At 39.0% G+C, this 144179-nt stretch overlaps 3 protein-coding genes across 7 annotated transcripts; 1 reads left to right on the forward strand and 2 right to left on the reverse strand.

The window, feature by feature from the left end:
* Positions 1-943: 943 nt before the first annotated feature.
* wdr6 (WD repeat domain 6) lies at positions 944-16607 on the reverse strand. 4 transcript variants are annotated; one of them, XM_067525846.1, is made up of 11 exons: positions 14034-14145; positions 13675-13788; positions 13286-13450; positions 10339-13033; positions 9486-9563; positions 9191-9307; positions 5453-8909; positions 4657-4714; positions 3927-4271; positions 3464-3651; positions 944-2978 (listed from the first exon to the last, which is right to left on the reverse strand). In XM_067525846.1, exons 2-7 carry the CDS (start codon positions 13742-13744, stop codon positions 7973-7975), a joined length of 4062 nt encoding a protein of 1353 aa, XP_067381947.1. In that variant the 5' UTR covers positions 13745-13788; positions 14034-14145; the 3' UTR covers positions 944-2978; positions 3464-3651; positions 3927-4271; positions 4657-4714; positions 5453-7972. The 4 variants fall into 4 exon arrangements, with proteins under 4 accessions (XP_067381947.1, XP_067381945.1, XP_067381948.1 ...); XM_067525844.1 differs by lacking the exons at positions 3464-3651; positions 14034-14145 and adding exons at positions 14161-14276; positions 16105-16607 and having other exon boundaries at positions 946-2978; XM_067525847.1 differs by lacking the exon at positions 3464-3651 and having other exon boundaries at positions 946-2978; positions 3972-4271.
* Positions 15214-18653, forward strand: LOC137139097 (uncharacterized). Its single transcript, XM_067525853.1, has 4 exons — positions 15214-15666; positions 16641-16696; positions 16874-17042; positions 17493-18653. The coding sequence occupies exons 1-4, from the start codon at positions 15462-15464 to the stop codon at positions 17852-17854; spliced, it is 792 nt and encodes a 263-aa protein (XP_067381954.1). The 5' UTR covers positions 15214-15461; the 3' UTR covers positions 17855-18653.
* A 1040-nt stretch (positions 18654-19693) lies between these two features.
* On the reverse strand, positions 19694-115241 carry celsr3 (cadherin, EGF LAG seven-pass G-type receptor 3). 2 transcript variants are annotated; one of them, XM_067525841.1, is made up of 37 exons: positions 108825-115241; positions 92025-92368; positions 90628-90916; positions 74143-74365; positions 70797-70912; positions 70021-70109; positions 69697-69711; positions 69192-69349; positions 66961-67124; positions 66305-66430; positions 64882-65051; positions 61983-62168; positions 60535-60645; positions 60171-60339; positions 53929-54070; positions 52086-52206; positions 50969-51152; positions 49283-49384; positions 49070-49164; positions 48561-48770; positions 42622-42820; positions 39795-39983; positions 39519-39705; positions 38744-38911; positions 38050-38176; positions 36665-36871; positions 34005-34179; positions 32947-33059; positions 31197-31276; positions 29656-29782; positions 29288-29407; positions 27874-27971; positions 27270-27361; positions 26908-27081; positions 24962-25156; positions 23003-24074; positions 19694-22500 (listed from the first exon to the last, which is right to left on the reverse strand). In XM_067525841.1, exons 1-37 carry the CDS (start codon positions 114538-114540, stop codon positions 22473-22475), a joined length of 12081 nt encoding a protein of 4026 aa, XP_067381942.1. In that variant the 5' UTR covers positions 114541-115241; the 3' UTR covers positions 19694-22472. The 2 variants fall into 2 exon arrangements, with proteins under 2 accessions (XP_067381942.1, XP_067381943.1); XM_067525842.1 differs by lacking the exon at positions 69697-69711.
* Positions 115242-144179: the final 28938 nt, after the last annotated feature.

The raw sequence follows: 144179 nt of genomic DNA on the forward strand, positions 1-144179 counted from the left end.
ACTTATGGATTCAGATGTGTTGTACAAGCAGGAAAATGATCAGTGCCCGGAGCATCATCAAAGTGCAGTAGCAGCTTTACTCTGCCCTGGTCCCTTGAGGGACCACAAAATATTTAAAATACAACAAAAATAGCAATGCAACCGTGTTTCACCCTGAGGGTCCATGCTCCCTGTAAAAGTGAGTTTAGTTTAGTTGAGTGTCATTGAATAACTTTGTTTTTAATTCTGAGAGAATTGTTTCATATCAATGGAAAACATTCTGATATTCAACTTCATTTTAGCAAATGAAAACAAATGCATAAATATAAATGGGGTAAATCCTCACACACCAGCCCAGAGATGATTAAAAGGCTCTGCAGTGTGGAAAGCCACCATAGAATGAATGCAACAGTAATGATGGTAGGATCTGGTAGAACTGTGTGAACCTCCCGAACAACATGAAGTTTTAAATCTCTGGGGCAGATATTTCCTTTAAACACCTTCACGTGACCTGTAACAAAAACGAGTGAGACTTCCAGAAGCAACAACAACAATAGGCTACATAAAATATTTTTGTTTCAAAAATGTGATACTTAAGCGAATGTGCATAGTGTAACTCCTTTTTCCAAAGTCCAAACTCCCTTTGTCTCCAAAGTCAACAGGTCAAAGGTCAAGTTCTGCAGCACAGCAGTAAGTGAATGTGTGTGTGTGCTTGTGTGTGTGTGTGTACCTGCATGAGGCCACAGAGGAAGATGAGCTGTACAGCCATATTTACTTTGGCCGCTTCCCATGAATCTGACTGTCTTCAACCTCTTGCTAAAACAAGCCCCAAACATGCCGGCCAGGACGACAAAGTAACCTGCGCCACATTTAGTTAGTCGGTGATAACATGGTGGTGAAAAGTAACTGGGTACATTTACTTGAGAACTGTTCTTAATTTATTTTTAATTTTTTGTTACTTCAAACTTCATCCTTACGAAAAAAAACAGTTTTACTCCTCTACATTTATTTAAAAACCTTAGTTGCTAGTTTCTTATAATAACTATAATAACAACAAAAGCAACAACAAGAACAACAACAACAACAACAATAATAATGTAAAACACAGTATAATCATAAGATTGTACTGTGACTGCACTTATGAAATGCATCACTCTGGCTTGTGCTTCCAGTTCACCTTTCTATTACATGCATTGACTATTAAAATGTTTCTGTCATGCGGAGTACAAATAACATTCAAGTATGTTAAAGCAAAAAAAATAAAAACCCTTAACCAAATGTATACCCAAATGTCTTAAGACCATAAATTAAGGGAAAGGGGATAAAGGAAGCAATTTAAGGCCCGCACTAACACCTATGTTTTGAGATACCAGTATTGTGCCTTCACCCTCCCCAAATGTGAAAAGATAAGTCTGTCTGGAGTATGGAAGGTCATTGCTGTTATGTGTTCAGTGTGTGTGTGTAAAAGGTGTTATAAGGTTGCATGACAACAATGAGTACTGTAATCCAACTTAAATAAGCTAATGCAGTTTCCTTTATATAAACATTGATAGGAGCAAGAAAATCAATGAAGAGATGAATACAAAGCATGTTACAATAGGCAAATGCTTTTATAACACTGCATTCTTTATAAAAATTATTGTCGCTTGACAATCTGCAGTGCAAATGATGGTGTCCAGAGAATTACAAATTGCAAATTGTTGAAACACTCATTTCTTAGATAGATAGATAGATTTGTCTCTTTCTTCACCTTGTGTGGATGTATTTATCCAGTGTTATATATTCAAATAGGATTGACACAATCCGTATCAGCATGAAGCAGCATGAATACAAAGAGTTCACTTGTGCAGCAGTGTGCATTTATGGGCATAACACACCCACAATTTTTTACAAACTCTCACGTGAGTTGAGGATGGTGGAGGATCAGCCTTGAACTCTGCACATTACAGTGCTTTTACAGCTCCCCCCCTTTTCAGTACTTCTGAAGGCCTCTATTGTCACAGCTCAGTTTTGCAGAGACTCATGGGGTGAATATATGTGTGTGTGTGTGTGTGTGAGAAAGAGAGAGAGAAAAACAGAGGTGATAGTGAGAGACAAAAAGAGCAAATGAGACAGAAATGTTTTCCTTTTCTTAATCTGCCTTAATGTATTCTGCTGTGCAGTGAATTATTTTTCTTAAAAGTTTTTGTAAATAGGATTTGCAAATAGTTTATATTATTTTTTATTATTTTATGTTATATATTTATTTCCTTTTGCATAGATTTACTTATATGTGTATCATCCAACAGAATTTTACTGTACAGTACATGTACAATGACAATCTGATCTTAACTTAACTTATTGAAAGACTGTAGCAAAGGAAATGACAAATAAGAGTCACGTGTAGGTAGAAAGAAAGAGATGTATTAAAGAGAAATTAGATATTATAACTACAATAAGATTGTCTTCACTGTTCCTTACTACAGTATTAAATCAGACGCATAGTGTGTCTGACTCCAGCATTACATAAGACTGAATTATCTAAAAGTGGAAGTCTGCCCCCTACAGAAATCTTATGTATAGAAACTTCAATGAAGAAATTGCACCTACAATTTTGTGTTATATGTCAATGTGTAGGAGGAGACATTTACATTTATTAGATAAAAAATAACAGAAAATTTTCACAGGAAAAATCTAAACTTCACTATCTACACCACTCTTGATTTAATTCACAATTGCATGTAGATGTTTTAAAAGGTTAAACACCTAAAGAAAAGAAAGTGTCTTTGCAGCTCTAATTGTTCAGAAGTGCATCTGTCTCAAAAGCGACATAAGGTTTCTGATGCGTTCTGCACGGCAGTGAGGTGACTGGTGCAGTGGCAGCTCAAAGAAAGAGAAGGTGAAGCTCCGGGAGAAGCTGAGGTTGGTGACAGGGTGCAGCGGTGGGAGACGGGGAAGACGAGGCACCCGATGCTGGGGCAACACCCTACGCCTTGCCCGCAACTCTCTGCCCCTTCCAACTGCAGAGACAGAGAGGGACAGACACGTTATAGTCTCAAAAGCCATTACAATGACATTACCTGTACACAGACATGATCACAAAAAAAATGTCTCACTGGGACTCCATATGAAATGGAGACGTCCAACAGGCACATAACATTCATAATTTGACTTTCTTACCACAGTTTGGTCTAAAGTATGCACACTAATAGTCATCCTCTACACCTTTGCCATGTGCTACGTACTTGTTGTAATCATTTTATATAATCAACTTCAGGAGTTATAAAAGCTTTCATTAGCATTTTGCAATTTCACAGTATATTTCTAATTCTGTGTATTGTTATTATTTATGTCCAGCCCACATCGGTTTTACTATTTGTTATAGCTGATATGTGTCCCTACATAGTTTTCATAGCTCAATTTCTTGGTGGGAATTCTAACCTCAATACTATTTTAATTATGCAAAATATTATATAAGTTAATTTTCCATTTAAAACAGAACAACCTGTAGCTGTTTTGAGGAGACTTGTTTTGTTCTTTAAGTTCTGAAGAAGACCCAGCCGTAGCTAAATGTAGATAAAAGTCTGCGCTGCATAGTCATCAAAGAGCTCCTGTGTCAATGTACCAACACCGTTGCACCTCTGTCTTCTCCTAGTCAATGACCAGCAACAGGTGTGTCGTCTCAGTGAGTGCCTTACATAGCAGTATAGATGAGATCCAAACACTTAAAATTACATTTGAAACATTTATTGCAAATACAAAAATGTTAAATTCCCATCATAACCCCATGAAGCGTTAACAGGAAAAGAGGTTTCATCAGTTAGTGGAAACATGACACACAGGCGTTATATTTTCCTGGCATTAATGTTATGTTGTAATACAGGAAATATGCTGTAATAAACTTTAAAATAAATATTGATAGAAAACGTCTGTATCAGAGTTTGACTCAGATTAATTTAATTTCATACCTGCACTGTCATGAAGGGATGGCAGAGGTGGAGAGGGAATCTTACAGTTAAAACTTGAACTTGAAGCTGCTCCGTCTTCTTCACTCTGACTTCCGAGAAAATGGGTGGATGGTGTGTGCTGCGGAGTAGGAGGAGGTGGAGCTAGAAGGGGTCGTGCAGGAGTTGGGGGGAGGATTGAAGTGAAGGAGGATTCAGAAAGCACCAAGGCTCCCCAGGGGGTCATGGTGCTGTCCGAGAGGAGGGCGGAGGAAGGCCCTGGACGAGGGTGAGAGGAGGAAGAGGAGTTTGATGTTTGATGCTGGTTTTTACGTTTTCCTCGAGTGGCTTGGTGAGGATGCTGGAGAACTGAGAAGGAGATGAGAAAAATATACAGGGCTGCGTTAGAAAACCAATAACATCTAGTCAGAGGTCAGAATACGAGTACTAGAGATTGAGGGGGAAATATAAAAGCTCAGAGAGAAACACACTGCTACTAAGTTACTTAGAGAACGAACAAGGGCACTTTCAGAGGGATCAAACTAGGAGCCAGGTGTGTAAGGATATGTGGTCAGGCTTACAAGGGCTGACACGTGTAAACAGAATCAGAAAACAAATTCTAATTTGTGAAACTCTCCATAAATTATGTTTTAAAACATCAACTAATCATGACATATCTTCCACGTATTTTCTTTATATCCGTATCCTTCAGTAAAACAGTCTCCGTGAAAGGTGAGAGTCATGTGTGGATCACCAGTTTTGCTCTTCGATGAAACAATGGCAGGCAGCTGTCCCCGTGGCATCATCGAGGCCTGAAGGCAGAAGTCTGTAGCTTTACAAAACATATTCACAGTTTCCCCACTTCATCATACACACAGCTGCAGAAACATATTTTAAATATCTATTTTCTTTTTTATTATTATCTATGCTGGAAGAGCAGCTTCAGACAAACTAACATTAGTTCTGTTTCCAGTGGCATCATAAATGAACTGTGTGTTAGGTTGTACGCCAAATGCCTCAAAATCTATTGGACAGATTGCCATGAAATTCAGTTCACACATTCATGTTTCCCTCTGAGCTGCAATAACTTCAGTCTCTTAGCATTTTTGGTTTATAACTAACTATCTTCAACACTGTTGACGTGCCTATTAGCATATATCATACTACAAACATCAGCATGGTGCTACTGACACAATGAGCTTGTTGGTGTGCCAGTACTGCCAACCAGCAACATATGTCGCTGTGCCTTTAAAGCCTCACAGTCGTAGCCTGAAAGCAAGTCTATGAAGTCTCAGTCTCTTAATGGATTATTATTTGACTGTGGTAGAAGGAGAGTGATGATCAAAACATGAGAAGTACTTTATAGATTTTTTAATTCACTGGCAAAAAAAAAGGTTTTTCTTCTGCTCTTGTAGCAAAGATACTAAAAAAAAAAGGACATATCTTCTAAAATTCCAAGTTTATTTAAGGCTAAAGTTGCAGACTGAAACAGACAGGAAATAAATGTTCATGTCATAGTGGTGAGATGAAGAAAGTTTATAGGACTGTACCTCTTTGATCCACGTAGAATGTCAATCCTGCATGTTGACAGCAGCTGCTCCAAGGTTGAAAAAAACATTGCCTGCAGGTATAAACACAGACACACACACACACACTAACAACACAGTAACACCCACCGAAAGGTCGTCATGGAGCTACAGGGACAGTTTCAGCACCTAATCCCTACAGATTTTGATGATTTCCCTGGCCGGCTTCTGCAGGTCACTTTTTCTGTTATATCCACCTTATCTAAAACCCAAATATGATCAAGTATAACATAAAAATGTCACATCCTGATCCTACAAAGCATCACCCCTCTGTATTTTGCTTCCCTTTAATAAGTTTTCTCTGTATTTTAGTCACTTCATTGCTTCCTCCTCTTTGTCCCTTTTCTTTTGTGAGCTAACATTATCAATCATGCTCAGAGCGGCGAGGTCCTTCTCTATTCCCTCCTCATCTTTTCCCTGTCAGCACCAGTGCTCTCATTCCTCCTGCTTTTAACTCTGTCTCTTCCTCTAATCTCTACATGATAGTGGTAACACCGGGACTCTTTTTGTCTCTCACTAGGATGTAAGAACTTTGCCCTTTATTTAAATTTGTTTGTATCATCCATCTTACTCTCCCTTTGATGTTCACTCTTCCTGTTGTCTTCCCTCTTTCTCTCTATTACCAGTGGCATGTGGTGAGATGAGTGCTTGACAAAGGGCAATATGAGACGAGGCTAAAATATTAAAATATTCATGGATACCTGCAACCAGCCCCTTCATGGGGTCTGACCCCCCTTCTAGACCTCCACAGACACACACGCAAATATTGACAAAAGCACATGCACACATCTAATTGAGCTGACCTCTTCTGTTGCATCTCACACACACATACACACACTTCTAAACTGCCAGCTGCATTGAAACCCCCGGCTGGTACATTCAGTTATTTTATGTGGTGCAGGGGAGCATGCTGCTAGCCACCTCACACTTCATCTAACACAGCCACATTTGCATATCAGAAAGACACACACACCAGATATGCAAATAATTGTGCACATTTCCCCTTATTGAATTAGCACTTAAGCTTTTAGATTTCATATTACAACACAGCCTGCTTCTACATTGCTAAATGAGCATGTCAGACACAGTATGATTGCAGTTTTACAAATTCTCACCTTTGACCAAACACACGCCATGTTCACACTCTTTACTTAGAGCTGCTGTTAAAAAGGGAGAGAGATTCACAAATACCAAAACAAACACTATTGCATTACAATGTGGATGAGTAGACAAAAATGCACAAGCACAATCATGCATACATGACCACAAACACATCTACACAGTGCAATAACATATAACTATGATTAGACTAGAACTAATAGAGATAAACAGCTGTATACTCACAAGCCACTTACCTCTAAGTCATTGTTGAAAACATTTTTATTTGTTTGCACTTGTTTTGTATTATGTACAGTACCGTCACATCTTGTGACTGGAAAAACAGCTCTTCATTAAAACAACCTGATATCCAGTGCCTTGCTCAGGAGCACCTGAGGAGTAGATGATAGCAGGTGGCCATTTTAAACCACAATTTAAACCATAAACCTTCACAGTTTGTTTAATGGAGTTACTGGGAGCTTGTTCTTACTAAAAATAACAAGAATAAGCCCGAGGTTGTCTTCAAGTTGATGGGTTTTATTTCCTGGCTGTTGGAGAGGCAACATAAAAATAACTTCATTCATTTCACCAACCTTGTGCAGTGTGCTTCTTTTCCCCGAAGGAGGCCACAGATGGCCCACACACTATCAGATATGGTTTTAATGTTCTCTTCAAAAAGCCATTTTTCCTTTTTTCTTGATGAGCACCAACTGCTCCTTTTGTGTCATTACCAGCAGAAATGTTGCCTGATTTGTGACAGAAATCGCTGCCCACATCTTTGATTTTTGTTTGGATTTTTCTAGCCTGGCAGAAATGAATGATAGGCCTACATTTCAGAGATGCCAACACAAACTACTCCATATTCATTTGACACTCCACGAGAGAAACAAAAGCCAATAAATCTCTCTTTACACAAGTTTTTTGGAAGGCCAGTGGTAGCATGAGAGTCAAATTCAGTCTATTCGGCTCCACCATGATCTTCTACTGTCGCTCACGCTCTACACACCATTTAAGGTATTAATTATTATCAAATTAAACTAAATGAAAAGCTGAAACACTTATTAATGAAACGGGATTTGTTGAATTTTGCAATAGGTCATAATGCAAAGCACATTTTCAGGCATATTTCTATTTAAAAGCATTAGAAAAAGGTGTGTTTTGTAGCTTTAAGATGCATAATTAATAAAGACAGTACATATTGTAACTACCGCAAAAATAACAACAAAAGTGCCGAAGAAATAAACATCATTAAAAACGTAAAAATTACACAAGTAAAAATAATTTAATAATAACTCATGCATATTCAATTCTGTTGGTTCACATACGATACACTATATCTAATTAAAAAAGCATGTTTAGTGAGATTTATCTTTAAGACCATCTCTATTATTTTATTCTGCCTACGCTGGCTTTAGCCTCCTTCTCTGTATTTCTGACTCGTACTAATTGGAGGCCCTGGCCACAGACCAACAACAATCCTGTCTCTGTCTTCTTCTTCTTCCTGCTCTCACAGGCCTCTAAGGCCATATCAGTGTTGACCTCACTCTCTGTCGTAGCTATACTGTCAGTGTCTCTTTGATCTCTACATTTTCCAGCTCCGTCATTTCCTTTCTCATCACAGGTCTTGCAAACTGGTTCACTGGTCTCACTCATTGCTTCAACAGTTTCTCCACCTTTGGCCCCATCAACTGTTTCCATATCCTTGTTGAACCACAAGTCTTTTTCCTGCCTCGACTCTAATCTTTCAAATGTTGTCTTCCACTTTTTATCTCCTTCCCCCTCCTGTGTCATCTGCTCCTCCCACACTGCGAGTCCTGCAGCGTCTGCAACATGGGAGAACAGCGTCCTCCTGTGGCTGATACCTGTACTGAAGACCCTCCAAAGGCAAACCCTCTGATCTGAAGATGTAGAAACCAAGTGCCCGGGTCTCAGGAGCTTCAACGCAGTCGTAGGGGCTGCGTGGGCCAGTGGGACATGGGACTGAGCATGAAGATGGAGCTGAAGGCGGTTTAGGGGTTGCAGTGGTGTTTCTAGAAAGCTTAGGGGCTCAGAAATATTCCCAGTTTCTGGGAACTGCAGCCTAATCCTGGACACCGTCAGCTGTCCATCATCCCCTCCGCTAGCAACGGTTACCAGGCAACCGACCTCTTTTTGTCCCGGTTTGTCTGTCCAAACAGCCAATGAGTTGACACCACTCTGATGGGCAGAAATGCTGAGGCAGGGGATTGGTGGAGCTGAAGCATCATTGGCAGAGGACAAGGCTTCAGTCAAATTCCACACTGCAATTTTCCCGTCTGTTGCAGCACTAAACAACAGCTTATACCTAAAAGAGGGGTTTAAGGATTACTGCACATAAGAGATTGTTTTGTTCATGTTTTACAAAGACAGAGGGGGTTAACATATTGGAATGTTAATCTACTGTAAAGAGACTGATATTATATCATTGTATTCCTTTATTTCACCTGACATATCAGTGATTATTTGAAAAAAACAAAAAACAAACAAAAAAACAACAACTGTGATTTGGTTCTGATGTATTCTTAAACAAGGCTACACATCAGCTGTAATGAAGTAAATAATGGGGGGTTGAACAAACATGATCACCTGTTGCCTTCATCGGCCTCTGTGCTGCAGGTGGCGACAGTGAGCACACAGCGCTGGTGGTAAAAGGACTCCCACAACAAATTAATTTGACGTTTTACTTCACTGACTGAGAACAACCTGAAAAAGACAACAATGATGAAAAGGAGGTGAAAATTAAATGCATGTGTTATGTACTAACAAAGCCGACAGATCAGGCAAGTATGCTTAAAAGTAACAAAACATTCCTACTCCTACATTCACTGAAGTAGTTTTCGCTTCTGCTTTTATATGTTACACATTTTCACAAAACACTGACCTGACAGCCCCATCACTGCAGCCCAGAGCTATCAGAACACAGTCTGTCGCCTCATCTACCACCACCACAGACATGTACCTGAAATCACACAGACACAACTGGTAAGACTAGAGCCGAAAGACTAATGGATAAATTCTACTACTTCTGAAAAAATGTTTCATGTGGAGACTTTGGTTTTGATAATGTTTACTTTTACTAATAACGACAGAAACTACAGTGAATGAAAGAAACATCTTTTGATTGTCTTTTAAATCAAAACCATCCAGATGTTAATAAGTTATACATAACTGATTCGGTAAAGAATAGAATTTCTATTACCCTCATCCTTCTAACTACCGTTATCATCCTTGGTACTGAGACAGAACAAAGCAAAAGATGAAAAGCAGCCAGTAAGTCAAGTCAGTTCATCAGTTGTCATATTCATCTGTTAGCATTAACTATCATTGTGTCAATATCGTCCAGGACAAATTTACCAAGTTTGTTCTTTGTAAAAAAAAAAGATATTTTCTAAATCCAGGTACCAAGTCATTAATTCCCACCACTGGAAAAATCAATTGATGATGCTGAGCAAAGACCTTTATTTATTTTTTTTTTGGAAGCTGCAAAGTCCTCTGGGTAAATGTTCAAAATACACAATTTAGGATCGAGAGGAAAAACCTACTAATTAACAGGTCCAGCACTTTGTCATCTACTATCTACTTCTGCATAATATGCTTCTGACCATTCTTCCTCTGACACTAATTGTTATATTTAAATAAACCTAACACAGACAGCATGTGATGGGATGGCATAGCTTCTAAACCCATTTCAACATATTTATCCTATAAATTAAAGTAAACTAATATTTACTTGCCTTGTTTCTGGGTTCATTTTAACCATCTTGTGTCGGTTCCTCCTCTTCTCCCACTGTTCGTCCAATCTATGACTGGCCACCTGGATCACCTGGCAGGAGGGAACCAGTCTCTGCCTGTCCCAGCCAATCGACAGGCGGTAGCACTGCATTTGAGCCCGGCCACCAGCTGACACAAGCAGGGCGGAGATAGACTGTGATTGATTTTCACTGTCTCCCATTTTACTTGTCACCGCGGTTACAGTCCGCACGCTTGAGATGTGGTCAGTAATTACTGAGAGAACTTTGATGCTGCCAGAGTTTGACTGTATTGCCAGAACGGTTAAGCTAGTGTCCTCTCCTCCTGTCACCACTACCTCCCAATGTCCCTCCTGTGTCTCTTCCTCTATTTCTTCAACTTCAGTCATATTTCCAGTTGTTTGAAGATCATTCTCAGCTACCGTTATCTTCCCCAGCCTGCACACACACCCAATCCCCCTCCCATGGATGCCCTCCCTCAAGATCAATCCTCCAGTCATTCCTGCCCTCCCTGCCCCGTTTGGTTCTTCTCCAGGCAGGTGTGAAGCCAGGACAGCCCCCTTCTTGATGAACACAAGAGCTCCATAACCAGGCCAAACCCCTCTGTTGGAAGGCCAGAGTCTCCAAGACCGATGGCCTCCACCACAAGGCACTGCTAACAGCCTCTCTTGCCTCACTGGGTCCCAAACTACAAAGTGAACAGCATGGAAGCCAACAATAACAAACCTTGATTCTTTTCCCTTGTCCTCTGTTGTTTCTTCATATGTGAACTCCTCTTCCTCCGGAATTTCAGATTTGAGAATCAAAACCCTCTCCAGCCACTCCATACCCTTGCAGGCACGCTGCACTCGCAGAATCACTAATTGAAAATTTCCATTTTTCTCCACAGGCTTTCCAGTTCTGTTTTCTTCGAGGTTTTCTGGTGGTGTTGGCTGCACTCTAAAGACTCTGACACAGCCGTCCCTTCCAGTGCTATAGAGCAGTCCGTGGTATTCACATACTGAAGTTACACCCTGTTTTCCATGCACCCCAAAGAGGCAGCTCAGTGGCTGCAGCCTCAGGTCATTCACTTCTTTAGTTTCTCTCTGCTTCATGATAGTGTTTATTTGATTTCCATCACTTTCATTTTGTTCAACTTTAGCTTTTTCTGTTCCTGTAAGGAAAAGGTCACCTGCTTCTCCATCATCTTTTTTCTTTTGCAGGTGAGCTTTTTCCTCCTGAAACAAAAGCAGGGACCCTCTCCTGTCCCCACAAACCCACAGATTTTCCTGTAACTGGGAATGGAGGCAGACTGCAGCCGTCAACCAGCGTTTGGCGCAGGGGGGAAGTAGGAAAGATGAAAGAGGACTTACAACGAGAACTAAGGAACAGTTTTCTTTTGATTTCACCTCTATACACCAGCGATAGACAAGTCCTTCAGCCCCTGATGCTAACAAACACACACTTTCCCCTTGCTCCTGCCAAATTAGACTATGTATCTTTCCTGAACCACCACTGAGAGTAATTCCAGATTGAGGATGAGAAATGGGGAAGACATGTATGGACCCACTGAGGTTTCCCACAGCACACAAATGAACTTTGGCTGTTGACTCTTTGCTACTGATAGATACTGTTTCCATAACACAGTAAGACTGAAACTCAGAAGGCCCTTGCCATATGATCTCCCACTGCCAAGCACTGTATTTATAAACTGTGCCTTGGTCAGTGCAAACTACAAACTCACTCTGGGTCCAATTTGCATTTTCTTCCCCTGCTATACAAACCACTTTAGGTGTGCCCTGACCAGGGAACATCAGGTCAGTAAGCTTCTCTGTCACTGTTTCCTTCATCTCCTCCTTCCTCTCCTCAGTTTCTTTCACCCTCCACAACCTCACCCCTCCATCTGCCCCACCTGTAGCCACCCATCTCTCTTTGTCTCCTGTTACCTTACTGATTGCCAGTGCACGAACTCCCCCTGCTCTGTGTCCCTTCAATGTCTGAACCACCTTCCCACCTCCAGCCCAGTCCCAGACTAAACAGGCACCATCTTCCCCAGCACTGAACACTTTCTCTGTGGAGAGATGCACGGAGAATACCCTAGCCTGGTGCCCATATAAGACCCTTAAACAAGCTGGGTTTAAGTCCCCACATTTGCCTCCGGGACCCCCTAAAACCCCCACATTCCACACCCGTACACTGCGGTCGTCAGAAGCTGAAGCCAGCCAGCCTTTCTCCTGGAGGTACGAGATGCTGAAGATAACACCACTGTGGCCGTGCAGACGTCTCTCAACTGAAGCTTTATTTTCAGAGTCGTTCCCTCCTCCAGGCTTCCAGAGAACCAGCTGGTTGAAAACAGTACCTCCTACAAAGACAGTATCTGCCCATGAATTATGTACCAGAAGAAGTGCAGAGTACAGCAAACATCCCTCCAGACAGGAGTGCTGACTTAGGACAGTTCCTGTAACAACATCCAATAGAAGAGCACTATTGTGGGCCACAGCCACACAGAGAAGTGAGTGGTTGTCTCCAGATAGCCAGCGGGCATCTAGAGCCCAGTCTTGCAGCTGCATGAGGGGACCCAGTATTTCCAAACACAAATAGCCCCCATCCTGGAGATCCACGTGGAGCCTCACCAGCCTAACAGACTTGCCTCCAAACACTGCAAGGTCAAAGAGGTTGGACTGTGTGCTGGAGCTCAGTTCTGGGGATTGACAGATGAGAGGGGGTATTGTAAATAAAAACAAAAACAATAAAAGATATCTGTTAAAAATTAGGAATAAAGGTTCTATTTTTATTTATTTCAGTATTTGTGGTGACATTAGTGCTTAAATTTGCCCTTTTAAATTTACTAAACACTCTAGAGCCCTTTCAAATACATACTGACAAAAATTAAGAAAAACTACTGAAGAAATTAAGAACTAAAGTAAAAACCTAAATTAAAATTTCGACTAACCAGGTTTCTTCTTTCTGTAAGCTCCTGCATCACAGCTCTCAGCTGGGACAGTTGCATAACGTCTAGGTCGTATTCCATGGATTCTGAAGTGCTGAAGCACATTTAGTGAGGCACAGGCTTTAGGTCGTGGGTGGAGACTGTACACCTGCAAAACTGGACCCTCACCTGAAATTATACATACTGTACATTCAAACCAACAAAGATATTGACAGTAGTGAACAACACTACACAATTGAAGATTGTATTGTCACAAATAAAAGATAAAAGCAACTTGTGTATAGAATAATGCATATCTGCCTTGTCTAACATGGACAGAAAAACAATGCAAACTATATGCGCTAATGAGAAGAATTACTACTTGTGTGTTGATATGCAGCAACGATGCCAACCTGTCAGTAGAAACGCATTATTAAGGAACTCCAGAGCCGTGACCGGAGCTACCAGGGCTGCTGTCTCCATTTCAGATCGATAAATAATCTTTATTTTTACATTATCCTCAGTGCCTGAAAGACATAAAGTCAACACACATTTGTTACACTTGGACAACTCAGACAAATCGCAAACAGGCAGTGTGATTCATTGGGATTTCTAATGCTCAGATCTAATGCTCAGATTGATTGAGTCTGTTGTTGAGTAGTCACCGATAGCTTTTCAATTAACAAAGGAAGCTAATGACAGGTATGCGAGTCACATTAGTCACTGTTAATAAAGAAAACTATTTTTAGGTCAATGCCGTTACATGCCATACCAAATTATACTGAAATGTGTTCCGATCTGTATTGAAACATCTTTACAAAGACTCATATCCATCAATCTAGTAACCATGTGTTTCTGGTCTGACTTCCGTACTGAATTTAACCACTCAGATTGCATACCTTGCTTTCTCTCCGCTGATTGGCTAGAAAAATCGTTTGCCGTGTTTATATTGGAGAAAGCAATTCACGTGATCAGCAGCCTTTCTCGTGCTGCCTTTGGGTGTTTTCTGCAGAATCTGAAATTTGGACAAATATTGGCAAAATCTTTTATAATATCATAGATAGATAGATAGATAGATAGATAGATAGATAGATAGATAGATAGATAGATAGATAGATAGATAGATAGATAGATAGATAGATAGATAGATAGATAGATAGATAGATAGATAGATAGATAGATATTGTTGTGTTGCAGTAGCTGTTACACATAATAATACAGCATACATACAAAGTAACAAGATATCAATGAAGTAAAAAAAAAGGAAAGGAATAAAAATACTATTAATACTTTCTACATTGCACAGTTTAGTGAAGTGAACACTAAAAAGTCAGAGATGTTTTCCTGTATTGTCCATTGAAATGCCTTAGTACAAGCTGTATACCGTTCGTACTCATGTGCGTATGCAGAAACAGTGGCTGTTTGTTACAGTTATTGTAACTATGTTGTAATGAAATGCTGAAGGTCTGTCTCCTGACACTGCAGACAGTCATTATACAGACTAATGGCTGTTGGCAGAAATTACCTCCTGTACTGTTCTTTGTTCTTTGAAGAAGCCTCCTGTTGAAGCTTGCACTTTTGACCAACAGCTCTTGGAAAGGATGGGAGCCTCCATGACGTTTAACAGTTTGTGCAGCATCCTCCTCTCCACTTTTCACAGTCGTACCCAGGACAGAGCCAGCTTAATCTGTTTTTTTTTTCCAGTTATTTAGTGTCACTGGCTCGGATGCTGCTGCCCCAGCAGATAGCATCAAAAAAGACTGCACTGGCCACAACAGACTGCTTAAACATCTGCAACATCTAAAAGACCTGAGCTTCCTCAGAAAGTAGAGTCTGCTCTGAGCCTGAAGACAGCCATCACATCACATTGTCAGAGGAAACCACGATTTAACATGGATTAAAATTATTTCCAAATATCTATCTATATAAATATTTAGTCATATGAATTTGTTCAGCACACAAATGCTGCTTCTTCAACATTCCTAACTCCATGGCCAAATTTAGAGAGATAGTATTTAGATAATACTGCTCAAAATAGTGAACGTTTTTTTTGTTGTTGTTTTGACTTGGGTTTTTTCTTGACCCACACAAAATATCAAACTAAAAATCCGAGCTGTGCAGCATCGCTGGAACTTCCGAGTAGACTCTGAATCAATCCACAGCTGAAAGGTTTAGCCGTCAGGTAGCGGACCGGCTAACAATGCCTGGAAAATGTAAATTCCAGGACTCTTGGCTCTCAAAGGAAATTTACAAAGACTGGCTGGTCAAGGACGTCCAGGACATTCACTTCGCCAGATGTAGGGCCTGTTGTAAATCCATTAAACTTCAAACCATGGGCGAGGCTGCTCTCACCAGCCATGCAGGGGGAGCCGGCCACAAAGCAGCTGTCCGCAAGCTAGTGGAAGGTAGCTTAGCATTAGCTCCATATCAAAACTGCACAACCGTTTTAAGAGAACGTGAAAAAGATTGTGTGGGAATTTAAACATGTTCATGAATGTTTGGGATTTTAAGCCTGGAGTGTCTCTTTTATTAGGTTCACTGGCAGTTTTGACAAAACTAAAGCCTGTTTTCCTTATTAGTTGATAGTTAATCTAACATGCAATTCATATGTCATATTTTAATTGGTTATATTTTATTTTTGTTATTTACTTAACATAACATGTCAGCCACCTATTAATCTCAGGATAAATGTATGTTATTGGAGTCTTACGTCTTAATCCATTTATAGACACTTGAGAATGCCATAATAGATCACAGCAAATAGAAACTACAACTACAACTCCCACACACACACACACACACACACATCACCGATGGCGGCGGCTGCGATGCAAGGCGCTTACCTGACCCAATGGGAGCAACTTACGGTTTGGTTCCTTGCCCAAGGACACTTTGACATGTAGCCAGGGACCGGGGATTGAACCACTAACCCTCTGGTCAGTGGACAACCTCCCGATATTTCTGCCCATTTAACCCAGGGGACCTGGTGGCTCAGTGGGTGGAGTCCCAGTTTGGGATGCCAGCCCACCAGGTGTGGCCCCACCCAGCCATCAAGGGCCACCTTGGTGCCGGTCCAGAGCCGGATAAAAGGATATATATATATATATAAGGATATTTAATGCCTGTTTATTACATTTTTAAAGCCGTCTACAAATACATTCTTGGTTTCACGGCCAAGTGTGATGCGAAGAAAGGCCATTTCTATTCTATGTCTAGTTAAAGGTGTAATTCATCCAAACAACAAACATTGTTTAGTGGTAAATAGCAAGTCTGGTAGTTTTGAGGTATTTACTTTAGCTACCAGCCTGAAAACCTTTATAGAGAGGCAGTCTTTTCCTAAAACACTTACCTAAAGTTCTTCCTGTCTGTCTTCTTTTAGCAGGCAAATTGATGATGATACATTCTACTGTGCAGATGAATGGCAGCCTGAACCCGGTAAATATTTGAAAGTTATTGTTTTAGTTTATGTTAATGTTTCTACAGTACATGGAACATAAATATAAGAGCAATATTAACCTAAAACACTTGAAGGGATAACTATGTAATAATACTACAAATACAACAAATGTCTCACCAGTTTCTCATCAAACACACTTGTTCCCTCCTTCTCAGAGTGAGGACAGCAAGGAGCAAATAGTCCTCTGCCACCAGGGTGATGCTTTGGACCGAATAACAGACAGCGATTGGTCAAATGTGCACCACAGCTCCACTTCAAACTCCACCTGCCACAAAGCAGAGCAACAGGATGTGACATTTCCTGCTGCCTACTTCACAGCACCAGGTACCCACAGCCAAAACTCCCCCAGCTGCTCCACTATTTGCTGCAGTGGGGGTGTGTCACTTTATGTACCTGTGAGATTCGTACAAAAGTCACACACGTGCGTTGAGTGCAAGTGTTTTTATTTATCTATTTTTTACAGGGACAGTACAACTAAACATTGCTACAACTAAGCAACCAATCCAGAATACAGTGTGTAGGCCAAATAGCAAACGCTAATTTGCAGCCCCTGTCCCTGGTTGGGATTTAAGATAAAAACAGATAACAAATACAATCAAAGGTTAAAACAAAAATCAACATATATTGTGCCTTGCACACCACATCACCAGAAACTATGTGTTAACTTAAGAAAAAGTTTGGGACTTGGGTTTTGATACAGAAACACACCTAACATTCAGTGGGGCGGCACACTCGGGATCACCACATTGACCTTTTTGCACTCTGACTTCCCAGGCACGTCCAGGCTCATCAGTCAATGCCTTCCTACGTCAGGTGCTAAAACCGAGGACTCCGGCTGCCGCTCAATTCAGCAAGACACTGTGGATCTGTTGAGGCTGGAGCACCAGCAGCGAACAGAGGCTCTGGAGCAGCAGCAGCAGCAGATGAAGATCCTGGAGTGGGAGAACAGGATGAAGGTGCTGGCGTGGGAGCAGGAGCTGGTGAGAGAGAAGAGGAGAGCAGTCCGGCAGAAGGAGAAAGCTTTCAGGATGAAGAAGGCATACTACAAAGCCAAGTTAAAGCGGATGGGCGAGGATGTGCCACCATCATCCTGCAGCAGCGATGAAGAGGAGAAAGCATCTGAACTGACAGGATGAACTTATTTAATTGATTTTTTATCTGTGTTTGTCTTTGTCTATTATTCTTTTGTCTGTAAACATGAAAACTATTTTTATACGTTTTTTTTTGTACAAAAAGCAAAGGGAAGATTCTCATTTGCTTTAAATGAGCCAATTTTGCAAAAGGGGAATATTACTTTTCTTGGCATTTTTGATATTGATATGATAAAGTCCAACTCACAAGGAAATAGTGCTATTTGCTAGCAGAACAATACTTGGGTTCCACACAAATTAAAAGTTTAAAAGTTGCAGAAGTACCAACGAACTGCTCTCCAGGCATGACAACCATGTTTTCTGTCTGTTCAAGCTTTCCCCCAGGTGGCCTTCAAAAAGAAAAGAGATTTAAGTTAAGCATAAAATTGGTACCAATTTAAGAAAAGAACTGTAATAGTACAAGCTATGAGATACAAATACTTCAGTGACTTTGCACATGTAGAAATTAACTGTGAAAGGCTTTTGATGTTGTCATTTTTCAGCAGTTTTCAGAATCTCACAATGTCCTTGAATGTTTACAATGACAGCTTCTGTAAAGGTCGAACCCTCAGTGACTTCCTTACATTGACAGTGTTTTATAATAGGACTAGCAAAGCTTCTTTTGCATTGCATGTTAACTTAGGTGTGTATGTTTAAATATTGCTTTGTAAATAAACCTGAATTCAGACTAATGTTGATGCTGTTATGTATGGAATGTCTGGAGTTGCACTAGAACTTCTATCTTGGAGAGATTGAACTGAATATGTCTTTCTTTCATCTAAGTGAAGATGTCAGAGAGGTGGGTAGACATGATGTGGAACGAGACAATAGTCATTTGGCAGAAAGCCACAGGTAAAGCTCCCACACCCCAAAAAAGATGTGGGAGTGGATGATAGGGCTCAGGGAGGTGGAGAAGAGAAGAGGGCCTTGCGCTGCTTCGGTGGAAAGACAATGAGACCTGATGACCTGCCCCTACACACCTTGAAGGTTCAGATGGTGGGGTGGAAAGAAGAGGAGGATCGTTGACTTTAAAAAGACCACTTAATACAGATGATAGACCACAAATACTGCAGTCTGCAGGGACACATTTTCTCGATGTGTTTGAGGACTGTTGATACTTCAACTGAGTGCTTCAACTTTTTTTGGGAATCAATGTGACACCTGAACATCTTCGACGTCTCTGAATGTGACAAGAAACCTGGAGGGTTAAAACGTGTCAGAGAAAGAGCCCCGCAGAAAAAAAAAAACATGTTCCTCTGTCGGAATGTTTCCTCTGCTCAGTTTTTTACACCTGCAGAAGTCTGCTCTCATGAATATTAAACAACAGAAAATACACACAGATACACAGAATAAAAATAAACACAAGGAGCCTTGTAGGAATAAGTCTTTTTTTTTTAATGTCCAACATTTCTCTTGTTTCCGCAGTAACAGGGGACCAGCTGTTTCCATGCCGCCATCCCCTTGCCGATGGCAGGATAGAAGAAATCCCTTATTGAACACACAAGCTAACAAAGACATTCTCCCATCCCTCCTCCTCCTCCTGTCTCTCTTTCCTTCTGTCTCTTCTCCCCTTTTTTCATCGATGCAACATTTTAGTCTTTCCTTACTTTGTAGCTCTCATTGGTCAGAAACTTGCAAAATCTGTTAAATTACCAGTAAATATTCTGATTTTGTGTTTGTGAAACTTCAGCCTGGAATCTAGGGAGAAAAAAGGTTTGATTTGGGATATAGTTGTACTATTTACACCCAGTACTGAACTTTTAAGTATAGATATGTTTACATTCTGTCTGGTCGTGATAAATACACCAAATTAAGTTTATTCCAGACTCAATAGGCAAAAGACAATCAATTTAACTATCTTTTATTTTGTAAATAAGCCAACGTTTAAATAGTTATAACCTCAGCCTTTTGTTAAAGATCTGTGCAATGGATTGCAATTCTAGGTGTAAATAGAGACACGTTTTAACATTCCCCTTTTTTCTTGTCCTCTATCTGTGAATTTGTTGCAAGACTCAACATCATAAGAAACATCACATGAAAAAAATGAACATTTGGACAACAAAAAACCCCACAAACACTTATTTAACTTCAGCCTCTCATAGAAAATGGCAACATAGATAAATAAATATAAATAAATTAGCAATAAATAAAATAAATCTCATGTCTGTACAGGTTAAAGTATATAGGAAGGAAGAAATGTGAATCTATAAATACTAAACGGAAATGAAAAGAGGAGGTCAATGTAGGATTTCTTCGGTGTACTATGACTTAAACAGAGTAGTAGGTGGAGTTTTCCTGCATGAGCACATTTTGGCAATAACACTTCAACAAATCACATCCCAGGGACATGGAAATGACAGAGCAACCAGATGTGTATCTGTGAAGTGTCTGAGATGTGTGTGTTATTTCCACTATCTGCCTTCCCATCTATTCCTCTTCTTTCTCTCTATAATGAGTAACGTCCATAAATCACGCTATCTGTCCCAATTCGTTCTCCTTCCAACACTGCCTGATGTTCTACATTACCTCAACATGCTAACTGTGCCCTTTGCTTTTCCTTCATACATACAAAACATTCTGGCAAAGCAGAAATCTTTAGGTGCTTTACATTTATAACCTACTGCACTTTTTGTCATTCCAGAAAACATTTATGTTAGCCACAATCCCCTAATCCCTGGGAAGGGGAAAAGAGACTGCCAGCATCTCTCCTCAGTTTACACATTTCTACATGTTTTTACCTTCAGGCCTGAACTCAGCGCTCACTCTGACAGCTGTGAGAGAGTAGCAGCTCCTAATGGAGAGACCTGCAGCTCAAAACCACTTAGAGGCTTTTAGTGTTGACATAACTGACACCTTGTCTCTTCTGAAAACTGGTATGGTGCTGCCTAATCCATGCCAGATCTTTCAAGAGACCTCATTTTGTACAATAGTTGCAACAATGGGAAGAATCTGCGCTCTAGTGTGAACCTCCTCATCAGTGACAGCTCATATTAGATGTTTCTGAGCCCATAATCAAAGTTGGCACTCCTCAGTTTCAGAACTAATGACATTTCTCATGTATAAAGGATATTACTAAGTAATTTCAAAACAACTGGGTTCAGCTAAACAGGTAGAAAAAAATTCTGGCGTGGGTTTCACATGATACAAACATGAGCTGATGAATCCATGTAGATTCCCTGCTAGATATGTGCTGCAGGTCTCCGATATCTGAGCACACTAAGTTGTGGCTGATAATGTTACCTCTCTGATCTGATCTCCTCCTACAAGAATAATCATGGCAAGTAAAAAAAAAATAAAAAATTCAAACAAAATGTGAATCTGTAGCATTCGCATAAATGTAACAAGTTATTTTAATGACTGAAAACTGGAGAAACATTGATGAAACTGATTTTAATCTTTTGTCCCTTTGGCTTGGATTTGCACAGAACATCTGCATGAGCTTTAATAGCTTTAATAAGTGATTCTCCTGGATGCTGCCAGAGAAATTCGGCTGCTCCTGTGGCATCTCTTGAGTCAGGCTGAGTCATGATGCATCAAAGTGCAAAACACCTTGAGGGCCTTTAAATGGTTGTTAATATGATGCAGCCTCATACAAAGAGGCAGACAGACATCTACCTTCAGAGACTGCCAAGTCTCCAAAACACTAAAAGGAGTGATCTTGCAATATCAGTCGACTGATATGGTCTGGGTCAGACAGCACCAGGCACAAAGATACACAGACAAGGTCACATTCATATACAGCGGATCACAAAACAGCACAATCGCCTGAAAGAGTTGATACTTTTAGCTAAGCTTTAAGAATTGAACCACCAACTCTGAGTCATCGTGTCGTTTTTTATCGTTATAGCTTAGTGTTGGTCATCTTTCCCTGCACAATCATCTTGTTCCATCAAAACTCTTCTCCTATAATAATCCCTTCCTCTATTTACAATTGCCTCACATTACTTTGATATTTTATTCTTCAACCACATCTCGCAATTTTGATAATCTCATCAGTTACTATTGCCAGACCCTTGTCGCTATACACAAAGTTGATGGGTTTGAGGAAAAGTGTCTGAGGAAAACTGTTTTCAAGGAGACATTTTGGGATTTACTCTTTTTTTTTCTTTGCAGGGGAAATCTCTCCCTCAGCAACAAACAAGAATGCACTCACACCAACCTCAGTCACAACCTCACATGGACACAATCATTAAAAAAAAGAAAACATCACAAGAGATTTCTTCTTCATCTCCAATGAAAAAGATACAAAATGTATAAAAAAGGTTATTTACAGTCTTTTTTCCTTCTTTTACACGGTTGTTGTCTGGGTCAAGCTGACATTTCTGTTTAAAATCTAAGGAATTTACGTGTATCTTCAGCAGTTTTTAGGTAGTGGTGGTGGTTGACTCATCGTCCAAAGACACAGATGACCCTGGGCGGTGGGCCTTGAAAAAAGCAATTTATACAGTACTAATCACCCTTAACCATCCTCTTTTATCCTCAGCAGACGTAGTGTCTGTCTTAGTTTGTGTCCAATCCTTCAATGTCCAATGGTACCTCAGTGGTTCAGGACCATTTATTAACTTCTGTACTTGTCCCAAAGCCCCAAGCAGTCGTAATGTGTAAAGGGGGATGGAGGTTAGCATCAAGACTGTCCTTCACTTCTGTTGGTTCTGAAGTAAAGACATGGAAAATGAGACATCAGTGAGTTTATATAGCAAGTTATCCACTGTAAATTAAATTCCACAAAATGATGACAATGAAAGCACCAGAGCAAAATGGACAGGAGCCATTTGAGGCAAAGAGACTAAGAGGGAGGAGGCAGACAGAGCTACAGTAGGAAACAGAAGAAAACAGACTGAGACACACGACATGAAAAGATGCAGAAGCTGAAAAGTAGCAAGTGGAAATAAGGGAGCTGAGAAAAGTTAAAATAAAAAGACAGCAAAGTTACAAAAAGAGCGAAAAGGATAAGTTGAATAGTGGACATGATCCCTATGGAGCTGCTGAGGAAGTTAGAGGAGCAAAAAGTAAGAGATGAAGCAAAGTAAAATCCAAAAAGTGTGTTTACAAAGGATTAAACCAAGATAACAAGATATTAGAGACACAGAAGACATGAAGTGGAAAGGGACAGGAGGAGGGGAAGTTGGGGGAAGTTTATTCACACAGACTTACTCAGAGTCGGGGGAGACTTCAGATATACTGTGGGAAGTGGCAGACTGAGGTGGGGAGGGTGAGGGTCCATGAGCAGAGCCATTAGGCCCAGGATTAGAAGCAGCAGGGGGAGGAGTGAGGACAGAGGAACTGAAGGAGGCCAGGATGGAGGAAAGAATATCCAGGTGTTCACTGGATGGTTGTCGACCCAGAGGGTTGGGATTTGAACCTGCAACTTGGGGGACAGTCTGACCTGGGTACCTACATGAAGGTGCAGAGTCCAGTTGTCCTCTGATATGTATTGAGGAAGGGAGCTGCTCTTGCTGGGGCTCCTCAGAGATCGGAGGAGGAGGGGAGGAGGAGGGAGGTTGGTCAGGGTGCGATGGCTGGCGGGGAGGCAAAGTGCGGAGCCACTCCCGACACGGCTGAGCCTGCGCTCCCACTCCGTTGGTCTCCAGCTGCTCCCTTGACCTACTGCTCATCAGTGCCCCCCCTAGGTGCTCGCGGGATGAGGCCTGCCGTCGAGTTAATGTGTTTAGCTGGGACCTCGATCCACTGAGGTATCCCTCCATTCCTGCTCCAACAGCTCCCCCATTTCCACTCAAATCCTCCCTCGAGGCGTGGATGCTGCCTGTGTGGTAGGTGTCCAGTCTGTCCCTGGATCCTGTTAAGTTCTCCCTAGATGCTGAGACTCGCTGGTGATCCAGCCCCAGGCCACCAAGACCCGCTACTTGCCCCAGCCCCAGCTCTCTCCTCCTTGGTAATAGATCCAAGTTGTCCCTGGAGCCCCGGGAGTCCAGCCGGTCCCTCGATCCACCAATCGTCTGCCTGCCCAATGGATCCCTGGACAGCTGCCTACGGGCTAGCGAGTCCAGGTGCTCCCTAGAGGAATAGCGGGAAGCAGGCTGGGACAGAGAGCCAGAGCCTCCGCCTGCACCTGCTGTGGCAGAGTACATGCGACCATAAGAGGCAGCAGGAACGCCTCGGTGACCCAGAGTGGAGGTTCGGTACCAGTTGAGTTCACTGGGGACCCGGCCCATGCTGGAGAGACCCTGGAGTGCTGGAGGACAGCCGAGACGATTTTTCAGGATACCTGGGAGGGGAGCATATGAGGAGGAAGGTATGAGTTGCATAAGAAGAAGAAACTTGTAGAAATAGTAAGATTTCTTTGAAAGGGGAGACAGGAAAGAAGAAAGAGGGTTAAAGGTGAGGGTGTCAAAAGATTTGCAAAAAAAGATAAGGGGGTCACAGGATGAGGAGGAGTCAAAAACAGGAAAGTTTTTTTGACCTGTTGACTTTTTAGGTCTTAGGTCTTAGGTCTTAACTGTTCACATTTGTGAATCAAAATATCATGTGAGTGACCTGGAAATCCTGAGGCAAATCAAATGCTATACTGTTAAAGTATAATTCTTTTTATGCATATTTCTGTGTGTCTGTCTGTATGTGTGTGTGTGTGAGATATGGTTTGTGTATTTTTGTGGATTAATAACCTCCCAAAATGTCATCCACCTACAGGCTACATTGGTAGTCTCCATCTTTCTCTTTATTACTCACTCACTCTTAGTGTTTCTTTCATGTGAAGTGAACATCTGTAGAATATAAGGTCTCAGTTAATGAGCTGTGCCTAAATGACGCTTTGCTGATTCAGCTTACACAACAAAAATCTCCTCTATCTTCCTCCTGGTACTCTATTCTAAGCCGCACCAGTCTGACATGACTGATGTCTGAAGACTTTATGAAAACAGTGTAAATAAACTATGTAGGGACACAAATATCAAAAATACAGTAGTTTAACATGATTAACCTTTAACCTTTAAAGTCAAATGTCTTTTGACTTTGCACATGTAGATATTTATTTGAGTTCAAATCAATATAACTCTGTATTATCTATTTTGCATGTGTGATATTCCTTGGTATCATGAAACTGTCAGTGTGATCTTATATTGTGTATTTTTGTTGACATGTATCTGTTTCTCTCACCCTTGCGGTGCCTGTGTGGCTGAGTGAGACCGTTCTCATCCCCGCTGGTCAGCGCAGCATCCGGCTGGTTATTGTTGGCAGCATCCTTGCTGTAATCCGACCCCAGGGGGCGCTCTGAGCCCCACTTTTGCAGCGTGTGGGTCTCACACTCTTCCAAAGCTGGCCAGTAGGACAGGAGGTCATTGCCATCCATATCTGACACACACACACACACACACACACACACACACACACACACACACACACACACACACACACACAGACCAATGGTTACACATGGTGTAAGGTAACGTCAGTTTCGAACTGTTGTTAGAAAAACCAATAACTTTTCCTATATGAATAGTTTCAGATCAGATGATGACTTCATAAACTATGAATTTAATAGAATTCTGGAATTAAGGAAAAATATATATATTAAAAACATTAGAAGAAGAAAAGGAAAAGACAGAATCACTGTAACTATTGTGATGACTGAAAATAATATTAACACCTGTAATAAAAAGCTGATGATCATCTTTTTAATTTGACATCTAGGACTGTGGCTTATTGTGTTACTGTACGTGCATCCTAATGAGCACAAAACAGATGTCATTGTCAAATAGCAGGTGTCAGCAGACAAATAGCATATGTTCATTTTAAAAGAACAGCCATGGAAAATTAAAAGCATCATGGGAGATAATGTATCACACTAGTGCAAATTACCTGTATGATACAAAAGAATGTGTAGCTGTGGGCTACTCCATAAATGGCCTACAATGTTTAACACATATTATAAAGAGCAGAAGCAGGTTTATTGTTGTTCTCGCTTTTGATGGTGTCAACTGAAAACCTGCTACATAATGCACATTCCTAGCACAGCCCTTTAACTCTACTGAATCAATAAGGGATTTAATTTTGTCAAAACGAACTGTAGCCTTTCAGTAAAAAGAAAACCCATATCGATAAATTGATTGTACTGTAATGACCATCTGGATTCTGTTCTCCTCTATTAAACTATAGTTCACAATTCCCTCTGAACATGTTTATAAGATCCGGATGGCTTATTAAACTAAGAACATGGATTTAAAATTTACATGTCTGGCCTTTTCTCATGTTGAGGCCTTTGACAGGATACTGTGCATGCATGACATTTAAATCATGCTTTGAGGTGCATATGCTCATATAATATGCATGATGTGTTTTCCTGTGAATTAAAAGGAAAGAAGTTATTGATTATTGACTAATGTCACTGACATTTCCTTTTGGTGTATGCTTGTTATTGTATGTATGGTTCCTCAAAACCAGAGCTGAAAGAGTAGACTTTTGTCCACAGCAGGAAATGGCATTGTTCAGAAACCTTTCTGTGCGCATTTTGTCACCACACTCTTTTCTGTGGTCCATCTCTTTCCTGACAGGACATGGGAGAGACTCTTATCACCCTATGATTCCGCAGAGGACAAGGAAGATGGATAATGGATGGATGCACTGATGTTGGGTATTTATCTTTGTGATGGATTCACTATCACTATTGTGAACCAACCGAACATATAGATAGAGGATTATGATGCAGGCATCACTCAAAGGGTTTCTGCGGATGTTATTTATATTTTTTCAGCATGAGTCTAGGTCAATGGTGGAACAATGTGTTTGGACAGTAGCTGCTGGGAATCCAGGCTCCACAATGGAGTTTGCTAAAGGCTTTATTACTTTTTAACCCTACGAAAGAAGAATATCTGATTCTAACAAAACATATTTTTCGTGGAATATTCTTTTAAAAGCATACACGACAGTTAGTGCTACCTTTCCTATGTATCCTCTATCAATTATTTTGATATCCTTTTGGGAATAGGAATTTACACTTTCTTTAATCAAGACAGCAAACTATTATCAGTGTTCTTACTGTAATTACCAAAAAATAGGTGTAAATTATGTGATAAATCACTAAAATCACTAAAGTGTTTGTCTACCTTTGGTGCTGTTGTGGGTGGGCTCAGTGAGCAGACGCTCACTGTGATTCGAGCGCTTGAACCGTCGCTGGATGCGCCCACGGAGACGGACATTGTCCTCACTCTCAGAGGAAGGGATGGAGAGACTGCGCTCCTCCTCCATAGAAAGATCTGAATCTGAGTCTGAGTCCTCACCTGGAGTGAAAGACAAAGGAAAACGTGTAAAAGGGAATTATAGAAACAAGGGGATGCAGTAGGGAGGAAAAAAGAATGAAGCGGAATGAAGTAAAAGAATAGGAAGGAGTGATGGGGTTGATGGGTTGTAATACCCCTGTGAGCTTAGTCTTTAAAGACATATAAAATATGTGTGTGTCCATGTCTACCTCCATCTCGGTGAAACATGGCTACATCAAGATCTGTTGCTCCAGTGTGGATGATGTTTTGTTCCAGAGTTTGACGAGCCAAAAGGTTTTCTCTAAATGCAAAAAGAGAAGATGGTTACATAGAAATACTGTATAAAACATATACTGTACACTACCCTGTATAATGTAGGAACTTGCACAGACCAAAGCACATTCAAAATAGAAGGCAGGGCATCCACACATATTGTATAAAGTGCACATACACACACCCAGATAATAAGACTGACAATCACTGAGCCATATACAGCAGCTCTCAGAGTACATTAGTGTTGCTCTACATACAGTGCACTGCATTGTTAGGTTCGATCTTCATATTTGCCCCACTAACCCACATAAATCACTTTTTTTTTTATTAATGAGGGAACCACCTCCTTGTAGCAAATCTATTTCAAATCAAATCAAAGGATTTTGACTCATCATTCTTTTAGTGATAGATTCTCATTCTGCGTCAATATCATTTTATCATTTTTATTTATCCCAAAAAATTTATAGTTACCTTGTTAAAGTTGTGGTGAGTGTGTATCTGCGTGCGCATGAGCTTGAATGTTTGAATATGTTTGAGTACCTGGCAGAGCTGACAGAGGAGATAGTGGAGGTTCCCAAGGTGATGCGGTGCAGCCCGCTCTGTTCCAACAGAGATGCATTGTGATAGGGGTTCTGAGCCTGAGCACACACACACACACACACACACACACACACACACACACACACACACACACACACACACACACACACACACACACACACACACACACACACACACACACAAACACAGAAGTTGGATAATGTAAGTTCAATTCAAAGCAATGACAGAGATATAAATCAGTTCGCTAAATGTAGAGAGTCAGATTATGTAGACAACAAAATACAAAATATGTAAAAACAGCTGATTCATTATTGATATTATGATATTTCAAAGAGGTCAAAACATTTTAAACATTCAAAGTAAGCAATTCCAAGTACACAACAAAGTCTAAAGTATTAAAAATCAAAATCCTACCTTCATAATGGTCTAACTAATGTTAGTTCTATAATTATGGAACCTTAATCATAGAAGTTAGGTTCATTTTTTAAATAAAGTCAATCAGACGTAAAAACAGCACTGTGAACGTATGTTGTGTGTTGTGTTGTTTGACTCAGTAATGGATAGGAAGAATTTTGAAGGAAATTGAGTTAAAGGGGAAAATAAACTACATAGTACTTCCTATATGTATTCCTATATTTCTTTATCCTGGCACATACACGCACACACACAGACACACACACAGACACACACACATACACGCACACACACAGACACACAGACACACACACACACACACACACGGGCACTAGCACAGAGGCATTTTTAATACAGAGGCAAAAAAAAAGAAGGGTCAAAGTGCAGTGTACAATAACCCAATAAACACAAATATGACAGAAAATAGAACGAAATAATGATGTGAAAACAAGACGGGGGAAGGGGCACACACAGACACACAAACACTTTAAATAGGCTCTGCACAATGCTTTTGCAGAAGTGGACTAAAGAGCAGCCAGGGCTCCACTGGTCGGTACATTGTTTTATCTGGGTCAGCAACACTCCCTCAAGGCAAAAGGAGAAGAGATGAGGAGGACAGGAAAGATGGATGGATCGACAGACGGAAGGAGGAATGGAGGGCAGGAGGGTTTTTGTGCTATCTAGTAATGGAATGAGAATGTGCAGAAAAGAGAACCCTGCACAACAGCAATAAACAATAAATGGCTATGGATTCATGTTGTAACGGTGATTCCAGCTTCTTAGCAGCTTCAACTCATTTTTGTGCAAAAATATTGATAAAAATTATAATGATAAATGAGTTTTTTTTTGGATGCTTGCTAAAAAATATATTCTTCAGGGAGGTTAGATCAGATCAATATATAAAACAAGATATAATCCTTTTTGTTTTAGCAGGGACCAGCTGCACTAGATAAAAGCGGAGTGTGTGCGTCAAACTCACTGTGTTCTGTGGTGGTCTCGGTGGATCTTCTCCGGGGCTCTTTTTACCTAAAAAGGCAACTTTCCAGGCCTCCTGAACCTCCGAGTTGAACACAGTGAAGGCCAGCATCACTGAGAGGCCCTGAAAGAGAGCAGTAAAGAGAGGTACAAAGCCAAAAAGAGAGAGTCGATTTAATTTACACAATACTTAAATTATCCAGCTTTATCCATAGATTTAAAAATAACGCTAATCTGTATAGTGAAATGAGAACATTACATTACATCACTGAATATAGCTGGAATATAGATGTTGAAACAACATGTACATTTTTTTTTATAAAAAAATATTTATAAGACCTTCTAGGTATAAAACATATATGATCTTCATACCTGCACAAGACAGAGGACATTGAATATGTAGTAGAAAGCCAGGATGCTGTTGTTCACAGCCATCAGACCACATAGCCAGGTGGAGGTTGCAACAAGCAACAGCAGGAAGGCATTGCGAATAGTGGCACTGCGAGAGAAAGAGAAAAAAAAGGAGACAGAGATGGCAAAGGGAAAGAAAAAGTTTACATTTGGATTCACCGGAATCAACTTGTGATGTAACAGTCTGAACAGAATAAATTCAGTGATATGGAAACCAAAGTCTGACTGGAAGTGAGAGCCAGGTGGAAAAGAAACAGCAGAAAATCCATCAGATAAATGCTATGACAAAAATTCCAGAGTGAGAGACACTTAAATGATTTGCTTTTGCCACTTGTGTACATATGATTTGATCAATAAGGAGCGCCGACATGATCACTGCCTATCAAATCAACACTGACTGCAGGAGACAGATTGAAATGCTGATGTATTCCCCTCTGATTCCTCTTAGTCCAACAGTCACAAAGCATTTATCAAAGCAACTGATTGTTTTGTGATGCCCAAATAAGTGGGTTTATATCAGTATAATCTGGAACAAAAACACAATAAAAGCCATGCAATTTGTATTTATTTGTTTTGTTATTTGTTATATACTTTCATATTCACTTTTTATACTTTTGTTATTTTACTTTTTATGTACGGTGTACTTTTAACTTTATTTTACATGCAGCCCGCACTCAAATTGGAAAGAAAACGTTTAAAGTAATCATGTTCTATGCAACACATTTGCGTATGGTAACATTACAGTTTCCCTGAAGGACTGTATTTTTAGCCTTCATAGTCATACTCAGCAGACATACTGTATTTATATCAAATATTAGGCACCAAAGTCAATTATTTGGACAATCACCAAACAGCCTGCCGATCCATTAGCTGCCCCTCCATGCCATCAGGACGTCTGCCTCTAACTGCCAACCTGTGCCTGAGTCTATTCATCTGTGTCGTAACTCTCACTCAATCTTTCACAACACAACACTTCTGGACCGGAGAATGTATTTAAGTAAGATATTGAGATATTTGAATTGGATAATTATTTGGACAGTATTGGATTGGATGAATTATTCCTAAATTGTAATAATTATTTGGACTGAACTGGATTAATTGATTATTACTTGGATCACAGTGGATCAAGTTTAGTTTTAGATTTTATCGGATTGTTTTTTTCAAGTGACATTGGACTCTGTTACCCTTTGTGTTTTAACTCCTCTGTTCATTACACACCTGCCATCCAGGAACCCCTTCCTGTAACACCTTAGTGTCTCTGTGCCATCCTTCCTGTCCTCAAGCAAATAGTCACCTGGATGGTTCATTCCATGGCTGCCTTCGAACCCCTCAACTTGTCCCACTACATCTTGCTTTTGTAATATACTTTCACTTCCATCCTCGTGTTCTGAGTGTTTTGGGGTCCTAATTTCTCACCTCACAGCAACTGTCAGAATCTAGCTGTCAAAATGACTTTTTGAGCTCGAGAAAAGTCAAGCTACCCACAGTGGGTATATACTTACATGACAGGGACCTTCTTTGTCTCCTTCTGAGATGGGTTGCAGGACATCTTGGCTACAATCATAAAAATCCCCCCATTTATCTGTGTAGAGAAATAGAAGCAAAATTGATTACGTAGCATGTTTAATACCATTAATTCATTACTGCCATTAGCAACATGTACAAAAAAAAAAACAGACAAAACTAAATCATTGTGGACAAAATAGTTATTTCTGAAGGGGATGAATAATTAAAAGCCAAGCCAATTAAGAGTCTTAAAGAAACTATGAATAGTTCTGTTTTCATTGATTTGCTTAACCAGTTCTTGAAAATGGACAAATTAGTAAATGAAAAAGGTCCAAAACCAGGGCAAAAAGATGAAAGTAAATAAAGACATTAATAAAGGTTGGAAAAGTACATAAATGAATAAAACTGTATATGCTCTACTGTAATCATTCATAAGCAGTAGAAAACCTGGCACAGCTTTGTGTCGAAGATTTTGCAGTAAAGCTGTAAAGTTAAACATGGTAATTTGTTATGGGCAGCAATTAAAATCATGGTCTAGCAGAGTTCAACTGAGTTGTCTGGAGAGCTAGAAGAAAGAAAAAATTCACACAGATTTATATTTGATACCAAGATGGTAAGCAGAGTGAAGCTCGTCTCACCAGGTCTGATGACTATATGAAAAAACCGCTTGTTTTTCGGACATATAAAATTTACTTTGTTTAGCAAGTGCTCATCAATTTTCTACCAAAGGAACAGCAAACGTTTTTAAATGTGGGCATAAGCAAACTAGAAAATACACACTCACAGACTGTTGGTGTAGGTGGGAGTCAGGGTTACACCTCATCTGTGATATGAGCTGTGTGATATGAGCTTTCCATACTGTTTTATCATTTGAAAATCATAAATGTGGCGCACAAGGTGTCTCCTAGTTCTAATTATACTGTATACTGAATGTGACAGGTTAGTGACGATTTCAGTGATTACATTGAAACTTTTCCCCTATTTGCAGGTGCACAGTGAAGCATCTAAGTTCTGATATGAAAGACACATTTTTAAAAACACATTTTTAAATGGACGGAAGCAATTCAACATTAAGTCAATTAATTTAAATCCACTTCTACAATCATCTGATTCTTGTTTTTTGCAGCCTGTTATGAAGCACAGCAGAATCAGAGAACGCAGTAAAGCACATACAGAATATGTTGTGGGCAGAAGGAGAGAACATAAACTTGAAGTTTATTCAAATATCATATAAACTATGTGAATTTTAAGCACGTTTAGAAATTCATAACTAGACAATAATGATACTGGTGACAGAGGGAGGCTCTTTTCGTGTTCCATGCAACCTTTTTCTTTTGTGGCTGATAGTAGAAATGAGCTTCTTAGAAGAATGTGAACGCAGGGGTGAGATTGATTTTCAGTGCTCATAAACAGGAAGTCTCAGCTTTGATGAAACTTTGAAAAAACATGAGAGGATGCTAAACTGGATGCCCATTTACACGCTCCATCATTTCTAATCATCAGTCTCACTGCTCTCACTGGCAGGAGAGTGGTGGCAGTGATGGGGGTGAGTGGGGAAATGACTGGTTCTTGTCTTTACATGGTGGTGGGCAACACTGCATGGCATGCATATCATTATCTGTCACTATTTATACTATATTTTATTTATTGTACTGTGTATTATTTTACTACAATTTATAGATCCTTTATGCATTAAGCAGCATTTCAGTATATAGTTTTATATCAGACAGACAGTGGGACAGTTACCAGTATGACAATGGCAACAGGACCAGCAAAGCTCCAGATGAGTTTGTCAAAGATGGAGATCCAACAAAAGTCCGGGTTCCCGTAACCTTCTGGGTCCAAGCCCACTGCCAGGCCTGCAACAAAGGCACAAACAGTCAGATTAGATCTAGCATTGATCAAAGAGAAAGCCAAGGAAGGAACGAGGGGTAGTCCAGTGTGGGACAATGCCATTATCTAAATTACAAATATTAAAATAATTTTAGCAAACAATCAACCATAGTTGGAGGTTATTGGCTCTTAGGAAACACCGCATTTGTCAGGTATGTGTTTTTGTGCAAAGCCAGTTTTCCATGACAAGACCAGACCTCCACGATGATGCCACACTTTGTTGCTAGGAGATTTGTGACATGGACTGCAAAGTCTTTATTCCTTGTGTATTCTTGTTTAGACAACACTGTCAAGATTTTGACAGTGGGGAATAAGGGGGTTGCAAAAAGTGAGAGAACTGCAAAAAGTAAGAGAGATAAAAAAAGGCCCAAATAAAGACAGACAGATGGATAAAGGCACCTCTGAGCCCGAGGAGCACGAGTTGTGCAGTGCGTTTCTGTGTGTGTGTGTGTGTGTGTGTGTGTGTGTGTGTGTGTGTGTTAGAGTCTTAGCCAGTGACAGAAATACCAACAAATAGAGAGGAGCTGACAGCATTTCTGAGTCCAGAAAGTAACTGGAACTGTGTTTGTGTATGTGTTTGTGCATGCAAAAGAAGGAGAGAGAGAAGAAACAGACAGATATTTTTCCCCACAGTGTGCGTGTGTGTGTTTTACTATCTGTATATTAAAATGTCACTGAAACCTGTTTAACACCGGTGTCATTTGGAAACCTTATCTATGCAGCCAGACTTACTGCGAACACATATAATGTGTGTGTCTGTGCACTTGTATAAGTGTGCTGTCATGAATGTGGGCATGTGGCAAAGACAATAGTTTGACTGTGTTTGTATACATTGATGCATAGACATATTTCCAATAAATATCCCAGAAATCTTATGTAAATGTGTGCATGTGTGTGAACGCGTGTATTACCTGTGATAATGGCTGGCACACCCCAGCCAATTGCGTAGTAGAATCTCATGGCTCCATAGTTAATGTTTCGTTGCTCGGTCTGCATGCGGTAGATATGAAGGCCTTCCACGAACATCCAGGCAAATGTGGACATGAAAAAATAATGCAGCAGGATAGCAACAACTGTGCACAGGAACTGGAGGGAGAGAGAGGAAAACATTTTGAAAGTTGAGAAGGTGAATAAACATAGAGATGGAACAGAAAAGAGAGAAACTTGGTCTAAAAAAAGGGAAAAAAGAAAAAGAGGAGCAGGGGTGAAGAAGAGAGGAGAAAGAGGAAGAGGGGAGAAGTGAGGCAGTAGGAAAGCATCAAATAAGAAGCAAGAAAAATGTGATGAAAATAAAAAAATATCCTTTGTACTGAATATATAAAAGATGCAGAGCATCCTGGCAAACAACCAGTAAGTCTTTATTACACCAAACCATGTGTCAGCAATGAAGTAATGTGTTGCTTTATTGAATATTTAATTACCAACTCCACTAATGAGCAGAGTTTATGGCTGCGTGTTACGTTAAATCTCCTGGAAATGCACAAAACAAATGTTATGAATGTAGATGAACGTTGTTAATGTGCTGAATTGTAGTAATAACACCCAAGAGTGGCTTCTTAACTACAATAATGTGCGTGACAGTGAGCACTATCAGTAGAGGAAAGCACATGCACTTGCAGGAAATCTGCTTTTCATAGCTGTTATGTGTGTAAATGTCTGAAGGCTATCATGTAAATAACAGCAGGGAATAAAAAGAGAAAACTCCAATTTTTTCCTGGTTTTGAGTGGAATTGTCAGTGTGTTTGAGGCATATTTACAGTTGCACTTCAATTGTTTGGATCATTTATTCAAAAACAAGAATTCATCAGCTTTTTAGGTAATGAACTTCTACAAACAGCATTTGTGTATTAGTGATACCCGTTGTAACTTTAGTAAATGTAACTTTAGTGGATAATTTATTTCTCTTTACCATTTGAAAATACCAGTGGATCAGTAATGATGCACATGAAGAAATATCTTTATGGTCATAATTGTGATGCTTGCACTATCGTTGAGAAGAGGACAGATCAGCATGAAGATGTGGTATAAATCTGCTATAGCGTGGATTTCTGTCAGTTGAATAGCACAGTTTATCATCAGGAATTAACCCCAGTACTTTTGTCAGTGCAGAGCAGAATTCTCAAATTGCTTTGTCAGTAAGGTGCCGCTGTTTGGTTCAGCACTAATGCTGAACTTCTCCAAGACTAATGCGGAGCATTAGCATTTGAGCTTTCCAAGAAATTACCCAAAGGCTGCATTTAAGCGTGTCTGGAGAGGTTTGTTTGAATTCCAGAGCCTTCGGTGTGTTTTGTTTGTCTAGACAGATGAGAAAAATGCTATTCAAACTCAACACACACTGAATTACGGCACCTATATATCTTAAAGTACGATGCACCATTTTCTCACAGACAGAGAAGCTGACAGAATGAAATAGAAAATCTAAAACAACTACAGGAGAAAACACATGGTTTCTTAGGTAAAAATAAAAGTTCGTTGGCAACAGGGAGCCTAATTTTCAAGTCATGGTTTGAATACTAAGAATGAAAAAATAAAGTGACAACAAACAATAGTCTGGGATAACTGGTTCATTTGTAGGTTTTAGTATTTTAACTACTGGGCCTGAACCCTGATAAGTTCAAGCAGCCCATCCTGTTTAGACTTGATTTGCAATGACTTTCTTTCTCTGGAGTTAACTAAATAATATGAATAATCTCTTAATAATGAATTAACAGTGCAAGTGAGTTTTTACAGGTTGTGGCTATAAGCTGTGACCGTGTCCTGCCCTCAGAAAAAAATTACATTAAATACAATAAGGTCATAGTGGTGTGTCTTCCAGTTTCAGGTTGAGATACCTTGTAATTAGACGCTGAATTTAATCACTACGCTGTAATTCCGAATTACTATGGATGACAATGGTTAAACACCTGAAATCTAAATTGCCATACTCTTAACGTACATGGACTGAAAAGTACTTAATTGAAGAAATATTGCAACTTAGTGCTTTAAATTAAGGAAAGTAGACTTTTAAATCCTAGGTTTGCAAGGTTAAAATGATCTCAAATTTTGAACGACACAGTTGGAGACAAATCAGTAATAGCAGCAGCCTCAGACAATGGATTTCTCACTCCCAATCATAAGACTGCCAAATCTACAAGCCACACAAAAAGACAGAAAGACTAAAGTATGCACTAACATGTAAAACCACCAGCACACGCAACCCCTGAGAGCACTAACATGCTCCCCTAAGCATGGTGTACATGAATTAGAGAACATATTTCTCTCTGTACAGTCGACTGTGTGGAGGATAACAGCTTAATTAACTGGATTTCGTGCCAAGTGAGTACATATATAAGCACATACGAGAGAAAAACAAGCAAAGGAAAAGGAAAAAATGAAGGACGCACTAAGCATAAGTTCAAGATAATTGTAAAAGAAATAGCAAAATGTAGACAGTCATAAAGTTTGCAGCAAGAAGGAAGAGACAGAGGGTGAAAAGTAGGAGTAGTCTACAGAGAAGGCAGCTATTTCCTGCAGTCAATTTGGAGGTGAGTACATTTCTGCAAAAGATGGTATCTTCTGGTATCTACTGTACCTGTTGTTCAGTCTGATTGACTCCCGACAGAAACACCAACTCCGACAAAAACATGGCCGCTGCTGTGTTGGAATGGATGCTCCTGGTGTTGGACTTAAGGCCCCGCAGGCAGGAGAGCACCAGGACAGTGAGGAGGAGTGCCAGCATGGAGATGCACAGAGAGGAGTATGTGACCAAAGCCAACGTCTCCAGATCCCCCTCCAACTGCTGCTCGCAGAGAGAGAAGGTGAAGAATCAAGAGAGGGTGTTAGTGATTTCATATTATTTTGGTGGGAGTACATAAAAAAGAAGGGCAGAGGAAGTCAGGGGAATAGTAGAAGAGTGAGAAAATGGAAAGACGAGACGAGGCAATCAAAGGTAAAGAAGAAGGAAGACTGAGCTAATGCTCGAAATGCTGAAATGCAGTTCAGTCCAGGTCACTGTCTGCCCTCCTCCGTCTGACTTCACTGAGTGCAAACTGATGATATTTCTATTAGTCATGTTAGATTGTTTGGAAAGGAAGTAAATGAGCTGGTGAGACTAAAGATGCACCTGCCAGCAAGTTCTTTCAGAAAATTCAGCACCTATGTCATGTCATTTACCTGCTCGGGTTAAATTTGGTTTATATATTTCAAAACATTTTAAACGATTAATTTGAAAGAGAAAAGACTCAAAAGAAGAAAGGAAATGAAGGAAAAACTATCTAGAAGAATTAACCGACAGATAAAGCAGAGTGCCAGACATTTGTAATCTGTCAGGGGAAACTAGAATAAAGGATTAAATCAATTCATCACTGCTTGTGCATGCACAGAAAGCATTTGCTACCAGTAAACATGCCACTAGAGTTTTATTTGGGCAAATTGGGCACATTTACAGCATGTCAAATTAATGGAAATAGGATACTCCTCATTGCACTGGACTAACAATGTTATGCACTTAATCCAATGTCAACCATGTACGTTTGCAGAAATTGGCTTTAAATTCATCACAATGAATGAGGTTTCTGATTCCACAAGTTTCTGTCTGAGGCATCGAGATCTGAGACATCACCACTTAGTATGCTCAGCCGCTATGGGCAGGGGGGTTTCATTAAACCCTTAAATCTTTTACAGCTGTAACAAGGCGTCCTTTAGCTTTCAGAATATCAGTCAGGATATAATTTTTTAGGATTTCAAAATTTTCAACTGACAAAATCAATTACCAGCTAAGATGTTCCGTAAAAAGAAGAGGAGAATAGAATCATAGGCATAAAAAGATAGTTATGTATACACCGGAGGGTCACTGATGTGAAAGGCACAATTAATGCACCCACATGCCTCAATATGAAAGAAAGCCTTGATGACTACTACAATTATATTATTACTTGCCCATATCTGTGAGTAGCGCTCTACTGAAAGATCACTAACCTCTCTCTGTGAACTGTCCATCAGAACACCAAAGGTGCCCAGTCTCTGGCACTGACAGCGGACATGAGAGGTGTTCCTGTACACCACCATACAGTCTCTCACCGTCCAACAACCTCCTATCTCATACCTGCAGGATGAGAAAAAAGGGTTCACAATGAAAAGCTCAAATACGAAAAGATGAGTTGTTCTCAGGTTTAAAGACATGACAAGCGGAACTTAATCTGTGCAATGTGTCCACATGTCCACTGTTAATCATTTATGTACAAACATTAAATGTCCAAGTTGAAGCACTATTCAATATAAATAAACCTTTTTTGTGGCAGACACTTATACCAAGAAACAGACAAATATAATCTCTGGAATTAATAACTTTTTCAGTTCTAGGGTCCTCTTGTGTATGAAGGCTTACAAAAACGGCTTAACATGCTATTAATTACACTCATTGGTTAGATTAGACTAACCACTAAACTAACTCACTGCAATAAATATAAAAATAATTTATCAAAAAAGAAAAAATCTATATATCGTAAATGGTGTAAACTTGAAGTTCAGTTGCACTAACTGTATAAGTACAGGGTGTAGCAAAGCCAAGTTACTGGTCAATACCAAGTCCTACAGTATGTTCATAAGTGTATACATGAATGTGTAGCAGTACATGAAGGAGTACATGGGATACATGTGAATCTGTACTCACGGACTGCTGTGGTTCCACTGTACACACAGTGGTTTACTGCGATTGGCCGTCTCTAACAGCTTAAACTCAAGCAGGATGGGCTGGTCCAAGTGTCCAGCCACAAAGGTCTGGTTGTTGAAAACTGAGACAGTGACTACAGGGGAGTTCATTACCGGATGTCTGGGAAGCCTGGAGTTATACAACAAACAGATCAGACAGGAAGCACAGTACAATATTCTGGTTAGAATGGTTTAAAAAAAATTAAAGACGAGGTGAGCAGAGAGGAATGAGACAGTCTTAATAAACGAGACATAAATAACTGTTTATTGACACCTACTGAAAGCTGCACAGTTTGTTACTTGGTAATTAGGCCAGAGGGAGGATGAGGTAGAGAAATGGGGGAGAGGAATGGGAGTGGAGAGAATGAAGGCAGCAATAGTGTGAGTTAAAAAAAAAACATGTCAATAAGATTATACTGGAATTAGTGCAAAGCAATTAGACTGTTAAACTACCATTCAACTGACAGAAACGTGATAATTAATTAATTAATCATTAACTCATTGTTTATGTCATTTATTAATAAGTCAGTCATTACGCATTTTTCATCCTTCAGCAATGGTGAATTCCTGTTTCATAAACATTTGTTTACTCTTTACCACTGATTGTGTTTGTTTACTCTTTACCACTGTATAAAAGACGTGATCCAGATTTCTATTACAGCCTTCCTCCTTTCTTAGAAGCTTATGAAAGCTGCTATCATCAGATCTTTATTGTTCCGAGTGTGTCTGAATCCTACCTCACTCCACGTCGATCTGTGTGATACTTAGGAGGGAGGGCTGCGCCCAGACTTCGGTACATCAGCAAAATGACGATGGTGATGGGCGGATCAGGCAGTGAAACTGAGCGTCTAGCTGCAGTATATTCTCCTGTCTGATTGGCTGAGATACTGACAGGGGCCAGAGGAGTGTTCTGAGGGGCTGAGGCTGAAATAAAGAGGTCTCTCTGAGTATATTTATTGTTTCAGTCACATACTCTCTCAAGGTCTTAATGCCATTTGTGAATGTGCACTTACGCTCCTTCTCTGTCCGCTCCTTCTCTTTCCAGTTGTGTTGTTGCTGTCGTTGTGGCACCAGAACAGCTGGGGGCAGTATCACATGGGTGTAGGGATCCCACAAAGTCTGACCACGAAACATTGTGGTGTGGTAACGTGGGAAACGCCGCCGCACATGGGTGTGGTTCTCTAAACGATCCAGATTCATGACTGAAAGACAGACATAGTTTGTTACAATACAAGCCACTAATTAAACATGAAGATTTCTGACATACGGTAATTTGAGCACTTTACTGATTTTATTTCATTAGAAAGTGTGTACTGGTGCTGGTTCAGTTAAGAACTCAAGTAACAGAGGAACCAAATGTGGGAAATCACTTGGCAGTACGAACATGTTATAAGTGCACTGACCAACACCCTGATGTACATACAGTACAGTAAGAGTGCACACTCAGATTCGGTTCCTGAATTATTTTTTCATATTTGGTTATCAGCAAGATCTGCAACTTTAAAGTGGTTTTGCATTACCCCTACTTATGCACACTGAGAAATTGTGAAAGACTGAACACCCTGATCCTACCTCAGATTTTTTTTGCCATGTCTGAGCTTTAGGCACACAAAGTAAAACTACGACATAAAGTCCACAAATGCACCTCTGAACCCTACTAAAACAAGGTTGGGGAAAATTTAAACCCTAATAAAATATAAATCACTTGTCAAAACTCACATAAACTAGTGACCAGTGAACATAAATTCTGCCCATAGGAATGAAATTTAGATCATTAAGCATAAAGTAATATCATTTTTGTTCTCCTTACTTAAACCGCAGCTCATTTGTCTTTTTAATAATTAATTCTGTGTAGATTTGGAAGCGTGAAGATCCAATCCAAAATAGACACAGACACACACTGAAGCCGAGGAACTCTGGTGGCAGGCGAATGAGGTGAACAGACATGTGTGACGTGATGTGAAGTGCTCAGTAATGAGTGAACACTTGACCCAGCAAACAGAAGTGGAACAGCACTCAATCCAGGGAGAGAAGAGAAATCACTCATTATAATATGTACAATGTGCGTGAGCATGTATTTGTGTGTGCAGGGTCGGAAATTAACTTTTACCATTCACCTTGGCTGGGAAATATATCTACCCATTTTTTACCATCTAAATGATACACTGCATTTTGTTTCATATATGCATTGGTTGCTGTATTTTAAGGAGATTAGAGTTTAAAACAATCTTTAGCAATTTTTTTTCTAATATATTTATCAGCAAATAACATATTAATTACACTAATTAATTCAACATTTAAAAGCCAGAATAAAATAGAATAAGTTTTGATCATGACGTAATAATATTATGTGATAATATTTTGTTATGTAACTATTTTGCCACAATTTATTTACTCACCAGATGGAAATTTATGGCGGGTATTTTTGGGACCTTGTGTGTGTGGTGTGTGTGTATGAGTGTGTGTGTGTGTGCCTGTTGCTGTATGTAAAGACAATCAGATGTATGTAAGTTTTTCAGATTTAAAAAAAACTGTTTATATTTAGTGTAAATTAAATAATAGAAACTAATTCTAATTACTGACATCCATTAAAAATCTTAAAATGAACTCATATATTGAAAGCTAACAGATTGGCATGTGCCAGGTACATCTATATCCCTTTACATGCTATTCATCCTTATCCTATCTGGCTGAGAACATTAACTCTGTTTGTGTAGGAGTGTGAAATTGAATGTTGGCTGTGTCTTATTCTTTCCTCCGTCACTATTGCTGCTGATTCCATCCTCTCCATCTGGGAATCTGCATCAGGCTGTCTATTTAGGGTTATTTAACAGCCTTTTGGATGAATTCCAAAGATGAAGTAAATAAAGTTAGGTGAGAGAGATGAGGATCACACAGAAGATCACAGGCAGCCAATAAACGTTGGCAGAGAGGGAACTATTTTCCTCAGGTGTCAGATTAACTCTGTTACAAAACTACAATGGATGGAAGAAGCTGACAAGGTAGGATTGAGTAGCTGGTAACTTTGATGAGTTTCATGAGTTTTGATGTTATGGTATTTTATACGAATTCAATCTGTGTGTGTACAGTAGCTTAGAGCATTAACTGAGTGTCAAACTCATTGTCTGGCTTCATCCGTACCAGTGCTGTTGCTGCTGCCTCTGCTGTTGCTGTTGCTGTTGCTGTTTTTGTATGTTGCACAGATAATTTACCAGTTTTTTTCAGTGGTTCTGAAGTGACAGAAAAATGTCAAACAGAGGAGCGACAGCATTCCAAAAACTAAAAGACACAAGGCACATGGACGAACGTGGGGATGTACAGTGCATGTCTCAATGAGTTATCAACACATTTACTGTACACCAAATACACTAATGTGTAACTTTTTCTGAGTTTCATAAGCCAAGATGTTCTTCTGTGTGTTTGCTTCTACTTCCAGCATGTGTTTGTTCCTCAGTGTGTGATCATGTGTGTGTGTCTGGCATCTGTAAATCCAAATGATGTATGTTGGCCAGTGCTACAGCGCTTTAGGGCTTTTTTGTGACTGTTGAAAGCATTAGCTGCTTTGCGTGTGGGAGTGTGAAATTCATCTCTCTGTGCTGCTGCCAGCGCTCTGGCTGTGCCATCATAATTTGCATTAGTGTTGCTCATATGCCACTTTTCAGTGAGTCATTCTAGGCGATTTCACAGCAATGATTTACAGTATTATGATAAACCCACTACAAATCGTGTAAAGATAATGATTTTATTACTGTCTTATTCTTTTTTATTGGCTCTAAGTAGTGTTTAGCTATTGTATCATGTCTGTGTGGGTGCAACTGGGTGCAATAATTTTAAACTCACCTATGTTGGGAGCAATCAGTGCCACAGGGTTGAGGTAGGTGAGCTTCATGTTCTTGGCCAGGTTCTGGGCGTACTGCTCCAGAAGCTCCGTCAACTCGGCCGGTCCACCCCCAAGGATGTGGTTCTGACTGTAGGTGAGGGCACGCCAAAGCCCAGAGGTTCCCGGACCTAGAAGCGTGCTGCAGGCACGCAGGATGTTCTGCACAATGCAGAAAGAGGAAAAGAAAACATAAGAAAAGGTACGATAAAAAAAGTAACAGTTCTGTCAGCACGCGGATTAAAGAAAGGCAATGAGTTATTGGCACAACTAAAACAAAACAAAACAAAAATTGGCAATATGAAATATTTACTGTGACAGTGTTATGGTAACAAAAGAAATACATTTCAGAACATTTCTCTAAGCACATGCAATGAGTAACAATATGTTCATCCAAACTAACAATTATTTACTTCTCTGGAGGTGGACATCAGGGTTCCTCTATTATTGCATCTATGTTGCCTGTACACTGTAGGTGTGAATGTTAGCGTGAAGCGTGAATGTCTCTCCCTATAGGTTTGTATAAGTGCGTTTACTGTACATGGACCTCTGTAACCAGGTTACCGGCAGCTTTCTGTCACATAAACGGGAAAGCTGGTTTCTGAAATTGGGGTAGAGAATTTCTCCAAGTAATTTTCTGTTAGAGAACACTGATTTGTTGAGCTTTCTCTACCTGTACATGTGTATGACAAAAGGGTGCAGACAGGGACACACAGCTGAGTGAAAGGCTGAATTAAAAAAAATGATCATTTCAGGCGCAATGCTGGCCAACTTCCTATATGTCTGCACTGTCTAATTATTGAGGATATTTAGGATAAACTGATCAATATTTTTGCACTAAAAGCTAATTTGCTAGTTTTCCTAATTTCTTTCCTGTTTCATCTGAAAACCCATATAGCTTTATGCTGCTGTACAAAAGGATGTAGATCTCAATTTTAAGGAGAGAATCCCTATTTACTTTGCATTACTGACATTCGGCTGATGTTTTCAATACTTGGAGATAACACTAACTGTGAGACTAATTGAACAGTTTAAAGAGGATAAAGGAGATAAGGGAGAGACTCAGAGGTGTAAGAGGACCAGTTGTTGTGAATGCTCCTTGGGGCACACCAAAGGGCCGATTCTACTTTTCCAGATTTAATAAGGCGTCATAGCCATACACAAAGTGAACAAAAGCAATGAATGCTTCAGTAGTGGGATACAATGAAGCGGGAAGAAAAGGCAAGAGCAAACTCGATGTAGAGGCTGGCTACAGACTCACTGTAGAGCAAATGCAGCCTTGTGAAATATTGAGTGTAGCCATATTGAGTGTAGCCATGTAGCCAGGATTAAAAGAAGGAATAGCAAAGTTTCTGCCTGTAAAGAAATCTGAAGTAAGCATAATGGTAAAAACTGCAAACACATTTTACAATTTACAGTTAAACAAGTTTTTGCCCCAATTATAGCATCTTTTAACCTTGATCCTCGATAGTTTCTCTATGTCCATGCCTTTCAAGGAGTGTTGAGATTCAGGATGGAAGCCTTTTATAGTTAGTCTATATTTCACAGCTTTGCAAAATGTTCTGAACAAACAAGGGGCAATATCAACAATCAGGAAAGAGACAAAGAAAGAGAAAGAAATAAGGAGAGAAAAAAATGCTCAATCTGATTTCTTGCAGTCATACTGCACCAGACCTAATAAAGTGCAGCACTCTCACATAATGCTCTGGGGAGAAAAAATACACAAGAAAACCTTCAGACAAACAAGGATAAGAACAGTGCAGTACGGAAAAAAAGCAGTGAGCTGTGGAGGAAGAGAGCATCAGGAACAGGGATTATTGTCATATAGAAAATAACAACTTTTTATTCTGTAAAATTCTGCCTCTCATTTTGATGTAGAAAACAAATGTTTCCCATGGGTTTTACCTCTTTATTATTCATTAGAATGCACTGTGGTGGATGATGTTATACAGTATACACCATTAGCCATAACATTAATACCACCTGGTGGTTTTGTTTTAAAATATTATGTTTTTATAAATTGTTTTATGAACTAATAAATGCTGATGTATGGGTTAACCACCTGTCAGTATATACAGGGGTTAAAATCTGCTCCACCTTTACCAACAGGGATCTTTGACACTTATTTTTTATTAATACATTTATTAATACATTTATGGCATAATTACCATAATCAGTATTGTTTAAAATACACTGTTTTCGTACTTACTTTTAGTTAAAAAATACGGTTTAATCGAGAAACTTCAGGCCAAAATTTGCACTGTCACTTGTACTGTTGAGTTTGTGTGCTTCTACACCTCTGCACAAAGTGGATTACATTTTGCTGTATATGGGGCTGTGTAGCTGCAGACTGCTCAGTGTGGCCACGCTGACCCTCGTCCCCCATGACATTATCAAGACCACCAGCTTTCGTGTCGTGGCTGATCAGTATGTACAGACCAAAACAATGCTTTGAATTAGTATTTCCCAGAACAAGCTTGTTGTGTTCTTAAAGTAGCTTTCAACAAAAATAGGCCAAGATCTTATGATTTAAACCCAAAGAGGTTGTTCACCACAAGAGCTTCTATGACTTGGCATGGAAAAAATGGATGAAAAACAACAGAGACTAACAAAAGGAGAAAGACATAAAGAGTTTTAAAGAGGAAGCAGATGATGGGATTAAAGAAAGAGAGGGAGGCACAGGGCACACAAAGGCCGAGAGAGTGGCAGCATGGATGACAGGTGGGAACATGATTATTTCAAAGAAACTGAGAATGTATTCCAATCAAATATCAACATGCTGTCATATCCACACTTTTTGGAACCAGTTATTTTCTATTTGAAGAAATTCTGTTGGTTAATTGATTGGAACTTTTATCACATATGCACGTAACCTTTGCACAGTTGCATGCCAGATGTTCACTTCACAGTATACATTGTATACAGTATACAGTGTGTCAGTATTTTGGCACTTTTCCACTTCGTTTAACTGCAGGTACTGTACATTAGTATCCAGATGGATTTGATCTCAGCCAGAACCTTACGTTTTCCATTTATCATTCCTGATGCGACAACTTTATGTTCCTTCTTGTTTTCTTTTGTTTCCTCTGAAGCCACCCTTACCATTGCTGGGTTACTATAGTAACTGTGTTCTACATTACCTGTTCATCTGCCCGAAGAGCTGCTGTTTAAAGTGAGGTGTCAAGTATTATCAGATGTATTATATATTTTTTATTGTCGAGAAAAAAAATGGGCTGTGTGGTCCTCCACTTCAGTGCTCCCACTGTAAAACCAGAGCCGCCTCATTAACTCGAGATGATGACTTGTAGGCAGCACTACTGTTTTCGAGCCAGGGGTTGAGGTTATAAGTCAGGACAGCTGAGGTTTCTGGTCCTGAAACTACTAGATTACAATATAAACCATTATTGTCCCACTGTGGGGACATATAACTACTTTATGCTGCTGTAAACTAGCTAACGAAATGTCACAGCCTAATGGTCATGTTTCTGATTTACTGTTAGGCGAAGGAGTTGAGTGAAATGTCAGGTAGGAAAAGGTTTTCATTTCTCTCAGCATAGGATACTAATAATGCTACCAGTATGTTGCCATAGCAACTGTCCTTGTTAGCCAAAGATTGTGTATTGATCACATGAAGAGATACACTGTATTTGACATGTCGCTTCATCTGTGATGCTTTTCAGTGCTACAACTAAATGTTCATATCAATTTGCAATTGGTTATGAATTGTCTTTTTTAAAACAAAATAATAATTTAAACATTGGTTATGAATGAGATTTTGTTGACTGAGTCAGACATTTCTTGCAGTAATTTGTTAATTCAGTTAAACAAACACACAGGTATGACATACGGGAACAATACACCAGAGTGTTGCTATGATTTTTCTTTTGCTCTGAGTTTCATGGTGGGTGCAGATGTGCATATAAAAATCATATAATTGTGAGTGATTTTTATTTTATTGTTCACTTTAGAGGGAAAGGTGCATTATTACCCATTTTACTCGCCGAATTTACAGCACAGAATATGTCATGCTGTAAACCAGGCAGAGATCTCACTCTTTATGCAGAGCCAATAAAGAAACAGAATAAAGATCCCTAGAACTATCAACAAAATGTCTTTAAATTTAAAGTACAGGAATAAAATGTTTGCAGGCATTGTTGACACTGTAAAACGAACTCTTTATAAACATATATTTTATCTTAAAATGTTTTACATATGTATTTACAGGTTGACACACAAAAATCTTTTGCTTAAATTATCACATTTTACTACTTCAACAGCTCAGTTACTATAGCAACTTGGTCTTGGCTGTACAACAATGACATTATAAATGAATGAGTGTGTTTGAGCATTGCAGGGTGTGACTACTACATCATCAGGTGGCTAAAATTCTCCCTGTAGATTACATTATTTAATGTAATGTCAATAATTCATATTAGAGAAAATAACTAAAATCTGCTTTTTAACTGCTACTATGGACCACATTAATTGTCACTAAAGCAACTCCCAGTGGCATAAAAGAGCTGGAACTACAATATCTTATGAGCTGAAGATTAGTTGTCAAGTAGGGAGAGATTACCATTCACAGCCATGAACATCTCATAATGTCTGACAGAAATACCACTTTTCTGTCTATTTCTAATACCAATGCCATTGGTATTAATACTGCTAGTGTAATAGCAGTAGCACAAACAATAGAAGGAACATTTAACAATGAGTGTTTGCATGACAACCAAGAAGCTTGCTAATTGGATTTCACCAAGATTTTAAATTAAATGTCTCTTAGGGAATAAAAATATGCACAGAATGGTCAACATGATGTCAAGTCAAATCACTGTTATTTTAGCGACATGCAATTTGCCATCACGAGTTAGTAAATTGAAACAATAGCTTAAAAAGGTTAGAGAGGTTTTCACATTATGCTCATCCTCTTAGTATTGATGTATGACAACTCATTTCCTGTCAGCCAAATTGTGATGCATAAGCTAAATATTTATAGAAAAATTACATGGAGATGTCTGTTAGCGCATTTCTGTCAAACTGCCAATGCCCTAAAATGATCCCATATCAGCTCCTGCATCCTCAGCTGGAGGTGCAGCATCAGATAAAATGAGAATCTGACAGTTCATACGTGGAGATGACATGCTGCAATATTTCATGGGCTAATGTCACTGCATCGCCATAGCAACATTACCTCCCAGAAAAGAAAAGACATCTAGTTCTATCTAGTACTATCTGGTTACAGTATATCAATCATTTCTCCAGTTTTAAATAGCAGCAACTATCCTGTGCCCTCTGGCAGATTCTGTGAAGATTTGTAGCTGCTAGTAATACAGAATGGTATTCTATGGTTCAGTCCTTAAAATACAGTAGCTTTAGATTAATCATTAATCTATAATCGTTTGTCGTGATAGCGTATATCAGTTCGTTTTTACAATGCTTAATCCTTTTCAAAACAGGTTAAGACTGTGGGAGTAAGTGGAAGTGATTATTTTATCTAGAATCAATATGAGCTTTAAAAGTGCAGTATACAGAAGACTGATCATTTTTTAAATCCCTAAAAAATCAATATAACAACAAATTATTCTTATTAACCGGGCAAAATAATCACAAACCACTGAGAATTGGAGATGGCGGTGTTTGCTCTGGTAAGAACAATCCAAAATTTAAATAATCTTCTCTGATAGTGCTGCTGCTCACTGTTTTGCCAAATGTGTCCCTTGGATTTGACTTCCCAGCAAATATATCTCTGTTTGTTTTCACACATACTACTGCAAGAAAAGTGTAGCCGTACACCTGCACACGGTCTTCACTGCTCTCACGTGAAAATAAATATCAGAGGCTGAAAGGTATATGAAACAGTTCGAACTATATCAAATGCAGTGTTTGTGTTTTTTTTTTTTACCTCATTAAAGTGTGCATCCTGAGTAGCTGTAAGACCAAAGCCGCTCTGCTGGGTCTCAAAGGTCAGGAGCCGTGACAGCAGTCTTTCAGCGATCTGCAAGTCATTGCCGTAGAGTCGGGCGGTTGCCTCAGTAACATCGCGGAGTTGGTGAGCAAGCTTCTTCTCCATTATGGTGTTCAGCTCTGTCTCGTTACGCTCCAGGGAATCAAGCTAAATATATAAACATGAAACACCTAATCAGTGCTTTTTTTTTTGTTTGTTTTTTTACAAATATTTTAGGATTAGTGAGATTGAATACATTCTTGTGACTATACAACACAAAGATGCTTACATATATATTCACATAAAACAATCTTCCACTTTTCTTAGTTAAACTGAAATCATCTAATACCACTTAAACTGGAGGCACATAGATTTGTCCAGGATTCAACTTTTGATGTCAAGAAAAAGTTGTGGGAACCATAAAAATGTGTTTAATTCTATTATTGGTATATTATTATTCTACACACAGCAGCATTGAGTTCAACAAATGGAGGTGAGGTGCAGTTGTAAAGGTCTGGCTCCAGCCATCCTCTCTCTATGTCACAGTGTCTGATGGCTGCGCCTGCAAGAAGGAGAAAGACGTTTTACAAGACTTTTTACAAGGAAATGTTTAATATATCTTTATATATAGCATATGTTTGTATGCACTCGTATTTGCACGTGTGTCAGTCTGTACGCACCAACAGAGCCTTTGGGACAGGGCACTGCAGCAGGCAGATTGAACTTAGTCCGAGGCCACCAGATTCCCTGAGTGATGGTCTTCGGACAACCGTCATAAATTACTGCAGAGAAACAGAAGTTTATTTTAATTAATTATTTTCAATTCAATAAAGGTTTTGATTAAAAACGCAATAAAAAGTTACCAATGCTAAGGAATGTTTTGATATCTTGAAGGAATAAAAAATGAAAATGGAAGTCATTTCAAGCAGGGAAACTGGAAAGTTGCACCGAAGAGAAAAACAGAGAGCTGAGATTAACTCAGAGATGGTAAAAAGAACGTGCTTATTTGGTTTTTTAGTCTTCATTGCAAATTTGATAAACATGACAACTTTGAGAGACCGAACACAAGTAGACGCTTAAATCCTATTTTCATTCACGTCACTTTGTCTCGATGGATATTTTACTCTGTTTGAATACTAGTTTTAAATTCCTCTTGAAAATGATAGAGCCTTCTTGAAATATGGCATGGGCTTCTGAGGTTTAACACGTGTCTAGGAACAATTGTAATTACAAAAACAAACATAACAAATAACTTTGGTTATGTGGAAAACTAACATGTCAAGTCTTAGATATCTGGCATAAATGTGTAATTCTTATGTTGAATATGTGAAAACATAGATTGATGAATTATTTATTAGAGTGTGAATGTGTACCTTGTAGCAGGTCAAATTAGTTTCTTTTAAGATGAGTAGCACATAATTGTTTTTTTAGGTTGGTATTTAAAAGTGATGCACCTGAGGCAACAAATATGGAAAAGTATAAAAAGCAGGAGCAATTAACACCTTACTGTATGTACAGTATTCTATTCTGTTAATTAAGTTAGCAGACAATGTCTCTCTTTGTCTGGCCTAGTATAAGGACAGGGAGTCTGACAATCCATAGCCTTATCAACTTTGCTGTTTTTCTTTTCATACTGTTGTCAACTAGAACACAGATACATCACACTAATTGTTTTTAATTTTCCAGAAAATTAGCAACCCTATAACATACAATAGGAATTTCCTAGTCACAGTTTTCTGCAGCTTACCAGTTGCCCAGGGCCAATTCTATCAAAGAAATAAAGAATGTAATAAATAATTGTGGTAACTGTTAGAAAACAACAAACAAACCAATTAAAAAAACTATTTTTTTTGGAAACTATTGTTCAAAAGCAGACCATTTTTGTCAATCCTTTGTTTTTTTTTTCACCAAAAAGTTGCAAGATGGTGAAACATTTTTATCCGTTAAAATAAAGAAATGGTTTAGTTCCCTAAATAATTTCTGGAACAACATTCAGTTACCTTGGGGACTGAATGTTGCTTTAACTTTTAATCATAGCACTAGTTGTTCCTGAAGGAATACAGTGCAGATTCTTCTCCATTTATTTCTTAAATATACTCAGTCGAATTTGAGATGTAATGCCTACAGCAAGGATGAATTTAAGAATGAATAATGTAGCCCCCTCTTAGGTAAACTACAGTAATTTTAAAAAGCAAAAGTAAAATTCAACATTTCAAGTCTGATCATGTCTAAAACAAATGAAATAAGCAGGAACAAGGTTCCTAGTCCTCCCGTGATAAAGTGATGTTGAAATAGCAATCCTAAGAGGAAACAAAAAGGTTAAAAGAACAAAGAGCAAATATCAAACGTCAGTGTGTTGCTCTAACCTTCACAGCCTGAATTTGTGACCTCAGCAAAGGGGTTATCACACGTGTTGCACTGGCGACCAATCACACCAGGCCTGCACTGACACTGGCCAGTTTCTGGGTCACACGACCGTGAAAAGGAGCCTACTGGGTAGCAGTCACATGGCAGGCAGGTGTCAGAACCATGCGGACGGTAGTGAAACTCCTAAAAGTCCACACACACACACACACACACACACACACACACACACACACACACCAAGTAGATTATGCACAAGTGGGCACACAGTTTGAATTCAGCCAGACTAATGAAAACTTTATAACATTACCACATGCATTAGGGAGAGATCCGTACAGTGATGGAAAAGGGGACACAGAGCAATGAATACAAAAGTAGCAACCCATAAACAATGTGTAAGAGAGACATTTACTTTAGGAGAGAAATTTAGAATTGGGTTTGCTAAACCTGCATGAGAATACAGTTGGTTTTATATTTATTATATGTTTATGTTTTTAAATCAACAAGCTATAAGAAAGAAAGAATTGTAAGTAGTACTTGTACGTGCAATTTAGTATTGTCTTTCTTAGTCAGGTAAATGAGTATGAAGTTTGTGCACCTCCAATAAAATGTCTGTGTGTGCTTTGTACTGTATACTGTATGCTGATGCAGATCTAAGGTCAGCATAGTATCAGAGAATAAAGATGGTATCAACACATCTGTTAAGGTTGGAATTAAACAGGGTCAAAAATGTCGACAACATGTACGCACTTAAGGAAAAATGTCAATAAGAAGGGAGTATCATCATTTGATGATGGATGTTTGTATGACAGCATTAGCCTATTAGACCATCACACTGCGAAATGATTACTGTGCTGTAGTATGGGCTGTAAAAAACTCCACATCATACCACCAGCTTAAACCCTTCAAACCTCTGCTTACTAATATGACAAATGACTCATCTATCATACGTCATATTAATAATCCAAGGCTGCATCAGCATTTATTACATGTTCTCAATTTTAATACAAGTTTTGCAGTTCTACTAAAGCCAAAATATTTTTATCCACAGAAATTAAAACATTTTAACCAGAAATGCTGCAGACTTGCGTTCTGTGTATTTGTATGCGTCCTCTTTACCTTGCATTGGCACTGTCCGCTTGTCTTGTTACAGTCAGGATCAAAGCCTTTATTGGTGTCACAGTGGCATGGTCCACAGGTTGGAGACCCCCACCAGCCCCTAGGACACTGGTGATCAATTCTTCACATTCCCAGACAAACAGGTAGAATCAGTGTTAGGAAAGAATGCAACAGAGCAACAGCGTATTTGTTCTTCATAAAACGTTTCTTTGTCTGAGTATTGGAGCATATTTGAATTAAAATAATATGTGAATAATGTTACACACTGTAACTTTAAGACATTTTTTGACTTTCTTATATCACTAAATATCTGCCCCTGAGAAATACACCTCGAATAGTATTTCATATTTTATCAGATTTATTGTACATCACTTAGCTCCTTCATTTTTTTTTTTCACATCTCACTTAATGTTCTCTTCATCTGTTCTCAGTGACTAATGGCTCACAGAGGAGATGAGTGCTTCTCGCAGTTAATGCAGATTCTTTATTGCTCCTAATGGGGAGTTTAGGAAAGAGAAGAATTTAGATATCAGTGAACCTAATAGAATATTACCATTAACTCAGTTTCTCCAGAGATTTTTATTTCATATCCCGACAGAGCCTCTTTTTCAAATGAAGCATACAATGTGTGCCTGCTGTGTAATATTTTGGCATCTTAAAGATCCAGTATGGCCCCTTTGACTAGTGTTTATACTGAATGTATTTTAAACATATCTGTGACATATTTTTCTTTAAATACATCTTAACAAACAGCCCAAATACCCCACTGTCCGCCAGCAGGGTATTTCAGCCCTTATTAACGTAAACATAAAATAAGCATTCGTCATGAGCCCTTACTCTGATTGGTTGGAGTTACTTGAGATGTAAATAGAAAAAGACAGCAGTTATTTGACTATCTATAAACCGATAGCACAAATGAGATTTCAAACATATGTTTGAGTATAGTAGAATCATATCTATGTTTCTAACAAAGTAAGACATTTTTCAAATGTCTGTCACCTGAACATTACAGGATCAGTCACAGTAACAATGACTTTTTATTGTTGCATACAATGTAGATATTGTTAATTGGGTGTTGAAAAATGTTAAGAAAATGGTCAAAAGTGACTCTTTTAAGTGTCTTATCTGTTTGACCATGAATAAAAAAACAAATTTCCTTCATAAATCCACACATTTAAAAAGCCACAAGTCATAGATGTTGATCAGTTATAAATATTATTATCGTCCCTTTGATCCACTAAAAGATTAATATGTTTACTAATTTAACAAGCAACTATTTAGCTCAACATAGGAGTTTGTTGATTTAGAATTAGTGGTTTCCTACAACCTATCACAGAAGAGGATTAACTATCTAAGCATTTAAATTCAATGTTTTTATTTTAGTAGAATGGGATGATTTTGCAAATCATGAGGGATACTAGAAAGGCCACATCTGGGGAAAATAACAGAGAGAGAGAGAGAGAGAGAGAGAGAGAGAGAGAGAGAGAGAGAGAGAGACTTCTAGATGCATCAATTTATCAGCAGCTGATAATTTGCGTCTTTTTCAAACCCACACACTAACTAGATCAAAGACATAAAAAAACCCTGAAACACACTCACGTACACAAAGAGCAGCATGTGAAAAAATACCCGTCTGTGTCTGTGTGTGTTAACATTAAATCTATTGCCCCACAGTGGATTACATGTGCACAACACAGCTGAGCTAAAGGCAGTAAGATACAGACTCACCTGAACAGAGCTCAGCTGGACCACAGGCAGCATCAAACATTTTTTTCACTCATAGGTAAACTCTAGCTCAAATGTTAAGTCTTTTGTGTGTGTGTGTGTGTGTGTGTGTGTTTACCTGTGTTGGCAGTACTGCCCGTAGTGGTTGTCTCCACAGTCACAGATGTATCCATGGGAAGAGCTGGGCTTCCTGTGGCACTGAGCCTCATTTTCACAGGGGTTCAGATGGCAAGCGTCGGTGCAGCCTTTCCCGTAGTAACCTGGATGAGAGAGAGAGAGAGAGAGAGAGAGAGAGAGGGAGAGAGAGAAAAGAGTAAAGAGTATAGAATGAATGTGTTAGGGTTCAGGTTCATTTTGACAATCAAAAAAATCGGAAAGAAAATTTAAGGACAAAGACAGTCAAAAGTACAATCACATTGAGGGCAATGTGACGGAAAATCAAGTATTAATAATTTTAAATCTTCTTTATTGATTACACTCGAGGTGTGTTTGATTGTCGAATTTTGCCACGAGAAGCACAACAAATTAAATGTGATTATGCGGCATATGCTACTAGTTCCGAACCATGTGCCAGACATAATAAGCTGTCAGTTTGCAAGTCCATACAGCATCTCAAACATTAAACAGCGATTATAACCAACACCATCGTCCTGACTCACTCTGGCTGGGCAAACCAATGGAAAACAAGCTGTGCACCACAATGCATCCACTGAAACAAAAAGTCATGCTTCCTTTGAAAGAAAATTACCATGACTCTCAACAGCTATAGCTGTTGTGCTCAAACTACAGGGTTCCATGCTCAACTGCACAAGACGCCTCTATAAAGGCCCTTCTCCTGACTATTATTAGGGCAATTATAATTTATTTACTGTAATAAAGGAACCTGGTATTACTCATGGAAAAACAGATTTCTGAAATGTTAAGAACAAAGTTTACAGACACCATACTGAAAAGTACATTTCTGTCTAAGCAAGACACTGTGTGGATGTTATCTCAAAAGGTTTTTCAACATTGTTACATGGAAATTTTACATTTCGAACAGTTGGTTGAAACAAAAAAACAGCAATTTACCAATAATTTTGTAATAAGTATGTCAACCACAGCTAAGATTAGGTTATGGATATTATTCCCCTTTTTTTTTTATGTTTTATAAATACAGTAACAAATAACAATTGACACATCAACTGATGACTATTGACTAATAATTACTTTGCAATTTTAGCACATCTCTCCACAAATTGTTGCACTGTAAACCAGCATGCTGCTGGTTGCGTGATTTTTGAACATAAATAGGTGAAGCCTAGAAAAACACATCTGAAAAATGTGAAGTCATTGCAGAGAAAGTTTTAATACCTCATCACCACGACAGCACGGAACGTTGTCTCGAAAAAAGCAAAGACAACATATTTCAACACTGCTAAATGAGCCACTTCAACACAACAACGTAGAACACACACATTCCCAATGCACACCACACGGCACAGGTGCAGCTTGGTGAACTAAGCCATCATACACTTCAGTGCAATCCCCAGACACTCCACACAAACACACAAGCCTCTTATATGGTAATACAGGCCAGCACATAAAACCCCTCTTTAGCCTAATAACTAAAGGAGAGGGCTTCACACACACTTTGCGGTTTATTTAACACAACTAAATGTTTCTCAGACCAACCTTTCCTTTAAAAAGGGCCAATTAATGTTTTCTGCATCTGCATGTCCACATGAAACAACATACTTTTGTTGATATTCATACCGATACTAACCATCAATTTTAGCAACAAGACATTTCATTTTCTGAGTCTCTCTCCAACAGAAACTTCTGCTTCACTTATCAGCCTCCCCCTTTAGTGAACGACTTCTGCTTTCATGTTGAATTTTTAATTTAACAGCACTGAATAGAATGACATCTCTATAGATTGACTTTAGTGTGTGTTCATGTCTTGCTGATGTCGGTGTTCCTCCCTCTGACACACATTCATCTATAGAAAACATAGAATCCACTCAGCTTTCAAGTCTGTGGCCTTGGATACAACTTAAAACACACACACACACACACACACACACACACACACACACACAAGTAATGCCTATTGTTTAGATATCCCTCTCTCTAGCTTTTACATTCTTTATGAAATGACAAACCCCACAGAAACTGTAATTTGCAATAAATAAAAACACACTCTGGCATTGCTTTGTCCCTTGCACCTCTGCAAATCTTTATATTCATTTTGTTTTTATCTGCCTCGCTTCCTATTCATCGTGCTTGAAAATATCTAAGGAATTATACAAATACAAGTAATGAATTTCTCCTTAACACAGAAACATATGCACACTCAATTATCCTCAATCTGTACAATCCATCTTTACACTTTTACCATGGCAACTGACAAAGAGTGGGGACAATGGCCTTGACTGTTTTCAGATGCTTATAATGACACTGGCCTTGTCACAGTATGGAGGAGTGAGAGCAAGAGAGAAGCTTGAGTCTGTAAGAACAAAGAGTTGAGTGTGTGTGTGTGTGTGTGTTTTCTCTTTCATAGTGAGGGTTTAGGAGCGTGTTTGAAAACCTATGGCTCTCGAGTTGTAAATACATCCTGTGTGACTCACGCTTCCTATCTGGCTTTAGACACTTCACTGTAACACAACATCAGTTTGACTTCTTCACCACCTGATTACAATGAGGAAACAGCCAGATGAGTCACCTCTTTACTGAAGCATCCAAATACCTGCTGGGAATCCAACAATCCTCTTTCTGGGAGCAGAAAAACAGTGGATGTCAAAAACTTAGATGGGAACAAATGATACCATTGAACTCTGAATCAAATTATGTGAAACTGGCAGCTTGCAGTAACAAAGAATTATCACCTAACTATCTTTACATAGCTCTTTCTGTTTTGTGGATTGTGCACCATTGTTTTGGTTGAACAACACATTTACTGTGTTGTTCAGTCTCAGCACTTTCATCAACCTCATGTCTAACAGCTGCAGGCAGCGGGTTTCAGTGAAAAGACAATAAACCTTGTGCACTTGCACAGCATCAAATAGGAGACAAGAATTTCTATTAACAAGTAACATGTAGCTGCTAAATAGGCAGATATTTATCTTAAGAAGTGGTGGAGATGAAAATTTGTAGCATTCCTAGTTTTGATCTCAAAGCTGATCAATATATATTACTAATATATTACTAGGTGAGAAATCATTTATCATTGGGAACAAGTTTGCCCTGATTCAGCACCTTGAGCATCTGGCATCTACTGTAGGTTGAAACACAGGAAATAAAGCTTGAACTCATAAAATTCGCCCATCTTCCCAGAGGGTCTCAGTTTAATATGGTGCAGCTGCCCACCTTGCCTACAAACAATCCTACAATGCACTTTTCTGACAAAATCCATTTGAACAAGGATTTATTTGGCATTTGTAGTTTTAATAAATCGCTACTTTAACACCTCAACAAAAACACTGATAAATGACTCATCACCACAGCAAAACCAGCTTTGAGAGTTCTGGGTTCCCAAATTCTAAACATATGTTTTCCGATGTGATTGTGTTGGTTTTTTAAACAGCTCAGGGAAATCAAGTGGACATACATCAACATGGCTTTAATTTATCATATTAGACTCAGTTTTTCACTGCAGTGGATTACCCTGCAGCTACTGGCATCAACCGTCACACACAGGAACACACAGTGAGGGAGCAGATGTCTGCGTGCTTTCTCATGCAGAGCCTCGACTTGTGTGTGTGTGTGTGTGTGTGTGTGTGTGTGTGTGTGTGTGCGTGTTTTCTAGGATTTTGCATTGCACAAATAAAAGGTGCTGTCAGATGTAAGAGACCTATTAGGCTAGTTTCGGTACCAGGCCAAGACACACAAACACACTCATGAAAGGGAATTATTCAGAATGCACCTCTGCCTTTTTTCTCTCTCGGCTTTTATTAAACTTTGATTTGTCTCTAAGCAACATTCATAAAACACTTTCCATTTTTAATGCTCATTGTGCCAATGAAATAGAATGATAATGAGAGCAAGTGTGTGTGTTTGTGTGTATTTACAGCAAATACACGTGTGCACAAATAGTTTCGGACATGCACTGGGAGTGTGCATGAGTGTGCACGTTTGTGTGTGTGTGAGAGAGAGAGAGAGAGAGAGAGAGAGAGAGAGAGAGAGACAGATTGAGTCAATGTTTAAAAGGTATCTGTGTGTGTGTGTGTGTGTGTGTGCGCGTGTGTGTGTCAAAATGTTAGCATTAGCTGCGGGCTGGTGCAGGATGCTACAGGGATAGCAGCACCTCTCTGCTTCCTCTTCCATGCTGGTAGTCCTGAGGCTCTCTCACTAACAAACTATATCCTCCACTCGCTCTTTCACTTATTCCTCTTATGCTTCTTCCCCCTCCACTTTAAGTTCATGCTCTCATTCTGCAACTTTACTTTCTTGCACAACTTTGCCCAAACTTTCCTGTCACCTGAAAGCAGATACTGTGGTATCAGCCCTTGCACACTATGCTTTTAGTCTGGCTGTTTGGTATGGGTGAGTAAACCTTCTTCGAGTGCAGCTGAAACTCACAAACACAGCAAATCAATGATTATTTTATTAATTAGAAAAACAACCATGGTCTCCAGCTTTGTATGAAGCACAGCTGCGTTGTGGCTTTGCAATGGTGTCTGCAGTTGAAAAGTAGAGCTGAAAAACATTTTTACAGTTTTCAATATGTTTCAGATAAAATGCAATGTCCCAAGTCTGCGCTGACAAAATACCACCATACATTCACAATGAGTTGACCTGAATTGGTAATGGGTTGCAAATCATTAGTTGCACATTACTTCCCCTATTGTTTTCGACAGATGCAACACTGAAACATTATCAAATATTTTGTATTTGATGACAAGCTATCTGTACATTTCATTTAATTAAGGAGAAACCTCTGTTTTTGTACATGTTTCTTTTTCTCTCCTTTCACTATTCAATCTCTTGTCTCATAATCATAAATATAAATAATCTAGTTTAATCATCTAAGCTTGTTGGTCTAGCAAAGAATTGAACTATACTGTAGCCGTTGCATTAGTGGCTCTTAATACAGCTCAGAACAAAAAATAAAATATCATTCTCCATCTCTTTGTCTCTTCACTTTCACGCTTTTTCCTCTGTTGTGTTTGTGCAATTGTCATGTTAATTATCTCTCACTTCTATGATTCGTATGTCTCTGTGTACATATATGCTAGTTGCGTGTGTTTATTCCCAATTGTGTCACCAGTGTTTTCAGGCTGTTTGATTTGATGTTCTCTTTCCTTCTTTCTTCTTTTTTCATCACTTGCTTCAAAACATTTTGTGTTTATTTTACACTATTTCTGTCACCAGCCTCTTTTGCTTCATTAATGATTAACATTTTCAGTGTCTTTGTTCTTCTTCTACTTCTCTTTCATCTTTCTGTTGTTCCCAACCTCTTCTCTTACTCTTGCTACTTCTCTTTATGCCATATACTGTATGTTTTACCTCCTCCTGCTCTCTATCCTATTCTTTTAATCAGGTTTTCTCCATTAATTCTGCCTCATTATATTTCCCTGACTTAGGACATTTTGTAAGTCACTTGCTTCTCAGGTAGATGAGAACTCATTATGCATTCCCAAATATCTCTTTAACCCAGTTGGAGTATTGCCAGACACCTATGTAGATACGGCCATACTAACTTTATTCCCTTTCTCTTGCTCTCTACGTTCACGTCTAACTAGATTCTTTCACTTTCTCTTCTCCAGTCTTTTTTTCATATCGAGTGCCCAGTATGCAAAATATCACAATCACATTCCTGACATACATAAAAGTTTAATGCTGGAAAATCATTCTTTTGCAGACGTTTGTAACTTTTATTTTTTTCTTCATCAAATTTTGCACCCAGAAGAAATATTTATAGTTTCCTTTTCTTGAACTCCTGCAGTCTTTCACACAGCTCCAACATCATAGACAAAAAGAACAAGAATTTGTCTGCATTACAGGAGCCACTGTAGCAATTCTTGCATGATAACAGCAGCCTTCATCCCTCCATTACCTACAGCCACTTATCCTTGGGGGGTCACAGGGGGTGCAGCCAATTTTAGCATTGGGCTAGAGGCAGGAACCCAAACCCACAGTGCTTACCACTCTGGCGCATGCGCAACACTTGTCATCATTAACCTTTTTCCACGTTGAAGCCAAGTTAGATATTTCCTTCTCTGCATTTCTTATGATTTCAAAATGAGAACACAAGCCATCTATATCAACACAGAAGTCAGTGTCAAACTGCATATCAGAGCCTTATAGTATTAGAAGGTAATACGTGCCTACTCCTTGGCTTTATCCAAATCGGAAAACATGACATCTCTGTGTACTCACCAGGTTCACAGACACAGGTGTGCCGCTCCCATTGATCAGAACAGCGGCTGTGGGCGGGGCAAGGAGATGAGACACAGGGATTACCCACATTGCAGCCTGTCTCCACTTTTACAGCTCTTGATGGGTGGGGTATGGGAGGCGCATCAGGTCGTACACCCAACCGAACACCCTGCAGAGAGAGAGAGAGAGAGAGAGAGAGAGAGAAAGAGAGAGAGGGGGGGGGTAAGAGAGGTTAAGAGATAGCCAGCTTCATTTGTAGAAAGCTATCCCAGACCCATTACTTATTACATTTCCATTTCACATTTCCAGCTTCCCTCCACCCATTCACCAATAAACATTAAAAATCCATTTTACACATGCTCACCTGTATGCATCCTCTTATTCCATTTTGAACTTCTCCAGAGCCCAGCACTCCTCCCACATGCAGATGTTTCACCTTCAAACCATGAATCTCACTTCCCACTATCACTGTTCCCTAATGGAGAGAAAAAATGTGGAAAGGGGTGGGGGAGGGCAGATGGAGACAGGAAGGATTGCTGATATTAAGAGCTGCATGCAAACTCACTGAGTGGACTGATACACAAGGAGCAATTTGAATTCTAATATTTGACAAAGTAGAGGAACTCGCTAATTTATCAGATATGAAAATACCAGGCAGGATGTGCATTATATTGTAGGAAATGTCTCAAGTAAGGACATTATCTGCCACAAAGGCTTTGTTCAAAAATAAAGCGATTAATTTTATAAATTTATTCCATTAGAAGCCAGAAAGAGTATTTTATACCAAGATGAGAATGCTTTTCCTTTTTCAGTTCACAAACTGGAAGTTATGATTCATGCGTGTTTCATTTACGACTGACAAGTCCAGGAAGGCTTAGCAGCTCAACACTGAATGACTGACTTTATTACGTAAAAGGAAACAATAACACGGAAGTGCTGGTGAGAAGGTCATGCTCATCTGAAATCTCTGTCAATTCTGTGAAGTAATGTTGACAGGTAACTTTAGAACAACCAAGAAAACAATGAGCGCCATTTATCACCTGCAGCAGCAGACGAAGATGATAAAATGAGATCTGGCATGATAATAGCTCCACATATATCAAAAACATCAAAGGCAATCACTGATTAATTGGCAGCTTTAGCATTTAATAATGTTATATTTAAAAATGTTTTTGGATGTTTGCTGAATTAAAGTTTCTCATACAAGATTAAAAATCTTCCTTAATCTGACACTACTGCATTGAAATATAAATATTTTTCTTACAGATTACATCTTTTGCAATCTTATCCTTCACTGTACTGGCTCATAGCAGAAAGTGAGGTAGAATACAGAAGAAGTCTGTGTGTATAGAAATTTTTTGTATTACTAGTTATTAAAAAGGATTTTTTTTTTTTTTTGCCTGAATTTATTTCAAATGCTTCACAGTTTTGGCAATTTTCCATTGATTAGACTGAAAATGTATCTGCCAAAATAAATTAAGCCTGACAAACTCTTACAAAAAACTATTTCCCATTGAACTTGTTTGATTGAGACTGTGAAATTGCTATAAGAAATGTTTTAAAAATGGACAACTGGAAATCAACTATCATTAAAAATGAGGGGTTATTGATTTAGCAAAGCAAATGAAAACCTTTTTTAATCTGTGCATAGCAAATTATGTTTAACTCTATATCCTTCAGTGCTTAGTAGAGTTACTACAATAATACAATTTTTTACACTAACACCATTTCACTTTTTGATTCTGTATAACAATTTATGTTGGAACATTGTCATAAAAATTTTGCCTATGAGGTTTGTGTCACATCTATTACCTGATGGAGTCCAAAGTCAAGCCGCAGTGTGGCAACATAGCGCGTCTCACGGCCACTGCGAACGTCTCGCAGCTCCAGCTGGAGGTCGTGCCACTGACCGTCTGCTACATGAACCTGGTCCAACCGCAAACGCACCAGCCTGGTCGAACCACGGGTCACAGAGAACACCAGCTGACCACTTATCACCTGAATGTGGGAGAAAAACAAGTGTGGGCACACACACACGCACGCAAACACACACACACACACAGGTAAGGGGGAAAATGACAGAAAAAAGAGGGAGAGGCAAAAATCATGAGTTACTGAACAACACAGTGAAGGGATAAAATAGCCTGCTGGGTAGATACAAGGAGACCTAGGGGCCTTCTTGTATCACACAAAAAACTTAATGTTCAATATCTGTGTGCAAGTTCAAGTGTAACTAGAAAAGGCAATTTCCAAGGAAATTACGTGGGAGAGCTGTTAAGTCGCCCGGTAGAGGCCGACCGCTCAGAAGCGGCTGAGAGCAGAGGCGTTTGTACGTTCAAAGCCACAAACGCTGAAGAGAGATAAATACAAACAAAAAGAGAAAGAAGAAGATGACAAGAAAAGGAAAAAATCCAAAATCCCAGGAAAAGTTGAATTAAGAAAAGAAAAAAGTAGAAAGTAACAATGGAGGAAGTAAATAAGTAAAAAGTTGATATTTAAAGTGTAAAGAAGCAGAAAAAGAAGCAAAGTAAAAAGTTGCTATTGAAAGTGTAAAGAAAAAAGTAAGAAGTGAAAAAGCAACAACTTGATTAACAAAAGTGGAAAGAAGTAGTAAGAAACAAAGGAAAAGGTAAATATTCCCAAAGTTAAAAGAAACAAAGAAAGAAGCAAAGTAAAAAAGTTGCTATTAAAAGTGTAAAGGAAGAAGTGAAAAAGCAACAACTTGATTAACAAAAGTGGAAAGAAGTAGTAAGAAACAAAGGAAAAGGTAAATATTCCCAAAGTTAAAAGAAACAAAAAAAAGAAGCAAAGTAAAAAAGTTGCTATTAAAGTGTAAAGAAAAAAGCTAGAAGTAACTAATTAGAAATGAAGGAACCATTTTAATGCTGAAAAACTGTTGAAAAAAAAAAAAAGTTGAAAAGAGCTTTTAATTTGAAAGTGTGTTTCCTGTCTGTGTCTGCGTGGTAGTTTGTGTGTCCACTGTAGGGAGACTTCAAAACAAACTCATTTTAGCATTTAAATGCTAAATAATTAAAATAAGAATGATAAAAGGCTTTTATTTTGAAAGTGTGTTTCCTGTCTGTGGGTGTGTGTGTAGGGAAACTTCACCACAAAGTCATTTTAGCATTTAAATGCTAAAAAGTGGATAAAATATTATGAAAGGCTTTTATTTTGAAAGTGTGTTTCCTATCTGTGAGGGTGTGTGTGTAGGGAAACTTCACCACAAAGTCATTTTAGCATTTAAATGCTAAAAAGTGGATAACATATTATGAAAGGCTTTTATTTTGAAAGGGTATTTCCTGTCTGTGAGGGTGTGTGTCTGTGTGTGTCTCCACTGTGTATGTTGAGGGAGAAAAACTCAGGTAAAGTGTGTGGACACAGCTCTGAGGCTGATTACATGACGTCATGCAGCTGTGTCCGTTACCATGACAATGACTGCTGCCCGCTGCCCGCCTGCTGAGTCATGTGAGCCAAATGCAAAGGCAGGCTGGAAAAGTGCTGAGACTATGCCTCGCAAAATGCTCAAAATATGAAAAAGTATTAGTCCTATCGAAACAATTCAAAAACTGTGAGTGACAAAAGGCTTCAATGAACACACTGATGTACTTTATTTGAAGATACTCCATAAAATGAAGGCGTGGTGGCGATTTTAAAACAGCCCCCCGTTTGTGATTTGATTAGAATTTAAGAACCTCTGTTATAATGGGCTCCAATGGGAGTTTTGACGGCACTCTCTCTGCTTCTGGACACTTGGAGAAAGAACCGTCAGTCCTGTCACTATGAGAGTTACATTTACTGAAAGAAGACAAAAATACCTACATTCTGATGTATAGTTTGTTTATGTAAGATTAAAGTTGACTGAAGGAAAGAAGGAAAAGAAGGAAAAAAGTTGCTAAAAGTGGAAGCTGAAAAGTTAGAGTGCGTGTGATGTCACCCACTCTAGCTGCTCCAACATTCCGCAATACACACTAATGGAAAAGTTGAAAAAGCTCCAAAAGTTGCCTAAAACTAAAACTGCGATTATTCAAAAAGTATAAAAGATAGAAAGAAGCTGATCCACCCAGAAAAAGTTGAAAGGGACTAGACCCGTATAAAGTTTAAATGAAGTTTCTACTCCAAAGTATGACGACACAAGAGGCAGATGAAAAGTGGCAAGTTGAAGGGAAATTTTAAGTGCCTTCCATTCATTTTCTATGGGAAAAAAAGTTCATAAAAAGTGAAATATAATAAAAAGTATAAAAGTTATTAATGAGAAAAGTAATAGCATAGATCCCCTAAAAGAGACCTACGTTTAGGAAGTGGAACGAAGTTTCTACGACAAACCGTCTAGGAGGAGATAGTGACCGAAAAACGGCGAAATAATAATAATAATAAAGAAAAGGATCTCATAAGTGTGAGAGCTGTGCTTACAGCTCTCCCACTAATAATAATAAAGAAAAGGATCTCAATAGTGTGAGAGCTGTGCTTACAGCTCTCCCACTAATTCAATGCCCTCTTTGAATGTAGCATCAGAAATTTGAAATTAAAATAATAATTCTTTCAATAGGAAGGCATCGCCAGCCAAAGAGAGACAGAGAGAAACAGAAACAGGCATCTTAAACAGGTTTTTGGGAAATATGTTTTCACAAAGATCTGTTCTACTGAGGTTTAGTATAATTTTTTATTAATATATTTCTAAAAAGTGTACACATGTGTGTTTGTGTGTGTCCACCTGAAACAGCAGGCTGGTGTACTGGCCAGCCTGGGCCTGCAACAGCAACCCATCTCGTGCTCTGGTTCTGAACACCAGGCCAAGGTACCAGGGTGTGGAGATGGTGACATCGTTCTTCAGGTCCCACCACAGAGCGCTGTTACCCAGGAATCGGTGAGGGTGTGGCATTACTGAGGTGGGAGGGGACAGAGGGAGGAGAAATACATCATTTTTTTATGAATTGTTTGTTTTGAGGAAGAAGACGATTAATGCATTTTTGTCCGGCCTCTACGGGGCTAATTAAGTCTCTCAGTTTGTAAATGATAAATACATTTAGTCAAACTATTTTGACCAAGTAAAAAGTTGAGAAATGAGATTTTGAAATTTCAAATGTTTATTAATAAGGATAAATACCAAATTGTTGACAAAGATGCCGCTGCACATTAATGAATGATCAAAATCACATTTTGTCTTTGTACCAATGACCATGATGATTAAGATTTCGCTGTGTCATACTAATAGGACCACAAACTCAAAATAAGTCTCTAAATAAGAACTAGTGATCACAAAACACAACTTTTTTTCACACATCTTGCCAAATGATTTCCCTGCTGGCTTGACCATCTGTGCTCACAGTCGAGACATGTCTGTAAATATAGAATTGGCATCTTCATTCCACCTGGCCTACAGAACATCCACTGATGTGTAAAGAATCCCTCTAGTTTTATCTAGGTCCATTTATTCAGAGGAAATAAAGTGAGATATCAAGGTTCTGAAGGACAGCTCAAATGCAAAATTAAGCAATATGTCATGACACTATTAGTGTATTAGTTTTAGCATTTTACAGTTTTGTCGGCATAGTCCAAACCCTGCAACCAATGATCCAATATCATAGATTGTACTTATGCATGCACTTTAACCTCCATATTGTATTACAGCCTAAGTGGTGACTCAGCACAAAACAAGGAGTAAATGAAGAAATATGCTGAAATTCAGGCTGAAGCAATAGCTTCAACAGATGAATGAATGACAAAGCAGTTCTGGATCTGAACTACTGAAGTGTTGGCCCATTAAGACAGCTTATTTCTGTAGTTAACTAATGTGTGAATAACAAAGATCTACACAAGTTTAAAGGTATTCCCCAGAGCCTTTTGACTTCACTAATTAGTCACAAATTAATGAGGCATTAGTATAATTAGTACCAACAAATAAAGGCCACCGAAGATCAGGGACATGCTGCTGCATTTTTAATACCATGACTCATCTCATGGTCACTGGCACGAGACACAAACTGCCAATTAGCTCAGTCATGGTCTCACGTGTTAGTGACAATTATGCCAAAGTAGCAAATAAAACAAATAAATGTGACATTATTAAAGGTTAACATTGGTTGAAACGTGAACTGTAGGGATTCAAAATAGAAATAACTCCTTTAGTCACTCACCATGGCTGCAGTCCTTCCCTCCATACCCTAGGGGACAGTCACAGGAGAAAGTCTCCCAGCTTACCCTGCAGGTCCCCCCATTCTGACATGGGTTGGATTTACAGAAGGGCAGCTTGGCACTGCAGCCTACAAAAAGAAAAAGAAATGCATATCTTATAAGTGAAACATCCAAAACAAACATGAACCAGTTGGTCTTAAGCTTCCAGTCTGCATTATTACACATAAATGTTTTAAATATCTATCTTCTCATCATCAACAAAACATTGAGCATAGATTGGTGGACATTTTCATTTTTGTGACTTTAATATTGTATAGTATTGACCTTGAAATATTACAATTAATGAGTTAATAAATCTACCGTATATCTATAAGGACATATGGGATATTAACTGTTATTTTTAAACATTAAAGTGAATCTTTTCTATGGAATGATTATCTGACTGTAAACACTGTCAGAAAAGAAAACAACAATATGTCCAGCAATCAATGCAATTCAAGATAATTCATAGGACATATTGCCTAATGAGATACTTCAATTCATAATAGTGATTTGTGTTTCTTTATTTGATAAAAACAAAAGCTTTTGTGAATGTCCTAAATGTTATAAATATCAGTTATAGCATTTACTGAGTAAATATATAATTAGCAATGCTGACCAGGGATTGTTCCATTATTAGCAATAAATCCAGCTAAGTCCAGCGGCTTGTTGTCAATATGCAGCTCCTTCATACAGCCGATAAACTCCCTGGTGCCAAACGGGAAGTTGTCTGGTACATTGGGAACTCCACCCAGAAACAACGGACCAGTCAAGTCCAGAGACCTAAGACAGCAAAAGAAAGAGAGGACGAAGAGTAAATAAGAGGCAAAAGAGATGGAGGCTAAGGAAGTAAAGGACAATTATCCCTGAAGGACTGAGTGAAGAAGGGAGGAGAGGGATGAGGGAAGACGGGAAAGAAAGGGAAAACATGAAAAGAGGCTATGAGAGAGAAAAAGGGATTAAGAAACCCAGAGATTAAATGTGTCATCAGAGGTAATGTCAAACGCAACAGGAATCAGAGAATGTGATTGTTAAGGAGATGTGAAATGATGTTCTTGAGGTTAAAATTGGTAACAGCAAAAAAAGAGAGAGATTGAAAACAGGAGACAAAAAAAAAAAAGAGATGAAGAAACAGCTAACAACATGAGAGAAGAGGTAAATGTGCCTGACAGGCAGAGGCAGAAAAGAAAGGAGGAAGATGTTTGGGGACATCAACTAACAACAGAGTTGCAGGAATTGAAAGCAGAAAATACGGCAATGACGACATGTGGAGGCAGCCGGAGAGGCAGATGAACAAACAAGAGATTAAGTGTGAGTTACAACAAATACCAAGAGGGAGTGAGCATAAAGACAACTGACAAGACGGATGAAAAATGGATACGGGCAGGAAAAACAGAGAAACAGCAAATAACAGTTATTGGACTGCATGAATCAAAAAATAAAATACGGAAATAGTTGCGTTTTTTCCCAGTGTTTTTCTTTTCATATCACTTTGGCGACACATGCCATGTACCGAGCCAATAAATGCCTGTGGAATATGAATTGATAGAAGCCTGAGAGACAAAAGCCATCTGAGTCCAACAAACAAGAGATTAAGTGCGAGTTACATCAAATATCAACAGTGAGCGTCATTAGAAGAGGATGTCAAGTCTGTGCAAAAGGAGGGTGAGCTGTTAATGGAGAAATGGAGAAGGAAAACAGGAAGAAGAGTGTTGAAGCATTAGTCTTTGGCCTTTCTCTTTGATCTGTCTTCTCTTCTTTCAGCCTCACTTAGCGAGGACAGAACACAGGCAGCGTGATTACAGCTTCCAGAGGCGAGGCCAGACATCAACATAATGACGGGCGGCATCTTTCTGCATGTGTATGTGCGGTGAGCGGTGCAATCTAGGGTGCAGATATAGGCCTTTAGGTGGGTAGGTACACACCTCAAGTAGAAACAAAAGTCAGAACAGACAATAAAAAGTGATGTAGTGGAATTAAAAGTGTCAATTTGAATGTTTAGATTGCACATACTGTAAGAGACAGACTAAGACCAGGGAGTAATGAAAAGAGAAGAAAATTTACACCATGCACAATCAGCCAAAAGCGTAACAATACCAGACACAGACAGATATGAGGGAGCATGAAGATGTCAAACAGCAGCGCCTCATTATAGCATCAGGTCCCCACAGATTTCCCTCTGCCGTCACCTCATCACCCTTATCTGACATCCCCTGAAAATCTGTTCAACAGCAGCTGTCTCAGTCAAAGTTTTAGCTGTATTTTAACAGATTATGCTGCTTAAATTTGCATTAAATCATGTGTTACACTCACTCTTCCTCTCAACAGAGTGATCGACTTACAGGCACCTTAAACCATACTGAAACTAAAATTTTTATATATGTGAAATTAAAAAAATGTTTTTAGAAGAATTGTCTATTAGGAACAAAAACTAAAATATGCTCAATGTTAACATGCATTTTTTGTTAGCACATAGGGACATTACACAGGTCATGTTGGGAAGCTGGGGCTTAAGAGGTTGTTGAAACAATCCCTTCACTGACAGAGGAATAAAATAATATGTAGTAAATAGTAGGTGCAAATGTACCTGCAATGTGATCATTTTTGAATAAGTTGTGTAATTTGTAAATGTTTAAAAGTCCATATACAAACTTTAATAGCACCGATGATGATATGAGGTGTTAACTCCAAATTATCTATCTTTTACTACAATTAAGTGACACACCAACAGCTAAGAGCTGACCAGTGTGCTGCTGCACCCGAAAAATTTAAATGCTAAAACGTAGAGAAACACACATGTATAAATGCAGAAAATGAACAGCATGGAGATGAAAGAAAAGATAAACTCACTTCTTGCTGCTGGTCTGTTTGCCCTGTGCAGCACAGCTATAATTTCCGAGCTGCGTACCAAAGCGGAGTGACAAGGCCGTATCACAGTCGTCAATGCTCACCACAGCAATCTTTTCATCTGATGGACCCTGGGCCTCACCGCTCATACTGCGCTTGGGCTGAAAAAACACATACACCACATTGAACACAGTCTGAAGAAACAAAACAACTAATACCATGACTCCAACATGCACTAGATAATAAAATAACAGCACCAACACATAAATATCTACACCGCTACTGTTCATTATGTTAGAATAGGGGAAGATCTGAGTTAGTAGGACGGGAAAAACAACTGACAGTGTATATTGGAATGAAAACTGTGGATTAAAAGCAGACAGACACATTCACACTTGACTTACTGTCTGCTTGTGTAAAGAGACAGAGGGAGAAAAAGGAAGAAAAAGAAAGAAACAAAGAAAGATGAACGTGTACTGTATGTGCATCCGGACACACTCATACTCACATAGCGTGTAGCTGGCTGAGGGAAATGAAAGAACATGAAGAAAATTAAAGGAGATATGCATAAATAAAATGGTGACAAGCAAACACCCACATAATGCACACACAAACACTCCAGCTCAATTCAAAGTGCTTTGTCGGCACTGAAGGCTGGGAAACTATTCTGCAGACGCATCAGGAGAAGAAAAATTCCTTTCAAAACAAAACATTTCACAAACTTCAAAAGACAACATATCAAACTAACATCAGTAAAGCAAAATGTAAGATCAAAAGTAAGTTTAGAAATCAAAATGGTGTAGAACAAAAACAAACTCAGATGAAAACTCACCTTGTTGTAGTAGTGGATGTGAACTGTGTGCCAATTTCCATCGCTCACACCGCCAGGCAGGAAGGGACTCACCTGAGTGGACGATTCACCTGCAGGGAGGACGTTTGCGTCAAAACATGAGCACGTAATAATTCAAATTGGTATAAAAATCAATGGATTTTATTAAAAATGATTTATCTGTGTTTCCTTTTAACTTCTGATATAAAACAAGTAATTTGCAAATATAAAAATAGAATTGTCATATGATTGTCATATAATATCTCCTGTATAGACACACATCTATACATGGGGAGCAGGCTGCTTTAGCAAAAAGGAAAAAAAACTTCAGCTAAGGTTTAATCAGTTTAACTTGCTTTGTTGAGTGCAATGCATGAGTTGGCACTGTTGTTAAGGTCTCGGATACCTATGAGGTCAGATGTAGGGAGGCAATACAAGCATTACTGATAAGTTTGTTTTAGCTGGAAACAGATGGCATGGTGAAGGCATAGAGGAAATAGTGTAATAAGATGGCTGATGGATGACTATATGTACAACATACATATTTCTGCTAAGTTACTGTATATGTATTCTAGACCACTGTAGCCAAATATAACATACATTCTCTAAAAATGGCATAAAATATGTACTTCTCTATGTCTGCAGTAGACCCAACACCACATCAAAGGATAATGGATTTTATATTTTCAGTGTCAAATCTGACTTTGTCTGCTACAGATGTCCATAAATGAACAGAAATACTAGAGCACACAAGCACAATCATACACAAAGGTAAGTACCTGTGGAATATTTGAAGACCACTTGTCCTTCCTGGATCTCCAAAGCAATAAAGTCATGTTTCTCATTGAAGCGTCCATTATAGAGGAGAAGACCACTGTTCTCCATTGTGGCAAAACTACAACATGCACACAGAATACACATAGAAATCAGTGTGAGTAAAATTAAGAAAATAATAGGCAATATACTCTATGCAATTTGGTTATTAAACATAACAGCATAGTTTTACATTGTTGTTTCCTGACAATATATGTGAAATTAATATGAGAGGATACATTATAGGGATTTGCTTGAGATTCTTAATTCTTGGTTTGGTTAATTATAATGTTCATTGTAACCTTCGACCCTGAGTCAGTGAGCCATACAATAAGAGCTGGTTTCAAACACTAGACACCAGACATTATTCATACTGCAAAGGGTTAGGTATTCAAACTGTACCACAGTTAACAACCCCTATTCCTTCAGCCTTTCCCTCTTTCCAGCTGGTCAGATTCATGCAGTTCTATTTACATATACAGTATGTTACAGCATATTGATAATTAGAATTTAATTACTTAATTTTCTCCAGCAAGGCCAGGGGGACCTGCTAAGGCCAAGGCTGCCATGATTATACAGCCTGATCAAAAGCATTAGTAGTTTTCTTGATCTTACAGCACAGATAACTGATATTCTCTCCCACCATTAAGACACAAAGAAATTCATTACAGAAAATGTGTACTTTAAAGAATAAAATCTGTTGGACTGGTTGAAGGATGATAATTTGAGGATAAACTCAAATCCTTTAAAAAAAATGAGTAATTGACCATATTTTTTAGATATGTGTTGGATTTCAGGCACAGAGCAAGAGCCTTGGAGCTGAAGGGTTCTGCCTTTTACACACTGAGCGTTTTGCTTTATGAACTAAACTTAAGTCCTTGAAGAACAATACTTCTACTCAAAGTTTCTGTTAGGTTAAGGTATTTAATGTTCTGTAGAAAAATAATATACACCTATTGTCTGGATTTGTTGCAATTGTCTAAAATAAAGTTGCATGACTTATTTGCTCTGTCATAGGTCCTAGAGCATCATGGCATCTTGATCTTGAGAAATAATCTCCAGGATTATAGCTTCATATAAGAACATGCCCATACTGTCACAGTCCTACACAACAGAACCATACCATAGATACTTTCTCTGACAGGGATATAACTACAAAAACAGTTATCCACCAGGAACAGCCGAAAAAATACATAATCTGAGCTCAATGTATGAGTCACTAAAGCAGTTTGCAGGGTATATTTTTTTTTAAAAAGTATGTATGAACTGCAAAAATTCCAAGTGCATATGAACAAAATACAGTAATAATAAGATAATCTAAACTCAGCTCATCAGTTACCAACAATTTATCAATATAGCTGGAAAAATGTCCACCTCCACCCTATTGTAACTTAAAAATACATTGTTAAAGTCTTGCAGTGAGAACATTTCCATATCCATGCTGCCACAGCCCTGCATAACAGAACCACACTGTTCATAATAATTTCTCTAGAGTTTCTTTTTTTTTTTTTCTTTTGCAGTGAGGAAATAAAATGCTCTGACATAAAGTGAATAATGTTAATGACGATTAAGTCTTAAGTGACCCAGATGAAATCAGGCCAAGGAGTGTAGTAAGCAGCAAAAAGGCCCCAAACAAACACTGTCCAGGGAAAAACGCTGAAATTTTGTCAGAGAAAAGTGTATCAATGCAATCTAAGTATAGGTCACTTATGAATAAGTCAGCATAAGATAGCATGAAATCACTCCAAAGGTTTGATAACCAGAAACAAGAGAAATAGGATTAAGGCTTTACATTAGATGCTCTTCACAGTCTTTAAAGGCAAAATCTATTACTGTGGTCCAGAAATTCAAGAAAATAAAATACACTTCTACAGTAGTCAGTCCTGTAGATTCAGTGTGGTTGAATAACCGTGGAGCTGACAAGTGTTAAAAAACATTTAGTTTCTGTACAACATTCCTTTCATTCTCAAGGACACCTCAATGCTGAAAGGAAATAACTTTACACAGTTCCTTGCCCAAATGTTTCCATCAAAGTACAAGAAAATGTTTCTTTCCTTTAGGCGATTCTCTTCCAGAAACTGAAAAGTAACACAAAACCTCTTAATTGTTCCCAAATGAAACCCAAGTGAGCTTTACACCTAACATTTTATTTCTTGACTTAAAATAAAACATCCCTAGTAAACTAAGAGGTCACAAATCAATGGAACAAAAAGTGCCGTTGTGTCCCAACAATGCACAGCAGCTCACTTGGTGAGAATAGCATGACCACAATATCTGACAGGAACAACTGCGTCAGCCTAGAAACAACCTCTTGGGCAATGTCACCCTAGCAACTATCATAAGGGGACATCGCCCATGGCAACCCTGTCTGACGGCCACTTCAGATATCCCATAGTAAACCACTCAATATGTCAAGAGGCAAAGGGAGGGTAATGGGTGAGCAAGACAAAGACAAAGGACATAAAAGAAGACATACTGAACTCTGCAGTAATAACACTTTTATCTCCAGGTAGAAAATGTAAAATCAAACTGTGACTAGTTGGTGAACCAGGTTATGGTGAAAGGACTGAATGCAGAAAAATCCAAACAAAGCGGGTCTCTATCTTATGGCTCTACAGGTTTTATGTAAATATGCAAGATGGAGATTTTAAACACTGATGACAACACAATGATGTCATTAGTTCAAGTGTTCTAAAATCAAAAGCTTTACATTACAAAAACAATAAGTTAATTAAGATTCCCTAAGAGAATCTGAATTAAATTACAGTAAACAATTTTACTAAAAGCCTGTTTTAAGACTAGATTTGCAACTGGGTGATTATATTTCTGGAAAAATAAAGTTTTCTGACCCCTCCACAAAGAGAATTTGAAGTAACTAGAAACACTTGTCTTTGAAGACTGAAACAACTGAAAAGGGTGCTAAGATATAATACAAAGAAAGAGTGGAATGAGGGAAAGCAAAGGAGCTGTTACAGAAACCGGTAAAGTGACAGATGAAAAAGAAGAGAAAGGAGAAACTGCACTCCGTGCTGAAGAGAGGTGGAAAAGCAAAAAGAGGAACCATGAATAATAGGATCGATGTCTGAGACGGAGACGAAATAAATAGATTAAAGCAAAGAGAGGAGAGACTGAGAGACAGGGTGAATCAAAGAGGAGTGGTTATGGATCCATTGTGAGTTAGACTGGATGAAGAGAACAAAACAAGCCAGAACTGCAAGAAAAAAGCATGAAATCTGAATAGTTAAATAGTTTTGACAAGAAATACAAAGCTTAAGAAGCACATTACATTTCAAATTCACTTAATCTACTCACGTTAATGAAATGGAGAGGTGAAACCTCTGTCTAAGGCCCCGGAACATGACGAAAGATTTGGGTGGAAAGGATCGGGCAGTGACAGTGCAGTATGGACGCTCATAGCCTCCTGCAGGACACTCGCAGCGGAAACCCCCACCTGAAAGATCCCGACAAGTCCCTCCATTACGACAAACGCCTGGCACACACCTGCCCTGCCGCCGGTCAAACTCACAGCGATCACCTGTGGATTATAAATGAAAAGAATAATCAGTGACTCAGTGGCAGATCACCAAACTTGATGGCAATATGCTATGAGCAACATAACAAATATTAATGCTTTTCCTAAAAAAAAAAAAAATCATCATCAACCACAATTAACAATAATAATAACCATACAGCTCAAAATAATATCCTGAGAAATACATATTTATACCCAGACAACAAAAGGAGGAAATAAAATTTAGGACATCTTTTAATTTGAAGACATTTGAATGAAAATTAGCTGATTTTTGCATTAAGTATCTGCAAGCTCCCTCCACAGAGATGCTGTGTCTGTACGCTTTGACTTCACTGCACCACCAACACTTTAGATCCTAATGCTTATATGCTGAATTTAAATTATGTCTGCTACAAAATATTGTCATTAATTTCAAATTGTACTCATTAGGCTATAAGCACAACAGGTAAGGTAAATGAATATGATTTATGTTAGACATAATTACATAAAAAGCAGCCTGAAAACATTCTTTGTGAACAAGGATTCTATAGGTACATAGTTTAATCTATAGTTTCATAATTTTAAATTGCAAGCTCTAACACAGAAATGGTTTGGATCCATTGTTACTGAGATAAATGTTATACTGTAGATTCAATGAATAAATAAACACAACATCATTGATGTGAGCTGCACTCGTCTGCACTACTAACAAATCTCTGCAGCATCAAACCTTTGAAGCTTGGTCAAACTCACCAACAGTGTTATGGTTCATTTTTATAGTACACAGTATTTTCAACAGTGGCTTTATAATAGCTCATTAACCAGGAGTTGTGACATTATAAACCTCCATTTGGAAAAAGCTTATGCATATAACATGTCTATAATTTATATCAACTACTTAGTAGAAAAAAACAGCATAACTGTACTGTAGACCAATTATTTACAGTATGAGTTTCTGATAAGTCCCAAATGAATTTATAGCCTTGTCTGCAGTCTGCAAGACTGTCAAGCTGATAGTGGGCTTAGAAGATTAACGTTAGGAAACATATTTGAAGTGTAAAGGTAGCATTTATACATGCTTAAAGGTTAATTTAGGTCATTTTCTAAATAAATGATACAGTCCACAATCACCATACAGACAATAAAACAAAAACTGAATCTTCAATACCTATGTTTGGTTGGTTAGTCAGCCTGCCGCCGGGAATAGCATAATCGTCTGTGGCATAGAATTCTGTTGTCCAAAAACTATTAGAAACACATCCGACAAACAAATCGTTCCCCTATGTGACATATTTCTATTCTTCTAAAAGTGTTGAATAATATAAATATTGTGAGAAGTAATGCATGTGCAGCTCACTGACCACGGGCCATGAAATGCAAGGAAAGGAAAGGCAACGTTTTTTTAAAAAGAAATATGTCTAGTTGGAGCTAGTTGGCTTTAATGTGTGTCTGACTAAGCCTGCTGAGCTCAACTGTAGGGTCTTAAGATGTTTGAAGGTCCTTTTTTATGCAGAACAGGGAAAAAAGAAAGATTTGGCTGGTGGTGGGAGGCCAGATTCTATTTCTGTGGTCTTTTTAAGCTATTTCAATATCTAAAATTCCTCCCTCAAGAGCAAAAAGTTGTAAACTGGTGGCTTATATGACATCACATTTAAAAGTGCATTAAAAGGTTAAATTATCCTGATAATTGTTGATCTTAGCTTGATATTAATTAGCTTAATAACTGCTGAGTAAAACTTCTCAAATAAAGAGCCTTATGTAAAATTAGCTTTCTGTTTCTTTACACTGAGCATTCTAAAAACAGACACGATATTCTGTACATACCTATGGTCTTATTTATCTGAAAACTGTGAATCAGTGAGCATTTGAATTTACATTGTGCTTGTTATCTTTCTCTAAAAAACTTATCGGGCTCCTTAAAGAGAAGAGAAGTTGATCACGTCTTCTCATCAATTGTGATATTGATGGCATTTATACAGGAATATAATCATCTATTCGCATTGACTGTTTCTTTGAGAATCTTCAAAACAAACAGCAAAGGTTCTATTATGTAACTTGAGAGTGTTCTGTTGGGTTTGATGGGGGTTGCTTAACATGAGGGTCCTGAATAGACCACTCCACACCTTCTTCTCCTTTTCCTTTCGGCTCTTCCCTTCCAGGGGTCGGCACAGCGATGTACCCCCATCTAACCCTGTCCTCTGCATCCTCTTCTCTCACACTAACTAACTTCATGTCCTCTCTCACTACATCCATAAGTCTCCTCTTTGGTCTTCCTCTAGACCTCCTGCCTGGCAGCTCCAACCTCAGCATCCTTCTACCAATATATTCACAGTCTCTCCTCTGAACATGTCCAAACCACCTCAATCTGGCCTCCCTAACCTTCATTCCTCTGTTTTCCAGAGCAGACCTCCACCTCTCTAGACTTTCCTGTACCTGCTCCCTGCTCTCACTACAGATCATAATGTCATCTGCAAACATCACAGTCCACAGAGGTTCCTGGCAAACCTCATCTGTCAGCCTGTCCTTCACCAGAGTAAACAAGAAGGGGCTCAGAGCTGATCCTTGAAGCAGACCCGCCTCCACCTTGAACTCCTCTGTTACACCTACAGCAAACCTCACCACGGTCTTACAGCTCTCATACATGTCCTGCACCACTCTAACATTCTTCTCTGCCACTCCAGACGTCCTCATACAATACCACAGCTTTTTTTTCTTACTACCATTTTTTCTAAATCTACCAAGACACAATGCAACTCACTATGACCTTCTCTGTACTTCTCCATCAGCATCCTCCAAGCAAATACTGCATCTGTTGTCTCTTTCTAGACATGAAACCTTATTGCTGCTCACAAATGCTCACCTCTGCCATTAACCTAGCTTCCACTACTCCTTCCCAAAACTTCATCAGCTTTATTCTTCTGTAGTTGCCACAGCTCTGCACACCCCCCTTGTTCTTAAACATCAGCACCCCCCAATCTATAAAGCAAAAATAAATTTTCCTGTCAAAAGCTGTGAAGTGCTGCACGTTTTCTTACCTATCAAGACGTGAACTGCATTCACCAGATGCTTTGGATGTAAATTAGTCTTTGATTAGACAATGGAAGCAGCAGGGTGCTGATTCCTGAGGAGCAGGAGTTAAAGCAACTGTTACTAACTTTCATCACCCCTCACAGGGCTAAACATAAAGTTGGAATTGACAGCATGAAGCCACAGTGTACAGTATTTTGATGTATATGTAAGCAGGAAAAAAATGGAAAAAGTGTTTTTCCAGCAGACTGCAATTTTGTTGCTTCAGAAATGTGTGGAAGACAAAAACAACCACCCAAACAAATCTAAAGACGAAAATAAATAGATTTGGCTGCCAGTCAAACAAGCGCCAGTCTGAAGTATCTCCAGAGGCAGGAACACCCACACAACACACACACACACACACACACACACACACACACACACACATAAAAAGGTATGTAGGTGTATTTGTTTTTGGTTTTTACCTTTCCGTGAGCGTATTCAGACACACACGTTGTCTGATATTTAGCAGCTGCACACAAAAACACCCACGCCCAGTGCCCGCCTTATAAACACAGTAGACGGGGCTTGAAACTAGCCCTGAGACAAATGGCTCCTTAAGGACCCACTTTAGAACCTGCTGATGGCTTCAGTTACACACACAAACTCACATATACACATTTATTTTTCTGAAGCTGTTAGGACAGCCATTTATCTGAGACATTCTCTAGCCTATTATCTAAATGCCTGAGCCCAAGCCTTACTTTAACCATAAGCTAAACCTAATTCTAACCTTAACCTTAAAACCAAGTTTTAAATCTAAAAACAGCTATTTGAGGTTGTCAGGACAGTCCATAGTTATGGTTTTGAATAAAATTAAACCACACAATAGAAAGACACACATATATACACACACACACAATAGATAAACCAAAATGAATGCACATTAATAACGAATGCGATACAGTTCCCCCCCTTTCAATCTGTAAAAAACAAACTCTCCCTCACACACAGCTACACAATCTAACACACACAGATCATTGTTCTTTCCCTCAAGGCTGTCGGGTTTTATCATGTACTGTAGTTGTCTCTGTTGGCCTTTTTGTGCTGCTTTTAGATGCCAAAGTGCCCACTGGCAGGGTCGTCACATCTTAACAACCATGTACACACACATACACACACACATATGCAGAGAGCCACACACAGATATTGTACTGCAGTTGTATAAGGCCTTCACTCCTTCACTTCAAATATTATTTAGTCAGACATGGACACATTCAGACATTCTCCAAATCCAAATCACAACCACACACACACACACACACACCTAAGGGCAAGTCATAACGACACACATAAATGCATACACACACTTAGGGAAAAGCCGTAAATGTTTTGATAAAGTCCTGATGCTGACACAAACTGAACCTACAGAATTTACAGTGTAAACTCGAAAAGCATTTAGACCTAGTACCCCCCCATCATTTATTCTTTCCTTAATCTCCATAATCTATTCTCTAATCTCACCTATATGAGGCAAATTTAAAGATATTAAACTATTTTATTAGTGTCTTGCTTGCTATCAAAACATGTTCTTGCAAGAACTGAAATCTTATCTTGTGACCATTTTTTGTGTTTGCTGTTTCAAGGTCTTTGCGTCTACTTCATGCAATCCAGCACAATTAACCTAGGATTGCATCAAGTGAGATACTTATGTGGTGGACAATAATTATCATGAAGAATCATAATAACTTATGGACAGAGTAGGCTCGGAGGGAAGTTGTCTTAAAGTGACAGGTGCTAAAATGTAAAAATATAAACTCAAAAATATGCATAATACAACCACTTTAAACCCATCCATCTTTCACAAACCCCCTAGGACTTAAATCGGCTCATTTTCTTCGACTTGTCATCCATCCATTACTCACTTCTTTACTCACTCGCTTTTTTTGGTCAATCTTACTCTTCACCTCTTTACTCCTTACTTACCCTCCCTCATCATGCCAATGGGCAGCTGACATCTGCCAGTTTTGGCTGACAAACTTACTCCCCCCACACCACCAAATCACCCCGAGGACACACACACATAGACACGCACGCACACACACACATACACAGACACACAAAGAGCAAGATACTCAGTCACACACCCAGCTCAGCCAACAATAGCCCAAGGACATTTATATTATCACATCTGTCTGTCCTTGTTTAGCTTGCTCTCATCCTCACTCCCCTCTCACATTAAACATATACTTCTGTGTAAGTGCACACAACAGGGAACCAATTAAATAATGAAACACACACGCACACAAACACACACACACACTTAACACTGCACAATTTCCCTGCCTTTGTCTGCTGCACCCATTCATCCATGCAGACCTTCTCATTAATATTAAAATAAATAAATAGACATTAATACTCATGAATTATGCTTGTGGTATGACCTAAACACACACACACACACACACACACTCACACACACATTTCAAATAGACATTCTTATTCATTAAGCATTTGAGCACAGGATGACAGACTGGCAGGAAATAAATTGATGGAAGACATACACACATCTCGGCATGCACATACAAAGATAAAAATTGCTAAACACACACACACACAAACACATACACACTAATTAGGGGAGGCAAAGTAGACATATTCTCAGACTGATTCAACGCTAGTCTTTTTATTCTTTTCCCCTGCCCAGACAGTGTGAAAGTGTCCACTTCGCTGTGGCACTTTCAGTGATCAGCGGTGACAGGAAACACACACATATACACACAACACACAAACAGAGTTGGACAAAGAGTCACTTGTAGTGTGTACATCCTCATTCTGTTAAATAGTCAGGCTAAGACACATGGATGAAATGGTCAGATTTGCTAGAAAAATGGCTGTAGTAAGATAGTACTTTAAAATTCTCCACACACAAACACCTCATGTACACACAGATGGTTTTTAATGAGCACACCAGAATGGAAACACAGACACACAGACACACAAATAAATGCCTAACCCCACCTAATGCCAACATGTAGTCAAACAAAGACAACCCTGCACACATGCTCATTATGCACACATCCCACTGGTGGATAGTAAGTTTTCTTGTTATTGTACTGGTCTTGTACTTCACTGTTTAGTGTGTAAAATGTCGTAAAAGTCTAAAACAGTCAAAAATCACAGGCTCCCAAAGCTCAAGGTGTTGCTTAATAGATTTGTATGAGCAAGTGACAACAGCTGTTCAATTTACAGATGTAAAAAAGAAAGCATATATTGTAATTTAGTTTTATATGAAACTCAAAAAATAACAAGCTGCCATTGTGCTTTGATATTTGTTACAGAGCACCGACCCACACAAACTTAAAAACAACCTCTTAAGTCTGAAAAGTAATTTCCTTTATTATCTAAAGCAGCTTGTTTCGCTTTTTCCTCCACTCCTCCAGCCTTCTTGTTTAGCTCCTTGTTTCCTCTTCTGATACCCCTCATCTTAAATCACCATCTATATATAAAACACAGCACACTTTGCTTTTGCTTTCTCACTCCTTTCTTCATCTCTTTCCATTTTATGTTCTCTTCTTTTCCCCTTCTTGCTTTAATGCATTCACACCACCCCTTCATTCATGCAGATGTTTTATTCATCAAAGCCAGTATTTTTCAACCACCCCCGGCATCTTAGTTTGCCCCGCCCGCCCTTCCTCCTCTATCCATCTCCCCCCTCCCCCCAACACATGGTACATCCCTAGAGGCTACTACACTCCCAGTTGCTTCCCTCTTCTCCTTCCTCTTGTGTTGCCTATCTAAGTCTCGCTCTCTTTCTTTGGTGTTCTCTTTTTTTTCCTTGTACACCCCCACAAGAAGTTTGTGCCTTCAGGGGTTCTACTGATTTTACGTTCTGGGAAAAACTTGAGTAATGAGTCAGAAATATGATTTAGTGAAGTAATAATCTTTATCTCCACGTAAAAATGTTCTATCATCCATTAATCAAGCTTTTTTTATCTGCATTACCTTTAACTTATATATCAACTTTCATTAAAGTTCTTACTTCCCTCACACACATTCTCTCGTCTTCTTTTCTTTTAATCTCTCTACTCTAATTTGCCTTCCCACACAAGTCTCTACCTCAAAGCCTCTTTACCCCTTTTCAATATTGGTCCATTTTTCCATTTTGCTACCTCCTTCCAGTTTCTCGGTCTGCTCCTTTTCAGTCCTCCTTTCCACTTTAATCCACCCTTCTCCTTCACATTCCTTTTTTTCCTGTTGTTAAATGCTTTTTATTAAAAACTGGGCCCTGGATAATAATAACCATTACCCCATATTACTTTCTGAGTCTTTTTTTGCTTTCTCTCATCTCAAAGTTTTTTCTTATTCATTCCTTTCTTCTCACTTGCTCTATCCCATTTTCTAGTGAAATCTAAATGTTTGCTTTTAATTGTAAGATGCTGTGAGGTTGGGATATTTCCTGCATTTACTAAAACTTGTTAAACGTTGTTTAATGAATATTGCCTGGGCCAATGAGACAAACGTTTGCAAAGCTGAAAGTGCCTGATGGCCCAAGAAATGTCATAAACCGGTTGTTTTATGCACATTTATACTGTAAACTGTAAACTCCAGAATCAATAAAGGTTATATACGCTTTGTTGAGGTGGAAAGCTGTATGGATAAAAACAAACATATTTGGTAAAAGCAACATTTGGAGTGAAGAGTGATAAGCAGACTGTTATGTTCCTTAAGGAATAAATGAAATAAACATAATTTAATGTTTTCTACATTGCTTCTCATCTTTCTGGTTGAGGCTTTTACTTTTGTTAGCTTGTAGCATCTTCTTCTTTACTATCACATGAATGGAGAGTTAGCGAAACAACTCTCCATTAAGAGCTCTCCAGCAAAATTTGCATTAACAGGTATGGATGGACATGTGCAAATTTCTCAAAATATGTTCAAAACCTGTGCTACATGTGGATGAAAACCTGCCTATCATGTTCTGTAGTCTTGTAATGTGCAGAAAAACATTCCTGTTGTACTTTCATCTGTGTTTCTATCCATGCTGCTGATCTCACAGTGAATCTCAGAATGAACACAGGCATATCATTGTTGATGCAGGTAAGTATACTTTCTTACTGAAAAAAGTAATCCTTCTATAAAATCTATGGTTAAACAAACCCATCAGCAGTCTCATATTTTTTATCATCCATAAACTCTGTGCTCTCAGTGCAGACGGATTTTTCTTGATAAACCCTCCTTAAAAGCTGATGTCAGAGAAAGTCAAACTTGTAACTTTTTTTATATATCTAGTTTATAATTCAATATTTATGCACTAGGTGATCTTAGCTGTTAAATATTGTTATGACAGAAGCTGCTTTTGCTAAATCCTGCTCACCTAGTTAGTGTTAAAAAACTGGGGTTTAGAAATTATATTAAAAAATGGAACTGACAGGATTGCACTGGCGCTTACAAGGATGCACCTTCAACGTCATTCTAATATTGTGAACGTTTAAAGTACTGCCACAGAACTGACATTTAATTCATCACGTTACTGCATATCTCCCATAAACACCACAGGGATGCCTGAGGTACTTGTACCTTTTTTCCCCTCACTTTCCCTCCCTCGGTTCTCTCCAACTTATCTCCCCAAAAACTAATTGCGTTTCCTCTCTTTTTCTTTTTCACACTGTTGAATGTTTTCACCACTCAACTCAGCAAATCATCTCCCCTGCAGTGCAATTTTTTTTCATAAATGTGCACATTTCCAAATCAATCCTTTTATTCAGATGTGTCTTTTACCTCAGTTTTCAATCCTCCTACCTGCATCAATTCCAAACCTCATCCTAAAAACAAAGCAGTCTCATTGCTCCAGCTGATTGCACCACTTACCTCGTCTTTCCATTCTCAACAAAGTATTTATTCTTCTCCTGAACACACAAATGCGGATTTATTTATTCTATGACTTCGAAAAATAATGTTACTCAGACTTGATCCTATAGCATATCTCTCCCTCTCCTTCCCTCCCCGACTTTCACCCCTTTAGCTTGGCTTTATGTTCTCTACTAAACTCAGACCTCCATGCTCTCATCCTGTAACCGTCAGTATACTCTCATCTCGCACTTAATATCTCTCTTGCATGATATTTCTTCAGAAAACACACCATGCATTTTATCACATAAGTGCTCGTGTCTTTTTTGTTTTCTCATATTCTAATTTTTTATTCTCTCAGCAGAGCTTCAAAACAGCAGTTTTATTGGTTTCATGTAGAAGTTGTAAGTTGCTAAGGACATAATTAGGCCAGATTAGCCTAATAATTAGCTCTGCCATTAGACATATGTTTTGTGAGCTGAACATTTTCCCTGCTTTATCACTGACTCCTGGGTGTATGCAGTCTAAGTACCAGTGGGAGACAAATCCACAAATTTGCTAATTGTCGGGCTAGATTTCGTTTCAGTCATAAAATTTTAATTCGTGTACTTTATAGTTAAGTCTCAGCTCCCTTGTGGAGCCATAGTAGCTTTAACATTCCAAGATGGACTCTGCTTTTTATCTTTTCAGACGGAGAAACTCTGTGTGGATTTTTATTGTATGTTCTTGGTCATCAAATGTACAAAACATTAGAGATGTTTACGTTTCTTAAAAGGCAACATTTAAACATTACACTGGTGAGGTGGAACCTTTCAAATTGTTGAATTCCATTATTTAATCTATTGTAAAACACTACAGAAAGATAATTAATGATACAGAGATGGATCAAATATTTGGATATGTCGCTGATATTTCTTATTAGCTATTTTGAAGAAACCAATCACACACATGACTGAAATCCAACACACTCTTCATACTGTCATATCTCAGTGTACTCAGTTGTTTTATTTACATTTTCTCAGATCTTGGCTATTCATCCCTTCATTTTATTCATGCCACCTTCTTACCTTCTAACTTGTCTTGGTCAACATAATCAAGTGGTTTCTTATTCTTTGTATTCATCACCCACCTCAGTCTTTCATTTGATGCCCCCAAATATTTCACTCCTGACTTGATCCTTTATTTCCCTTTCTCCACTCCATATCTTTCTTTTCTTAACCAAACTAATTTTTTCTCAGAGCCCATGCTTCAATCTGTCCTCTGCCTTCTAAATTTCTTCCGTCTCTCCATCACAGTAGCACACCACTCTTCCAATGGCTTATTTCTAAATTTCAAATCCTCTTCAAAAGAAAACTTGCTTATGCACTTGTATTACTATTCAAAGGTCTCACATATTGTTATCTACATCCAGCTATTTTGCTCTGTATATGTGATCTGTTTCCTCTCCTGTCTATTGGATTATATTTCTCAATGTAACATGCATATCTGTTTTATCATGCCCAAAACTAATCTCACTGCTGCCTACCGCATTTCTTCTCTTCCTTGTTCCTCTATTTCTCTGCTTCCCTTGGTGTAAAATACAGATCAATTCAGCACAACCAGGAGATTTAATTTCTACCCATCCTCTCTTCTTACTTCATATTATTTTATCTTCTCACAAACTGATTTAGTATACATCCATACTTCTCTCTCATCTTTTTACACATCCCAGCTCTCTGAGGCATATCCTCTATTATATCTTACTATAATCTGCATAATGTGTCTTTTTCCTGTTTTTTCTTTTCAGTTTGTGAAAAAAAAGAAATAACTTCTGTCTAGCTTTACCTCAAGCTTCAGAGTTTACTATCCGCTGGAAATTGTGCTTTATACCACTGTGGTCTTTTTCTTGTTTTTTGGTTTAATAACAGTTGCCTATTGCCATCAATGCTGCCGTCTTAGCATATTTTTCAGAGAAGATAGGACTAGAGCAAAAAAGTTCAAAATTCTTATCAGCAAAAGACTGTAGAGCATCATCTGTGTTTAGCTTTGTACAAGTGGGTGGTGCAGTTCAACTTGACTCCTACATTTTATTAACTCTCTACTTGATGTATAGACTCAGATCAAAGTTCAGATTAAGAGTTTAAGTCTACTAATAAGAACAGGCTCAACTAGAGAAAAGAAGTATCTGCTCTCGTAATACACTGGGTTAAAATACAATGACAGCTTCTAATAAAATTTTACTTGAGGAGAAATAAGTCATGATATGAGAAATTAGCAAATTTCAGATCTTTTGAAAAGGGTGCCAAAGAATTACAACATGGACTATGGAACAGAAATAGCAGTGCTTCAAAATGTAAAAATGCAAATAGTTTGAGAACTTTTCTATTTTTTTCCTTTACAGCTTAGTTTGCTACAGCAAAAGACAATTAACTAATCACATGGATTTAATATTGTGGTAAAACCTTTAATAGTCACACAACATCCTGACATGTCACTGAATGAAAAGTATGTGTAAATAATACAATTAATAATAATTGTACTACATTCAGCTGCTTCAGTTCTGGCTCTGTTATAAAACAGACTTGAATACAGCAGAGGCTTAATGGTATTAGTAACACTTCTTTTTCCCTTCTATCACAGGCTCATATGTTTGCTCGGAAAAGACATATACAGAGATTAAAGTAGCACTGATCAATCTGACAGATTTAATTCAATTCACAGATTTGAGAACTGCAGAAATCCTGTAACACAACATGAGTAAACTAAAAAGCTTTTCACATTTGGATTAAGCAAAATTTTTACTTTAACCCCTAAGTGTAATACACTGTGATTAATTTGGATTAAAGCTAAATCTTGGGCTAACGCCGAGTATTTAGTACACAGCTAAATAGCACATGGACCCAGCTGATGTAGTATTTCTCGTTATTTTCTCTGCACTATAAATGTGGGTTTGGCACTATGAATGTAGTGTTAACTTTTTTTACACAGCAGGATTTACTGTCTCGGGAGGCAGTTGTAACCCACTATATCAAGTGTTGAACCTTACTGATCCCAGGGTTAAACGTGAGGTGTGGAGGAGGGTTATCCTGAGGTTACTGCTATTGTTAAAGCTATTGAGGTGAAGATTCTCAGTCACTCTTACAAAGAATTGAACCATTTGGAACTGTTTGGGCTCTGATGAAATAATTGAATCAGCAACATATTTAAGCAATTTTCTTAGAATAGATTTAAACACTTGATTTCAAACTTTAAGTTATAATGTTTTGTTTTACTATATTGTTTTCTGGATTTGACATTTCCTTTTACTATTTAGGGGTTTAATTTGCAGCTTTCCATAGTGACCTTTGTAACTCTGCCTTGAAAGTCTTTTCATCGTTTACACCATTAAAGTTACAGGCTAGATTGTCCTATGTTAAAATGTCACTCTTATTTATATGTAGAACTGCCACGGGCTATTATGACGGCTGTACCTCAGTTTGTAAGGCAGTGGTCCACGGACCACAGGATCAGTGGCTCAATCCCCAGTCCCAGCTCTTTATCGAAGTGTCCCTGAGCAAGACACTGAACCCCAAGTTTCTCCCTGTGGCTCAAGCGTGCAACTTGCATGGCAGCCACCGCCATTGGTGTGTGTGAAAGGGTGAATAAGAAGCCACATTTGTGAAGCGCTATGTAAGCAGCCATTTTTACGAATTTATGGTTTTAAGCCACAGGATTTATTTCTCTAGGGGAGGTGTGATGATTTTAATATTACCTGTTGTGGTCAGTGATTTTAATCCAGTCTAGAGCACGTATGTGGGTCAGTACTCACCGCTTCCCCAGTGATAAATGCGACTTGTTTGTTCAAAAAATGGATTAAGTCAAAAAAATATTTTGGCTAATCTGATAGATGAAAATTTGCAACAGTAACACTACAACAGCTAAGCCTATCTGGGAAGAAATGTGATTAAGGAAAAGAATTAAAGCCATGAGAAGATCAGGAGCCCATTAAAATTCATTAAATACTTACATTAAAGCATCCTTTTCTGTAATATTTAAGATGATTTACAGATGTGTATGTGAGATAACCATCAGAGATAATAATATATTTAACAACTGTAAGTCACTGTGAAAGTAGTGTGTTAGGGTGTGACTGAGGTATAACTCCAAGAAGGAGAAGAAATTTGATTTTACCTTGAAATTCACCTAAACCTAATGTTTTGCCTCCTCTTGAACATCGCTCTGGTAAAGGCATTTGTTTTTTTGGTTATGTTGTTTTACTTTGTTCTGGTAAATGTTACCATCTTTTACGTACATACGCTGTAAGGTTGTGAAGTTTAAAATCCCATCTGAAACAGTGAGGTAAATTACTAGGAACAAAAACATATAGTTTAGCCTCCATTGTGTATGTTGCTCAAACTACATAATTGCTTTGTATGTTTCAAAAGAGCATCCAAATACTTGTTTACAAATTTAATTTGACTCAGATTTGATGAAAGGTACCATTTTTATATATTTCTCCTGAAAACAATAGTTTTGTACTCTCAGTCAAAAGCCATGGCTTAGCCCCTCAATATGAGAGCAATCCATAAAGTTATAGTGAAAAACAATTTAAAGCCACAAAGAGCATATGAGGGGATGGATGAAGGCAGTGTGGAAACATGAAAAAAAAAAGAATGAACAAGGGAGCAAACTTGGTTGGGAGATGTCTAGAGATTTCTGTGTTGCAGAATCAATTCGTCCCTGTTTATTCCTCCTCCTCTTCCTCCCACTAGCCCTAGGCATTGACAAGACACAGCAACACCCAACGCCTACGCAGGAAAAACACAACGCCAACTACGCGAAACCTAACTGATTTCCCTCACCTCTCATCCTCCATCCCTCTCTGTCATTTGCTCCTGGATGTCTCTAACCCCATTTTCCCCCTGCAGCTCTCCTTCCATGTTATTCATCCATCTCCCTAATCTCTCATATAGCTGTCATACCTGTCTCTTTTCCATCGTTTGCTTTATTTCTCACGCTCCACTGTTTTCTCCCCCCCCCCCCCACTTCCTGTCTCACCTTTCAATCTTTCTCCTATCTTTACTCACTCACTTACTCTCATGTTCCATGCTGTATACTATTGTCAGTTGTTTTCTCTCTTACCTCCTTTGTGTCTTTAACTTTAAGGGCTCTATACACCCTGTGAGTATCCCATCTTGCAGGTTTGTTGCATGCGAGGCCATGCAAGACAGATACAATAAATAATGTCACAATCTCCGTCAAAAAGTATGATGTCTATATTAAGGTATATCCAAATTAGCAACACGAATACACAGAATAAATACAAGCTGATACACAGCACCTATCATCCAAACTCTAGCCACTGGAACCAATGTTTTACTTTAAATTTTAATCTACTGTCTTGCAATAATGACCAAATATTTTAACACAACTTTAAATTATTCACTAGTATTGTCTTAAATTCAACAAAGTTGAATTTATTCTCTATTCAACAAATAGAGAATTCTGCATAGTATTTTCTTCTTGTTGTGATTTTATTTCCACTTTAGATTCTCTTTCTCTCTACTTACTTAATACACTCCAGTTCGCACACTTTCCTGAATAAGTCCTTCTCCCTTTCATTCTCCTCCCATTATACTCTATTTTTTGTTTTTCTCCATCCCACTCTTCCTCTGTCTATTTCTACCTCAATTTCTCCATTGCTCTTTTTCTCTACCCTCTCTTTATCTCTCCCTCTGTCTGTCTCAGTGGGAGTTTGGAAAATACTCTGTCTGCCTCATGAAGGAAAAGTGCTGGTTCAGTTCCCTTGCTCTCCTTTGATTCAAAATAAAAGGATACGTGAAATATCCTCCAGACACGCACATACACACTGACTTTCATAGGATCTATCCTCTGCTACATCAACTCAATGGCTTTAAAAACGTGAAACATTGCAGCAGACTGAAGAGGTAGGAGAGAGAGGGAAACAATCTGAAATGAGCCTAGTGTATTGGGAAAGCAAAAGGGTGTGTGTGTGTGTGTGTGTGAGTGAGTGTGTGTAAGCAAGAAAGAGAGAGAGAGAGACAGAGAGAGAGAGAGAACAAATTAGAATGATGGGGTTTATGGTGGCAGTCATGTGTGTGCGTGTGTCTATAAAAGTCTAAATAACAGGTAGACAGCTGAGGAGGTGGAAGCTCTCCCACGAGAGTGTGTGTGTGTTTTCATGTTGTTCAGCTCCACATGACAAAAGAGTGAAAACGGCACTGATCAAAAAGGAAGTCAATATGGGACATGAACAAAGAAGCACAGTCAGTTTCAGTTTACCAGGGTAAATGTAACGACTACACTAAGACAAAACAAACACAGAAATACACAGAAAGACATTACACTCTCACCCATTCACTAGATTAGTAGCACAGAGGTGAATCACATAATCACTAATATGCTTAAAAATTATGAAATGGTCAAATAAGATAATTGCCTCTGCCCTTTACATGTCAATGGATCTATTATTCAAACATCTATGTTTCCAAAGATTTAAAATACTATTTGTGTAAAACGTGCAAAAATGTAAGTTTTCCATTAAATTGTGACATTGAATACATAGAGAGTCTAAATCTCTTTCTCAGGTTCGCAAGATGCAATAAAGTCATAGAAGGAGCAGCTACTGCAGATGTGATATTGACATGTATGAAAACAGTGTTCTGTCCCCAGCTTGGAAGTTGCTCAGGGAGAAAGTACTAAAGCAATAAAAAAGTTAATAAAGAAAAAACCTTGGAACAGAGTAGATGGCAGCGTTGTGAGTCTTTTGGGACGTCAGTATAATTCAAGAGCAATGTTGAAACTAGTAGCACACTACAACTACATACTGCATAGTGTAATGTAAATACAGTCAATTTTTTAAAATATTTTAGCAATGCACTTAATAAAAATTTTACAAAACTGCTGAATATACATGAGGAATTTGTAAAATAAAAAACACTAATTTCCATTTATTCACATTTTAAAGACAATAAACTCTTCTATCTACTTCTAGTTAAAAAGACAGAGCGAGACATATTGCTTGGTTTAGTCTCATTCAGCTTCAGGTAGACTTGACATTTACTTTGCACAGGAGCTATAACAGTCTACAACCCTCCAAGTGTTCAAACAAAGACCAAAATATCTGTTTAAAAGTATAATTGTCATGATCTGACATCCTAACTTTTAATTTTAAATTGTTCCTATTCATTTGAGGGTATTTACATGCTTGAAATACTTTCAAAAATAGTTCACATTGGGTTTTAAAAAGCCAGCTTCACCTAAAAATTGGGTTTATATTCCAATAAAATACTATGATTACTATAATACCATGAAAACACACACAATAAATCCCAGACCATAAGTCTGTCCACAGTTAACCATTAATCTGGACATCTTTTCACCTTTACCACAGCACCACAAATGCACACATACTCTTTCACTACAGCGCACACTCCCCTCCTACTCACCGCTATAGTCTTCACGACAGATACAGGTGTAGCCTCCCTCTCTGCGGGCGCACACCCCTCCATTTAGGCAAGGGTTGGAGTAACACAAGTTGATCTCTGTCTCACAGTAATCACCCGTAAAACCCACTGGACAACGGCAGCGTAGTCCTGCAATGGGATGGATGGGCCGGAACAAGATGGAGGCCGAGGATATGAAGGGGGCAGAGCTGTTGAAACGTAGCACTGAGATACACTTCATGTAGTTCTGACAAGGCTCACGCAGACACACGTTGTCATCAAATGGGAGAACCTGAAGTGATGGAAGAGGAAAGAACGTTGTCATTGTGAAGACTGGTTTTAGCATATTTCCTCATGGAGGACTTTTTTCATAATTCCTTTTGAAATGTGCAACAGGCTATTTTTCAAATCAGAAACTTTGACTTTGAGTTTGTGCAATGAATGCTAGTAGTATGAAATACCAATACCAATACCAATAAAAATATGCTGTGTTACAGGTACAATACCCTTAATACAAATGCGACTAAAAGTGACTTTCACTTTGTATTATTAGGACGAATATTAGTAAGTATTAGTAATCTGCAGAATAGTTATCCCTCTTAACAACAAACTGTTTAAAATTAGATTTTTAGGTTGGCAAAACAAATCATCAACAAGGAAGAAATAATTTCCTGGTGATAACTGTTGAGACTAAGACAGTTGCTTTTTATACAAGTAGGTTGTTAAATCTCTAACAATCCATTTTATTTTATTTTATAAGCTAAGTTAAGTTAAGTTTACAATGTTACAACAGTACAACTCGTACAGTGAAAATTAGCAGGTTTTTGTGTTTGTGGAATACCTGACAAAAAAGGTTTTAGATGTAAATAAGATTTTGTTATAATAATATCTTGTAAACATTTTTGTTTACAGAATAGTTGGTTCTGACTTTTCAAACCACTTGGTCAGATACAGAATATTTACAAGATTGTGTCTTGTTAAAGGACATATATTCAATTTGCATGTTTTATGTGTGATAATGACTGTTGAGAGATTATTATATATACTTAAACTATGTACTGTATCTCTTGGCCATTTTTGTATTGGTCAATTACATCATAACATAGAAATCAAAGCAGGAAAACAAGGTTCAAAAGGTCCTTTAAAAAGTCTGACAAGTTGTATAACCAGAAGACAACTTGATGTCGAGAAGACAATAGAATAGAAAATTCCATTTCATTATTAAAACTCTTTCTAGAATCTGACACAAAACCAGATGACCTAATCCAAATTATGTTTGTAATGAAGTTAAATCTTTCTTTGAATCTGTAAAATAAGTAGATATTTTAAAACCAACACTACGGTTTGAAAAACTTTATTTATACCTTCTGCATGCATGTACAGTGTTATTGTGGACTAACCTCCATCTGTGTCAAAGAGGTGAGCCTCAGCCTGTTCAGGTAGAGCTGTTCCTCCAGGGCCTCAGATGGGAAGAAGTGCCCGCCAGGCAATGCAGCAGAGAAACTGATATTCAGGATCCCTCCCGGTGCGGCATCCATGTCCGGCTGAATGTTGAAGACAAAGATGTCTTCAACGGGCACTGAAAGCACTGCCGAAACGCCCTCAACAAAGTTTCCCAGCAATGGTGATAAGAAGTGCTCCTGGGACATGTTCTGGAGACGGACAGTAACACTGCTGCCCAGCATGTCCTCAGTGATGATGAGGATGCGAAGGACACATTGTGCTGAAATGCTGTGGACGCCATCTGAAGAAAAAAACACAGGAAATAAAGGTTTGTTGAATAAAAATATGCTCACTGGAGGTGTGTAGAGCATGGACAATATATTTAGAGGAAGAGGTGAAGGAGCAGGAGTTTAAAAAGATAAAGAGGGTTGGAAGAGGACAAAGTGTGACACATAGGTGAGAACAACTGAAGGAATAAGAAGAGAGAGATAAATGAAAAGGAAAGCACAAGGAAGAAGGTTCAGCAATGAGAGGGATAAACAGAGGAGCAGAGAGAGAGATAAAGAGACAGAGATAAATAAAGGACTGCAAAGATGAAGAAAAAAGCTGAGAATATCCCAACAATGTCATGAGATATGTAACTTAGACCAATATAAATGACACTGTCTGGCTACATGTAAAAAAAATAACAGAAGAAAATGGGTTTAATAAAGAATGCAACATTTTGTAGTAACTGATACCTTTACATGTAATAAATCAGAAGATTGGATCGTGTCAACAGGACTTCCTTCTTCTTAGTTAGAAACGTTTTGCTACTTATCCAAGCAGCTTATTCGCTCTGAATAAAGTAGTGAGAGAACCCAGTTTTAACCGTCCAGAGGAGGCTTTGTATACGTATAATATACATATAATATCTTGTATTTTTTCAGTGAAGTGAAAAAACTACAAGCTATTAAATGTCACTCTGGGGAACAGCAATTATAATATATATAATAGTTGGCTAAGACTTTCATATTAAAACCCCACCAAATTTGTTATTATTATTATTGGGGTGGATCATTACAGTAACTGTCATATTGTTAAGTAGCATTGCCAAACCCAAACCATATACATTACGCCACATACCCTTCTTCTCAAGCTGAGTCGAGTATAAATTATTCATTCAAAAAGCTTAATGGATGCCATTAAATTTCATAGACATTAACAATTCCAAGCTGGAATTTTTTTACCTTCAGTCAAAAAAAAAAAAAAAAAAAATGAGCATGTAAACCTTTCTAACTTCTACCATTAGAGTTTTGTTGTTCTGTCTGTGCATTTAGTCACCACCTGCAGACAGCCAACACTGCTGTTGATGGCAGGCATCAGAAATGGTTGATTACAATATTTGTGCTATAAACATTTTGACTTTCTTAAATCCATACCACTAGAAAAGATGGTGCAATTCTTTAATCGCACTGTATATTCCAGTAAGGAAGTAAAAACTGATCCTCAAAGTCAAAGTCAAAACTGATCCTCTGAAATCTACAGTACATTCATTTGTCAGGAAGTTGGTTTCAAGCCTTGTGCATGTGACTGAAAAAGCTGCAGAGGGAAGATGAGATGGAGAGTTTTAACAGAGGGCTCTCTCAAGTAGAAAACATCATTCTCATCTCGCCCAGCCTCCTCGCATTCAGAGTTGGTTACAAATGCAACACAGCATTGAATATAAAGCTGGGCAATATTGTATATTGTAAAGCAATTCGGGGCAACATACTGGCTAATAAGCTATAAAGAAATACAAATACACAAAACCACACCGGCATGAGGAGGCAATTTTCCGCAGCAGCACCGAGGCATTGTGAAGGTGAAATGGGGTGAAAGATAAGGCCAAGAGAAAGAATACAATACAATACAGTGGTATAGAGAAAGGAAGACTTAGTGGAAGAAGGAAAAAGAATGAAAGGAGCACAGCAGCAATAGTTGGAGGGTGAGTGGGTGAAAGAAACCAAGGGAGCATGTTGACACAGTGAAGAATAGAGAGCCGACTAAGGTTTAAGGAGGTTTATTAAAACCTGGAAAAAGAAAAGGAAATAAGGAAGACAATGAGGGCCAGAGGGACTCAATCAATATCTAAACAATTCATTGATTATTGATATTAGCTTGTTTTCAGTTTGTGCTGAACTAGGAATAATTCAAGAGGTTAATGAATTGACTTATACGATTGAGGTTTTACTTAATATTGAAAGAATAAACTGATGTAATAAAGTGAGCAAAACAAGACAAAAAAACAAAAACAACTGAAGGAGAGAATGTCAGAAAAAGTACCAGACATAGACAGATATATATATATATATATATATATATATATATATATATATATATATATATATATATATATATATATATCAATTAAATGGAGAAAGACAGAGAAAGAGAGAGCAAGAGAGCAAGAGAGATGGAGAAGGAAGAGAGGGAAAGAGAGGTGTGGGGGGATGGGGGTTGGGTCGGGTGGCAGCTGGGTTGATTACTGGATTATGAAGAGCCTCACTCCCTCCCTACTGACCAAACACACACACAAACACACACACACGCAGACACACACAAAATCCAGAGGCTTTTATAATAAAGGACCAGCAAGAGGGAGGAGTGATATTATCAATGAACAGAGGAAGAAAACTCCCAAAGAAGATCAACAGAGAACACTTAAATGCAATCAGATGGATGGAAGGGTGGAAGGATACTGTAGATGGGACTAATATAGATTATAATTTCAATAAGAATACCTTATTATTAAAGTTTAATAATACTGTAATAGGTAAAGAAATAAAATGTCACCTCATTGTCCGGCTCTAAATTGCAGCTTTATTATCATCCCTTGTGATCATAATGCAAAAACACAGCACTAAGTGATGCTGATCTCCCATTGCCAGGATAATCTGTTGTGTCAGACCCAATTTTTCACTCTGACAAATGCACATTAATTATAATTCAGTGAAAAATACACCTCTGAACATCATCACTGACATAACGCATCCCCTAGCTCCTAACGCTATTGTCCACATCCTGTCATGTTAAGGCAACAGGGAAATATGCTTAGTGGCTTTCTGGGCTCATTTGTTTTTACACTGAATGTTTAGCTTGAGCCAATGAGCTTACCTTAGTTTAACATAAAGGCGAGAAGCAGATGGAAACAGCTTGTTATAAAGCTCACTAATTACCATGCTGAATCCCATTTACCAAAAACAAAATGTAAAAACAACATGAGAAATTTTGCGGACACAAGGTCCTTTTAAGAAAATTTGTGCTCTCACTCAAGCATCATCTTGCTGCAACTCTCAAACAGCCCTTTAAGCAAGTGAGGACACTACAAAATCTCTTCTCTTCCCAAAGGTAACTAAATTAATTTCACTGCTTTTGTCGTGTAACAGTGTTTTAGACAACATGTCTGTGGCTTCTACATGACACCCGTTTATTTTAAATGTAGATGCTAATACACAGTCACAATGTGATGAGAAATCTAATTCAGAAGAATATATTACAATAAAATTTTGATGAACTGGAAAGAAAATCAGATTTTTGACACTTTGGCCTTGTTCCGTAGCTTTTTAATTTCATTTTTATTAATACAATGGGCAGATACTGTATGATTCATATGATTTATTTTATTTTACAATCTGATAGACTAACTCCATAATTTTCTAGCTAGAAGTTGGTGTTGTGTTTCTATTTTCTCCATGCAGCCAATTTCACATGATTATTAAAATATATTTGTTGCCTTTTTGTATTTTTTGTTAGTCTTTTGCAAAATGTGTGCTTGACTGTTTTCAATAGAAATCTTTTTCTGCCAAGCATACAGAAAAGACTTCCCTCTGAGTCACAGGTTCGCAGGAATCCCCTTCAGTTTTCCACAGGGGACAACAGAAACACTCAAGTTGAAATATTTAAAAACAAAAATTTGACAACAGGTACAAATGAAAAAGCATTGCCTGTTTGCCTGACAGCTTTGACTTCATTGTGATTATATCAGCCTTCTGAGATATTTTGGCCCCAAGCAGTCATTACATTCTGACAGCAAACCTGGCTCTCATGCTTAAACACACGCAGCAAAATATCTTCATTTGGCTTCTCTCAGTGGCTGCAGTCCAGCTAATTGGACCAACCTGCATAAGAACATTGTTCTTCACTCCTCTCTCCATGGTACAAAGTCATTTTGGAGGCTATAAATAGGAAAGATGTGCAACAATGCAAACTAAATACCCTTTTAACAACCAAACTCTCTCCACTCTATGTCAGACCAGGTCATTGACTAATCCACCTTGAGTGTTACCAATGATACACATGCACTGACTTATTATTCGCATTATACCAATGCACAAAAGTCCTCAACAATAAATCTTCAGAATGGTAAGGCCATTTTCCAAAATCTGTGCAAAAAGCTTTTTTGGTAAAAAACCAACTGGTGACAGCACAATGGCTAATTACAATGTTCTCTGCCAGAATGTAAAGCATTTTCCCAAAGGCTCAACAAGGAAAAGGTGCTAAAAGTTCATTTATGCTATAAGCTGAAGGCAAACATCCTTTAATGCACGTTTAACTTTAAAGCATAAATTTCCTAAGTTTTAAATATTGTCCATTGCCTAAATACACAAGAGAATATCAGCAACCTTAACTTAACCTTCAGTGGATGTGTATATCAGCTTCCCTTCTGTTATTTGACACCATCCATATGGTCCTTTTTCAGCTGGGAAATCATGACTTCCAACAAAACATCAGGCAACATAAAGAAAATTTGTTCACATTATCAAAACACTGCATCCTTCCTATTGTCAACCTTTAAAAAAGGTTACTCTGTTCATATTTTAAATTGTTATCATTATTTTTAAAAAAAGGCTTTGTACAGATATTAAATACCAAGTATGAATTGCTTCCACTCAAGGGAATTTCTTATTTATTTGTACCATAGAGCTAAAAAAAAAAACAGTTAAAAACACATCAGCCAGACACACCACTACATTTACTTAATTTCAAAAGCATTTTTTGACATTTTTAACAAATGTTGCCTGCAATACTATGAGTTGCCATAACCTGTGGCCTGTGGTCTGACGTAAAGCAGTCAACTGCAAATGTATGAGTAAATTAGGGAAATTCAGAACATTTGGGGCAACTTTTATTTATTCAAATATCTCAACCATGTGTTTTTTTACTGAAGAAACACGTCTCCCAGTAGAGGGGTGTGTCTGGCTGATGGTTTTTTTATTAATTTTTGGACAACAGAGATTATTTCTGTAGGGATTGTTAAAACAAAACTGAAGTTGTCCTTTAAAACAAATGAAATGATCATGGAAATAGGGCTCTTTTAAAACAAATAAATACCAGTCAGCATTGGACTAGCACGATGCATGCCCCTTTCTATTTTATATAAAATTACTTAAATTAATTCTTAATTTAAAGGATGGTTAAGTGTGACCACATGTATACAATAACGACACTATACTTACAGGGTTAAATAAGGCTGATTCGAAGCTCTTATTCCTAAAATGCTAACCATGCACAGCATGAAACAGAGAGACTCAAGTTTGTTCAAGTGTTATTCCAGTCACATCAATTCGGCTACTATCCTTAAAAACCACTTCGTTGCTGTTTGGACTCTTGGATGTCGATCATTTTGTCAGACTATATACTTTATCATATCTTTAATACTGTGATGTTTTCGTTTTAGGTAGAAACCGTTCGTTTTGAGAACTACATCCAGAGGCATCAGGTTTATCTTAGTGGAATTAAAAGACCATGAAGGACTTTTGAATTACTTTTGGTGAGAGGTGAGTAAAGGTGATCACAACTTTCCAATAAGCCAGGAAGTCATAACTAATGCATCGCCCTACCTCCCTTGCACTATACTGTAGCGTGCATAGGAACAATAAAACATTAATAACATCCAAACTCAAAACCACACAAATGGAAGGTTATTTTGGCAACTTTAGCACCACGGGAAAACAAAGCATTTTTTAAACAACAGATGCATGCTGAAGATGCATTTGCGATCTCCTTTGGGTTTTGTTCGAATATTTTCCCCTTAGTATGTCCACACTTCAAAGAGAGAGGAGAGCTTGGGACTGGCATGCATAAAGCCTTTAAGAATCAACACACTGATCTGGAATCATCAGCAAGGTCCCATGGATGCCCGAACATCAATATGCTGTGAGAGAGGCTGTCCCCTGATCGGTGCTTCAGCTCTAAGATGCTTTGTGGGTATGCAGTCCCCGGCATTTCAAAGGGCTAAGGGAGTTCAGTGCTATCTCTCGGCACCAGGTAGCCTGACTAATAGCATGCTCAAAGCTTCTTGAATGTCAGAGCATCACGTGCTCGCTTCCTGGAAATTCGGACGGAAATAGTTTGCAAAGTAGCGTACAATAGAAGCCCATAGCTGAAAACAGCCCTAGAAACATTTTTAGAAACTGCGATACAGGAAAGGGAGATGGGTCATAAAGTAAAGCCCTGGCATTTAGCTGTAAGAAAGAAAGCAAGAAAGTCACAGAGGAAAGCAACCAAGGAGATACTGTGCCAATGATTTGTGAAGGACAAGTCAGTAATTTAATCTGTAATCTGTAATCTGTAATTACGTTAAAGAATGCTTTAATGTGAAAAATGAACTGGTTTTAGACTTAAGTAATTTTCATATGTAAATTTTGCAACATATCAGACTATCAATAAAGTTGCTTAGTGTCCTGTTTATAACATGAAGTTCTGTTGGCATCATTTTTATAGAGGTAATTTTTCCAACGGAATTCTCCAAAACACTATTTGGTTTATCAGTGGTGGTTTTAGACTTAAGTAATTTTCATATGTAAATTTTGCAACATATCAGACTATCAATAAAGTTGGTTAGTGTCCTGTTTATAACATGAAGTTCTGTTGGCATCATTTTTATAGAGGTAATTTTTCCAACGGAATTCTCCAAAACACTATTTGGTTTATCAGTTTACCAGTTTTTTCTTTGTTTGTTCTTAAAAAATGACTAATTCCTATAGAAAAATCATAAATTATCAACTGTAGCTTTCTACCATTACCTCCATCATCTCCCAGTCTGTCTCGGCTGTCATGTACTTTATATTTTCCACTGGCATAAAATGAAGAAGCAAATTTCTTGTTTTACTACTGTTAACACATTATACTCTAAAAATTACCATATATTGTAAACAATTATGTATTGAAAATGACTATCTGTTGTGCTGTAGTGAGAGTTTTAAGGCAGTCTATGATTTCAGCTGTAAGCAAAACCAAAAGCTACCAAGAAGAGTCATTGAAATGCACCTTATTTATTCACTTGACTTTGCCCTCAAAGCCTCTAAGAAGGTGCAAAGTTAAAACAAGCTGTTACAGCATTCACATTGCTCCTTTATTCAAATTCTTCCAGCTGTTGCTGTAGCAGGAAACCTTGAATAAACATTAAGTAAGATTTGCATGAATTAATTAAAGTTCATATCTTATCAACATGTATTTGTGTTATTTTGAAATAGGTTTTGAATTGGGATCATAGGGCAAGTATTCACAGTAAATATCCAGTTTTATTGCCATTATTCATTGTGTCTCAGTCTGTGAAGGCCAAGGTTAGTGGCTCACATCACTACGTGGTTCCGTCCTTCGCACATGGAACTGACTCATTCTGTATGCACTACTGGTATTACAAGCAGTCAGGATTATAAGGAAAAAAGCCCGAAAGGGGAGATACATTACAACTAGCATGCAGAAACCAACAACAGTAAAATTGGATTTACACTGAACAAAAGCTGTATCTGCCACTCTGACTCTCTGACAGATACACTAAACTCTTTCATGGTGCCTTCAGCCCATTAGTGCACAGTCCAGATCACATGGGTTTAAATCCCATTTCACACTGTGTTGTCACATCCCTTTGTTTGGCCTTTTCCTGTCTCTCCTCTGTGTGCACCATCCTCGAAAAGCCCTAATAAAATATGTGAGCAGGTGGATTTTATAAAACACTGTGCAAGAAAAAACGTCAGTTTTTTTATGTGTACAAGCTGTGTATGTTAGCCTCGGGTCAGGAAAAGACACATACGCACCTTACACACATCAGCCGCTAAACAAATGCTGCCATTTTTAAACACACATTAATTCTTTGAAGTTGTGAACAAAGCGCACCATCTGATAAATAGTCCACTCAAAATTATGACCCTCCCACAGAGGGTGTGTGAAAGTAAGAGCTACCAAAGTAAGACTTAAATGCAAATATGTGAATAGGTGGACAGCTGAAGAGGAAAGCAGGTCATATATTTATTACACAAATTGTGTACACAACACATCTGCATAGACTCCAGGCACTGGCGTGACAGCTGATTTCTGTGACCTGTTTGTTTTGTAAAGCCTTTCTACCCTAGAGGTCTGAGCACTCATTACACTCAGTATAAAGTAGAACAGAAAAGAAAAAAAGCAAAATACACACACACACACACACACACACACACATACACAGAGCATCGACAACATAATAGCTTAAACCACCCTTTTAAAACAGAATCACTAATCCTCTAAATTTAACCAGAGACGTTTAGCGTCCATGGATGCTGAAAACAAAAAGCTCTCTCACTTGTACTTTTAACCCACATTTATACACACCCTTGTGTCTATTGTACCAATCCACAGTGTAATACAAAACTACTCTCTGACCTCTCTCACATGGCTTTGTAGCAGCAGCCATCATCCTCCATCCTGAATCTGTCTTCTGTTTGTACTGTGATTACTGTTGCCGACTATTGTGTGGCAGTGTAATAGTGGTAATGGTGCGTGCTGCAAATAGGACTCATGTGATACCTGTGCTATTCACTCAAACAAACTTTGGCCACAGAATACACACCAAAAAAATTTTTTAATTACAATTATTAGTGCCCACATTTAAAAAGAAGAAAACTGTCGACACAATGGTGAGAAAGGTAAAGTTGAAAAAATAAACCAGCTGTATTCAGATAAAAGTTACCACCAAAGCAAATAATTCGTCAGTATACTGATGTTTGGGTTGTTGCCATGTCTTTTTGATGGTCCTAGAGAGTCAGCCTTTTTTCTTTCAGTATATTTAATGTCAAATGAAACAACTATAGCAACACAGCAATACAAACATCCAATTCCTACAGCTAGGCCCCATTCAAAACAACACGGAAGGACATCGCATTAAAGGCTGTCATTGGTAGAAAAAAAAAACAGAAATTCATTCAAAAGACAGAGTAAAAACACACAATTTTAAAAAAGAGCTGTGGTGATTATGATTCACCATCTGATAAAAGCTAATAGTGAGTAAACACTATTTGAAAATACAGTTAATTTAAATCCTCTACTCCAAAATGTTATAACAGTTTATTTCACTGAAAATCGCAGCTCAAATATCTTGTAGAACTTTAGAAATTGACAAAATAGCTACACTGACCAAAACACAAAAAAATTAAAGGATACTGAGGGCTGCAAAGGATAGGTTGCTTGTGTAATTCAAAAGTAGGCAAAAGATGGGGGCCATTTCTAGTTACATTTGGAGGACAGCTTCAACTGGGATTGGTTCTGTAAGCTACACTTCAGAAGTGTGGATTTCGCCAGGTCTAACTACAGTTGCTCATGTCAAATAAACCCTGATTCACCAGAACATCATTTTGCTGCATTTTGAAAAAGTGTTATAGCCTTAAAAATGATCCAACCAACTTCTACAAACTCATCAAGTCAAACAGTGTTTCTCAAATAAATGCAGCAAAGAGGATTACTGTCCCACTTGTCTCTCTGCAGTGATCATCTCTGTTTACAGTAATCATGTTATTGTTGTCATGCTAATGTGGTAATGATTTATTGATGATGCAATGCTAAACATAGCATGGAAGTTCCAGTCTGTTAATGATCTTTCCCTTCATTGCACTCTGCATGGGGAATGAATTGGACTGAACACGCACAAACAAATCATTAAAATGCCATTTATGAACCGCCATTTGCAATTCAGCATTTGGCCGACAGTATAGAAGACGTGGACGATGGGCAATAAACTTTTGCTATTTGATTTCGAATTTCAGATGCACTTGTCTTCAAATTACTGTAAAACAAAATCTAAATTACTTTTGTTGAAATCTGACCAATTATCCTGAGGTCCAAGGTTGTCTTGATAATTAAAGATTACATAAGGATTTTAGCTTTGGTAGGGTAATTGTAAGGTAAGGTGTTTATTGCACTATTTTATGCTATTTTCATTTTGATACTTTTTAAAACTCATCCAGCCACGTAAACTTACACAATACATTTCTGCCCTCCTAATTTAAAAACAAACAAACAGATAAAGCACAAACATACCTTGCAATGTTCTGGAGCATAGCAAAGGCATGTGCACACACAGAGAAATATGCATACATTTTCTCCAGTTTGTGACATTTATGAAAAATATATCCCAACAAATTTAAAAGGTAGTTTCTTATAAAACTCTGGAAATCTGTGGCAAAGGGTTTGAACAGTTCTTCTCTAATCCATTATGCATGGTGAATATGCCATCAGAGCGTCTCATATTCAGCCTGCATAATACAACTGTTTAATGTACTGCAAGTTTTACAACTCCCCCTGTCAGGATACAGAGCAGCAGTGTTGAGAGTTCATTAGTTATAAACTTGTTTTTCATTATTAAAAAATGGGGCAGTGTTGACTCATGATAAAGAAAAATATCATATTTGATATGTATCATTATGTATCTCCAGTATAAAAAAGTAATATTTATTATAGGTGGACAATTTCAGTTTGCACAGAGAGACTGTAGGTGACAAAATAACTCTATGAATCAGATTTATGGACCACATTAACTGCAAATTTCTCAGCAGGGATTATGAATTTGTTATGCGTTCAACTCCCTGAAAACTTTATTCAAAATTTCCATTCATGACAGCCCACTATGCCTGAATTTTTACTGCCAAGGCATCCGTCCATGCATAATGTTTCTGTTTTTATTACAATTTGCCAACAGTCTTCCTGTCACTCACACTGTATTGTTATCCTGACAAATCAAGTGGACTGCACTAGTACAGTGCAGCTCCCAGACAAGAACATGTGCAGCTTGAATGTAAAATAATTCAGCATTAACAGTAAAGGTGAGCTGAGGATGAATCAAAAAAATCTTGCATAATAAAAGCTGGTAACAGACAACTTTTCAGTACTTTACCTGTGTAATTCCTCACAACCACAAGACTTGTCTTATATTGAGCACCTAACTAGTGTTGTGGTGTTGGACAGATATGGCTTCCATAAAAATGAGCTTAAAAAAAAAACACTGCATCCTACAAGACTAATATATTACTACACAACTTTAAACAGACAATGGATATATGTCAGAAGTGCATTATAAGTCCATACAAATCAGAGATAACCCCTTTTTGATCAGTTTTTTATTAAAACACACTGGCAGACAAAGAATTATTTACACATTAATTAAAACACTGGCACTGACAAACTATACAACTAATGGTAACTCTGTTATCAGTTTATATAGCTAAGGCAAATCCTTATCAAAATACACAATATATTACTCTATAACGTAGTATAATGACTCTGTTTGCTTGTCCTTAAGCTCCCGATGGGTGGTAGACACACCCTGGTCCTTACAGGATGAAGATACAGAAAGTACATCTAATGGATTATAATGGGCTGACAAGTTTCTCTGTACTGTGGTTGGCCAGTATGTACACTGTAGTTGAGATGTATCTGTGCATCTAGTTAGAGTTTTACATTTTACAACCTATTCAAGCAAACAATGATAACATTCAAGAACTTATAACCCACCCAGTGCTAACATCTGTGCACAGGTCTATAAATAAATGCATAAGGTAGAAGATCTATAGAATTGTCACAGGTTAATAATTCTCTCTCTGCCTTGCTGAAGCTGTGCTATGATGTCCAACCTCTGACTAGCGAAAGCAATACAGACACAAATGCAGCTTTTCTATTATATAAAACCAGTTTGTTTTGGTGGTGAAACTACGCCTGTAGGGCTTCCTGTGGGTTCAAGGGGCAAACCATGTTTATCACAACATGACATTATAACTGCTTTGTGGCTTTTGCTGCCTGTGTTCACTTGTCTTTTGTATAAACTGTATAAATTGGTTTTCTATTTCATGACCATAAACAATAAATATTTGAAATCTAATATAAAGACAACAGATTGATGGCAGCGATACCATGATATAACAACAAAACAAGAGCGTAAGAGACTCTATGCTCAATTTAGTTTCATGCTCATAAAACTTCAAACAAAATATACTTTATGTAAAATGAGGATTATTCTGAGCACATATGGTCTTGTGCGTTGACCTTTCTCAGCTGACCCACATGTAAATGCACTAATTGTCTCTTACGTGAAGCCTTGGCATACCCACTCATAAATTCACTGGTGCAGGTCTGGTTACCATCAGTGCAATGACCTATAGGTTCTGTAATTGAACTCATGAGTCACTGACTTGCACTACAGTTAGCAACTATTTACATTAAACTCAGTCAATGTGAAAATGTATTTTGATTTGTCTTGTAAATCTATTCAAAGTCATGGAACCCGTCACAGTCATGTTTAATGATAAATAAATGTATTGTCATCCTGTATTGATGGCAGTGATACCATGATATAACAACAAAACAAGAGAGAAAGCTGAATAATTACAGCATTATAACAATGTTTAAAGCTCGACTAATAAATATTTTTTTACTAACAAAATGTTAATGTGGAATATGTAAAATGTTTCTTATAGCATCAAGCCAAAAAAATGAATTGTCACCACTTTTTGTTACTGCCATGAATGTTTTAGTCTCTTTCCAGCTCATTGTCTCTTTCACTAGCAGCAGAGAGGTGTTTTCTGTACCACCCACTGTACACAACCTTCCGAGAACACCACAGCAGTTTGACAAAGTTTGCTAGATGGTGAGGAAAGTAGAATATTTAGTGAAAAAAATCTATGCAGCTTAAACTAAAGTAACGTAAAATGTTCATGTGTCTTTGTTTTGACCTTTGCTTACCGACAGAAAGCTTGTTAGACATACATTTTCTTTTACAGCAACGCCGTACTCTACATTTCAACTGCTTTACACATTCACAACTGGGAGTTCACAGTCCTTGCTACTGGCCACTGGAACTATTGGGGGTAGCTTTGCTCAAGGGCACCTTGAGCTGATACTGTTTGGGTTGCCAAGGCTTTTTTGTTTTACTTGCCTCAACCAGCAGACCCTAAAGCCAGTTTTACCAGTGTAAACAAGCATGTGCCTAAACTGCTGGCAACTCAAGTATGAATGCAGCATTTAATCTCTGTGCACAATAAATATGAGAATTATCCTGAGAATCAATAATCGGGAACTGGCTGTCACGAAGAGAACAGGAAAATAAAAAGAGAGAGAGCAGGAGAGAGAAAGAGAAATGGGAGATGGGGAGAAAGTGAATGAATAAAGAGTGAGGAAGTAAAAAAGGAAGACAGGCAGAGAAAGAAAAGAGTGTAGTCCCAGCACTCTCTGGCATGCAGAGATATTATTCACTGAGAAGACACAAATACACTCTCAAGTCCAATGCTTTGAGCCACCTGAGACTGCACACACAAACAGACACACACACACACACACACACACGCACACACACACACATTTAAGCTACAAGAAAATATTTTTGAAACAAGCACATACATATGCTGTAAATGAATCATGCACATGCCTGGAGAAGCACACATTCTGAACATGGCCGCACAAAAGGAGACATACAGTAATAAGAAGAGAAGAAAGTAGAAAAGAGGAGAGTAAGAAGGAGGAGCAGAGTTGACTAGAATATCCCACAAAGGAGAAACAACCAATGAAAGTGTGGGACCCAAGGAATGATAGAGGAATGGGAAAGGAAAGGAGGAGAGATAGATTGCTGAATATGAGAGAAAGGAAAAGAGGTACCAGACAGGAAAAGGACACAATGAGAAGAAGAGAAAATGAAGGGATATAAGATGACTAGGGGAAGGCAGATGAAATGAAAGGATGATGAAATACAAGAGTGTTATGGCTGAAAAAAAAGAAAAAAAATAATTCAGCTATCCATCCAACCATCCATGGACTGGTAGAATAAAAGGAGAGGAAGAAAGTAATGGGTTAGAGAAGGAAAGGGTAGTCACAGATAACACACAGCACACAATGAAAGTGACAGCTTTGCCTTGAGCTTGACTCTGGCTCACTGTTGTTTCATTATAATCTCATAACTGTCAAATCCTGAAGCAATGGAGAAAGAGAGAAAGAGAAAGAGACAGAGAGACAGCGAAACTTTCACACAGTGAGAGAGAAACAGCCAGAAAATTGAAAATGAGTCCACTCATCTGGTTCAACTGAGCTGAATGCACATTGGAAGAGGCAGATGGTTGGCACATGGCAACTTACATACATATACAGATTTAGGTAGACACACACACGCACACACACAGAAACACAGGTGCAAAAGCATTGCTATCATTGTCACTACTGCTGCCTGTAATCACTTAGATTAGCTTCCTTTAAATGTGTTCATACTCTCACCACTCACTGTCCACTCAATCTGTCCATGTCATTTTAATCTTCATGCACTCTCATCCACCCATTCACTCACTCAGTTGCTACTCATTCACTCGCTCTCTCTTCACTTGTTCACATCACTCGTTTATTCAACTTATACTCATTCAGTTTTGTTCTGTTAGTTTTTCATTCATCCATACGTTCTCTCGCTCTGTTTTAATTAGTTCACATTAGTTGACACAACCAGTCACTTGCTCACTCCCTTGCTCTCTTTACCTCACTCACCAAATCATGTATTCACTTTCTCTGTCAATCACTTGTCCATCCTTTTTAGTATATTTTTACCCAGGCATTCTCATACTTTCTAAATTTTAAAGTCACTGATTCCTTGACTCACTCACTTATTTACCTACCTTCCTCAGTCTATTTGTGACTGATTTGTCTTTTTCTCTTTGATTCACTCACTCACTCTATCCTTTTGCCATTTAGTCAGTCTCTCATATTCTTAGCCACTTCCTCTTTCATCCACTGCCTTAATCAATGTCTCCCTCATCCAAGATGACACCAAACTGAATGATGTGTAGGCCTGTGTCATCACCAGTGAGGCGGGATAAAAGCAGTGTAAATAGGGAAGCGGGTCACACACACTCTCTGAGCTGGAGCTGCTCCATTAAAGCTTTCTGACAGACTACAAACACAACACCAACAAGGCCTCCAAAGTAACTATAGCGCTCTCCCTTTTTTCCGGATTTGTTTTCAGAGGCTTTGATCACTGACAGTAGAAAGGTCTGTAAAGCTTTTAGGAAGTATTTATCTTGAAGCCAAGCCTAGAAATGCATAGGAATAAACAAGAAAATACATTGAAAAACAAATTAAAATTGACCTTAATTCACAAAGTCAAGGTATCATGTCACAAATAAATATTTCCTTTTGGGTGGAAAATATAATGTTGTGTGGTAGGCATAGCTTCAAAACCGCCTAACACATTTTGACATTTACTGAGGGAATAATTTTGAAACATTATTTTCCATTGTATGACATGATTAATATAATGAGTAATGAGAAAAAAAGGAAAAGATGGCAATGGCTGTTACTGTCAAATAGGAACTTTTACCTCCTGCTAAATTGCTGTTTTCCTGTGAATCAAACTGCATGTCTCTCCAAACTAATGGATTTACATTTAAGATTAAACCCGCACTTGCCAATTCTTCAGGAAATACATCACATTAAATATGTATTGACAACATTTCGTGGGATATTTCACAGCCATTGACAGTAATTGGCTCTGAAATGTGTGTTTCCTCCTTTTTTGTAACAAATACATTTTCTTTAATTTTACATAATCGCTATGGCAACGTAGACTGCGATTAGGATTATCTGTCAGTCAAGCAGCGTGGGTGGTACTGTGATATTGATCACTGCTCATAGCTACATAGCCCTTCTTCCACCATGAAAACTGTCACTGCTATGCCTGATATAAAACACCTGCCATACACAAAGTAATTGAACCAGCACAGCTCTTATATTGACAATAGTGTGACTTGTTTGATATAATTTAGTATGGAATTTTTTGTCATAATTACCATCTCCTATCTCACATGAATAAAAATGGCTTCAAATCATAATTAAATCTGCCTTTTCTCACACGTTATCTCTCTTCTGTGATATGTACCGTCAGTTTTTCTCATGTTTTTGTTCTCATCCTTTTTTGAATCACTTCTAACCTCGTCCATACTATGAGAATGCTAAACTGACAAGCACCAATCTCCCAATTGTTTACCTCACATGCTTGAGTAACAGCTCTGTCACTAACTAAATTTCTCTCACAAACACGCAAATTCTCCCATGAGTGTTCTCCTTAAGGGATGTGGGTACAGGTACCAGATGTCTAATTTTCTTGCTTTCCCTCCTTCCCACTCATTCAATCAGCTTATTTTACAGCGACTCAAACACATTCACCATCAGCTAAAAGTCACGCAGTTCAAGTTTTTAAAAATCTACATAATTCCTTCATGCACTCAAGAGAAACAAGCAAAAGAAGAAGGTAGATGCAATCCTCACAGCTCAGCAACCATACCCTGCCTTCACCACTCACACACAAACTTGTAGAGCATGAGTCTTTATCTTCACAGTATTTGTTACAGTAAATAAACCTACAGGGGAATTTAAACGAACTACAAACATACACACAAACACACACACACATACACTTTATCCTATCCTTTTCACTCATTTTTCCCCACATGGTCTCTTACCCGTGACGGTGATCAGCATGGGAGCCACCAGCGGCCTGTTGTTATCCAGTTTTCGACTCAGTCGGATGTCTCCACTGGTGTGATTCAGAAGCAGCAGGTGAAGCTCATTCCCCCTGTCGATAGTGTAGTACAGCCTGTCTGACACATCAGGATCGTAGGCGGGTACCCTCCCTATTACCCCGCTGGGGAAGCTGTTGGACCGGTTGGACACAAAGTTATTGAAAATGATTTGAAAGTCCCGTAATGTGGGCCGGTTGTCATTCTGGTCCACTAATCGGATCCGTACAGTGGCTCGGCTGACTAACGGTGCTGAAGTGGCCTGGACTACAATGACATACTCATTACGGCTCTCGTAGTCAAGATCAATAAGTGAAGTGAGCTCCCCAGAAAAGATGTCCATCTGGAAGATTTCAGGAATATTGCCTTCCACAATTTGGTACATGATCTGAGCATTGGCGCCCTCATCCGGGTCAGTGGCTGTGATCTGGGCTACCACAGACCCTACAGCACTATTTTCCTTCACTAGGACCTCAAAATCATCAGCAGGGAAGACAGGGGCATTGTCATTTACATCAAGAACTGTCACTTGGATGTGGACTGGTGTTCGCTGAGGGGGCACACCACGGTCTACAGCATAGGCAGTTAGCTCATAAAATGGCACACTCTCACGGTCCAAACGGCGAACAGTTCGGACTATGCCAGATGTAGGTTCAATAGTAAAATCGCCATCGCCATCTTCGCCGTTTTGAAATGTGTACTGAACACGACCATTAGCGTGTGCATCACGGTCAGTAGCTGAGATTTGGAGTACACTGGTGAAGGGAGGGGCATCTTCACTTACTGTTCCCTGATATCTGGGGCTGAGGAACTGGGGGGCATTGTCATTCACATCATTCACATTTACCTCAACATATGTAGTGTCTGATTTCTGTGGTATGCCATTGTCCTTGGCTGTTATAGCCAGTGTATAGGTCATCTGGTCCTCATAGTCGAGCTCTGCCTGGAGTGTTATAGCCCCAGAGGCTGGGTCGATGCGGAATTGTGGGATGTTGTCTTCGAGGAAATATGTGATTCTAGCATTTTCACCAACATCATCATCTGTGGCACTGATCACAACAACAGTACTTCCAGGTGGCCGGTCCTCATTCACACTAACAGAGTAGTGGGCACTCTGGAATACAGGTCGATGTGTGTTGGCATCTGTAATGTTGATATGCACCTGACAGGTGTCGTGGAGTGTGCGGTCTGAGGCAGTGACTGTTAGAACATAACGCCGCTCCTGTTTGTAATCCAATGGAAGTGCTAATGAGAGAAGTCCAGCCCCTCCTGCTGTGCTGATTGCAAAGCGGTTTCTGGTATTTCCTCCTGTTATCTGATAGGTTACAGCACTGTTGACATCACGGTCCACAGCTGTGACAGTCACTACACTGGTACCAACTGCTGCATCCTCATTCAGGCGAGCATAGTACTCCTTTTGGAGGAACTCAGGCCGGTTGTCATTAACATCCATTACTGTAATAGTAACACTTGCTGTAGCAGAGAGAGGAGGCATGCCATAATCCCTGGCCTCCACACCAAAGAAATAATGCTCTACAGATTCTCTGTCAAGAGTGGATTTGACAGTGACCCAGCCTGTTGCAGAATTGATAATGAATGGTGTGTCAGAGCTGGTGCCAGTTAACCTGTATTCTAGACGAGCGTTATCACCAGAATCTGTATCAATGGCCTGGATGTGGAGGATGGAACTACCAATTGGAGCACTCTCAAGCACAGATGCCTGGAATGGAGTGGAGACGAAAATCGGGGGGTTGTCATTGACATCTGTCACCTGCACACTAACAATCCCGGTGTTGTTCGAAAGAGGTGGCCTGCCATTGTCCTGTGCACGAACACGGAGTGTATACTCCCGTTCAGCCTCAAAGTCTAGTGGTGCCACCACTTGGATCTCACCAGTGACACTGTCGATGGAAAACTGTCCACGGCTGTTACCACTGATGATATTATAGTGAACGGCAGCGTTACTGTCCTTGTCCTGGTCTGTGGCGCTCACACGGAGTATCTCAGAGTGAGGCCGCACGTCCTCTTTCACTGCTACCACATAGCGTTTTTCACTAAACTGTGGAACATTGTCATTTTCATCCAGAACAGTAATGAAAACTTTGACAGTGGCAGAGCGAGGTCCCGGATCCTTCCCCTGGTCACTGGCCTCCACCTGGAGAGTGTAGTGCTCGTTTGTTTCCCGGTCCACTGATCCACGGGTGGTAATGAGGCCAGAGCGTGGGTCAATTTCAAAGGCTGCTCGCGCCATTGCAGCTGTGTCACCAACAAACCGGTAACGAATATTGGCATTGGATGGAGAGTCTGAATCAGTTGCTCTGAGCTGTAAGATGGGATACCCTTCCTCTACGTTCTCCCTGATCGTCTCCCTGTACTCTGTCTGTTCAAATATAGGAGAATGATCATTACGGTCTGAAACAATGATGGCTACCATTGTGGTTCCAGAGAGTCGAGGGGAGCCATAATCGGTTGCTGTGACCCTGAAATAATGCTGATCCATGTGTTCTCTGTCAAGAACCTGAGTGGTTGTGATTAGACCTGTGTCTGGGTGGATGTGGAAATAGTCAGATGATCTACTATTCATCAGTGGGGCCATTGAGAAGCTCAACCTGCCTGCATCACCTGGGTCGGGGTCTGAGCCAGACATGATGATGACTGAGGTGCCAGGTGGCTGGTTTTCAGCTACTTGAACTTGATAGTTATACTGGGAGAAATGGGGGTGTCTGTTTGCTGCACGTCGAGTGCGGGGCCAGGGCATCAAAGTCTTCCTTTCTCCCTGTGCGGTTGCTTCACCTGCTACTATTATCAGTCGTTCCAGGCTCCTCTCTCCCCTTGAACTGTGCCTCTGCCCCTCAGCCTCCTCTTCTCCCTCGTGGCTTTCCCCAGCCTGGTTCTCTGTGTTTTCCCTTATGCTATCTGGCTGTGTGATGGTGGCGCTACTGCCCCTATGCTGACCCTTCCTTTCCTCTGCCTCTTTCTCCTCTGCTTGGCTTGCCTTTGTTTTTCTCTTTTCCCTCTCCCACTCCTCCTCCTCGTTGTCCTCTACTACCCCTGGTTCTCTCCCTCCCATCAGCCCCGGCTCTCTCTTGCCCTCCCCCACCTGTAATTTTCCTCCCTCAGCAGCAGTGGTAACGGACCCCTTCGAGCCCTTTCCCTCCCTCTCTCCACCCCTCTCCCACTCTCTCTCGGCCCCCATCTGCTGCATATCTGACTGTCTGACACCTTCGGACTCTAATGGCACTTGCTTACCGGATTTTAATTGCATATGTGTACGGTCCCCCCGCTCGGTGGCTGAACAGTCGGTGGAAATGCTGTCTGAGCACCCTGCATTGACCATCTCTCGCAATGCGCTCTCCCACAAGTCTTGCTCCTGTCTTTGACCATGCCATGCCATTTTTTCTTTATCATATTCATGTCTGTTTCCCTCCGTCTCCTTGCTGTTATGCTCTTCATTGTTGTTATTACTGTTTGAATTGAATTTGCTCCATAAAAACACGTGCTGAGCGTCTTGGGGAGCTGTCCGACGTTCTGAAACCACATACTCTACAGACGCTAAGTGAAGCCAACGTCGAGAGTCGCTGTGCCGTGTGGTCTGGTTAATTTCCGAGAAAGACATGACACATTTTAATGTAGCGTGATCCGACTGAGTGAGAAGTTTACTTCCGTTTGGAGAGCGAGGCACGGCTGACACAACACCCAGAGATGTAACTGGAAAATGTGCATGCGAGAAAAGGCCTGACTCACTGACAGACTCTGTCTCAGAAGTTGCTTTTACTTTTTCAGCAGACAGACGGAGTGGATTGGGTAGTTTTACACTTTCTGCAGAATCGTCTGTTTGTGTTTGGGTGGGCGTATTGAGCACCGTGCCAGGGCATTCTGATGCGGTTTGAGGAGCGGCGCTTTTGTTGGACAGAAAATGTTGGCCGGGTGCTTCAGTGATGCTTCTGGGGGTAAATTGGATAGGGGGATTCCTCTGAGCTATGCCTCCCTCGGGGATCATAAACTCGACTAAACATCCATCCCCCATTTCTGTTTTGTTCAAACAACCAGAGCAACTATCGGGAACCTCCCTCCTGTCTCCCCGGGCCTGACTGGTCTGCCCTCTGGTTTCTGGTGCTGATTTCCCCTGCTGAAGCTTATTATCAGCCCTATATTTGAGCGTCAGAATTTGAAAAGCCAAATCATTATCCGGATAATTAGATAAATTAGTCTGTTTGTTGCATTGGTTCACCCCTCCTCCTCTCCTTTTCTTTCCCTCTCTCATCTCACACCCCACATCCATATTCCTGACACAGTTACACATTGCTTTCGAAATATGAAGAGGGGATCCACAATAACCTAGGTGCGCCCTGGTACTGGGGTTAAGGACTGAGCTCCATCTGTATATTCCTTTCTCCCCCTCTTTATCCACCACTCTCCAAACTCCCCTCTCCTGCTCCTTGCCCCTTACGCACCAAGTCACACAGCTATTATCACCCCCCTCTATGCTGCTGCTATGGTTGATAACATTGTGCCTATCCAAATGAGAAGAATTATCAGCCCTCGCATCCACGCTGCCCGATCCCTCATCAGCCCCCCAAGCCTTCTTGCTGCTGTTACTGTAAACTGCATGTAGCTGAATTTTATGTGTATGGTCGAACTGGGAGGAAAAGCAAAATGAAAAAATGCAAATTTGATCCGATTTGGAACTCTGGATGAAGTCTGAGTTGTTGAAATTTAAATGAATTTTAAAAGTGTAGTTTGTCTTATCTTGTGGTGAACTGTATCCAGAAGGAGGTTGAAAGCAACAAGAGCAACCGGTTGGCAAAGGGCCAGCTGACGGGTTGGTGGCAGTTGAGAAAGCGTGTTTGACTTGTCTTGACCTGTTGAGATGCTCGAGTATCAGGGAGCACCATGTATTAAAAAGTCGCCTCACCTTAAAAGCCCTTACCCCGATCTCTCCCCTTCTCCTCCCTTTACTTCCGGGTGCCCTGCACAGGCCAGTGGCGTTCACAAAGGCACTGGCGGCGCCACGTTTGGCGAGGTGTGGCCTTGACGCCAGCCACCGTTCCGCGCACGTTCTAGTCCTTTGTACTGCCCATTTTTTGCCGTTTTGAACCGGCGAAGAGGTGAAAGCAGGTGAAGCGGGAGGTGAAACAACGCCCTTCCTCCTTATCCTCCCCCTCTCCACGCCCGCTCCTGAGCCGACGCCATCTGAGCTCGACCTGCTCCGAATACCTGAGTGGAGCGGAGGAGGAAGTGGTGGTGATGGTGCCGGAGAGACGTTTGTACTCCTCCACACCGTCCCGGCTCCTTTCAGTGTCTCCTTCGGTGCCCCCCTCGCCCCATCCTTGTGATATCCTCCCAGCGTCAGCGTCCCTACTGCGTGCTTCACTCCAGACCATTCCTCAGTCTGTATCCGCTCTGTCGTCCACCTGCTTAGGCGTGGACACGGGCTGCCCCACGGCGACTCCCCTGCCTCCTCGCACCGCTGCTGCTGCTGTTGCTGCTGGCTCACTTTACCGGCGTCTTGATAGCAGAGGCCCGGGGTGCATCGGTTGGAAGCCCCACCTGTAATCCCCGTCCCCGGGGTGAGGGCAAACAAAGGGCCGAGGAGAAGCAGGTGGAGTGCCAGAGACGAGAGGAGGAGCGGGGTGAAGCCCGGTAGCGGTGCAGCCATTTAGTCTCTTCCTTTCTCTGTCTCTCCCCTCCTTTCTCCCTCTGCCACCTCTGCCTATTCTCTCACTTTCACTCTCGAGTGCCCCTTCCCTTCTCCCCGTTACTTCTCTCTCTCCCTCGTTCCGGCTATGTGGCCAGTTTCAGGACCGCCGGCACCGCCCGACACCTTCCCCCAGGCTCCCCCGTCTCTCCGTCGTCCTGGAGAGTTGGCATCTACCCGCTGTGGTCCGTGGAGCTGGAGGTCTGAGCGTTAGGAGCGGCGCGGCAGCAGCATCTCTCCTCCCGTTCATTCACATCCAACATGGCTTACACACTCTCACTGGCTGACTGGCTGGCTGGCTCACACACTATCCTTCAGATTGTGTGTGTGTGTCTGTGTGTGTGCGCGCGCGCACTCCTCTACAGCAGTGGAAGCACAGCCCGGTGGTAGGCTACTATCCATCCATCCACACACACAATCACATTCTCTTCCTCTCTCTCCCTTTCCACCCTTCCCCCTATTGCTTGCATCTCTGCCGCCGCTCTCTGTCCATCTCTCTCTCTCACCCTCTCTCTCCTCTTTTCCTCTCTCGTAATGGATGGCTCTGGTGCGCAGGGCTGTTACACACCACTCGCGGCGGCCGCCATATCCACAACTGGAATTGGAGGGGGAAATAGCGTGTATCTTACACAATCACATCGTCATCACCGTATCATCTGAAGAATTATCACCATAACAAATAGCCTTGGAGGTTTGTCATCTTTTACCAGGGTTAGGAGCCATGCAGGTGATAAGACCTAAAAATGAGACACAGGAATATACCTGTTAAAATAAAATAAAGTGATGCATTAGAGGGATAGGTTTGGGATGAACTGCAGAACTGGCCAACTTTATTAAAGGACTGAAAAAACAACATTAGAATTGCCCATGTATTATTATGTTATTGTAAAAAGCTCCAGTTTGGTAGCATGATTTTTATTACAAACTGGATCTTGTTATTTTGTGATGCCATTCTATGTCAAGATCACCACAATATATTAGTCTGTTGATGTATGCGTTAGTAAAGGTGACGTCATCTCCCGTAATATTAGCGATGACTAATACAAACACACACACATAAAAAAAGATCCCTCGAAAATTCACTTCAGTGACTTTATTGTGAATATTGATTTTCTATGGAAGGACTGGCTATATTATCTATCGAGGGGTCGATGTGCCCATAGGGATTCAGATATTTCATATATTACCCTCCTCCAACTTGGCAATCATCCAAATTTAACACTAATTTGCGTATGGCTACGTGGGCAGATCAATTTCCTGATACTTGGAGAAAAAAATCAAATTCCTTCAACTTTCACTCACAATCGCCCTATTTAATACCAATTTATAATGGTGGGTGGGTGGTGTAGCTTTTCTAATGACACGGCTGGAATTGAATAAGATTTCTCCCTGTGGCTGATGGGAGGAGATACACAAGGCGTGTCAGCCGGGGACGCCGTGCATCTGCGCTCAGAGAAGTTGTGGGGCAGCGAGATCTGAGCTGCGTGACTGACAGCGCACTCACATCCCAACCGACTTCTCGCTTTCTCCTTTTTTGTGCCGTGTGTGCTTTGCTGTGTGTCTCGGATGCATGTTCTTCGAAGCACTTTAGAAGACCAAATGACCTCATAGTAATAGAACAAAGGGGGGAACTCCAATCGCACACCTTCTTGAGGTCCTGCCCTAAGAAGTTTTGTTTTTGTCTAACTATAATCCTAAAATTAAGACTATACTTGAAATTGGGGTCGCCACAGCGGATCATTGTCCGCATGTTGATTTGGCACAGCTTTTTTTTTTTTTTACGCCGGATGCCCTTCCTAACGCAACCCTCCCCAATTTCTACCGGGCTTGGACCGGCACTGCACAGCTGGGGAGGGGAATGGGCTGTTAGGGGTTCAGTGTCTTCCATATATAGCCAGGGCTGGGGATCGAACCACTGACCCTGTGGTCCGTGGACGATTGCCTTTACCAACTGAGCGACATTAAATTCAAATACATAGAATAAAACAAAAACGGTATCATACAGGGAAAAACAGTTTCTTCATAGTACAATTTGTGTATTGTACTGAGTTTCAAGCATTGTATCAACACTGATATGAAAAATCTTCAAATGTTGCGTACAACTCAATACTCATTTAGAAAAAGTTGTGTTTAAAAATTCAATATGCATAACACGGTTTCTAAATTGTCAGAATTGTACTGTTAGTTACTGCATATGAGTGTGTGAATATGTTCTTGAGAAACTCTTCACTTAATATCACAGACCAAAATGAAAGTGAGTGAGAGACTGTATAGTGAAGTCTTTCCCAAGTAAGGTGAGGTGTGTAACCAAAGCAGTTTCACTTAGTCCAAGTAAATCAAAACTTAATGTTGGCAGCTCTGAATGGCAGTGTAAATATGAGTGTGTCTGTCCCAGTCAGTTTGGATCTATGCCCTTTTTTCAAAGAGCTGGTGTAAAGTTGGAGCACAGCCACAGCAATATGGTGCCCTGAAATGCTCATCTTCCTTTTCCAAATACGATCTGAATGCACAAAAGAAAAATGGCCCCCCCTTCCCCTCGGCCTACCTCTACCATCATGCGTTATAACTAGGATTTGCTGCATTTGTTCACTACCCTCACAAGCCTCAGTCAGTGTGATTACTGTGGAATGTAGGTTATTGTGGAACAGACAGGAGGCGTTAACAGGATTTGGAATGGTGCGTGTTGAGGGGAGCACGAGGACGTCTAGACGAGTTGTGAATAGGCAGCGTGTGAAATAGTGTGACAACTATTACTCAGTTAGTGATAGTTTAAATGTAATGATACCTACTTTTCAGCCAAGGAAGGGAAGCTTTCCTTTTTTGCCACAGAAAGGTCAGAGGTCAACTTGACCCAGAAGCAGAGCACATTATCAGCTTTACCCACCAAAAATCCCCAAATCTCTGAAACTAAAAGGGAAATAGTGCATTCATTACAATCCTCACCACTCAGAAATTAACACATTATCATAGTTTTAATGGCACAATTACCATTAATGAAATCTCATCTCATCTCAATGAAGTTCAGTTATGCAAAAGCTGCAACATACTTCCAGGGACCCTAGAAATAACCAGTGAATAAGATAAAACAAAGTTTACTTTTCTTAAGGAGAGGATTAGCAATTAATGTTATTATAAAACCCTTTCCAGAAAAACTATACAATATAAATTTCAATATAATAACAATATAAAATTCAAATAAAAAGGAGAATGAAATGATTTGCAAGTCATTTGTTGTTGTTTTTTTTTGTTTGTTTTTTGAAAATGGAGTAAAGACAACATCTGAAATGTTGAAACAGGTTAAAAAAAAGTTTGAAAAATAAATGACCATTTTGACATTTATACCATGTGTTAAACAGGTAAGACTTTCAAGGGCATAGTCATTTTTGACAAAAAAGGTGGCAGCACTAATACAGTGTTGTGATATTATTATTCCATGCTTTGAGGCAATAAAAATAAAAGTATTGCTATTTATTTTCCTCCAAATTAATATATCTAAACCCTTTTGTTAGCTGTTGTTATACAGTATGTACAGTACTGTAATTTAAAGTGGACCCACTTACTCTCTTTTATTTGTAGGTTCACAGTAGTTACACCGTAACTACTCACAGCTATTGTGTAATATTTAATAAATACTCCTTAACTACAAAATACTTACACTGTAGGTATTTTTAGTAATAATAAATATGTGTCCATAGGTAATGTGCAGGTACACCGTTGTTACTAATAGGTACACAGTAAGTCCACTGTACTTATCCTGTAAGTCACAGGCTGTAAACTAAAGCATTAGGCTTTTTAGTATTTACAATCTAAACTAGGTTTTAGATAGATGCAAATTAATGCACTCTCTGACCTAAATTTTACAACGTTCAAACTTTTCTGGAAATATGATTTGTTATGTCATGGTGATATAACTGAGAAATCACTATTTTATTAAGGCCAAAGTGGATACATTTGGCAAACATAAAGGGTGTAATGTTACAGAACACTTGGAGAACTACAGAACAGATGAAGTACAGTAATTAGGGCCTAAAACATGAATAGGCTTCCAATTAAACATAGACCAGCTGTTTGTGCTCACACACATACACAGACATACAGAAGGAAAAAGGGATTACACAGCATATTTGGCATGAAAAAATGTGATCACTGCACATGACAGAATATAAAACTAGTTTAATCCCTGTATGCCCTTGAAAGTCTTTGAATTAATAATAGCCGCTGGTCTATCGGGGCAAGTAAAATCCAGACAGCAGTGAATTCAACAGGGGAATATTTCCAGCATAAAGTAATTCTGATTCCGGCTCTGGAAGACGGATGGTTAATTACACCAAATGGGAACTCTAATAACTTGAGAATGAAAACCTTGATGAGCCTCTACTCATACAAGTTGTTGAGATATAAATAGACATGTCATACCTAAATAAAAATCTTCATTACTCCAAAAAATGAATGTTTTTTGCACATGTGAAAGATATAAGTTTGATTGTGTTAGAATATCAATTTGGGCTAATTAACCATTTATTATTATAGCAAGACTCTACTAATTAAGTATAAACAATGTACTGTATATGACCAGTCAACACCAGTACAATACATACTTTTATCTACGGCCGAGCATGCAAATTTCCAGTGACAATCAAGTGTCTCCAGCCTTAAACACATTTATTCTGATTGGCATATTAAAAAACTAGTGGCAGATTACATCATAGACCTTGTGACCTTGAAGAATCCCCAGCACCTAGAAAACGCTCTAGTTCTGCTTGTCAAATCAAATAAATATCTGACATAAATCAGCTGGGACTGATCCCTGCTTTCATGTTACTCTAATTAGGAGCACAAAATAATTCAGCTTGCTTGATTTAATAAACACATATAAATAAATATATTTGATAATATTTAATTAGAATCGATTATATGTCTAATATATAAGTGTTTCTTGTCAACCTTTTTGTTTTGATCCTAGGTAACCGGTCAGAATAATTAGGTTTAGTATGAAGTTTAATAGACTGAGTGTTGAGTGGCAGTGAGAAGGGAGTGCTGTGCTACTTAGAGATATTTATAATGCATCAGAGAGGCTGAACGGACTATAAACACTGAACAAAACTGACTGACAGACAGTTACTACAGCACCCTGTGTGGCTCTGACATCAGAAAGAGACAGGGAGATAGGAAGGGTGGAGGGGTGTGTGAGAGTAGGAACAAGACTGGGAACAGTTAAAAAGTGCATTGCAAACACATAAAAATCAAAGACTTTTGGTGGCTGAGCTCTTGAGTATTCACAAAGTCCTGATTGGGGAAATCATTGGACTTTTTCAGAACATCAATTGATGCAATTGCTCACAAACACAATTCAGAGAAAACATTTTGCAGTCTTTTGCAATGGTTTGGCACTCTTAAACAGACAGACAAGGCAAAAGATGAAGGAGTGAGATGGAGGTGAAGAAAAGAGGAGATAAGATTAGAATAAAAAAAATGTGTAGGCTAAGTCAAAGAAACTAAAGCTTCAATAACAAACACTGATTTAAAATTTGTCATATTGCAAGAAATAGAAACCTTAAACCCCATTTGGCTGTGTAATCATCTAATTTCAAGCTATCAGACTTAGATTTACCGATTAAATTCTTGAGCAGTATAATCAGACCATGACCACAAAGCTTGATAAGTGGGGCAGTCCTTGAAGGTATAACCCTGGTTCAAAGCATCGCTGCCCTTACAAAGTGAGGAGGATGAAGGCTGAACCAGTGTCAATCAGTCTTCTGCAAATCACACTAAACACTTTCAAGAAATCCACTCTCAAAGTACTGTGACAATGTTTTGTACAATCAACAAACAACAAACAAGTATTTTAGGATGAATTTGTGGTATAGTCCAACTGACCATCTTAGTACTTGTTTATTATTTAATTTCTTGTCTATTGAATGAAAGTTAAGAAAGAATGAAAGTTAAAAAAAAAGAAAAAAAAATATATATATATATACATACATATATGTGTGTGTGTGTGTATATATATATATATATATTCACTACATCCACACAGATTGCAACACTTATTATTCATTTGTTGATGGGGGAGCTGGTGCTCTCTATGTTATTAATTTAATGATTCCATACAATAAAGAAGCAACTGCAAAGTACACAAAAACACCCATGGTTATATTAGCTTTCAATTGTTCTTTCAAGTCCATTTGAAGACCATTCCAGGCAGCAAAAACAGCAGACTTAAACATGACTTACTCCAGGTCCAAGGATTTTAAACATTCAATATAACAACAATCTACCAGCGGAACATTTGTAGCATACATCTATATGCTCTATATCTATATGCTATATGCTAATATCCTAATGACAAGTCATGTGATCTAATCAGAATAAGAAAAACAAAAGCAAGAAAAATACACCACAACATGATGCAATCTTCATTTTAGATATCAAAGACATAAAATTCGTTGGGATATAAGATATTTTCTCATGCACAGTTAGCTTTTGACAGCTACTTGTTGTTTTTGAGAGAAAAGTAGAATTTTTTTCCAAATCTATTATCTTTAAAATAACAGCAGCATATAGTCTTTTTAAGAACTATATATATATAGTTGTGACCCCCAAACATATATTAATATATAAAATAATAAAATTATTACATTTATAAAAATAAATGTATATATATTTATTTATTTATAAATGTAATTATTTTATTAATATTAATAAATGTTTATATTAACGCCCTATTAATTATTATATGTTTGGGGGCCCCCAGCGGTCGTATTACCACAGGTACCACTTGTACCTTCCCATTCCTCATCTTTTCTAACTCCGCCTTCAGCCCTTGGTATTCCTCGAGCTGAAGTTCCTTCTTCCTGATGTTGCTATCACTTGAGATTGCTACGTCTACCACTACAGCCTTGTTCTTCAGTTTGTCCACAACTATGTCAGGTTGGTTGGCCATTAACAGTTTGTCAGTCTGTATCTGGAAGTCCCTCAAGATCTTAGCTCTGTCATTCTCCACCACCTTTGGAAGTGTGTCTCATTTTGACTTGGGGACTTTCAGCCCATACCCGGAACAGATGTTCTGGTACACTATTTCAGCCACTTGGTTATGGCGTTCCATGTATGCCCTGCCTGCTAGCATCTTGCACCTTGCATCTTGCATGTGCTGGATTGTCTCAGGGTCATCTTTGCACAGCCTGCACCTGGAGTCCTGCCTGGTATGGTAGACCCTGGCCTTTATTTATTTTGCACTGAGAGCCTGCTCCTGTGCTGCCAGGATCAGTGCCTCTGTGCTGTGTTTCAGTCCATTCTTGTCCAGCCACTGTTAGGTTTTTTGATATCAGCCACTTCTGCTAACTGACGGCGGTACATACCGTGCAGGGTCTTGTCCATCTATGAGGATTCCTGCTCTTCTTTTCTTTGCTTCTTTGGTTTCTTCTGCCTGAGGTATTCACTGAGCACGTCATCACATGGGGCCATCTTCCTGATGTATTCATGGATGTTGGTCATTATGTGTATGGCAGGACCACATCTCAAAAAAAGTTGGAAAGGGGAAACAAAATGCTGGAGAAGGAACTGCCCGCAAATTAAAAACAAATGGAGGAGCATTTGACAACTAATTAGGTTAATTGGCAACAGGTCAACATGAATGGGTATAAAAGGAGCATTTCAGAGAGACAGAGCCTCTCGAATGTAAAGATGGGGAGAGGTTCACCAAACTGTAACAAACTATATATATATATATATATATATATATATATATATATATATATATATAGAGAGAGAGAGAGAGAGAGAGAGAGAGAGAGAGAGAGAGATATAGATATAGATATAGATATACATAGATATATATAGACCCAATTCAAATGTTATTCTCAGTTTAGCTGAGGTCAGGAACAGCTGGATGTTGATGCTGAACCACTCTGCTGCTGTCTGCTCTGCAATGCAACAGCTTCACTTATACACAATCTTTTTCTTTAAACAGGAAGATATTGAATCTTCTACATTGTTTTGACAGGCTTGAAGTGACCAGATGTTTGCTAACATCTACAAACTGTTGCTGTCTGTCTGCTGTTGCTGTCTGTCTGCATTTGAAATAAAAGCTACTGATGGAAACAATTACATAGTAAATAAAGCAAATAAACGTTTTTTGAATAGCGCTCATACAAGATTCTTCATGCTTCAGCTGATGAAAATTACTGTACAAGTTGTGTTGACCAGACCATATGAAAGCAGTTAAAGTAGATGTGCAATACAATACAATATGTCAGTGTGTGGCATATTGTAACCAAGCATTTATATTAAATAAGGCAGTGAAAAACACGATTGAATCTGCATTTTTAAAACTGCTCAGCTTGGGGGACACTACAACATTTATACAATTTCCTTTAAGTCACGCACAATATCTGAAAGGCTGTGTATTGGCTTTATACATGCCCTCTGGGAATTATTCAATTCTTCGCTGTTTGATATTTTCTGGCATTTCCTGGGAGGACTGTAATAATATTTGTTTGTATGTTGGATTTTCTCAAATTCATCTCACCAGTGTTCTGGGATTTCTAAAACTGCAAATATTAGCCCATTAAAGGCTTTGATTTTGTTATTCTCTTTTATGTGTCATCTGTAAAAGCTGACATCCTATACTTAAACAATTACAGCTTAGAAATAAAGTGATTTTTCTGTTGGTGATGGGATATTATCATTTACCAGAAATGACATGATTATGGTTGCAATAATAATTTTTAAAGGTTGTCTGTTTGTCATTTTCGTTTATAAAGGGACTCCTTGGGGGGGCTGGTTTGTAACAGCGTGCGTGTGTGTGTGCACGTGTCTGAGCGTCCATGTATGTATATGTGTTTCTGTGTGGATGCAACCATGTGTGCATGCTTGGCCAGTCAACCAGCCTCCATGTACTGAGGGATCAATAACGGCAGACTCCTCGCGGGAAGTCTTCTCGCAGCCTTGAGGCTCGAGGTAGGGGCCCGCGTGCTTTCTGTCGGTGTGGGTTTCCATGGAAACAGCCAGTGAAACTGTGAGTGCATGTGTGTGTATGGGGTTGAGGGGGTACGCTGAGACTCACTGCTTCTGCTGTGCGTGTGTGTGAGAGAGAGAAAAAAAAAGGTGGGCACAGGGCAAAAAGGGAAAGCTACAGAAAACACACAGATGCACACAAACAAAGACAGACACAGATAACATAACGAAGAACACAGGAATACAAAAAAAAAGAGAGAGGATCACTACAGATAAGGTCGTCTTGTGTCCTTATTGGAAGTCTCATCTCACACAACACTTCCCTCTAATTGTCTGCTGCCCTCTGCCTTTTGGCTCTCTGTTGATCCATTCCACAGGGAGGTTATGGAGGGGGCTGTGATGGGACAGGCCACAGGCTGTCTATAACTTGGCTTCCCCCTCCTATCAACCCACCAAAAACCCGGGGAGATTCTGAGCTGCAGGCCAGCAGGTGGCCACTGGCCTGCTGCTCAGCTGTCCTGATTGGAAGTGATGTAGGCGTGATGCATATTCAACACAGGGCGAAGGTGAGGGTTATACTGTGTGAGTGTGTGTGTTTTTTGTGTGTGGGTGAGTGAGTGACTGAGAGAGAGAGAGAAAGAGAGGAGGGGGGGACATCTCCTACCATCTAGACAAGTAGTCAATGACACAAGAGCCACTTGCTGGAAAGACCCCCCTCTCTCCACACACACACACACACACACACACACACACACACACACACATACACACACAAAGGATGGCATATGGCAGCAGCTGCCCGGCACGTGTTGCGATTGTGAAAATTAGAAGCAGTGTGGTGCGCGCATGAATAATAGGCATCAGTTTTCCACGGGGACACGCCTTACTTGAAAAAATTATAAAAGAATTATGGGACAAAAATAGATGAAAACCTCCTGTAGGGTCACTTGTCCTCCTGTGATCCCTAACTGTTGATTTAACAGCCGGCTGCTTATATCTTCATTAAACTCTCTAATCTCAGCTCCTCTCTTTTCTTTCCTCTCCCCACTCACATTCAATTTAAATGTGCTTTTTAAAGGATAATTTTATCCCATAAGGCGTTTGTCCTGCAATAAACAAAAATAGGCCAAAAGTCTCAGAAAGTGGCATCACTTAAGCAAAGCTGAATTCTCCTTCAAACAAATATATTGAGTGAAGCCAATCTGACAAAACTTTTCATAAATATATAGCATCATTTTCACACTAATTGTCAGCAGTAAGAGTTACTCTTCACTAAACACACAAAGTAATTTTGTTGGGGGAAAGATTGTTTGGCAAAACAATCAACAAAACAAGGACAAGACAAAAGTGGTCCAACCCAACACCTGTTGTAGTCCACAAGCTTCAACAAAATACTGGATCACCAAAGTATATGAGTAATGGCTGAACATTAACAACTGGTTGACCAAACAGAATATGAATGTGACTTGTATTTTAACAGGTTGTGAGAATGAGGAGTCCAGTCAGAGGCCTGTGTTACGAATTTTCTGCAGAATTTGTAAGTATTGTTTGTCACTGGAGCTTGAAAAGCTACTGTTCCATCTGCTCATCAAATTTAATTTGCTGTGGCTTTTTCTAATTTTTCTATTTCTGGTTGCATGTTGTTCCTTGCTTCCTTTGTCGCTCTCTGTATAGGCTGAGGTTTTATACAAGAGCTTTTAGTGTGTAATATAATTTTTATCAGCTGATATTACATGTCCGAATTACTAATATGAGCAAAGAAGTTTACTTTACCTATATTATAAGTAATATAGGTATTATAAGTAATGATAAGAAATGTCCATAGGCTTCTCCCTCAACCCAGCTGTTCTGTTTTTGTATTGTATCCCCATTTCTACCCTTTCTTTTGTTTCCCCTCATCCTTTCTCTGTGGTCTCTAAGATCTTTTCATCAGCCTTCCACTCTATTTCATGCATGGTGTCTTTGTTACTGTTCTCCTCTTCTCTCACTCTCTCTCTCTTTATTACCTCTGGCGTCCAATTGGCCGGCGCTGTAGTAGCTCCAACCAAAAATGATGTCATTAATTATTTGGGTAGAGATTATGTGATTAAGCTTCTGTGTGTGTGCCCTTGTGCATGTGCATGCAAATAACTCAGTGAGTGTGTGATTGCATGTTGTATCTGGTGTCCACGTTATTAGATTCAGATGAGAGTTGGGAGCTCGCATGCATGGGCAATTTGTTCGTTAAATTGTTGACCTCCTGATGATTTGTTGATGCAAAGTAAACAAACACAAGAACAACAACAAAAAATCAAAACAGCACATAATGCTCCCCTAAACATGTTCAGTTTCAAAATAAAAAAATAAAAAACAAAACAAAGATATGGTGACATAAGTGATTCATGCATTTCTGTTGCCTACTGTGTTTTATTCAGTTTTTGTGATCTTTAGATGAAGATGAAGAAAGCAAAAAAGAAAATGTTAGAACAATACTGAATGTAGAGATAAGTAAGATAAAAAATGGATACAGGTGCAAAAGATTAACACATAAAATGAGTCAGGGTATGAAGTCCAGGACAAAAGCACACATGGACCAAATAAAGAAATGTGTTTCAGGACAGTGTCAGTTAGTGCCAGGGCCAGATTGTGATTCATCATACTTTGTGTCTGCATGTGTGAGGGGAGGGGACTAGAGAGGATGGCAGGACAGTTTATAGGCCAGCTGTGTGTGTTCTTTTAGTCAGTCAGTGACCTAAATCATAGAATGAACAGAGAGAGGAAGAATGAAAAGAGAAAAGCAAGACAATGTGTGAACGGATAATATAGATACATGGATGTGGGGAGGAGCTATTTAAAAAAGAGTTATTAAAAGCCTGAGAAATGAAGAGGAAATATAGTTTTAGGAGACAAAGGTTGAGGAGAAAAAAAGGCATGATGGAGGGGGGATAAAAAGGACGTTGACAGGCTAGGAAGGAAAAGTTGGGGGGGTGAAAGCATAGAAAGAAGAGTGAGAGGGATGACATTTTATAAAGCTGAAATTATGCAGCGCAGATATAAATATCTGAGCTTGTTATTCATTGTTTGCCTGCTTTACATTTCCAGAGCAAGAAACTTCCTAACCACCACGCTGGCTCACTACACAGACACACAACCACTCCCTGCAGCCACAGTGTTCTTTCTCTGTGACTGTACAGCATCACACCAAAACATGCATAATGGAAGATCAAATATCCAAAGCATGCCACGCTGTAAATTGGACACAGAGAGAGGGATAAATGGCTGCATTTAGATAGTGATGTGGCCTTGAAACAAATCATCACATTAAGAATTTATAATTTAGTTGCAAATTGTACAAAAAAAGAATCTTTTTAAATAAATTAACAGAAATAGTGTTAGGGCTCATTATTCACAGATATTTGAAGCAGCACACAACATATGCAGATGAGAAATAAATGAAATACTATCATGATCATATTTACATTTTTGATTCAGACCAAGGAAGCCTATTAAGAGGCATAAGAAACAAGGGAAGCATCCATTAGAATCACTTCACATCTGCTCACTACCCTGTCAGCTCAGAAACACAGCACTGCCATGGGGCCAGGACCAGTGTGCCACCCCGATAATTCAGGCACAACTTGAGTTTTTGGTCTGATGTCAAGAAAATGATAGTCAAAACGTTTTGTTTGAATGCTAAACAAATTTAAATTATTATTATGCTTGAATAGTGGCTCTGAAATATTTTCCTTCTTGGAGAGCAGAGGCTGTGGTCAGATCCAAGTTTTTTACAACTGCATTGTAAATTTATTTTATGGTTCAATACAACCGTCAATGGTTCAAGAAATCTGGATTTAAAAGCCGTTGTTTTGTTTTTTTTAGAGATAGCTCGAACCGTAGGCAGCCACCAGGTGTGAATTGGTTGGACAGTATAGAAATGTAGAATGCAGCTAAAAAAAAAAATAAACATCAGCAAAGGTTATTTCTGGGTAGCTAAAGCTTTCTAAAGTTCCAGTGACTTATTCTTATTATGAAGGTGTTTAATGTGGTGTGCGTCAGACATGTTTTTTTCCTCTTCCAGTTTCTGTTGTCGGTTTAAAAATCATTAAAACAATGTGAAAAGTAAACGCTCCAACCAAGTTCAATATTTAGTCTCACAGTATTATGTTTTAAGAATATTGTTTTTAGATGACGTGCAAATTCATGCTCCTGCTAAGATGACTACATGACAATAAAACAATATGAACAAAAAGTTAGAAACGCAATCGTGGGAATACTTTAGGGTAAATCTAATTATAAGGTTTATTAAATCAAGTACTAGTTTTGTAAATGCAGCACAAAATTTACGTTGAGTGTTAATGCAGGCAATATTTATCCTTTTAGTATTGAAGCAGAACTGATGGTATGGCTGAGGTTGTAGATAGATGTCTGATGGTTTCTGATTTTGATGTGGAGCCTAAAGTTTGGCTGCTTTTTTTCCTATAACTGTGACACTTTATTTGTTGTAATTGTCCTTTGTCTGTTACTGAGACAAAGAGAGGGATAGTGTTTAGAAGGCACATAGCATTTTCCATGAAACTAGTTCCGATCTACTGCACTGTGAGCATGTGGCAGGCATCATGTCCCGCTGAGCCAGTAGGACATTCATAAACCAACATTGGTTTCAAATTAGTTACTTGTGGTTACAGGGACAAGGCCACAACAATCTACAAGGAAATATTTTCTGCAAATATTCAGTGATGCAGTTTGATAATCTGCACAGCTCTAAAGTCTTCAAAGGCATTAGGGCCTTTAGTTGTATATCTTTATATAAAAATACTGTCTTTGTTGAAGACTTATAGTACATTGGCATAAATATCGGGAAATAAAAATAGTGTAAGATGATCAAGTGTATTCAAGAACTGAGACATCTTCTTGATCGGTCAGATTTATGGATAAAAATATGGCTGAAACATATTGTAAAATCTAAACAATAATGCAGTACGTTAACTATAGCAGTACTATAAAATGCATTGTTCCTGTAACACACTTAAACGTGTTTTGTGAATGAAAGCTGCTCTAAAAATAAGTCTCCTATATTCAGCTGATTACTGTTGGACTGTCACCAGTGTCAAATCTGGTTTCTTGTCTGTTTAGCATTTAATATCCACCTCGCTTTCCAACAAATAAATGCACATAAATTAGATGTGTTCTGTTTACTGTCAAACTTTGTTGAAGACCTACAGACTACAAAATACAGGTTGTCTCTATGAAAATCAAAAAAGCAGAGTTTTTCAAGGGAGTTCTGATTTTCTGTCTTGTGTGGTGCTGTAGTTTATAGCAAATTTTCTCTTTCTCTGTCTTGCATAAATCACTTTTGGATCAGTGTACTGTTTCCTTTTGCTGTACTCCATCGAGATCAACATTGGTTCACATCCTGTTATTTCTGCTATTGCAGCTATAATAAGGGGTCCACTCAGCAGATCAGACGAACCGGTAATCAGCCAAATCTCTAATCTGGCTCTTAAGTACCACTCATCATTGGATTCTGTTCAGTTTCGATCTGTTTCAGTCTGGACTTGATTCAAACTGCATTCGTATTCAGATCAACATCACTTTGTGCAGATCTGGCTGTGGTTCCACTATCACCCAGTCTGTCTTTTTGGCACAAGGCTGCAGTCAGAGTCAGTCTGCAGCCAGAGCTCAGATGGAAATCCCACCAAATTGGATCAATATTGAATCCAGGAGGGAGAGATGTGTCTTATTACAGCTCAGTATTAGACAGTTAGGCTCCTGATTACCTGCAATAGGATTATATAATGCACAGAGGTAAAATGTAACTGCACTTTAACAATCTGATTTTACTCACATGGTTACACAAAAGGAATGGGCAGTAATCAGATCAGTTTTTAATCCAGCTGGATGACTGACTCTTAACAAGACAGAATTAGGAGGTTAGTCATTTTTATGTAATAGGATTACAGGATTGCTTGCTTCTGATTTACTAAACACACCTTATCCAGGTAAGGGGATTGCAGAACGATTCTCAGGAAATGCTGATTTCTTTGCTATGTATACACTTAAGCAAGTTTCTAATCAGCTTTCTTCAGTAGCACATGTGCATAATAAAAGGGTGCAGACAGGGCTGTGGGTGTAATACCACCTTGTTTTTAAGTCAAAGTCCAACTGAAAATTCCAATAAACTTTCTTTCCACCATGATTTTTTTGGTTTTCATTCAGTTTGTGCCGTGTATTGTCAACTGTGTTTCTCCCCTCTTTTTCGATCTTCCCCTGCAGCTGTACCTCTGCAGCAAAACAAACTTAAACATAACAAAATTAAAGTTGAAAAGCAGCATTTTGTATCAGTATACGATTAAAACCTGTGAGCCAGCACTTTAGTTTAAATACTAATACAACTAAAATACGACTGTTTCTACTATTATTTGTATTATTTATTTTCAGCAGATTTCTAGATTACTATGTACTCACAGTTATATCAGTGTTTTGGGGTACAGCAGCTAAATGTGTTTTTCCTGTCTGCCTGTCTTAAGACAAATAACCAATTTCCAACTGTAGCTTGTTTCTGTACCTATGATTGCAGAGCTGTAATGTTACATATGTACAGTAAACAAGAGCATAAAAAATGGTTACAATAGCTACAGTGGAACTTAAATAAATAATTAGCCAGAGGACACCATAAATTGAGCCCTGCCAATAACCAGGATTCTTAAGTACAAGTTAACACTGTCATGGGGAGAAGTAGTTGGCTAGGTGGGCTGTTGAATGGTGCTTTCAGTAAGAAAGTCTTCGATTCTGTTCAAGCTAGCTCAGTGTATTCAGAGTTTAAAGGCAACATTTCTTGCTTAGAAGGTGCTGACTTCAAGCAGAATAGATAGCTCCAACTGTACAACACAACGAGGTTCAACATCGCTCCAGTTCCAAGTGATTTTATTTTAGCACACCTTGCTAAATCGATCTTTATATATGGTGTGTGGCTTTAACATGTCCTCAGTGGTCTTTAGTGTCACAATAATTTGAAGTTTGCCCCTAATATGAATTTAACACAGTTAACACACTTTTTTTTTTTACTCTTTAAAATGTTTTAAAAACCACCAAGTTAACAGAGAGATGAAGAAAACTTGTTTACCAGCAGCTCCACTCTGAGCTCAAGTAGAGAACACTATTTTACTGTATTCCTTATTGTGTGCAACAAAAGTTTGACTCCAGTAGAAGAGACTCTTTAAAGGTGCTCCAGAAAAACAACTAACTGTACTGCGTATTGTGTAAATTCAAATACTTTGTGAGTTTGTGAGCATCTGGCATGTTTCATTGCACGTATCCATTTTATTTCACTCATTTTCGTACAGAAACCGATGGAAAACTCTTCAGATGCTCTTGCACAAACAGTTATTTTAAGTTTCAGTATCTCTGTACAGTCACAAAAACACCATTCAACAAAGCACTAATAACCTCCCATTAGTAGCAATGATGCTTTATCATCAGTGTTAAAAACCTTTTATACCTATTATTATAGTATATAATTTACATATTTCAATCATTCAGTTGACAGTCTAATTGACCTCAACACAAGTACTTACTATGGGGTAATGCCAACCCTATATAGGAATATAGAAGAATTAGACTCTTAAGACACTGAATCTGTGAACATGGCAAGGCCTTGAGACATCCATTAGAACTCAGCTCAATACTCAGATGAACAGAGGGAATGTCTCATCTTGTATTCTTTATAGGTATCTTTGGATTGCAAGGCAATCCACTGCACTTTCATTTGCACATTTACATTTTAGCCCCATTATAGCATGCAAGCACTTATCGTAAGTGCATTCCACAGGAGTTTGGTGAGAATCCAAAGATTATCATGCTATCATTAAACCCTTTCAGGCATCTGATTGAGGATCAAATGCAGAAATTAGCTTTCCTAAAAATATGGATGGAAAGTGCTCTCATTATCCCCCATTCACCACATTTTATCACATGAGAAATTACATCAAAAGGTGCTAGCCACGTCTGCAGCCGTCTCTTTTTGTATTTCTTTGTCATCATTTGCTCCACCAATTTTACTCAATTCTAGTTCATTCAACTCAGCTTAGATGATTGAAATTGCATTGCTCCCCCCCAACACACACACTACTTGCCACTTATCTGCTGCCATCCATCACTGGGCCATCGACTGCAGTGTTTAAGGTGTCCAGCGCTGTTGGCAGCCATTCAGCTGGTTGAATACAGTGAAGGTGGTCAGTGAGAGAAGCGGCCAGTTAATAAATTACTTGTTTCACCCATTGAGTTATTTAATCTCAGCTCCTGTTTTATTTTCCTAGGCTGACAACATCAGTGACAAAAAACTTGAGTTTCAGTTACTGTCAATACTTGGTATGTATTTGCTATAAGTGATATAAGTGTCTGGTGTTTTTTTCCTCCTTTTATTTTAGTTGGGTGTTGTCCAGCTTTGTGGTGGCACAGAATTTGTGTGCATGATTAGGCATCAGCAGCAGTTTTTATCATTGTTAAATACAGGTGATTTGAGGTAGCCTGAGGAGATGCAAAGCATTTGATCATTTGTTTTTTGTTGTTGCTAGATCTTTAAGATTGTTTGTGTGTGTGTATGTGTGTGTGTGGTGTGTGTTAAGATCAACTCCCATGTCAAATAGTAAGTACAGAAATCAACAACCAATAATTTTCTGTGACTGAAAAATGAAAAAAGTCTGGCTGCAGGGTATTTAAGCAGATTAATGAAAGACATTCCTCCTAATGGGTGTTTGGAAACTGTCAAACATCTATGCTTTATAAGTATATGAGAAACGAAAATACCAGGAGTTACTTTAAATTAAAAAAGAAGAAATCTTGCAGAGTTGGTAATGAATTTTAATATAATACTGATCTTTTTATAGTGATACTGAACTGCGGAAACTTGTTTGCAGTTGTCGTCCTACAGTAAAAGTCTGAGCAATTGTTGGTTGTAAGCCGTTGATCAAATGAGTACGTAGTTGCAGTTGGATGCACACCACACTCCAGTTTCGTCCTGTGGGGTTAAATAATGTGTATGAACTATGGCAGATATAATCACATACCAGTGCATCAGTTTTGAAGAGGAAATTAAATCCTGATTAAATATTCAACAAGATTATTGGGACTCTGATGAAGGCTAGTAGAAGGGTGAGAGGCACGTCAGTATGTGTTTGCATAGGCAGGAACAAAAACACACTTATTTGGTTTATTAATATCAGAGCCATTACTGCTAAACCATTTATGTTTAACTTATTAGTTAATTGTCAGAAAATGAATCCCCAATTGCATGTTGATTCAGACTTTATGAAGGTTAATCTGTAAGAACAGGCTCACGTTTACGTGCAAGACTGATTCATATTTAACTTGATGAACAAAAGGCCATGACTACACCCTGCTGTGAGAAAGGTAGCGTGTATCTCTACTTGTGCAAATCCAGTTCAGATGTGCTTTGCATATGTCAGAGGTCTCACTCTGTCCAGTGGTGATATTTTAGATATTTCGGACTGATATACAGCTATGTCTACTATTAATAATATATTTTTATTACACTTCAATGAAATAAGAACTGAGTGCAGTTATACTTCTGTTCACTTTTTTTGCTTCTTTACTTGCCCCTCTTTTTCCTCTTCGACTGGAAGTTTTATTGTCCACAATGAACACATAGAAGTTGCAATGAAATTCTCTGTCTGCATTTAACTCATCCCCTTAGGAGAGCAGTGAGCAGCCACTGGCGGTGCCTGGGGAAGCTAGCACTGACTCTTGTTTAATAACACACCTGGTCCGTGGGATGGCATTTGATCTTGGAGACTTCTGCACCCCAGACTGATGCTCTACCCATTGAGCCACCAGGTTCAGTGTAAAAGACAGGATTTAACTTTTGGGGAGAAATGGATATTAATCACATGCCTCAACTTAAACATACATGATTTTTAACAAGTGTGCGTGTGTGTGTGTGTGTGTGTGTGTGTGTGTGTGTGTGTACATTTAACTGCATTTTATGTCCACTAATAGCAGATTGTTCTCCAGTTACGGTGGAATTTAAGGATTTAAACAGATTACTTCAAGCAAAGGTAAATGAAAAAGAAAATTAGATGAATCTATTTCCTTAATTAATTAGTCATTAAAACACGCTTAATGTATAGGTACCCTCCACGGATAAAAAAAATGATATGGACATTGTGTCTGTTTTCAGGGATGGGTTAAATTCAGAGAAAGAATTTCGTTGTAACATACTGTACATGTGCTCAATGACAATTAAGGTTGTTCTTATCCTTCTTCATAGATGTGTGTATGTGTGTGCTACATGCACACATTTTCAGTAAACCTACTTATATGCTGACACTGATACTGAAAGAATCCAGGACATAGAGACATGGGGAGACATGGGGAAAGAAAAAAACATTGAGTAGAGCTAGAGAGAAAAGAGGGAAGGAAACAGAAAGCAAAAGAGAGGGAGGGAGATTGGGTCATAGACAGGGCAGGTCTGGGTGACAGCTGTTGCATCAAGAGTTTATCAGATTAAATCTGACCATCTCCGTTGTTGGAGGGAGGGACCCAGTTAACTGATGCAGCCAGTGTCTGGATATAACAGTAGTATAAACCTACACAGCATAATATTTTTCTTTCTGGTTGTAAAGATACTACTAATACATATGAGATCATCACCTCCTGGTTAGATACAGCATCCAGTGCTGCTTTGTGAAATAGCATTTCTAAACCTAACCTCAGGACTAGTTTATATACCATCATTCTCTGTGGTTTTCCCAGGAGTGCTCATTTAATGAAGTGCTGCAAACAAGTAATCTGCACATGAGAGTACATTTTATTTAAGATTTTTGCATTTAGTTTGGCTAATGAAATAATTGAAAAGTGTATAATATTACCCCAAAAAGAAACAAGGGCTAATGGTTTAGGAGTGTCAGTTGAGCTCTGCTTCTTACTCAAAATATAAGCTGTACTTGAGGCTGCTTTGGATTCTGGGCTATAGTCTCTTTCTGTGGGTGCAGAAATTGGTTTATGATGAATTTGTATGATTGTTAAAATACCATGTTGGCAAAGACATTGCTCTTTGATTTTCAGGGTCAGGTATGATGGTTTAGACTGCTGATTTTTTTTTTATCTATACACTAAAGAAGACTTTGTGACTGCAGCAGTAATATTTTATATTTTCAGGTTACATTTTCTGTGTAATATTTCCAAACTGTAGAATGGGACAGAAATGTGAGGTAAAATACAATCTTTTCAGGTGGATCTTTCTAACATTCATTCACTCTGTTGGGAGTTGATGACTGGTGGTTCCTTTGCTCTTGTGGTTTATATAAAAGAACAAGAACAAAAAAAAAAAAAAGAATGATTTCTAACGCCACTGTCTTTTCTCAACCCAGCCCCCATCTCAACCATGAGCTGTGGCCTTGGGCAAGCAACCGCACTTCACAGCAATTAGGTATACCAAGAGTTCTAATTTAGACAGTTTATTCAAATTCAATTCTCAACATATTCAATTATTGTAAAGCACAGACTCTGTTTCTAGTGCCCAACCTCCCCCTCTTCATCCTTGTCATCACCAATCCCCTTGCAGCTTGTCACTTACACCACTGCTGCCCTTGACAGGCACATTTTCAACTGTTTTGGAAATTAATTGAAGGGGCACGGTTCAGAAACTACACCACGTGTTGAATCCAGCAGAATGCTGCATCTCTGGTGTTGAGAGATTATTCCACACTAGTAGAAACAGTGATATCTGCAGACTGCCTACAAGTCTGTCATCCTCATACTAAATTAATTAAAGTGCAGCACTGTTTCCGCTGAACCCATTTGTGCTTGTTCACCAAATTTTCAGAAGGGGCTATTAGGAGGCTGCTGGAGCTTTGTGCAGCCCTGCCCTTGCTTCACTGCATCAGTACACCAAACAACTTCCTGTCTACACCCTGAAATATGGAAGCGCATCATGCTCATAATTCTAACAGCAATTCATATTTGAGTTGGCAATTCAAATTTCGGTCATGCAATTTGAAAATGCATTTTTAAATTGGCAATTCGGTTCGCAAAGTGACAATTCAATCCTCAATTAAGTTTGAATTATTTTTACACAACTGGTGGGACTTGAAAGAGGACTTCTCAGTCCGATTGGGAGCAACAGTTCTTCTGGTGATGCTTTACCGCCTGCAGTTGAATTGGTAAACAAATTTACCAAAGTCCTGTCTTTAAACACTCTGATGTGTAATTTTACTGCAGCTGCTCTTCTCAGTGGTGACGATAGCAACAGTTGAAGCTGCTCCACAGCCAGGTCTCTGTCTAGGAACAATTCATTAACCAAACGTTACTCCCTCCCAAGTTGTTTGGTTTAATCTTGTGAACCCATGCTTGATGACCGTGTCCGGCTTAAAGTCAGTGTTGCAGTGCTCGCTTAGCCACCCTCTTTGCCGTGGCTCGGAATCATCCAATTCCACTGCCTGCGGTGGTCTCCAAATGTCTGAAGATAGCACTGCTCCTCTGTGTGCCACTGATATGAGAGTGCTGTTCTACTGAGATGATCTCCTTCTCCTTGATCCATCCTGGGAGCAAGCTCTCCTGTAGATGGTGGATCTGGTGGCTCCTTTATCGTGTCTGGGATACATGATAAATTGGCAAAAAAGCTTGCCGCTCCCGGCCCGGTTGATTATCTTCCTGGGCGTGGAGCTGGATGTGCCAATCATGCAGGGGCACCTCTCCCAGGAAAGGAGAGAGACGGTGCTCGCTATGCTCTACCGGGTAACTCCTTGCCACACTGCCATAGCTCACTCGGTCATGCGGCTGCTGGGCATGATGGCTGTGGCTTACGCCGTGGTTCTCCTCGGCCTCCTACATATGAGACAGCTGCAGCTCCTGTTTTTCTGCCTCCAGATCGATTCTAGGCGTCATTGGAGAAGACTACTCTTGATGTCCCCCATCTGTGGGTCCAGATCTGGCTTACTGTAGGGAACCATGTTAGACGGCATTCCCCTTGGCCACCCCTTATCACACGTCTCAGTTTTAACAGTTGAGGCTTCGCTGATGGGATGGGGCAGGAAATGCCTGTCTCAGTAAGTGGGGGCACGTCTGTGTGGAACGTTCTTCAGCACTTTGCTCCGGTGCTCTCGGATGCCATATCCTTGTTCACACGAACAATATAATGACTGCTTCCTACATCAACCATCAAAGGGGGGCGATCATCACGACTCCTCCGCATCCCCAGGAGGCTGCTGCTTTGGGCACACTCACATCTCCACTCCATCAGAGCTGTGTACATCCCTATATCGAGCATTGCTGAGAACACAATGGGGGGGACAGAGTTCGGCAGAGTTGAGGTGGACCCCTTTGCAGCCCGGGGCAATGCACAGTACCCCCTTTAGTTCCCCCTCAGCACTCTGGATTTCCCAACCCCAGGGGTGGATGTATTCTCCCATTAACCCTGGCCTGGATGGATCCTTTATGCTTTTCCAACTGTTCCCTGGTTGCAGGACTAGGTGAGAGAAGAGTGTCTTACTGTCATCCTTGAAGCCTCGAGGCGACTGGGGAGACCATGGTTTCTGGCTCTCTGCCAGATGTTGGCAGGCCAAACCTGGGAGCTCCCATTGGCGTGCAAACGTGCTGTCTCAGGCCACTGGGATGATCCACATTCCCCCAGTTCTGCTTAAGCACCATTGAGCCTGGCCCTTGAGAGAGGGCACCTAGCTGACCAGGGCTTTTGGGTAATGCTTTAGCATGGTGAAGACATACATTGCCGTGATCTTCTAATGTCATTAGGGATTCGCACAGGCGACAGCGTCCCCTGGCCCCTTCCTGGGATCTTTGTCTAGTCCTCCGTGCCTTGGCGGCACCCACGTTTGAGCTGCATTAACAGTTCTTTCAGGTTGAGAGCCAAAACCCTGGAAGGTTTTTGCATGCCCCCTCACACTTCTGTGGAGCAAGCCTCTTCTCATCTACTGTGCCCAGTGCATCCTTAGTCTACTATGTGGAATGCATGTCCACTATACGCCATTCTGAGTGCCTTTTTGTGCACTACAGGGAGGGCTCTGCGGGACCCCCTCTTTCAGCTCAGCGCCTGACCCACTGGCTCTGTGAAGCCATTTTTATGGTATATCACTCCTCTGGGGCACAGACCCCAGAGGGCATCCACAAAAGGAATGGCTTCCTCTGTGGAGCTGCTCAGAGGGGTGTCTTTCATCCGGTTTTATCTTCGAGAAGTTTCACGCCCCTAACTCTCCAGTTCAGTCCTTTCCGCACCCCAGAGTTCACATTGTGGTGATGGTTAGTTGTCTTGTCTCTCTATCCTGATCCCCAGACTCTCGGCAGACTCATCAAGTGCTGGGCACCCCTCCCCCACTTTCTCGCTCTTTCACTGTCTTCTGCATGCTTTTCATGGTGTGGGTCAGTCCAACTGTGAAGCGGGGTTCTGTTTTTTTTCTGCTCCAAGCTGCTCTATGGCACTAGTTGGGCATGAACTAGATCCTGCTGTAGCATTTGATTCATTATGCTACAGCCAGAGGGCTGCGCAGCATAGAAAATAGAACAATGGTTATGTATAGTAACCCTAGCTTCTATCACTATGTCACGCAGCCCCTGGCATTTTGGGGCCCACTAGTGCCTCATGCTTGCTGAAGAAAAAAGGTCAGTCTGAGGGAAGAAGTGCTACGATTGATGCTCTTTTAAGGTGCGAATGCGGACATAATTGAGCGCACTATGAGAGCGATAAAGTAGCAACTTCAATCAGTGGGCATGGACTATGCTGCTTCAGCTGATTTTATTTGCTGTTCACACTATGATAATATATATATATATATATATATATATATATATATATATATATATATATATATATATATATATATATATATATATATATATAATAAAATGCCAATATAGCTGAATTTTAGCCCCAGCAAAGATGACTCAAGATGTAAATGAAGAAAATTACGAGTCAAGGGCAGCATTTATCATGCAAAGTATGTGTAACGGACAAACCAGCAGTGGTCCACCACCCGCCTGACTGTTACAGCCTTCCCAGCATCTTCCTCTCTCTCAGTCTAAGCTTTCCCGCTGAGTCAATAAGCTACTCTTTGGCTTGTGGAGGATGAAAATCTCAAAATAGTGCGTCTTAGTTTTCATGCCACCTAGATATGAGCCATGTGCGGTCTTAAGTTGTGTGTAAAATCTGTCAACAGGCCTAGATGTAATGGAAGTCACACATGGTTCCATCTCTCCTTGTATGGAGAGGATATATAAATCTGCTACCTGTTGAATATTGGTTTAGTTTGGAGGGTATTAAGCTCATTGTAGCTTTTTTATTCAATTTTTTTTAAACTTATATTTTGATCATTGCTGCTTTGAGTGAGAGTCTGTTTACACTTACACAAAATAATACATAAACAGTCATCTACACAGGAAGATACACAAATGCACTTTGCATAACTCATTCACACCTAGGACCTAATTTGGCATCTGAAATTCTTTTCGCAATATGTATGTTTACAACCTCACCGTTTCCAACTGTCCCCAGCAAACGCTCAAACAGCAATGCAGTTGGCTCTCAGACATGCAACACATTTGTTGACAGGTCTGTCAGCTCCACTGCCAAATTTGCATGGATGATGTAAAATATAGATGGATGCTTTTATAGCTTGTAATCTCTCGCACATATTGACCCACACGGGAAAAAATAAGTAATTTGACTGACTGATTTAGGGACAATAGAAACAACTGAAAAATGTAAAAGTCAATGTTTAGTGATGTTTAGAAGTACACCTGGCTGGGCTGGAAACAAAATTCCCCTGGTTACATAATGTTCAAAAATCTGCCAGCACAAAAACAAACTTTCTTGAAAAGTACCTGAAAAGAGAATATATTTAGCTGCACAAAACCAGTTAATGTTTAGACTCCGGGTCAACGATGCTGTGTTTTTTTCCCAACTGCATCAGCTAAACATTCTGCTTACTCACATGAAAGAATTTTTCTGTTATACTAAAATGAAACGCCAGGTATGTCATTGTAGATTAAAACTAAACTAAATAGGCTATTAAAAGTCTCAAGAATCTTGATTTCAATGTTGTTACAGGAAAACAAGCAGGTCAAACCCCTCATTTAAATTACCAGGAGATGTTGTATTATTTAATGTGAAAATGCAATATGCTTTACAGTGTTGCAGTCCAGAATTTTACCTTCTGTTATCTCTCTTTTCTCTCACCCTGCCAAAACTGTCTCTCTCTCACACTTTCTCTCTTTCTCCCTCTCTCTTTCTCTCTCTCTCTTGCTTTCTCCCTCTTTCTTTCTCTCCCCCCTCTCTTTCTCTCTCTCTCTCACTTTCTCTCTAGCTTTCTGTCTCTATCTCTTTATTCTCAGGGGCGTCCCTGACCTCATTCATTCATCTCTCTTTAAGACAGCGGATCAGCTCTCAACGATTACACTACATGCTCTGCACTCTCTAACATCCCATCCGTGTGTTTTCCAACTACTTTCACATCCGCCCCCCCATCCTGTTTATCATCCTCTCTGCCTTTCTCTCGCACGCCTTGCTCTTTTGTCTTGGTTCAACCTATTGCCTGAGGGAAGTGATTGACAAGCAAGTGGGGGTCTTGTAAGGGGGACTTTCTCATTGGTGGTAAGGGAGATGAAAGGATAAAGCCTCCTGCACTTGCCCTGGCTGTACTGCTAAAAAGATTCATTGTATGCATGTTTGAAGTGGCTTTTTGAACTCAGCATTTCTATCAGCTTTATTTTACTGTGTTTGACCAGATGGGAACAATGACAAAAAAAACTGACATAGGACCAAAGAACTGAACTGATCAATGCCTGAAAATTCAGTTTAATTTAGTACACAAAAATAATAATAGCCCAACAGTAATTGTGGGAAACAAGTGCTGCAGTGTCAAAGTGAAACTGCCCACCACTTTAACTCAGCAGAAAGTGGGGTGCAGCACTTTAACTTTAGCCGCTGTGTTGTAATCCTTCCTTCTTTGTCCAGTGTTACTTGGTTTGTGTATTGTTTAAAAAAGAATTCATTCATTTTTAAACTTCATGTGTTGAACACCTTTGTACCCTTTTTTTCAGAGTTATCATTCACACAGAACCTTTGTGTTATTTTTTTAATTAAACAGACCTGAACAAGCTGTCTCCACACCTAAACTACCAAGACAATAATATAACGTAAAGTAATGTAACCTTTATTTATATAGCCTTTAACAACAGTCAAGGACGTCAGCACTTTACAAAAACATAAAACATTAAAATATTGAAAATAGAACAATAAAATAGAATAATAAAAACAACAGCCTGAGATCACAAATTAAGTAACAAATGCCTGCTTGAACAAGTGAGTCTTAAGTTTGGATTGAAAAGTGTGGAGCTCAGATATTACAACAATATCGGGAGGTAAAGAGTTCCACAGCTTAGGAGCAATAACAGCAAAGGCTCCATCACCCCAATGCTTTGACCTAGATCCGGGCACAGCTAGAAAGTACTGATGAGTTGATCTGAGATTGCGATTTGCCACATGAATAGAAATCAGATCAGCCAAATAAGAAGATAAACTACTTAAAATTCAAAATACATGGCCATTCTTTTATAACTAAATTAGTTAAGGATTTAATATTCAGTTGAAGACTGCACGCTTTAGCTAGTCACACTGTTAAACAGTTTTAACAAATCCCAGTTTTATGACCATAAAACACTTTTTATGGAATGTAAACCACCTTTAAATGCTTTAAAGCATCTGTATTCTTTTTAGACAGCTGTGTTGTACTTAGGACTGGCATTTTAACTATTTATAGAAAACAACCTGAAAAACAATGCATTTGTGTGTATAAAGCACAGACTGTACACTATGAAACAGACTTGTCTTGGCACCTGGCGAACCCAGCAGTTCCCCTGGCTCGGAAACCTGAGCGCAGTAAAATGAAGTGGGGATTTTAACCACTAATACTGATTTTCAGCTATGATTTCATGTTGACAGGTCTGCCACAATTTGAGTACCTTTTGAGTTTTCTTGTTTTAATTAGTGGAGTTAGCTTTTTGATTTGAAACGATGTTAACTGCATTTAAACAATCATCCATCTGACCACACTGACAAATAATTTTGCAGTGCCTCTGAGTGGGCTCTGTTTTTGTCAGTTTTTTGAAAACCTTTCCAAACAGCGCCACTGTGTGGTAAACCTGGTACATTGCAGTGAGATTACATTATAGTTCTGCCTGCCTTCCAATCAGTTGTCAAAAGTTATGAGCTGTATAAGAGGTCACAAACCCCACAAACCCAAACATGCCTACAGACAACATGTACAAAGAACACACATATGTAGAAAATACAAACATATTTTAGAAAATACTGTAGAAATATAAAGGCATTTGTGTTGTCCTAACACAGTCTGTAAAATAAGCATCAGCACTGAGAATTCTTGCAGTGCAGCCATGCTTAATAATCAAATATTCAATCTGAAAAAACCCCTGTGAGTAAATATATAACTCATGCGAACATGCAGAAAAACAGCGAGTGAAAAGCTCCAAAACAGCTGTGTTTTTGCTCTTGCTATGCAAACGGAAAACCCCGGGAGGAGACGATTCCCTAAATGAGAAAAATCTAACAATGACCTCGTTATCACCTGACTCATGCATCTGTGCACACACACGTTCCTGCTTCTGTCTTTGTGAGGACAGCGTTTGACATAATGCATTCACTCTCCCCTTACCCTAAAATGAATCATCACTACTACTGTTTGTGCTTTGGAAAAAAGCATATTAACAAAGATGAGAGCATATCTTTGAAGTTAAATACATTTTGACAGTGCTACAAGTTTCAAATATATTCATAATATTTCAACATTTAATAACATTATAATAACATTTCAAAATATAACATATTTTTCAGTCATTTATTGCAAATAATTAAGAAAAATGCAAGAGAAGTTTGAAATCACTTTTCTTAAATCATGCATTTTAAATCTACATAAATACAAGTTTCAAGTAACTTGTTTCTTCCAGGTTTGAATTCTAGCCAAATAATTAAAGAATATGTGCACCTTTCTTTTCCAAAGGTCCATTAATAGTCATTTCTATTTCATTTAGACCAAGTCTTTCTCTTGGGGCTAGGTGTGTGCAGCTATGCACAATGTCTTACTTTGATTTTTATCATTGGATTTAGTGAGGTCAAAACCTAAGGCCACTTAACTACACTGTTTTGCTTGTACGTTTCAGAGCAGCCAGGTTTATGCCAGCTCTCAAGTTTTCATTTTTGTGACTTAAAGGATACTTTGTGTCATTTTCTAATATGTAACAGTCCCCTGTCCAAACAGACCATAAGCACAACAATGAATTGCCTTCACCCTCAGGTAATGTCAGTCAGTCTGAAGCTGGATTATCGTATTAAAGTATGCCGTAGACCTCCACTGTTGTCCAAAAAAGACGCACCAATCTAAAATGTTTGGTTTAGATATTTAAAAAAACCTCTGAATTGCCAAAAGCTCAATAGGACATCTTGCGAATTGACAGTTGACTGACTTACTTCAGACGCTGCTCTAACTGAGACTGAAGAAACATGTCACAGAGCAGTGTCAGGCTGATGTTTTAATCATATTTTGGATAACAAACAGAGGCCTATGGCACAGACAAATAAGCTAATCTAGGTCTGGAATTGTTTGAAATGCAACTACGTTTCAAAATGAAAAGTTAGCCTGTCTTAAGTAAATAATTCTGCAAATGAAAGTACTCTCTTCCTTTTGTCTCGTAGTAAATAGTACTCTTCCTTCTGTCTTACTGATAAAACTTACCCTAAGGAAAGACTGATTGTGGGATATTTTCCATAAACTGAAAAAAATATGGATTTCTGTGCCCACGTTTTTTAAACCTTCATGTACAGTCAAAATCTTATTATTTGTCCACAGTGTTACTGTGAGTAAAAGGAGCATTGACTAAACATAGATATAGGTCATTTCTATAATCTGTGTTTAAGTGTGTATGAATTATGTTGTGACTGACTGCAGCTCATTACTGGATGTTGCGACAGGTCATGAGAATGAGGGAACACATTATTAAACTGCTCTGTGGGCTCACTACATGTATTCGTTTGTTGCCCATCATCCAGGACAGTAAATGTCAGGCATTTATTCCATTATTTCAAATAAGAAAGTTGATTTAAAGGTTTTTGTGTTTTAATGTAATTTTAATATTGTACTCATTACAAGCCAATAAAAAGTCCTTGCACGTCAGGTTGTTCTGGATAATTGTGAAATGATCTGATCTTGCTCTACGTGTGCTTGCGTTGACAGGAAGTGTCATTTCTGTGTGGGACTGGACTATCTCCTGCTCTCGCTGTCTTAGAGAAATGCTGGAAGGATTAGCTGACAGCCAAAACAGGTGGAAGGTATCTTGTCACTGGAAACACCATGAATCCACAAATTGTCCATTTTTGACGAGAGAAAGTTCTGTCTCTATACATACTTCTGACAGGAAATCCCTGAAATATAAACTTGAACACGATGCAAAATTAGAGATGGTACTGTACCGCAAGTCTCATGCATTTCAGGAAAATACCAAAATATTCATCTCACCATTATTTTAGGTAATTATTATGACATTTTAGTGGATAATTAAGTTGTTTAATTGGTAAATTCAGATATTAAGGAATTACCAGTGCAGAGTTACACTAGAAACGAACCAAA

Source organism: Channa argus, chromosome 13, assembly GCF_033026475.1.
Source record: "Channa argus isolate prfri chromosome 13, Channa argus male v1.0, whole genome shotgun sequence".
NCBI classification, from domain to species: domain Eukaryota; kingdom Metazoa; phylum Chordata; class Actinopteri; order Anabantiformes; family Channidae; genus Channa; species Channa argus.

Bases quoted from the DNA above. Each gene is read 5' to 3' on its own strand.
- wdr6 (XM_067525846.1), bottom strand. From the start codon at position 13,744: ATGGAGACAGCAGCCCTGGTAGCTCCGGTCACGGCTCTGGAGTTCCTT. The intron at 13,034-13,285 runs GTTAGTCGAAAT...GTCAATCCCCAG, and splicing joins TTACAGAAAGAAGAAACCTG to AACTGAGCTCCAGCACACAG. The intron at 8,910-9,190 runs GTGATCATGTTT...CCCCTCTTTTAG, and splicing joins GAGGCCGATGAAGGCAACAG to GTATAAGCTGTTGTTTAGTG.
- LOC137139097 (XM_067525853.1), top strand. From the start codon at position 15,462: ATGCCTGGAAAATGTAAATTCCAGGACTCTTGGCTCTCAAAGGAAATT. The intron at 15,667-16,640 runs GTAGCTTAGCAT...GTCTTCTTTTAG, and splicing joins TGTCCGCAAGCTAGTGGAAG to CAGGCAAATTGATGATGATA. The intron at 17,043-17,492 runs GTACCCACAGCC...CTGACTTCCCAG, and splicing joins TGCCTACTTCACAGCACCAG to GCACGTCCAGGCTCATCAGT.
- celsr3 (XM_067525841.1), bottom strand. From the start codon at position 114,540: ATGGCTGCACCGCTACCGGGCTTCACCCCGCTCCTCCTCTCGTCTCTG. The intron at 70,110-70,796 runs GTACTTACCTTT...TCCTCCCTGCAG, and splicing joins GGTCTTCAAATATTCCACAG to GTGAATCGTCCACTCAGGTG. The intron at 38,912-39,518 runs GTAGGATTCAGA...GTATAACTCCAG, and splicing joins ACAGATCGACGTGGAGTGAG to GCTTCCCAGACATCCGGTAA.